The 144,179-nt window shown below is 42.5% G+C and overlaps 4 protein-coding genes and 1 pseudogene across 5 annotated transcripts in view; 4 read left to right on the top strand and 1 right to left on the bottom strand.

Annotated features, from left to right (window-relative positions):
- The window catches only part of LOC101962806 (histone H3.3A-like), a 10,606-nt pseudogene extending 195 nt beyond the window's left edge, over nucleotides 1–10,411 (top strand).
- Nucleotides 10,412–31,622: 21,211 nt separating this feature from the next.
- Nucleotides 31,623–39,401, top strand: Fabp3 (fatty acid binding protein 3). The gene is given in 4 exon segments (NM_001282265.1): nucleotides 31,623–31,747; nucleotides 35,890–36,062; nucleotides 37,724–37,825; nucleotides 39,115–39,401. Coding segments are annotated over 4 exon segments (402 nt in total). The 5' UTR covers nucleotides 31,623–31,674; the 3' UTR covers nucleotides 39,169–39,401.
- Nucleotides 39,402–40,067: 666 nt separating this feature from the next.
- On the bottom strand, nucleotides 40,068–91,030 carry Zcchc17 (zinc finger CCHC-type containing 17). 2 transcript variants are annotated; one of them, XM_005317725.5, is made up of 8 exons: nucleotides 90,875–91,030; nucleotides 80,644–80,764; nucleotides 71,227–71,284; nucleotides 55,581–55,681; nucleotides 53,973–54,064; nucleotides 50,251–50,351; nucleotides 48,016–48,161; nucleotides 40,068–40,970 (listed from the first exon to the last, which is right to left on the bottom strand). In XM_005317725.5, the coding sequence occupies exons 2-8, from the start codon at nucleotides 80,707–80,709 to the stop codon at nucleotides 40,809–40,811; spliced, it is 726 nt and encodes a 241-aa protein (XP_005317782.1). In that variant the 5' UTR covers nucleotides 80,710–80,764; nucleotides 90,875–91,030; the 3' UTR covers nucleotides 40,068–40,808. The 2 variants fall into 2 exon arrangements, with proteins under 2 accessions (XP_005317782.1, XP_040144202.1); XM_040288268.2 differs by lacking the exons at nucleotides 80,644–80,764; nucleotides 90,875–91,030 and adding an exon at nucleotides 65,191–65,359 and having other exon boundaries at nucleotides 71,227–71,243.
- Nucleotides 91,031–91,146: 116 nt separating this feature from the next.
- Nucleotides 91,147–126,521, top strand: Snrnp40 (small nuclear ribonucleoprotein U5 subunit 40). Its single transcript, XM_005317723.5, has 10 exons — nucleotides 91,147–91,343; nucleotides 92,644–92,773; nucleotides 94,868–94,961; nucleotides 97,457–97,622; nucleotides 107,596–107,718; nucleotides 116,508–116,628; nucleotides 119,288–119,370; nucleotides 120,204–120,265; nucleotides 125,120–125,223; nucleotides 126,004–126,521. Exons 1-10 carry the CDS (start codon nucleotides 91,200–91,202, stop codon nucleotides 126,051–126,053), a joined length of 1,077 nt encoding a protein of 358 aa, XP_005317780.1. The 5' UTR covers nucleotides 91,147–91,199; the 3' UTR covers nucleotides 126,054–126,521.
- Nucleotides 126,522–140,797: 14,276 nt separating this feature from the next.
- Nkain1 (sodium/potassium transporting ATPase interacting 1) overlaps nucleotides 140,798–144,179 on the top strand; it is a 44,934-nt gene continuing 41,552 nt past the window's right edge. The window contains exon 1 of the mRNA XM_078025788.1: nucleotides 140,798–140,944. Within this exon, the coding sequence (XP_077881914.1) occupies nucleotides 140,891–140,944 (54 nt within the window). The 5' untranslated portion in view covers nucleotides 140,798–140,890. The remainder of the gene's footprint in view (nucleotides 140,945–144,179) is intronic.

Raw genomic sequence — 144,179 nt, 5'->3', positions numbered from 1 at the left:
GGGGTGCTGGGAGACTGGAACTGGGCCCTGAGGAGGGGAAGCACAGGGCTCCCTGTAATCAGGCCCGTTTCATCTGGACAGCCAGCCCCCGGCAGGCCATCATTAGCTTCCACTCCTGACCAGCCCCAGGCTCTGACCCGGCTACCGAAGCCCCAGAGAGAAGGCGGCAGGTATTTAGCCGAAGCCTTTCATTCCCAGAATGAATGAGTCCCCCCTCCTGGAGGACTCCCAGGTTCATGAGTTCAGGGAAGAGTGCCTAGTGAACCACAAGCAGGAAAGAAATTCAGCCAGAAGCCTGGTCCCCACTCACCCCACCAGGCAGTCATCAGAGCCCTGTCCTTGAGAATCCTGCAACCTCTGAAAGGAAGGCAGCTCAAAAGCCACCTTGAGGGGTTGTGGCTCAGCGGTAGAGCGCCCACCCAGCTTGTGTGAGGCCCTGGGTTTGCATGCGTGTGCCAGCTTAGCCTCCTCGAAGTCCCTTAAAGCTAGCTGATCCTCAGCACCACATAAAAATAAATAAATAAAATAAAGCTATTGTATCCAACTCCAAAAATATATATATATATTAAAAAAAATACCATCTCGTGGCTACAACTCTACATACAGTGAGATATTATCCCACCTTAGAAAGGAAGGGGGCCCTGACACGGGCAGCAACAGGGGGGAATCGCAGACTTTCTGCCAAGTAACCGCCAGCCAGTCACAGAGCGCAAACTGGCATAATTCACCCATCTGAGTAGAGAGGTCGAATTCACAGACAAAATCTAGCGCGGTGGTTGTCAGGGCCTGGGAAGAGCAGAACGGGGAGTTATTCAAAAACACAAGACTCGGGGTGTGGAGAAAAGGGGAACCCTTCACACCGTGGGAGACTGACTTAGTGCAGCCATCATGGAAAAGGGCATGCATGGAGGTTCCTCTAAACTTGAAAACAGGACTACCACAGGATCCGGCTGTCCAGCTTCTGGGAATGCAGCAGGCCCTCCATAGGCACAAGTTCCATGTTGGTGGATTCAACCAACCCCCATGGAAATGTTTGAAAAATAAATAAGAAATAACAATACAACAAAAAATTCAAATAAAAAGCAGTATAATAACCACTTGCATGATGGTTACATTGTATTAGGTATTGCACTGTCATCATGTAAAGATGACTTAAGGTATATAGGGAGATGTGCATAGGTTACATGGAAATCCAACAGCATTTTAGAAAAGGAACTTGAGCAACCACAGAAGTTGTATCCACTGAGGTTCTAGAACCAATGCCCCATGGATACTGAGGGATGAGCTAAAGGAAATGAAATCAGTGTGTTGAGGCATAATAGGCAAATACACAAACCTAAGCAGCCATCAGTGGATAAATGGATAGAGACAATATGGGATGTGTACACAATAGAATGCCATTTGGCCTTTAAAAAGAAGGAGATGGAGGCTGGGGCTGTCCTCAGTGGTAGAGCACTTGCCTCGCATGCATGAGGCACTGGGTTTGATCCTCAGCATCACATAAAAATAAATAGAATAAAGATATTATGACCATCTACAACTAAAAAAAAAAAAAAAGGAGAAGAAGGAAATGGGAAATGGTTATTTGTGACAACTTGCATGAACCTGGAGGAGGATATCATGTTACATGAAATAAGCCAGACGGAGAAACAAAGCTGCTGCCTGAGCCCACTCACATTTGAGATCTCAAACAGTTGAACTCACAGGAGCAGAGAGTAGCCTGGGGGCTACCCAGGGCTGGGTGCAGGGGCTGGAATTAAGGAGATGCTAGCTAAAGGGTCACAATTTCAGTTAAATAAAAGGAACACATTCAAGAGATCTACTGTACAATGTGGTGTAGGTAGCTAATAACAGCATGTGGTATATTTGAAAACCTCTAAGAAAGGAGATTTCACGTGTTCTCACCACACACACACACAGAGAGAGAGAGAGAGAGAGAGAGAGAGAGAGAGAGAGAGAGAGAGAGAGAGAGAGAGAGAGAGAGAGAGAGAGAGAGAGAGAAAGCTATGTATGTGAGGTAATCTATATGTTAATTGGCTGGATTATCCATTCTACAATGTATACATCATCCAAAACATCATATTGAGCTGGGCACAATGGCACACACTTGTAATCCCAGCAGCTTGGGAGGCTGAGACTGGAGGATCGCAAGTTCATGCCAGCCTCAGCAAAGTCAAGGCGCCTTACTAAGCAACTCAGTGAGACCCCGTCTCTAAATAAAATACAAAATAGGGCTGGGGATGGCTCAGTGATTGAGTGCCCCTGAGTTCAATCCCCGGTAAACCTTCACACCAAAAAATCATCATCATCATCATCATCATCATCATCATCATCATCATCATCATATAGTGTATCGCAAAAATATACATATTTTGTCAATTAAAAATTTTAAAGTTCTCTGATTTGAATGATTAAAAAAACACACAATACACCCACAAACACACACCTACCTGGTGCTTCTGGTTTAAAGGTGGGGGTAACCAAGCTCAGTGGTGCGCACCTGTAATCCCAGCAACCTGGGAAGGTTGAGGCAGGAAGATTGCAAGTTCAAGGTAACCTGGGCAACTTGGCATAACCCTGTCTCAAAAATTTCAAAGGGCTGGGGTTGCAAGCTCAATAGTAATGTGTCCCTATTCAACCCCAAGAACTGCAAAACAAAAAATGTTTTTAATTCAGAAAAAATTTCAAAAGAAACACCTGTGGAAATGTGGGCTCTCATCCTCGACATACTTTACCTTGTTCTAACCTATTCTAATGCTTAAGGACTTTTTGCCCCCTTTGAGATGGGGTCTTGCTATATTACCCAGCTAATCATGAACCCCTGGGCTCAAGGGTAGCTGGGACTTCTGGAGCTCAAGCTCCAGAGTAGCTCGGACTTCAGACACACACCCCTGTGCCCAGACTCTAAACACTTTTTGCGGGGAGGTGGGGGAAGCTTTACCAGGAATTGAACTCAGGGGCACTCAACCACTGAACTACATCCCCAGTTCTGCTTTGTATTTTATTTAGAGACAGGGTCTCACTGCTCGTAGCTTAGTGCCTTGCTAAGTTGCTAAAGCTGGCTTTGAACTCGCAATCCTCCTGTCTCAGCCTCTGGAGCCGCTGGGTTTACAGGTGTGTTCCACTGCGCCCAGAGACTTTTAACATTTTTTAAGAAAACACATGGACTGGGGATGTGGCTCAAGAGGTAGCGCGCTCATCTGGCATGCGTGCGGCCCGGGTTCGATCCTCAGCACCACATACCAACAAAGATGTTGTGTCCGCTGAAAACTAAAAAAAAAAATAAATATTAAAAAAAAAAAAAAGAAAAAACATGGAGCCTGGAGTGGTGGTGCATGCCTGTAAATCCCAGCTGCTCCAGAGGTTGAGACAAGAGAATTATGAGTTTGAGGCCAGCCTCAACAAGTTAGTGAGGCCCTAAGCAACTTAGTGTGTCCCTGAACTCAAAATAAAAAATAAAAGGGATGTGGCTCTGTGGTGCCCCACGACCAAAAAATAAGGAAACTGGGCTGGGGCTGGAGCTCAGTGGTAGAGTGCTTGCCTCGCACATGTGAGGCACAGGATTTGATCCTCAGCACCACATAAAAATAAATAAATAAAGATATTGTGACCAACTACAACAACAACAAAAAAAATTAAAAAACAAGGAAGCAATGTGGAATCACTCTTAAAGTTTTGTGTCCTGTCTTTTTTATGTGACACTCCTTCATAAGCATTTTCCCTTGTCATTGAGATGTTTTCTCAACAGCACTGAGTGACTGCACACTCTCCGTCAGCTGCTGTCCTCTGAGCAGAAGTCACCTTACTGGGCTGGGGATGTGGCTCAAGCGGTAGCACGCTCGCCTGGCATGCGTGTGGCCCGGGTTCGATCCTCAGCACCACATACCAACAAAGATGTTGTGTCCGCCGAGAACTGAAAAATAAATATTAAAATTCTCTCTCTCTCTCACTCTCACTCTCTCTTTAAAAAAATAAATAAAGTAGGAAAGGTATATTAAAAAACAAAAAAAAGAGGGGCTTGGGATGTGGCTCAAGCGGTAGCGCACTCGCCTGGCATGTGTGCGGCCCGGGTTCGATCCTCAGCACCATATACAAACAAAGATGTTGTGTCCGCCGAGAACTAAAAAATAAATATTAAAAAAAAAAAAAGAAAAGAAACTCAGCAGGTTCATATTGAATGAATGAATAGAATGTTAAAAAAAAAAAAAAAAAAAGAACTCACCTTAGCAAGACTCCTGGCACCCCTTAGGCTGAATCGGCCCCCACCCCCATCACTTTCCTTTCCTTCATGACATTTATCGTTATCTGGAGTTATCTTACCCCTCCACTGTTCACTAGGTTATTGTCTGTTTATTAAATGGCCCATGATATAGTTGAAGGTCAGGGCGGTAGGAACCGATGCACCTAGCACGTGGCCCACGGTCCCCTCAACAAACCCTGAGTGCAGCAGACACAGCTCTAGGCTCTTGGGAGTAAGCAGTGAACAGAACCGAAAAGAGCCCTTTCACTCCCAGAGCTGTGTCCTGGTGCAGAATGAATTCCTGGATCTTCTCATCACCCAAGAGAAGCCCCATGCCCATTCCTCACTCACCTCTCGTTTACACTCCCAAGCCCTGGCAGCTGTGGATTCGTGTATTTCTTACAAGGAGAATCATGCAACCTGGAGTCTTAGGGGACTTTCGTCTCTCACTGAAACACGTTTTCAAGGCTCACCGTGTTACTGCATGTTATCAGAACTTCATTCTGTTTTGTTGCCAAACAATATTCCAGGTCTGGGTGTTTACCTTTTGTATTGTCCATTCATCAGTTGGGAGGCATTTAGAACACTTTGACTTTTGGGCTATTGTAAATAATGCCTCTGGGGACATGCCAATACAATCGCTTGAGTGGACATGCTCTCACTTCCCCTGGGTGGAGATCTGGAAATGGAATTAATGAGTCACATGGCAAATCAATGTTTCACTTTTTTTTCCTTTTCTCTTCTCTCTCTTTTTTCTTATCTTTTTTTGCAGAGCTGGGAGTTGAAACCAGGCCTTCCCACATAGTCTATCACTGAGCGGCACCCCCAGCCCTCTTACATTTTAAATTTCATTGTGAATTTCCAGGCTGGCCTGGAACTCGGGAGCCTCCTGCCTCAGCCTCAAGAGCAGCTATGATTACAGGCATCTGCCCTGTGCCCAACTTCCTTTTCCCATTCTTTTCTACAGTGTTCTTTTTGTGTGTGTGTGTGTGGTGGGGGGGATCCTAGGGATTGTACTAGGGAACTTGACCACTGAGCCACATCCCCAGCCCTATTTTGTATTTTATTTAGAGACAGGGTCTCACTGAGTTACTTAGCACCTCGCCATTGCTGAGGCTAGCTTTGAACTCACAATCCTCCTATCTCAGCCTCCCAAAGCACTGGGATTACAGGTGTGTGCCACTGCACCCGGCTTCTACATTGTTCTTTTATTTCTCTTTTCACATTCTGACTATCTTTTTTTTTTTTTTAGTTTTTGTTTGTTTGTTTGTTTTTTAACTAGTGAAATGGCACTATTTTCGTCTTTTTCCGCTACCCTCTAATAAACTGCCAGCTCCTCTCTGGCAGTCAGGCCCACGTGCTTTCATGGGATGCTCTTGGCCGCTTCCCTCACATTTGTCTGGACCTCTCTAGGATGCAAAAATAACCATGCGACCTCTCTCCTCCTGGCTTTGGTGGCTGTGGACATCACGTCCTCCCTGATGACCTCCAGGTTCACCCCCCACTCCCAGGTCTGATGGAGTCACTTCCTGACAGGGCCAGCTCCACAAGAACGCGAGCTTTGCAGAGGGGCGCTGGGGCAGCAAGGGCCCCGTTAGTGTCATTGTCTACTGTTCTGAGATTCCTGAGCGTTTCTTTTCCTTTCTTTTTTTTTCCCCTTCAGTTCTAAGATTGATCCAGGGGCTCTTTACCACTGAGCTATATCCCCAGTCCTTTTATTATTATTATAATTTAATTTTGAGACAGGGCCCAAGTGGCCTAGGCTGACCTTGAACTTCTAATCCCCCTGCCTCAGCCTTCCAAGTCTCTGATATTACTGGTGTGTGCTACTGCACCCAGTTCATGATAATTTGTTTTATTTAGGAGTAGCAGTACTAGGAATTGAACCCAGGAGCACTTTGCCACTGAGCTACATCCCCACCCCTTTAATTTTTTTTTTTTTTGAGACAGGATCTCATTAAGATACTTAAGACCTTGCTAAATTGCTGAGGCTGCCCTTAAACTTGCAATCCTCCTGCCTCAGCCTCCAGAGTCTCTGGGATTACAGGTGTGCACTGCCACACCTGGCTCATGATAATGCTGCATGTTCATTATGGGCTAGAACCTGACATTTAGGTAGCAGGTGTGCTTGTTTGCCTTCTGCCTGTCACTCAGTCTGATATGCTCCTGACCTCAAGGAGTCTGAGTCCCCATGCGCCCCAGGCCCACTTTCCTTTTCACCATTGAAAAGGTGCCTGGCAGAAGCCAAATGAATAAATGAACAAATGAATGAACACACGAGTGCTTAAAAGGTAGGAGTAAAATGAATGAATGGATGAAAAGAAGAAATCAAGAAAGAGAGAGAGGAAGGAAGGGAGGGAGAGAGGGTGGGAGGGAGGGAGGGAAAGGAAAGGAAGGAGGGGGTCTGTTATGCCTCGAGTAAGACAGGTGGCATTCCCAGAGGCACCAGCACATGCAAGGCTTCCCATGGATGAGCTCCACCTCAGGCAGGACCAGGAGCCCCCGGGAAAGTGGTCACACTGGCCTTAGCTGAACCCTGGGATCTGGAGGACGTGAAGAGGTAGGGCAAGGGCTGGTCTCTGGAAAGACCGGTTTCACTGACTGGGGGTAGGGAGAAAGCCCTGGAATCCAGAAGAGGAAGCACTAATTAGCGCCCTCCCAGGCCTTCTCCTGTCATTGGGGAGTTGGTGCAAGGTCAGGCCGGGAAGTCAAGGGGGGCCCATGGGATAGCTTGGCTTAGGGTCAGGCCATCAAAGCATGGTGATCTTAATGACCCCAATCAAAGTGCCTTTGTTACCACTGGGGCTCTGACTCAGGGTCAGCACCTCCTGTCCCAAATCCCTGCCAGCTGATAGGGCTTCTATGGGCCCAGAATCTCCACCCCAGAAACTGGATGGTCATCAGGCTCCCAGGACCAGTGAAACCAGAGAGAGGTGACAGTGGCCTCTGCAGAGGGTGCCCCAGCTGCTGACAGGAAGGAGTGATAATGACCTCTTTGTTTAGGCTTGGCCTTGCCCAGCAAAGAGGCCCAGGTGGCTGTAACCCTGCGGTGTCAAGCATCCCTTATCCAAAATGCTGGCACCAGAGTGCTTTAGATTTTGGATTTTTTTTTTTCAGATTTTGGAATATTTGCATATGCAAAATGAGATATCCTGGGGATAGAACCCTAAACGCAAAATTCATTATGTTTCTCATCCATCTTATACCCATAGCCTGAAGGATTTGTTTTGCTTTGCAGTATTGGGGACCAAACCCAGTGAAGGCTTTTTTTTTTTTTTTTTTTGTACCAGGGATTGAACCCAAGGGCACTTACCCACTGAGCCACATCCCCAGCCCCTTTTATATTATATTTTGAGACAGGTTTTTGCTAAGTTGCTTAGGGCCTCACTAAATTGCTGAGGCTGACTTTGAACTTGTGATCCTCCTGCCTCAGTCTCACGAGTACTGGGATTACAACACTGAAAGCTCTTTTATACAATATTTTTAGTGATTTTATGCCCAAAGTTGTGTACATCAAACCATCAGAGAGCAAAGGTGTCACTATTTCTTCTTTTTTTTTTTTTTTTTTTTTTTTTTTGGTGGTGCTGGGGATTGAACCCAGGGCCTTGTGCATGCAAGGCATAGCCTCTACTAGCTGAGCCAAATCCCCAGCCCCAAGTGTCACTATTTCAATACACTCTGAGGAAATCCATGATTGCTTGTACCACCATTGTCCCTGACTCTGAATTGAGGTGTCACTGATAAGCAATCATTTTTTTTTTCTTTTTCTCTTTTTGCACTATACTGAGATGGAACCCAGGAGGACTCTACTGCTTAGTTACATTCCCAGACCTTTTTATTTTTTTTATTATTCTGAGATGCTCTCACCAAGTTGCTGAGGTTGGCCTTGAACTTGCAATCCTCCTGGGTCACTGGGATCACAGAAATGTGCACTACCAACCTGGTAACTGTTTTCTTATTACACACTTATTCACACATAAATATTTAATAGTAAAAAACATGACATACTCTTAATATAGTGAAAAAAAAATTATGTATTCAAGGTAACTAAGAAGCATAGTAGCATTACCAGAACACCTGTACCGGCTACAACAAGCAACATCAACAACCAACAATAGCCTTCAATCTCCACCTGCGGTGCTGTGTTTTGGTTGAAAGGTTACCACAGGAGATGATGGGTGGTACAGCACTTGTCTAGCATGCATGAAGCCCCGGGCTCAATTTCCAGCAGTTCCAAAAAATAATAAATAATGAAACAAACAAACAAACAAATAAATAACAGCCTCAGCACTGGTTAAAAAAAAAAAGTTAAACCATTCTTAGGTCATGGACCATATGAAAGGCTATGTGCACATTAAAAAAGTACTTTTTTTTTTTTGTGAACAGAAACACCACACACAGTTGAGGGCAGGGCACGTGGTACACACCCCTAATCCCAATTCAATGACTCAGGAGGCTGAGGAAGGAGGATCACAGATTCTGAGCTCAGCCTCTGCAATTCTGCAACTTTGTGAAACTCTGTCTCAAAAAAAAAAAAAAAAAAAAAAAAGATGGGAGCAGGGATGTAGCGATGCAGCTCAGGGATAGAGTACACCTCTGGATGCAACCCCCAGCCCAGCTAGGCATGGTAGTGTGTGTGCCTTACTTGCAGTGACTCAGGAGTGTGAGGCAATAGGATCACAAGTTCGAGGCCAACTGCAGAAATTTAGTGAGGCCCTAAGCAACTTAGTGAGACCTGTCTCAAAATGAAAAATAAAAGAAAGAGCTGTGGATGTGACTCAGTAGTTAAGTACCTCTGACTTCTGGATTGGATCCCCAGTACAAAAAAAAAATATGTCAAAAGTTCGGGCATCTTTTTTCCTCATTTGACATATGGAATCTCTTTCAAAGTCATCAGTATCATTGTTCAGTAATCATCGCTGAACATAGTTGCAGGCCAGAGACTGTGTCAGGTATTCACGACTGTGGCTTTGTCACGGTGTTTCATACACTGGCAACAGTGTATATGGCATCCCTGGTGCTCACCTTTTTTGGGGGGCGGGGCCAGTGCTGTATACTGGGGTTTGAACTCAGGGACAATCAACCACTGAGCCACATCCCCAGCCCTATTTTGTATTTTATTTAGAGACAGGGTCTCACTGAGTTGCTTAGCGTGAGCCTCACCATTGCTGAGGCTGCCTTTGAACTGCAATCGTCCTGCCTCGGCCTCCTGAGCCACCTCTCCTGGCTCAGGCTCACCTTTTGCAAACTTTCCACAACCATGCCTGTGACAAGTGCTGCAATGCTCTTCAAGAAAGTGTATTTATCCAGGCACAGTGGCTCATCCCTGTAATTCCAGCTGCTTGGGAAGTTGAGGCAAGAAGTTCAAGGCCAGCCTCAGCAATTTAGCAAGACCCTGTCTCAAAGCAAAATAAAACCAACAAAAATTTAATAGAAAGGCTTCAGCCAGGCATTGCAGCCCATGTGCCATCCCAGTCCCTGCAGGCAGGAGGATTGCAAGGTTGAGGCCAGCCTGGCCAACTTGGCAGACCCTGTTCTCAAAATAAAAAATAAAAAGGGCTGGGAGTGTAGCTCACTGGTGGAGTACTTGCCTAGCATGCCTAAGGTCCTAGGTTCGATTCCTTGAACTGCAAAAAAAAAAAAAAAAAGGTTAAAAATGTTTTTGAATTGTGTTCACATCCACCACCACTGTCTCTCTAATGCCAGCGCCACCTCTAGCTCACTGAGCAGGAGAAGTGAGGTAATTAAGGAGGTCTTTCTACCATGGCTCATCAAAGCAGTCTGCCTACAAATGGACCAGGGGTAAAGCACCCAGGAAACAACTGCCTCAAAAGCCGCTCCCAAGAATGCGCCCTCTACTGGAGAGGTGAAGAAACCTCATCGTTACAGGCCTGGTACTGTGGCACTCTGTGAAATTAGACATTATCAGAATCCCCTGAACTTCTGATTTGAAAACTCCCCTTACAGCATCTGGTGCCAGAAATTGCTCAAGACTTCAAAACAGATCTGCGCTTCCAGAGTGTGGCTCTTGGTGATTTGCAGGAGGCAAGTGAGGCCTATCTGGTTGGCTTTTTTGAAGACACCAACCAGTGTGCTATCCATGCTGAACGTGAAACAGTTATGCCAAAAGACATCCAACTAGCACTCTGCACACGTGGAGAACGAGCTTAAGAATTCACTATGATGAGAAACTTCATTCTCAAAAAAAAAAAAAATTCTCTTCTTCCTGTTATTGGTAGTTCTGTACATTAGATGTTTTTATTCCCCCTCCATGGGGTCAAAAGGTACCTAAATATATGATTGTGAGTGGAAAAATAGGGGACAGAAATCAGATATTGGCTGTTTTTCCATTTTCATTTGTATGCAAATTTTTAGTTTAAATGCGGGATGTAAAGCATTAATGCAAGTCAAAATGTTTCAGTGAACAAGCAGTTCAACTTTATAACAATTATAGATAAAACAGTTGGTCTGGGGTTGTAGTGCAATGGTAGCGCACTTGCCTAGCATGGGTGAGGCACAGGGTTCAATTCTTGGCACCTCTCAAATAAAAAGAGCTGGGAATGTAGCTCAGACATACAGCCCTTGCCTAGCCTGCCCAAGGCCCTGGGTTCAATGCTCAGCACCATTATAATAAAAAAAAAAATTGTTCAGCTGAGTCAGGGTCATGCTGTGGCTTGCAGTTATTCTGCTCTGTCCCCTCTGGACTCTGGCTACCATCTACTAGGCCTTCTCAAAGTCAGAAATATCTCTGCATTTTCCACTGATCCGTTTTCCTCTGCTTCCAACTCAAGGAAGCCTGGGGTGTGTTGACCATCTGCTTGAGTTGGGAGGGAGGAAAGAGAGGAAAAGGCCCCAAAAAAGGACACAGGGATCAGTTGTCCCAGTGCATGTTTCTGGAATGTCTTTTATGTACCAAGCACCGTTCCAGGACCTGGGGTTACCGCTGTGATCAGGGAGACGGTGCCCCTTCCCTCAGTGGGAGCTTGTGGTGGCTGACAAGTGATGGTTAGAATGGCTGTCCTGTGTGGAGGCCCACTATGTGCCAGCCTGTGTTGTCTCATTGACGCTTTTCAACAACATAAGTGCTGCCACTATCCTCATTTTCTGGGTGAGGAAATAGAAGCCCAGAGAGGCTCAATATCCTGCCCACATAAGAGCTGACTGAAGTAGCAGGCTAGACAAGGGCTCTATGACTGAGCTACATCCCCAGCCCTTTTTATTTTGAGAGGGTCTCACTAAGTTGCTTGAACCTGTGATCCTCCTTCCTCAGTCTCCTGAGGAGCTGGCATTACAGCTGTGCACCACTATGCCTAGCAGTCAGTTGAACAACTCTTACAGCCTCCAGCAGTACCCAGAAGGAGTACAAGATATCAGTCCCAGAAAGGCCATTTCAAAGCAAAAATCACAACGGGTGTCACTAAGGTGACCTCTTCAGACACATGATCAGGTGACATGTGGACCACCAAGCCTTAGCTCCACAGAAATTCATCTCTCATACCAATTTTGTCACAAATCTGGACTGAAGCAGAAGAAAGTTCTCTTCTTTATGCCCTTTGTCACAGCCTGGCGATCATGCCTGTCACCCAAATAGAAAGCCCCACCCTTGCTGCTCACTGCCAGGTTTCTGTGAGCCTCAGTGCCATCATCTGTAAGGTGGAGGCAGCTTCCTCTCTCCTGGGATTCTTTTTTTTTTTTAATATTTATTTATTTATTTTTCAGTTTTCGGCGGACACAACATCTTTGTTTGTATGTGGTGCTGAGGATCGAACCCGGGCCACACGCATGCCAGGGGAGCGCGCTACCGCTTGAGCCACATCCCTAGCCCTGGGATTCTTTTTTTTTTTATTCTTTTTTTTTTTTAAGAGAGAGAGAGAATTTTAATATTTATTTTTCAGTTTTCGGCAGACACACCCTCTTTGTTTGTATGTGGTGCTGAGGATCGAACCTGGGCCGCACGCATGCCAGGCGAGCGTGCAAACGCTTGAACCACATCCCCAGCACTCTCCTGGGATTCTTATGCAAGTTTTAATCATGATAAAAAGTTCATGAGCACTTGGCATGCCATCTCATTCAATCCTCTCAACAACCCTCTGTGATGAGAACTACTGCCTTTGCTTTGCAGCTAAGGAAACTGAGGCACAAAGGTCTTGTGTAACCAGGGCTGGATTTGAGTAGCTGATTTGAGACTGGGACCAGGTCCATCTAATCCCAAGTCCTTTGCACACAGACAGAAAGAAAAGGTAAGCGGAGAGTTGATGGTGTTGGGTGAGCCTCCAAGCCCTGCACTGATGCAGTGAGCAGGCAGGGAGGGTGGGAGGGTCTTGAACAGAGCAGAGATGAGTGGAGTGTGTACTGGCCCGTGTCCCTGGGTCTGGGCAATGGCCGTGCTAGTAACCCAGGGCTTTGGTTCGGCACAGCCTGACCCGGGAGTTCCTGAGCCGACAGGCGAGGGGGAACCTTTCCAGAGGTGGGGCAGGGGCACCTTCAGCAGCCAAGGGAATGCACCCAACTTGTGTCAGGAAGCTCAGCTCAAGTGCCAGCTCTACCTCTAATTCTCAGGGTAACCTCCAGCAAATCCCTCTCTTCCCGGGACCTCCATTTTCCCCACCCTCCCCATTGCAGGTGAATGAGGGCTTAGTGAGCCGGATCCACTGTCCTAGTGGGGTGCCATAGTGCCCCCTGGTGGACAATCTGGTGCATTCCTTTATCAACTCCCAGAAGAGGACTGGGAATAATGGTCCCTTGGGTCTTTCTTTACCCAAGGCCCTAGGTGGTGGAGGATACAGCCATGAGCCTCATGTCCCCAAGGGGAAGAGGAGGTTCCAAGTAAGTCCGGGTAGGACAGGAGGTACCCAGGCTCTGGCTTTGCCACTCCTTCTCTCTCTCCTTTCTCTGAGTCTCAGTTTCCCTATCTCTTAGAATGAGCCAGGCTCATTAATCCCAGCAGCTCGGGAGGCTGAGGCAGGACAATCTCGTTCAAAACGAGCCTCAGCAATGGCAAGGTGCTAAGCAAGGCAAGGAGACCCTGTCTCTAAATAAAATACAAAATAGGGCTGGGGATGTGGCTCAGTGGTTAAATGAGTGGCCCTGAGTTCAATCTCTGGCACAAATGGAAAAAAAAAAGGGTCTAGGAGGCCAGGGGTGTGGCTCAGTGGTGGGGCACTTGGGTGAGGGCATTTTCCAGTGCATTAATGAGCTTTGTGAGCTTAGGCAACTCCGTGCCCTTTCACTGGACCTCAGTTTCCCCATCTGCACAAGTTGGTGGGACCAAATGGCCTGAGGACCCTCTGACTCTGACATTTACCCTAAGTGAGAGATATGAATTTGGGGGATTGAGAGGAGGTATAAAGCCCAGCCTGGAGGCACATGTCTGTAATCCCAGCAACTCTGGAGGCTAAGAAAGGAAGGTCACAAATTCAAGATCAGTCTCTGCAACTTAGTGTGACCCTCAGTGACTCAGGTCTCTGGTCTCAATGTGAAAGGTAAAAAGGACTGGGGATGCAGCTCAGTGGTAAAGTGTCCCAGGTTCAATCCCCAATACAAAAAAAAAAAAGTGTGATGGCATAAATGGACCTCAAGAAGAGTTGCTTTTGTTTTTGGTACTGGGGATCGAACACAGAAGTGATTTACCACTGAGCCACTTTCCCAGCCCCCCACTTTTTTTTTTTTTTTTTTGGTACTAAGGATTAACCCCAGGGATGCTTAATCACTGAACCAAATGCCAGACCTTTTTATATTTTATTTAGAGACAGGGTCTTACTGAGTTGCTTAGTGTCTCGCTAAGTTGCTGAGGCTGGTTTTGAACTCGAGATCCTCCTGTCTCAGCCTCCTGAGCCGATGGGATTACGCCCAGCTCCTTTTCTATTTTTTGAGATGGGATCTCACTAAGTTGCCTGGCCCAAGAAGAGTTTCTTCAGGGAAAGACCTGGTTGAAATCATGTCCCAGAACAGATAGAAATTCGAATGCCCCTGGCATTGAATACACATTCCAATTTTTAAATTTGATACATTTATTGAGAGCATGCTGTGCCCAGCCCTGCCAGGCACTGCTCCTACAACAGAATACACAACAGACACAGTCCTTGTCCTTGAAAAGTTTATAGCCTGGCCCAGGGCACTGATTAATGCATAAACAATCACACTCTAGGCTGAACAAATCTCAACAGGAATGTGGACACCTCAGCCATACTACTGTTGGAAGGCAAGGTTTCAGAAGGGAGGTGTCATGCAAGCAGGGTTTGAGCAAATAGGGGTATAAAAGAGACTGCATGTTTTTTTTCCGGGGAGTGGATCCTGGGGATTGAACTCAGAGACACTCGACCACTGAGCCACATCCCCAGCCCTATTTTGTATTTTTTTTAGAGACAGGGTCTCACTGAGTTGCTTAGTGCTTCAAGGTTGCTGAGGCTGATCCTCCTATCTCAGCCTCCCGAGCCAGCTGCTGGGATGACAGGCGTGTGCCACTGTGCCTGGCAAGACTGCATTTTTTTTTTTTAAGTAATTTTTCCCTTCTGTCAATCCTAGTGAAAGCTCTTCCTTTTGGTGGGACAGTGGACATGCAAATGGTGATAGGGACGGGAAAATCTTAAGAACAACAAGCCCTGGAGCTGGGAATGTGGCTCAAGTGGTAGCACGCTCGCCTGGCATGCGTGCCGCCCGGGTTCGATCCTCAGCACCACATACCAACAAAGATGTTGTGTCCACCGAGAACTAAAAAATAAATATTAAAAAAAAAAAAACAAGCCCTGCTCCTCTGAGTGCAAGGTGAATAGAGCCGACTGTGATGAGTGGGGTGAGTCTCAGACACAGAGTGGGGACAGAGATGAGCAGAGGCCAAGGGTCACCATGTCTGTTGAGCACTTAATGAAGAAACCACCTCGTATTTTGACCTGGAGTAATGAGTATGGAGATCTGACTAGAGCAGGTGGGGGGGTGGGGCATTGGCAGACTGAGCTTCAGGGGCTTCACCAGGGGAGTGAAGTGGGGAGGAGCCACTTTCTGGGAGGGAGGCTGGGGCCTGGCTGGGCAGGTTCCAAGGTCTGTGTGATTAAACTAGGTCATGAGTGAGGCCTGTTAGTAGGAGAGTTTCCATCAATTCCTGCCCATGAGAGAGTCCTGTAGACTGGGTAACAGGCCACTATGTGGATGGTCCGTTATTTGACTACAAACACTATTAACAGGGAAAATGCTTCATTACATATTTGATGATTTTGTTTGTAAAGATGTAGAAAGTAATATGTGTCTTGCACGGCCATCTAACAAACACTGAGGTTGTTTAATTATTATTTGATGATGATGATGATACCAGGAATTGAACCCTGGTTGCTCTACCACTGAGCCACATCCCCAACCCTTCTTTTTTTTTTTTTATTTTGAGACAAGGTCCCATTGAATCGCTAAGACTAGTCTCAAACTTTCAATCCTCCTGCCTTCAGCCTCCAAATCACTGGGATTACAGGTGTGCACCTCCTGCCCGGCTCAAATACTGAGATCATAACAACAACCTGCTTCTCTGGTCTGGCTGCCATCCTGGGACTCCGGAGCCAGTCATGGATCTTGGTCCAGGTGATGCTGCTTCCTAATCAGGCTTTTTCTTCATTTCTCAAGAGGCCCAGGTGAGGGAAGGCAAGGGCCCTGTGCCCACCTGGCTGGGAGGCTCTGGCTGGGTGAGAGGCTATGCCAGGGCTGTGTGTCTGGGGGAGGGGCGGTGTGACCCAGTGGTGGGGTTTGGAGGGGATGACTGGCTCTGGGTGGGCATGTGCCTCTGGCAGGTTGGTGTTGGTGCAGTCTTGACTGTCATGAGCCAAAACTTTCTGAAGTGCAAGTTTATTGTGCTGTACCAGGTGCCAGCTGGAAAAAGGACAAGGTCCTGGAGCAAGTTTCACACCCTGCCAGTGGCAGGCCTAGGTGGCTGAGGGAAAGATGTCCCCCTCGAGAAGAGAACATGAGCATTTTTTATATAATTCAGAGAACAAAAACACCCTCACCTCCATTGGCTCTGGCTAAGACAGGGAAGCGCTGGGGATGGGGCTCCAGGCGGAGAATGGCCAGGATCAACGGTCCAGAAAGGTTACACACGTAAACACACTGCAGTGGCCCTGGTGGTGACCCTGATGGATTTCAGTCAATCTTAATTTGAGATTTCAAGGTCCTTTTGTTGATTTCACCTGCAGAGGGTCTTGTAACAATGGGCCCCAGCCAGCCTTGCGAAGTGAATGTGTGTATGTGCTTGGGGGTGTGACGGCCGTTGCGTGTGCACGTAGGTGTCTGAGGTCTCTCCTTCTGGACTGGAGGACCATCAGCACTAGCCCCCTTCTCCCCACCCCAGACAGGGAAGAATCTCTCCCAGCCCAACCTCATTTCCCACACCAGATGGGCAATGAGTAGTTATGGAAAATAATCATCCTACAAAACAGCCCCCAAAGAAAAGCAGAGAGACGAGGCAGCTCTGGAGGAGGGGGAACTCAGCCCAGCTCTAACCTTGCAATAAGTCCTCTCCTGATAATAATGAGCCCGAAGGAAGGAGGCAGTACCGAAACTCTGCCCACCCTCACAATCTGGACTTCTCTCTCTCCAAGTAACAATGGGTCTCAGCCTTTCACAGCTGCCCTCAGGTGAAAAGTTTTCACCTAGAGGACTAGCCCCTGACAGTCCAATGTCACACCCACAAATTCCGATGATGAAACCACCCTAATTGTACCTGTAAGGATGGCCTTAGGCCTGAGCCTAAGCAACTGCATTTTAAAACTCCAGTCTCACCAGTAGGGCCCCCAGGCCCAAACCAGTCATTTTTTCCCACCCTGACAAGCTCAGAGTGAAGTTTCTGTCCTGTTGTCCTCGCCCCATAAGGGGGAATCCAGGCAAGAAAATCAGGGTGACCACCACCAGACCAGATTCTTTAACCCCAGGACAAAAGACGTCACTGAGAAATTTGGGGGCAGCTGATAGGGATTGAAAGGGTGGCCGGAAGCCCCAAAATTTAGTATGAAGGATGGAGCAAATGAGCAGACCTGCAGCCAGCCCACACTGATACCCTCCCACTGGAGAGCCGGATGACGTCCCACCCTTCTCATCATTTGCCTGATCCTGGGCATCTTCCTCACCGCCCTCAAACTCCACAGCCACATCTTGACCCTGTGAGAGCCACGACTTCTCCCTACGACCCTCTCCTCAACCGGCCATCAGCTCCACCCCAGGAGAAGCCTGCCTTGGTTCCTGACCTGATCACCAGGTCTGAGTGAGTGTGCTTCTGTGGACTTAGAGCCTAAGGCTGGAGACTTTTGGCCTGACACCTGAGCTTAGCATGCGAGGGAATGTCTGTCACGAGCCTGTCATGAGTAAGTGTGTTTGCAGCGCTTTAGCATGAATCTAGAATTGTTTGCTGTGGATTGATTATGTCGATGGCAGTGCCTAGCATTAAGGATTGTCATTTTCTTGATGAAGAACCTATAGAGTGAAATTGTATTGAGTGATTTCAGTGAATAAAGCATTGAAAAGGCAGAAGCACATGGACATTCTTTATTCCCCCCCCCCCTTGACTGCATAAGTCGCACCTTTTGCCCATCGTGACAGTACCCTATAAAACCAAAATTCTCTCTGTAACTGATGGTCATTTTCACATCCAGAAAATGAGTCCCCACACTGCCCGAGTCCTGGAAGAACAATCAACGAACAGCTTCCCTGAATCTATTGCAGTCTGCACCCTCATTTTGCACTTAGAGACAACAGTCCTGATTTTGGTCCTGACTCTGTCCCCAACCCATTCTGAGACTCTGGATAACTGGTATATCCCCTGGGTCTCAGTTTCCCCACGTATAAAACAAAAAAGCTAGGTTATTATGACTCTTTTTTTTTGGTAGTGGGGCTTGAACCCAGGTGTGCCTTACCACTGAAAGCCCTCTTTATTTTTGAGACATGCTTTCACTTAGTTGCTGAGGATCTTGCTAAGTTGCTAAGGCTGGCCTCCAACTCACAATCCTCCTGCCTCAGCCTCCAGTCACTGGAATTACAGCCCACTGTATCCAGCTTATTGGATATTATGACTCCTTAGGTTCAGTGCCTCTGCACCTGTGTCTTGCTGGACTCTTGGTCTGTCTTTGACAGCCACTCCTGGTTCTGTGGAACCCTGGCCCTGACCCTAAGCCAGCTACAGTTCCCTGTACCAATCCTGACTCCAGATGTAGTCACTGACTCCTGGATCTGGGAGCATCTGGTCCCTTTAGACTAATAGGTAAAATGTGGCCCTGAGAGGGGACAACATACACCAACTTGGTGGCAGAACCCTGAACCTACTAAACCTCCCCGGAAATCCTTGCCTATGCCTTGGCTGCGGCAGCTACAAGCAAGATTCTGTATCTCATAGGAAACCAGCACCCATAGCACAGTCTCTACCCTGTCCTCACCCCTGTCTTTCTGCCAGTCACAATGACAAAGGGCTTGAGGATATCACTCATCCCTCATTGTGCAGGTGGGGAAACTGACACCCAGAGAGGTGCAGCAGCTGATCCAGTTCTTTAGGCAGCTGGTGCCAGAGCCCCCTGCCTCCAAATCCCACCCCCTCCCCATCTTCCCTCCTCCCTTCCCCCTGCTCAGGACTCCAATCCCTGCTAAGCACCCAGAGGCCCTGCAATTTCAGGGCTTTCCCTGGGATCCCTCCCTGAGCACAGAGACCCAGGGTGAAAGCAGCATCATAAGCAGGTTAGTGGGCCCAGGCAGCGGGCTGCTGGCTGCCAAGGATTGAGGGGCAACCAAGGGAAGGGTATTGTTCACTCTTTGCCCAAGCTGCCTGGACCCACCCTCCCCATCGAGGCCAGTAAGTTGGGTGGCTCCATCAGGATGTCCAGGCCTGCTGGAGAGGCAGAGCTCAGAGCACCTATTCAGCCACTTTTTTTTCTTCCCAGTACCCAGGATTGAACCCCAGGCCTTGCGCTGCTCTTCCTCTGACTACATCCCCTTAGCCCTTAGTTTTTTGTGTTTTTTTGTGTTTTTTTTTTGTTTTTTGTAATTTTTGGCGGACACAACATCTTTGTCTGTATGTGGTGCTGAGGATTGAACCCGGGCTGCACGCATGCCAGGCGAGCGCGCTACCGCTTGAGCCACATCCCCAGCCCCGCCCCCATAGTTTTTTATTCTTACCTTTTTGTTTTGGATACTGGGCACTGAATCAGGGGCACTTTACCACTGAGCCACATATCCGGCCCTTTTCTTTTTAAGTCAGAATCTCACTGAATTGCTGAGGGTTTCACTAAATTGTTGAGGCTGGCTTTAAGTGTGCGATCCTCCTGTCCCAGTCTCCCAAGTCACTGGGATTAGAGGCCTGTGCTACCACCACACCTGATTTATTCATCCATCTTTAGATCTGCCTCCTCAAGTCCCCAGACCAGCTTTTTTATTTGTTTCATCTCCTAACTGGTGGTGCTGGGCATTGAACCCTGGGCCAAGCACTGTATCAGCTGAAGGCAGGATTCTCTGATGTAAAAATAGCTCTGAAACCACAGCCCCAGGAGATATTCAGATGGGGAGACAGCTCTAAGGAGTGAGTGGTTTGTCCAAAGTCACCCAGCAAGGCCCCTGGGGGAACCTTGCCAGGGACCCAGTCTTCTACCTCGCAGTGGCACTTCTTGCCCTCAGCTCTTCCCCTAAGCAGGGGTTGGGAGGCCAGCTCCTGAAGGCCCAGTGACGGTCGGAATCTGGGGTTCAATCCACAGACTCTGAAGGCAGACCACTCTGCAGTGGGGACTTCCAGTGTACCCTGGAAGGGACAGAAATGAATAAGGTAGAGCACCTGCCCTGAGCAAGCTCCCCATCTGGCCTGAGAGTACGTTGCCCCCAGAGCTAACTTTGGACATGTCCCTTTCACCTTAAGTTTTCCACCAACCCCCAAGAGCCCCAATATTTTTTTTTAGTTGTAGATGGACACAATACCTTTATTTTATTTATTTTTATGTGGTGCTGAGGATGAAACCCAGTGCCTCACACGTGCTAGGCAAGCGCTCTACCACTGAGCCCCAGCCCCAGCCCCAGAGCCCCAATCTTTCCTCTCTTTTCCCTGAGGTTACTATTCTCCTTTCTCCCTGTTCTTCTCACTCTGGGCTCTTCTCCCCCTCATTTATCATCCTCATGCAATTTTACAAACAGTAGCCTGGGGGAAGGGCTTAGCAGGACAGGTGGGCCTAGAAGGACCCAGCTGTAGTGCTTCTTCTTCCCAGGAGAGGGAGCACTGCCACCTGTGGCTGACCCACCCCTCCAAGGTGCTGCATCTGCCCAGTGCAACCCAACTCCAGAGCCAGAACTGACATCTAATCTCCCCAGCCTGGAAGACCAAGGTCCAGGGAGGGGCAGTGGTGGCTCTGTCTGAGCTCTGCTGCCTGTGACCTTGACTCACAAGTGGCGACCTCAGCTCCCTTGACACCTGTCCGGGGAGATCTGCTGTCTGGTGAACGGGATGGGGGAAGGGGCTCCAGGCTGGGTGACTCTGAAGCTCCTGGAGCCAAGGGTATCATTTCTTAGGCTTCCCATTCTTGAATCTCCCCACCTCGCTCTGCACCATCAACCTCCCACTCTTTTCCCCAGGATCCCTTCGCCCTGCTCCCAACATTGGCTACTTCAGCTAAACCACGGGTTTGAAGGAAGGGGCTAAGGGACACAGTTCACAGACCCTGCTGCTCTAGCCAGACCTCTGTCCCCCCATGTGGGTGTGGAGACTTAGACAACAACATCCCCCAAAACTCCTTCTCTCTCTCTCTCACTGGGGAGTAAGTCCAGGGGCATATTACCACCGAGTTACATCCCCAGCCTTTTTTATTTTTTCACTTTGAGACAGAGTCTTGCTAAATTGCTGAGGCTGTCCTTGACCTTTGGGTCCTCCTGCCCAGCCTCTGAGTCATTGGGATTAGAGGTGTGCACCACCCACCTGGCAGAAACCCCCTTATCTTACAAACAGAAAACAGCTCTGGGCCAAACTGTGTCCCAGGCCCTCCTCCAGGACCTGGTGAGTTAGCCTCGGGCACCCTCCGATGACACACCTGGGGCACCACATAGAGGGTAAGGAGTTTCCTTGCCCCGCTAGCAAGTGCCAAGGCAGGACCTAAACTTCCAACCACCGTGTCAGAGACCGTCAGTCCCCTGACAGCCATGTTTCCCTTTTACTAAAGTAAAGATCAATCCAGAATAAGGTGGGTTTTCCCAAGACCTTAACATGTGGCCGGTCAGTCTGTGGCCGAGAGAGGAGATGTGCATGGCTGCAGGGTCACAACTTCAGTTAGCGAGGTCTGTCCCCTTCCTTTTCCCCCTTCCTGCTGGCTGCCAGGAGTGTGGGTGTGGCCAGCCCTCCAGGAGGGGGCAGCCTGGCGCCCAGCCCCAGCTCCTAGGTGACCTCCCCCACCCAAGCTCCCAGTGACTTTTTTCTTTCTCCTTTTTTATTTTATTTACTTATCTACTTACTTTTGTTTATTTACTTTTTGCAGTACTGGAGAGCAACCCAGGGCCTTGCCTGTGCTAGGCAGGCACTTCCTTACTGAGCTCCGGAGCTGCTCTTTTCTTTTTTTGTACCAGGTATTGAACTCACTTAACCACGGAGCCACATCCCCAGCCCCTTTGTGTGTGGTGTATATTTTACTTATAGACAAGGACTCATTGAGTTGCTTAGAACCTCGCTAAAGGCTGGCTTTAAACTCAAAATCCTCCTGCCTCAGCCTCCCAAGCCACTGGGGTTACAGGTGTGCACCATGGCACTTGGCAGACCTACTCTTTTTCTTTTGAGACCTTTAGCTCAGTTGCAGAGGATGGCCTCGAACTTGCAATTTTCCTGCCTCAGCCTTAATGACTCTTGTTGGCCTTCAAAAGAAAGATCAGGCTTCTTAACAATGGGAAGGCCAGTCCCTGTCTGGCCCTGCGCTGTCTTTTGGAGGGATCTCCCCACTTGCCACTGCTACCCTCTGCCCTTCCCCCAGGCCAATCGTCAGGAAATGCACATCCTTCAACTATTCCTTCTCTGCCTTCCCAATTCCTCTCCCCACATCTACCAGACTCCTATGTGTCTTTCAAGACACAGCCCAAAGATGACCTCCCATGTGAAGCATCTCCTGACCCTCTCAGCACAGTGATTGGCTTTTTTTTTTTTTAATTTTTAATATTTATTTTTTAGTTCTCGGCGGACACAACATCTTTCTTTGTATGTGGTGCTGAGGATTGAACCCGGGCCGCACGCACGCCAGGTGAGCGTGCTACCGCTTGAGCCACATCCCCAGCCAGGTGATTAGCTTTGTAATGCCAGATTCGTGGGACCCCAATAGGCCTCCAGGAGCCGATGCAGTCATAAAAGAGTCTTTATTGCAAGCTGGAGCCTGGACTCACAACCGTTTCTGACGCAGCAGTCCCAGGGAGTGAGTCCCAGTCCTTTGTTCAGTGAGATTTTATAGGTTTTGCGGGGGGATACTCTATGCATCCCAACATCACACAGCAAATCATTCCATACTGGGGGAAAAATCAAACAACTCTTAACATTGATTAGCACATTCACTGGCGGGAACAAGTTGGGTAGGGGTGATTGGTTAGTACAAGAGGGGGATTCCTTCGAACTGATGGTTTAAGCCACCTTGGGTGTACACGCTAAACTACATGTTTCTCATACAACCACCATAAACTGCTGGGGGGTCATCTGGCATCTCAGGTATTTTCCCTGTCTCATGGTGATTGGTGGTCTTCACCTAACTAAGTCCGGGACATTTACAGACAAACAACTCAGCAGGGTGGGTATGTGCTTAGGAGTGGGTTTTTCCAAGGACAAGGGTCACGCCCCCTTCCTTAGGACAGGCCTTGAGGTAAAAGCTGCTGTTATTTATTTATTTTAAAAAATGGAGTCACATCAGTTTCTCAGCTTCTTCTCTGGTTTTCCAAGGTGCATGGTCTATAGCTCTGTTAGCCAAGGCCTGTCTCTTGTCACAGTCCCTAGACGTAGCCCCCTCCCCCATCTCTCTCTGAGGGTGGGAACCAAATCTAGGTCTTCTTCTGTTGGTTATTGTACCCAGGATGGGGCACCAAGCCAGTGGGCAGTCAAGTTCAATGAGTACTTGAGAGAGAGAGAGAGAGAGAGGGAGAGAGACAGACAGACAGAGAAAGAAACAGAGAGAGAGGGAGAGCGAGAATATGTGTGTGTGAATGGCCTGACCTGGCTAGAGGCCCAGGCCAAGGAGACAGGGAGAACATCTAGAAATAGCCCTAGGCCAGGCCTGCTGCCCAGATAGACTGACCGTGTGGGAAGGTGGGGCCCAGGCCAGGCTGGTGCAGACAGAGGAGGGGATTGGGCAGGCTGTGGCCCTGTCGCCTGGGCTCCCAGGCCCCTGGGCCTGTTAGCTAAAGGAGACCAGCCCTGCCTAACTGTTGGCCCGAAGTCCTGTGCTCAGACCTCAGTGACCCTCAGTGACCAATGAGTATTGCATGCTAGGGCTGAGCATCACCTGTTCCCTTGGCCCCACTTGTAGGGCAAAGGGGAGCCTGCCAGTCTACCCACGGATGAGGGTGCAGGTTTAAGGCAGCGACACTGGAAAAAATTTGTCCTCTTTCCACTCTGCTCCACTTCACCTCTGCCCCATTTGGAAATGCCCTTTCTGAATCATGAGTGCCAATGCTTCAAGGACTGAAGAGATTGCCTGGCCTTGTCCTCTACCATGGGAACAAGGGGAGACCTGACCGAGGTCAGAGCGCAAGGCAGGGTGAAGACTCCCACGGGAAGCCGGTGGAGTGGAGAGCAGCAGCTCACCCACCGTGCAGCCTCCAGAGCCCGTGGGCCTGAAATTCAAATTCTGGTTCTCATCTGTAAGTTGGGGACAGGTCCAGTAGCACCTGCATTACTAGGTCATTATCAGGATCACAAGAATTGAAAGACAGAAGGCTGCTCAATCCAGCACTTGCACTTGGTAAGCGCCTAGCAAAGTTAGCACTCATGGTGGGAGGGGAAATCTACCAGCAGCTACCAGTGATCCAGTCCCGGCCTCCCTTCAGCCCACCCCCAGTCCTTCATTAGCTCTTATTTATCTCTGCAGTACTGGGGAGTGAACCCAGGGCCTCAAGCACTTTACCACTGAGCTACACCCTCTGCCCCAGTCCTTCTTCAAATTCAGCTCTTCCCCTTGCTACCTAGTGTCTTACCCATGGACCTCAACACATCCCCCAAGACCTCAGGAAAGCCCATACCAGGCTGACAGCCCTGGCCCCACACCTGCTTCCTGGAACAGACCTGGGCTGACTCCTGAGTCAAGATCCACTCCCTGCCAGCCCCTTGCTATGGCCTGCCAGTTCGCCTCACCCACGGACACACAGTGGTCACCTGTCCTCACCAACCAGGCTCATCTGGCCTCCTGGAACTGCCTACATCCTTCCAGAATCTTGGGCAGGCTGTTCCTGAACAGAATGCACTCTACAGTTGACCCCTGGGCCATCTGTCTGGTGCCAGGAGGGGGATAGAGCCATCGCGGGGACTGAGGGGTGGAGGCCATGCCACATGGCACAGGGGCACGTGAGGTGCTACTAGTATAGCATCAGGTTTACCTTTCTAATTATAGTCTAGGCAATTTAATATCAGAGGTTATTTGGATTTCTTGCAAAAGCAAATTTACACTTGAAGAGGAAACTAGTCAGCTTCAAGTCTGGGACCTAGATACATACTTCCTGGAAACAGCTCTGTCGCTAGAGAATGTTGCCTTTGAGCTACACCAAGCATCCAGCTCTCACCTGGGAGGATTTGGGGTCCCACCACACACTGGTGTCCTGGCCCTGGATGGAGTGAGAAGAGGACAGGAGAAAGGATCCTCTGCAAGCAGGACAGCTGGGAGGTGGGGCAGAATTTTCAGAGAGAAAAACGAGGAGGACAGGGCCTTGTTTTGGTCTGGAGGAACTCTTCATCCACCACCACACAAATACTTGCTAGGCCCTGTGTACAGCAGAGAGCAACACAAACCTGTCTAACCCTAGAAGGGCCTCAAATGTATCAGCAAAGACATACTCTGACCCCATCAAAGTAGGATAGGTATCCAGACAGGGAGATGGAGACAAGACAGTTAAGCGAACAGTAGAAAAATCTGTAGATTAACTAGGCACTAAGCAGGAAGAGAATTGTAGGTAGGCCAGGCGTGGAGTGGCGCATGCCTGTTGTAATCCCAGTGACACAGGAGGCTGAGATAGAAGGATTGCAAGTTCGAGGCCAGCCTCAGCAATTTAGCAAGAGCTGAGACCCAGTTTCTAAATAAAAAAAAGAGCTGCAAGTGTGGCTCAGTAAGAAGGAAACTTATGTTTCTTGGAAGGTACAAAAAGGTCAAAATGAAAGAATAAACACTTAAGGGGAAAAAAAGTCTGAATGCAGCATGGGGCGCTGGAGAGGCAGGTGGGGGCTGCAAGGGGCTGCAAAAGGGAAGTGCAGCTTGTGCCCAGGCAACACAAAGAGGTTGGAAAGGAAACAGCCCACGCTCCCAACTCACCCTTGTCCTCTCAGAGTCCGTGGGAGGCCAGCGAGGCAGGGACCCTGGTGTGTGTTTTTGTTTCTACACTTTTTATTGGTGCATACAGCTGTGCGTCATGATGGGGTCAGTTGTCACATATTCACACACACCCACAATCTAACAATATAATTTGGCCAATATCCTGGTGTTTTTGACAGAGGAATGAACTATACTCAAGGAGGTCACGACTTGCCCGAGGTCACCCAGCTGGTATATAAGTAACCGAGGCAAGACTGGAACCCAAGTGAGTCTCTCTCCAGAGAACCTAAAGCTAGAGAGGTAGCCAGACGCCCTCCCTGCCTCATTCATTATACAGAACCCGATTATCTGCTAGGTGCTCTTTTGGGAGCAGGATTTCAGTACCAATTTAGGTCAAGGAAACGGGTGAGATCATGCTAAAGAATCGGGCTTTATTCTGTCAGCAACAGACAGAATAAACATCTAGTTAGGGCTGGGGGGTGTAGCTCAGTGGTAGATATGCAAGGCCCTGGGTTCAATCCCCATCATTGCAAAAATAAATAAAAACCAGGGGCTGGGGTTGTGGCTCAGCGGTAGAGCGCTCGCCTAGCATGTATGAGGCCCTGGGTTCGATCCTCAGCACCACATAAAAAAAATAAACAAAAATCAAAAATAAATAAATAAAGTAAAGGTACTGTATCCATCTACAACTAAAAAAGAAATTCTTTAAAAATAAATAAAGAATCTGGCAGCTGCCCTCCACCCTGGGGGTGGGAGGGTCCCCGAGGGGCTTCCTGGTGGTCTAGCTGGGTCTGACAGACCCAGAGGCCTGCGGCCGACCCGCCTCTGCCCCCCCTCCAAAAAAAGAATTAAAAAATAATAATAAAGAAAGAAACGCAACTGGTTCCTGGGCAGTCAGGTTGCCCCTCCAGCGTCCAAGCCCTCTGTTCCCCTTCTAGGGAGCAGGCTGCCTTGGGCAGCGGTTTCTCAGAAGTGTTGAATAATAAACCTGTATCTGCTGCCATCGTTTGTCCTCTCAGGTCCCACCCCGCAGTGACTCCTGAGGCGCATTTCCTAGAAACAGCTCTGTCCCCAGAGAAAGCTGCCTTTGAGATACAGATCACACCAGGCACCCAGAAGTCCAGTTCTCACCTGCAAGAATTTGGGGAACAAGGAAGCGGATTTCCTAGTGGCAGAAGGAACGTCCCTCCACCCCCTGTGGCTGCAGCCCCTCTAAACTGTGAGAAGGGACAGGGGTTGCAGCTTTCCTATTTGCCCACTGAGCCCAGCATAGGGCCTGGCCTTCGGGTAGTTCGGGAGTAGTGCAGTGGACAGGTTATTTAAAGGGACAGAAAGGGAGCGGGAGGGAACTTATCTGCAATGTCTAATGTCCACTCCATGACCTCAACAAGAAGTTGGCCAAACACTGGGAGCTTCTTTTTGATTCAGGGTCTCAAAAGTACTTGGCTCATTCAACTGTCCTGGAGAGGAAACCTGGCAGAGAGAGAGAGAGAAAGGAATTAGTATTTGATAATTATTCATGTTAGGTTTTCCATTTATTCTCTCTCTCTCTCTCTCTCTCTCTCTCTCTCTCTCTCTCTCTCTCTCTCTCTCTTTGGTACTGGGGATTGAACTCAGGGGCACTGGACCACTGAGCCACATCCCAGTCCTATTTTGTATTTTATTTAGAGACAGGGTCTAAATTGCTAGTGAAATTGCTTAGTGAAATCCCGTTTCCTTGATGCTTTTGCTGAGGCTGGCCTTAAACTTGGTGATCCTCCTATCTCAGCCTCCTGAGCTGCTGAGATTACAGGTGTGTGCCACTGCAACTAGCCTTATTCTCTCTTTTAACCCTTGTGACAACCCCAAGAAATTGAAGGCCTTCCTGCATTTGAAGGGAAAGAAGATTCAGAAGAGAAAGGGCTTGCTGCAGATCTCTAGCTAGTAATTGACAGGCCTTGGATTCAGAATCCAGGCCTCTTTTTAAATTGCTGAGGCTGGCCTCGAACTTGTGATCTTCCTGCCGTTAGTCGCCTGATTAGCTGGGATTAGACTCATGGGCTACCACAGTGTCCTGCTTGAAAGAGGCTTCTTTCTAAGGAGAATGTGTCTGATCTTCCATGCACCAAGGGAGAAAGAAGTATGGAGGGTGAAGAACAAAGGATTATCAAAACCACCACGGTAGGCAGAGTTAGAGATCTACCACCCTTACCAGAAAAAGAGAAAAAATTCCCAGTTGCAGGTCCTAGTGGTGGCATAGGGCAAGGTGGAGATGGTCAGCACCTGCTGACTTAGGTCCCGAAGGGGCAAAAAAGAGGGTCTCCACCTGCCCGGGTCAGTGGACCCTCCAGCTCTGCTTCTTTGGCTCCACCTCTAAACTCTTTCCCATGCCAATAGCACAGTCCTTAATGGAGGACCCAGATGGCAAGGGAGGGTCCAGGAAATAGCTGAAGATGCTGAGCAGGCCTCCCTCTCCCCCCTCCTATGGCCCCACATATCATCCGGTGCTGCGGGCCCATCTCATTGGCTCACTCCTCCTTACTCATCTCTCCTCTTCTCCAGGCTGTGGTTGCTGTGGAAACACAGAAGAGTGACATCAGCATAGGGAGCAGGCTGAAGAGATGCTGCTCTTGCCAAGCACTGGTTCTGCTGCCTGCCAGATGTTATAGCCACATCTGGATCTGCCAATAGCAAGAACAGGAAAAGGACAGGACTCACAAGTGGTCCCTTCCAAGACTGCCGTGAGCATAGTAGGGCAAGGAGGGTGCAGGTACTCAGAGTGGGGAGGAGAGCACTGTACATACTTCAAAGGGAAGATGAAAAATTTCTGGCATGGTGGTTGTTCCTAAATCCTAGTAACTCGGGAGGCTGAGCAGGGGTTTCAAAGTTCAAGCCAGCCGGGGCCATTTATCCAGACTCCGTAGAGAGGGCTGGGGATGTGACTCAGCGGTAGTGCACCCCTAGACTCAATTTCCAGTAATGAACATCACACACACAAAGAGTCAGAAAAAGAGAGGAAGGATGAAAATCAGCAAAAGGAGGATGAGGTGTGACTTAGAAGTCAAACTTGGTGACATGGGTGAGAGCAGGAGTAGCTCATGTGGGGTTTGTCAGAGTGCCTCAAAACCCAAGCTGGACCTCTTCTGTCCGTCTTCGCAGCTGTAGCAGTTTCTAGTCTTGTCTCAGGATAAAGAAGTAAGGAGTGGGGCTGGGGTTGTGGCTCAGTGGCGGAGTGCTTGCTTAGCATGTGTGAGGCACTGGGTTCAATTCTCAGTACCACGTACAAATAAATAAAGGTCCATTGACAACTAAATATTAAAAAGTAGTAGTAGTAGAAGAAGAAAGGAGAAGCAAAGAAACCGGCCTTGGGTGACCGAGCAGGGGAGGGGCAGGGTTCAGACTCTTAGGTATCCTGTATCATTCACCAAGAGAATAAAAACCATGTATCAGCCAGACGCCATGGCTGTAATCCCAGCTGCTTGAGAAGTTGAGGCAGAAGGATCCAGAGTTCAAAGCCAGCCTCAGCAAAAGCAAGGCGCTAAGCAACTCAGTGAGACCCTGTCTCTAAATAAAATACAAAATAGGGCTGGGGGTGTGGCTCAGTGGTTGAGTGCCCCTGAGTACAATCCCCGGAACGCCCCCCTCCCAAAAACAAAAAACAAAACAAAAAAAAACCAAAACCAATGCATCAGGAGTGAATATTTAGTGAATCATGCTTAGCATTTTAAATGTGTTCTTCTTCCCCAAATACCTCTATTTCAAAGATGAAACAGAACCTCAGAGTGACTTAAGTGAATTGCTGAAGGCCATAGACAAAATCCAGTGGAGTCAGGATGAGGACACATCTTTCTGCTGGCAGTTGCCAATCCAGCTGCAGCCCTCCCCCACTGCAATGTGCAGATCATGTAGGGAAATGGCTTAGGGACTTGGGTGTTTGTCCACTCAGTGCTTGAGAAAGGAGGACCATGGGTGAGGGTGTAGCTCAGTGGTTTAAAGAACTTTCCTAGTGTGTGCAAGGCCTGGGTTCAATCCCCAAACTGCAATAAATAAACAAATAAAATGGCCACTAACCCTACTCACACTTAAAAAATAAATGAGAGGAGGCCCTGTGTCTTAAGGTTGTGTGACCTTGAAGTGAGGTCACCAGGGCTCCATGCCGAGCCCTGAGGCCTGTCCCTATAGCTTTGGCATAAATGGGCCTTCTCAGTCTTCTGGCAAGTCCAAAGGAATCAAGGCCTTGGTGGGTGAGGGAGAGGCCTCTTCCTCCTGGGCCTTCTTCCCAGAACAGCCAGGGGAAGGGAAGAAGAGATTTCCACTTGGAGAAACAGGCCCAGGGAGGAAGATCTGCCCCATTATAGGTGTGTGGCAGAGCTGGCCAGCCCCCCTGGGCTCCTGGGTGCCTTTCTGCAGTTCATTCCCTCCTGTGCAGGGCCTTTCTGCTGGGAATTCACTCACACCTCTCTTGGGGGCAGGGCGTGGTGGGGTGGGGGGCAGGGTTGGGGAGGGAGCCTTCCCTGAGGCTCCAGGTCAGGATCAGGACAGGCCTCCTATCAATTCACCACACTAGTTGAGTGAGTATTCCCCAAGACTAACTACTTGAGCATGGGTTGTGTTTCCTGTTGTCTCTCCACAGCAGTTCCCAGCACAAAGCAAGTGTGTGTTTGTTTTATATTTGTATTTACAGATGGACACAATACCTTTTTTTTTTTTTTTTAGTTTTTTAATGTGGTGCTGGGGATCAAACCAATGCCTCACATATGCTAGGCAAGCGCTCTACCACTGAGCCACAGCCCCAGTCCAAAGCAAGTGTTTTAATAACTGCTGAATTAATGAATGGGTTCTTCTGAGGTTCCATTTATTCATCCGCAAAAAGGAAATAACGTCTACTTCAAGGACTTTGTTTAGAAAGTTCAACGTGACAATGTACTTAAATGCAACAAACATCAATATAAGGAGGGTCTTTTCGATATAAAAAAGTGCTTTGTAAACTGTAAAGTGCCGAAACAACCGCACAGAGGGCTCTCTAAAGGAGGTGCCCAGGAGAGTGTTGGCAGGCTGGTGCCAGGTCAGGGAGGGCTGCGGGTTTCAGGCAGGTGGGGGAGGTGTCCTTGGGCCGCGAAGAACTCAATGGACAGAATTTCTGAAGGTGGGTGAAGGGAATCACCTGAGCGCAAGCTCAGAGGTCACCGGAGGGTGGGGAGTTGGGTCGCCCGAGGAAAGACGCCGGCAAGCGACATTCCGTAGGGAGGGGCAAGCACGTGTCGGGTGGGCGCCGGGAAGGGTCACGCTTTCTCCGGGAGCAGGTGAGGACGCAGGGACAGCTCAACCACGGACGGTGCCCACGGTGACTCTCCGAGCCCCGCCCCTGGGCAGTGGGAGGCGGGTGCCAGGCTTGCCATCTGGGCTTCAATTCGCTCCCCATTACAATGACCTTGTCCGTTGCCCCTCTGAGCTTCTGGCTCCTCACCTATAAAATAAAGACCAAGATGCCGGGGCCACCGGAGTCAACCAGCTTTCCCCAGCGGGGTCACCGGGCAAGGGCGAGTTTCCTTTGTCCTCTAGTCTCATCTCGGCCGCAGGGACAGGGTGACGGACGCTCCGGTGGGTGCGCAGTGGCTCTCGGGCCGGCGGGGCCCCAGCTCTTCCATCTCAGATTCCGAAGAGCGCCCTGAAGCCAGGGAAAGGAGCAGGTGTTGCCAGCGTGGGGATGGGACTCCGCGGCCGGGGCGGGGCTGGCGCAGTTGAGCCGGGACCAACGGCTGGTCCCCTCCCGCCTGACCAGTGGGGGAGGGGCGCCCAGCCCCCAGGCGAGCCAGCGCTGGCCCTGGGCTTCCTATTTCGGCAGCCGGGGGGCGTGGGCCACGGCTCATCATGTGATGCCAGGACTATTTAAAGCGGCAGCTCGGTCGGAGAGCCGCGGTCCCGGAGTCTACAAGCCTTCCATCTCTCGCAGCTTGCTTCTCAGCCTAGCCCAGCTTCACCATGGTGGACGCCTTCGTGGGCACCTGGAAACTAGTGGACAGCAAGAATTTCGATGACTACATGAAGTCACTTGGTGAGCGAGCAGCCAGGCTCTGGATGCCGGCTGGGAAGGGGCTTGCCGCGCACCTAGCTCGGCACAGCGCTCTGCTACTCTGGTTTCTTGTACGCTGGCCGCATCCATTCCTCCTGGACAAGGTTGGATGACGGGGCTCAGAGGTGGCAGCCTGGGCCAGGGCGTGGGGAGGCCTGTTGAGTTGGGGCTTTCATGGTCCGAACCTGCCAGGGGTCTACCCGGATAAGGAGGGGCAGGGAGAAGGCCGCTGTGCCCTTAGATGATGTCAGGCAGGGAGTCGCTTTCGAGGAAGAGGAGTATATGACCTGGAGGTGGGGGGGGAGGGTTTGGATAAGAGCACTGATCAAAGGCCCTGGGTGAGCCTGGGGAGAAAGAACGGGAATGGGTGGCACAGAAACCGGAGGAGTCTGAATCCGGAAAGGGATTGGGACAGATAGTGTACTGTGGCCTAAAGAAGTAGGAAAGACCGAGGAAGAGATTGAATGTTAAAGGGAGAGTCATTGGTCTAGGAGAGTATGGAGAACTGTGATTACAGAATGGGGAAGAATAGTTTCAAAGAATCCTACAGGTAAGGACCCTGGGAAAACTGAGGCCAATATCAAGTAGAAATTTGTCATATAAATTCCATAGCTGAACTGGTAAGAAAACCCAGGACTTAAGCTCTATAACCCACAGCTCTTCCCACTACCCTATAGACACTGGGAGTGAGAGGAACTGCTTATCCAAAGACTGACCTCAGCCCTTCCTTTACTAGTTTGCTTAGATGGAGGTGATAACCTTTCTCTGAAATTCTGGGCTCTGTTCTAGCCCATCAGGCTGGGACAGGGAAGCCTGGGATGATGATCATGGTTGAGCTAGGTTCCATGCCTTGCTTCCAAGGAAGAAGGGCTGCTTGAAGCAGATAGGCAATGGTTGTATGTGGGGGTCCCTCTCAATTTTTGCTCCTAGTCCTCCCTTGGTATAGGTACTAAAAGTGTGGCTCTTGAGGTCAGAGCTCTCAGTTGCACCTATTCTGTCCTGCGGACATGCCTAGTGACTCCAAGAAAGCAACTGTTGTTTGGAAGAGAAGCACGAGGCCTCACACAGCTGTTGGGGAATCTGGATTGCCTAGGTTTAGTTCCTCTTCCCAAAGCAGACATTTGGGCCAAAGGCCTGAGTCCTTGAACTGGGCTGCAACAAGCCCAGTTATTTCATTATTCTGCCCAACTCGGCCAGAAGCCAGGTCTCCCTAAGGACCTGTCATCTTTGGGCAGGTTTTGTCTTTGGGTGCTAGAATCAACTCTGGACCTGAAACATACTAAGCATGTGTTCTAGCACTGAGCTATGCTCTTAACTCATGACAGCTTCTTATGTTAGAGGGCTGAGATTCTATTTAGCCTGCTTTTCTCAGATGAAAGCCTGAGGCCCACTGAAGAAGGGAAAAAGAAAATATTTAAAAAAGAGAGAGAGAGAGAGAGAGAGTCTGATTGTCTTGCACAGTTGGTCTCAAATTCCTGAGTTCAAGTGATCCTCGCACGTCAGAGTTGGAGTCTGGGGCTGGGGTTGTAGCTCAGTGGAAGTGTGCTGGCCTAGCATGTGTGAGGCACTGGGTTCCATCCTCTGCACCACATATAAATAAAATAAAGGTACACTGACAAGTAAAAAATATTTTAAAGAAATCTAAAAAAAAAGTATTGTTCATCTACAACTGGAAATATTTTAAAGAAAGAAAACAAAACACCACCTCAGCTCTCAGGAGCTAGCTTTGGCTTCATTTCCTTTTCTTTTTTTGTGGTACTGGGGACTGAACCCACGGGTGCTCTATCACTGAACTATGCCCTCAGCCATTTTCCTATTTTTTTTAAAGGTGGACAATATCTTGGGGCTGGGGATGTGGCTCAAGCGGTAGCACGCTCGCCTGGCATGCATGCCGCCCGGGTTCGATCCTCAGCACCACATACCAACAAAGATGTTGTGTCCGCCGAAAACTAAAAAATAAAATTAAAAAAAAGGTGGATACATCTTTATTTTTATGTGGTGCTGAGGATTGAACCCAGTGCCTCACACATGCCAGGCGAGTGTGCTACCACTTGAGCCACATCCCCAACCCATTTTTCTATTTTTTTAAAATATATTTATTTATTTTTTTTAGTTCTTGGCAGACACAACATCTTTGTTGGTAATGTGGTGCTGAGGATCGAACCTGGGCCGCACGCATGCCAGGCGAGCGCGCTACCGCTTGAGCCACATCCCCAGCCCCCATTTTTCTATTTCTTGAGACAGAGTCTAAGTTGATGAGGCTGGCCTTGAACTTGCTAATCCTGTCTCCCAAGTCAGTGGGATTACAGGCATGAATCATCTTAGTTTCTTGTGTCTCAGTCCCACACTGTATGTCCCTAGATAGGTCCTGAGCAAACAGCTTCTGGTTGCAGTGACAAGGCCCACTTCTGCACTAGGGAGTATAACTGGCCTGACTCACTCTGATATCAGGAGGTAAGGCCCAGTCCCTCAATGGCCAGGTAGGGTGGGCTGGCATCAGTAGAACTGCAGAGTCAGTCCCTGCACCTTGTGCCCTAGACCAAGGGTTCTCGAGAGGCAGAAAGGCCTAGCTTAGTCCCACTGACCACAGGCACAACTGGTAGCCTTGGTGCATGCATTTGTGCTGGGCAGAATGGCATAGTGGGAACAGTGAACAGTCTGGGAGTCTAGAGCAGTCACTTGCTTTTTGACTTTGGATAAGACACCAGACAGAGCCTCATTTGTGGACTGGGAACAATAAAACTTACCCTTAGGGCTGTTCCAAGCATTAAGTAAAACAACCTGTGTAGAACATGTACAAGGTACACAGCTTCCAGCAGGCACTATGTACTCAGGTACATTAGAAAACCAGACACCACTTCACTACCTCTGGCCCCACCTCTGCCTTGGGGGACAGCTCAGCACAGGCTGCTGGGGGCAGCTGGGCACAGCAGTCATGATCAAAGTTCAGTAGCAGAAGGACAGATTCCAGGAAAGCTGCAACCTGAAAGGATGAAGGCTTAGCCTAGAAGTTTGGTGTTCTTTTGCTTGTAGGACACTCAGGACTTTGTCCAGCACCCAGGGAAGCCATGCATAGGCCAGGAGAGTCCCCATAGGACTTCAGGCTAGGAGTCAGGAGATGAGTTTTTCTTAACTCATTGTGGTTACCACCTTAGGCTTCTCCCAAGTCTCCTAGATTTGTACCTGATTCCTAAATCGGTCGTATGGCCACATTTGGGGGATAAGAGTACTAATGCTTCTCAGGGGTAAAAATTTCCAAAGGTGGAAAATTCTTGTTCCTAGGGCTTTGGAAGCCAAAGTCCACTTTACCTGAGCTTGAGCAACTCAGGTGCCCTGGAGGGTCGCCTGGTGCTGTGTCTTGGGAGGTGGCATGGAGGAGCAGATAAGTAAGCTCTGTAGTGAAACAGTTAAGGCTTCAACTTCAGGTTTGTGACCCTGAGCTTAAACTCCATCTGTGTTTACATCTGTAGAGATACAGTGTAACTGTTATCAACCCTGCAAGGGGGCAGGAAAGACTGAACTGTGTACTTGGTACCTTATTATTTTTGGTACTGGGGATTGAACCTGGGGTATTCTAGTACTGAGCTATATCCCCAGCCCTAAGTCAGGGTCTTGCTAAGTTGTTGAAGGTTTCACTAAATTACCTAGTCTGGTTTCAAACTTGTCATTGTCCTGCCTCAGCCTTCCAAGTAGTTAGGATTATAAGTGTGTCACCATGCCTGGCTACCTGATACCTTATTCCAGTCTCAGTTCTGTCACTGTCTTACTATGGCATGCCTGTTCCTTATATTGGGGTTAAATTTGTTTGCTTCATTGTAAGAGGAAGACTGAATTTTTAAAAATAATAATGGCAGACAGATACAGCAGCAACACCTGTAATCCCAGTGAGCTGGGAGGCTGAGGCAGGAGGATCACAGGTTTGAGACCAGCTTTAGCAATTTAGTGAGGACCTGTCCCCAAATAAAAAATAAAAAGGCTGGAGATATGGCTCAGTAGTCAAGTGCCTCTGGCATAGAAGGCCACACAAAGACTTAGGTTGATTCTGGTCTAAGAATCATTCTTTGAGCTTGTGCAGTGCCTCTCAGTGGCAGCTCATATTCTCATAATCTTCCCCTCGCCCTCAGGTGTAGGCTTTGCTACGAGGCAAGTGGCCAGCATGACCAAGCCCACTACAATCATCGAAAAGAATGGGGACACCATCATCTTAAAAACACAGAGTACCTTCAAGAACACCGAGATCAGTTTTCAGCTGGGGAAGGAGTTTGATGAGACTACAGCAGATGACAGGAAGGTCAAGGTGAGTCAGGGAAGGGGGCATGGGGAACAAGGGTATTGAGACCCTTGTCATTGCACCCTGAGGAGCAGGCTCTCATAGGCAACTTGCATGACACAAGGTTTCATAAAGCCTGTTCAGTGCTGGATTGTCCTAGGTGCTAAATACATATTAGTTCTGTCCACTTGTTTTCTTTCCTCCTTTCTTGGGACTCAACTACCAGCTGCCTCTGGGAGTGGGCGGCACAGAGCCAGAATGTTCTGACCTTGTGCTCCTTTAGCTCCAGCTGGGTGACCTTGTGCAAGGTATGCCACAGCACTGGGTTTCTTTCCCCTTCCATAGACGGAGTTAAGTGGCCGTGGCTGTGATCTGAAGTGCTCTGGGATTGATGCACAGGAGAAACCAGGGCCCTCCACTAGTAAGGTTGTCCAGGCCTCCATAGCTAAGCAGGCAGCTGGGAACAAGAGACTGAGACCTATCCAGATGTTCCCTCTTCTGCAACCTGTAACTCCCAAGCCTGGCCAGTGACCCTGAAAGTATTTCCAGTGTGGCCACCTGACAGGCAGTTAGAATCGTGTTCTGAGGTGGCCACTCAGCTGTCATGGGTGTTTGTAGTCTTCCCACAGTCTTAACTCCCTCTTCCAGGGGGTGGGTAGTAAGCATCTACCCCCAGTCTCAGTTCTCTGTTACCCCATGATGTTTTTGTCTTGGCAGCTTGCCTCAGGATTCCCAGCTCTGGACCAAGCATGGGAGAGAAATAAGGGACTCTGACTTCTAGGGTGTCTCTAAGCAGTGTCCTCTTCACCAGTACCCTAAAACACAGCTCAGCTGTTTCCTCTTCCTCACAGTTGCCTACAGGAAGAACAGGGTAGGGGCTGTTTTCCTTGCAAAGGGAGAGGAGTTAAAGCCCAGGGCAGGATTGCCCAGCAGGCTGGCAGCGGAGCAGGGGATGTTGGTTGCCCTAAGAAAGAAGCTGACCTTGGAAGGTCACAGCCCCACCACACACCACATATCCCTACCTCCTTAAGCTTGCCATATTCTTGAGGGGCAAAAACCCCATTCAAACACAGGGATGTGAATGTGAGGGCCAAAAATAATCTGCTCTGAGTGGGCAAAAAACTTAGGAGGGATGAAAATGAGGAGTAAGGTGGGCTACAGACAGCATAGCAAGATAGAAGCAACACAAACACATAATATGACCTTCTCATCTCCTGCTGAATCTTGCTTAGCAAGGTTCCCAAGTCTGGACTATAGCCCCCAAATTCCTAGAGAAGAGAGACCTGGGCAAGTTGCCAAATGAGAACCAGCTGATGCAGGCTGGCAGCACCCAGAGGACTAAGTGGGCCTTTGAGCCAGGGACACCCAGTCCTAGGACCTTGTAGTTGCTGCCCTCTTGTCAGCTGAAGGGGATCACATGATGTGGACTGAGAAGAGAAGAGGGAAGCCTAATACTCCCCATCTAAGGGTCTTTTAGGCACTGTGATGACCACGACCAGAAAGAGGTCCTCAGAACTCTTCCTCAGCTTTGTCAGGAATATGTACAGGTACATGTCTTCTTTATCTTGGAGGAAGCAGGGCTGTGGATATCACATAGCAGACACGATAAGTGCTTTTTTTTCTCTTTCTTATCCTGTTCCTCAGTCCTGGCTCAGATCACTGCTCAGGCCTCTACCCTTTTTCCACAGTCCACTGTGACGCTGGATGGAGGAAAACTTGTCCACGTGCAGAAGTGGGACGGGCAAGAGACTACACTTGTGCGGGAGCTAAATGATGGGAAACTCATCTTGGTAAGATGGGCAAGTGTGGAGCCTTAGCTAACTGGTTACTAACCTGTAAAAAGCCAAACCTGTAAAAAGCCAAGGTCATCCCCAGGAGCCATCAAAGCTGGGATAGGAGAGGCAGAAGAAAAGTCATAGCTTTGGACTCACAAAGGTCTGGGTTTAAATCTGTTTATAGGCTACATGACTTGGACAAGTGACCTTCTCCAAGTGCAACGATAAAGTGGGTATTAATAACACCCACCTTTTAGTGCTTCTGGGAGGTCTGAAAGAGACTGGGTATGCACAGCAGAAACCCTCACTGGGGAGGGAGGAGGATAGCGGATGCTCCACAGCCCAAGAAGAGATGGGAAGCAGGGCCAATTTGACTCCAGGCTCTCCAGGATAGGCTCCCATTTCCTTCCCTCTCCTCTCTAGTATTATGCTGTCACATGCAGGGGAAGCCTGATGACTGGAGGCACTGATGGACAGCACAACCCTTTCTTCCCCATTCCAGTAAGACCTCCTCTTAGAGTTAGTTCTAGGTCTGGCCTCCTGCAAGTATCTGATTATTGCCTGGGTAAAAAGTAGCAAAAATGGCTGGCAGATCTGTCTATTTAGACAAGCTTGGGGGCTTCACTTGGAGAATGTACCCTTGAGGGAACTCTTCCCCCAGATTCAGGGCACAGATAGCAGCCACTGGGATCTCTACCTTCTAACTCTGCAGGGCCTCAGGTTCTTAACTCAGCATCTTCACTGCAGACCTTCCTGGGGAGCATAACTTGCTACCTTTGTTCTTGCACTCAACATGGGGCCATTCTTGAATTCAGAGCTAGGAATGAAGTTCCTAGCTTTGGTGGGAATAGCACAAACAGGACCAAATACTCACTGGCTGTTCAGACTATTGTGAGGCCATGGCTTGCCTCTATGACACCAGACGGGTGGGGATCTGGCCCCGGCCCTGCCCCAACTTAGGGAACTTAGGGGAAGAATGGAGAGTTGGTAGCTTAGCACAGCCATTCCTCAAGTATCTCTGGACATTTTTATTCACCTATTTGTCTACTATGTGCCAGGCACCATCTTACCCATAAGGATGAAGGAAGCTGAATGATGTAAGAAAAAGAGAAACAAATTGTATCTTCTTTTAAGATAAATAATAAATCTCTAAAGTAGGAATTATAGCACCTACCTTAAAAAAGACTTGGTACATATCAGAAATGTAAAGTACCTGGCACATAGTAGGTACTCAAGTGACACTCATCAGGATGAGTAAGTACTCCTGAGGTCTTTTCCTGTCTGACTCTCATCTTTCTTTCCAGACACTCACCCATGGCAGTGTAGTGTGCACTCGCACTTACGAAAAAGAGGCATGATGCACCAGCACTGTCACTGACTGTTCCTCTGTCAACTGGCCACCCCTGGACTCAGCACCACATTGCCTCATTTTTTTCCTCTGGCATTTTGTATAAACCTACTTTGAGGAATTCTTCTGGGATCAGGTGACACCAGCCTGGATCCCCAGTTTCCATTGTGTATGTATGTGTTTCTTTTTTTTTTTTAAACTGTATCCAATATGCTCTGAAGTCAATAAAGCAGAGCAGAGGCCATGCAGTTGCCTCTGGTGATGTGGTTCTGGGAGTCTTAAGTTTTCCCCAGGTGTCAATGGGCAGAAATAACTGCTTTAAGGTCACTTGAAACACTGGATGAGAAGCTAAAATGGACAATGTCAGGGACATTCAATGATGATAGCTGCACCTACATCTTGCCTTGACATTGCTCCTCCCTGGGTCAAATCACCTATTCCAGTCATTGGCGCGTTGACCACTGAACTGTCACCCCTGGCCCATACTGCACTGAGTACTTTCTTTTGTCTGGCTCTTTGTGGGATGCTGTGGTTTCTCCCTTCCCAGAGTACAAGATCACAGGATCCAGGCTTGGGCTACTGTGGGAGAAGATGACCAATGGCCAAGATACTAATAAGCTCTCATTATGCACCAGGCTAGTACTCAAAGGTTATAAATTCTTACTGGTTCTCTAATCAACTCTGGGAAAATAGATCATCTGATCATTACAGAAGGGTTTATAAGTGATCTTCCAAGAAAGCTGTGGCCTGCTAGTACCTTTAGCTTTGTATCAGCCCTTGGCTAGGCTTCTCTCCAAGGTCTAAGGGAACATATTAAATGTTTTTCTATAAACTAATGTAGATTCAGTGACTTTAAATCTGTTATGTTAACCAAGAAGAAGGATTATAAGAATAAGAACTTTGAGCAGGTTTCAAACCAAACACATTTCCATTTAGTGCCAGGAATTTAAGCACAGACCTGAAGTGGAACTAGCCAAATCATACAGTAATAAATAGAAAGTAGAGCAATGACCTTGGCTTCATATGTCTGGTTCAGTGGTCTGTTGGAATGTCATATACAAGATAAGTCAAACTGCAAATGACTGTTTTATGGCTGTGGTCACTGGCTGTCACTTCTAGCCTAGTAGAACCATACTAGGGAATGGAAAAAGTGAGCACCACTCCTTACCACGTTCTCCCTCTTGCTGCCAGTTTCCCTCTGCTCCTACATACACAGCATAAACTAACCCATCGCCTGGTTCAAGACAGACAACAGGAAGGCACCAGTCACTGTTCAAATAACAGCCAGGCTCTCACCTCCACAGCAGTACTTGTGGCTTTAGCCTGGACTCCTATAAAGGTATCCAGCTCTGGCAGTGGTAGCTGAGGAGGGTAAACAGACCTCCTGCTGAATGAAAAAAAATAGGGTGAATGAATGGGTGGGACTCAGGGGTCAACTGCAAAGAGATCAGAAGCAGTAAGGAAAGAACAACTCATTCAGGTGGCTGCTTCTGACCTGTAACTCCCAAACCTGCTTGCTGCATTCCCATAGTTGTCAACGGGGTGGGAGGCCATATTCTCACTATTGAGTCTTTTCAGGAGCCAGAGCTTCAAGGCACAAAACTCCTGGTTCCTTATTCTCTCAACCACCCCGTCATCTCTTTTCTACTCTCATTCCTTGTGCTTCTTCTTATGCTTCTTCTTCTTTTTCTTCTTCTTAGCCGCCTTGCTATCTTTTGATGTGTGCTTTGCTCTCTTGCCCGTATCACTCTCAGAGTCTGAGCTGTCGGAGTCAGATGACTTCTTGTCTCTATGTTTCTTTTTCTTCTTTTCCTAAAAAGAAAAATTTAAAATTCAACATTGTGCATGTATATTTGCTTTAAAAAAATATCACAGCTGGTAATCAGAAGGGAGCTATTTAATAAGTTAGAAGACAATAAATAAAAGCAATTAAGTAAAAAATAGCCAAAACAAGTGAAAGAACGAAGACAATACAATATCTATTATATAAATTCCAGTATATATAAAACATACATGGATACATGTGTACTATACAGAGTTGTATGTTTATTTTTAAGTTTTTTATGTTTTTGTGGTACTGGGGATCAATTTATGGTGAGGCTATATCCCCAGACCTTTTTGAGACAGGCTCTCACTAAATTGCCTAGGCTGGTCTCAAACTTGTGCTCCTCCTGCCTCAGCCTCCTGAGTAGCTGGGATTACAGGCATGTGCCACAATGTTGCACTATGTGTACACATTTATACATACATACATATATCCAGTATATACAGAAAACACTGGAAAAGACTCCACAACTGGTAAAACGGGTTATTTCAGGAATGAACTCAAGGGGGGGGGGGGACGGAGTTCCTTTATTTTTTTGGTTAAAAACATCTATCACTTCCTTTTCTTTCTCTCAGTACTGGGAATTTAACCCTGGGCCTCATGCATGGTAGGCACATGCTCCACTACTGAGCTATTTCCCCAGCCTTTTTATTTTAGGTCTTGATAAAGTGCCCAGGCTGTCCTCTAACTTGCAATCCTGCAGCCTCAGTCTCCTAATGGGACAATGACATGTACCACCATGCCTGGCTCTATTACTTCCATTTTTAAAAAAGTAGGATACTAAAGATGAAAGAGATCTCTAGAGATTACCTAGTCTTATCTAGAGACAGTGATTCACCTAATATTACAAAATAAAAGATTTATTAAGAGTTGTCTCCCAGTCTGTTTTCTGTTAGACTCTGTTGCCAAGAAAAAAAAAAAAATCCCTTCCATCAATGAGCTTCTACCTGCTCTCCTTGAATATTTATCATGTCTAACTTTCACAACAACCTTGCAAGAGTATACTGATAAAGAACTGTCCCTAAACTAGACCCCCCACGCCCCCTACACACCATGCTGCCAAGAGTAACCAGTACAAACCCACACCAGAGATGGAAAGCAGGCTCCTAGGCTTCTATAGGGAAGTTGAAGCAATTTTAAGCATTACCTATGTCTTTTCCTTTAGTAAAGTTTCTTTTCTTTTTTTTTTTAAGTACTAGAGATTGAACCCAGGGACACTTTACTATTGAGCTACATCCCCAATCTTTTTTTATATTTTATTATCCCCATCTGCCCCCCAACCCCCTTTTTGTACCAGGGATTAAACCCAGGGGCACTTAACCACTGAGCTACATCCCCAATCTTTTTTTTTTTTTAAATTTTAATATTTATTTATTTATATTCTCGGCGGACACAACATCTTTGTTTGTATGTGGTGCTGAGAATTGAACCCGGGCCGCTCACATGCCAGATGAGCGTGCTACCACTTGAGCCACATCCCCAGCCCATCCCCAATCTTTTTATATTTTATTTAGAGACAGGGTCTCACTGATTTGCTTAGGGCCTCACTAAGTTGCTAAGGCTGGCTTTGAATTCTCCTACCTCAGCCTTCAAAGTGAGTACTGGGATTACAGGCATGCTGTACTTCACCCAGCACCTTATTAAGGTTTTTAAAAGTGGAAGAGACTATGGGAGGAAAAAAGGGAGAATGCAGAAAAGGGTGAAGCCATTGCTCTTCCTGCAGGCTTCTAACCAACATCCTGAGAGAAGCTGGCTGTGAGATCACAGTGAACTAGGTGTTCAACCTAGACCCAAGAAGTTACTATTCAGTAACCTTGGCCAGTCATCTCACCTCATTGAGGCCCAGCCTCTGCAAATGGAAAAAAGGTAAGAACAGTACTTATGTCACATGGATGTGGTGATTTAATGAGACAGTTATCTATGGCTTTGAGAAGTTGGAAGCAACTTGTCCCAGATCACAAAGGCAGGAATGAGACATGCATATGGATGATGTGAATGAAAATCTCCTGAGTTATCCTATGTGTAGCACAAGGACCCTCTTCCTATAGAATTATGAGAGGCATCATGGTATGATGAATGATTTTTAAAGAATTAAATTCAAATTTTAGCTCTGCCACTTAACTTACTATGTCACTTGAAACATGGGACCTACCTTTCTTGAATCTCAGTTTTCAGTGAATTAGAAATAATAAGTATCTTTAATTAGAATTAAATAAATTCTAACTGTAGTGCCTGTGCCTGATTCGTTATGCCTAAGTAATTAGCAGTATGTTTTTCAGTGCTGAGGATCAAGCACATGGCCTTTGCACATGCTACACAAGTGCTTTACCACCAAGCTATAGAATTATTTTTCTCTTATTTCAGAGAACTACCAGAATGTTCTTATAGTCTGACCAGGTGATTATAGCAGATGAGTCAAGTTGTAAAAAGAGGTTAAACCAAAACTCTTTCTTGGTAACTCCAATGGAGTAGTGAGTAGTTACAAAGCTCCCTGGACCCACTATAACAAGCATGGGTGGAAAGAGCTGAGATTTAGCCAACTGATGGTTTGGCTTATGGTGATGCACCTTCCTAGATGGCAAGACCACACGAGTCCATCACAGGGCTTGGGAGTCTCACGAGTATCTGCTCCTTATGGAGGGTAGGGTCCTAGGCAAGTAAGTAAATACAGTCTGGCACCAATTCCCTCTAAGCCTGGCCCAGTCTGGGTAAGGAAATAATAATATTGTCTTATAAAAAAGCACTACCAGCTTCAAGTTTTTTTGTTTTTGTTTGCTTTTTCTCTCTTATGGTTCTGGGGATTAAACCCAGAGGCACTCTACCATTGAGATACATCCTCAGCCATTTTTATTTTTTATTTTGAAATTGGGCCTTGCTACGTTGCTGAAGCTGGCCTCAAACTTGCAGTCTTCCTGCTCTGGCCTTCTAAGTCACTGGGATTACAGGTGTGTACCACTGCATACAGCTTGTTTCAAAGTTTTTAGTTCCTAATCATCATCATCATCATCATCATCATCATCATCTGCTGGGGTCAAAATAAATGACTTTTTTTTTTTTTTAGATGGTGTCTCACTATGTTACCCAGGCTGGACTTTATAACTGGCAATTCTCCTGCCTCAGCCTCACAAGTAGCTAGAATTTAAGTGCATGCCACTATCTTCAGATAAAACTCATGAATTATTATTCTCATTTTACAGATGGAAAAACTGCAACTCAGAAGTAAAATGAGTTCACCAAGGTTAAAGCAACAAGAACATTGTCTTTTCTAACAGAGTTTGACAATATTTCTACTTTACTCTCAAGGACACCAGTTGAGAAGGGAAGAATCACTAGAGAACCCTGGCAAGCTGGAACACAGGCTCTAGCTAGTGAAGACTGGGGAGATGGTCTTCTCCTAGACCTCAATCTCAATGCCAAAGTGCTTTTGCAGCCTGAACAAGACAACCAAGGCTCCAGCAACTGGTGTCTTTTTCACTAGTCATCCCTAAGCAAGAGAAGAACAAAAGAACAGTTACTTCAGAAGCTGGAAAGTTGAGAGTTGGGTGGGGGAAGTTCAGCAGGAAAGTTGAGAGTTGGGTGGGGGAAGACCTAGAGGGCTAAAAGCTGCTTCTGGTCCTAGACTGCATTCAAGTACAAAGGGGAACAGAGAATAGAGTAAGCTGAGCATCGTCTTACAGGTCTGTAATTCCAGTTATTTGGATGGCTGAGGTAGAAAGATGGCAAGTTTGAAGCCAAAATGGGAAATTTAGTAAGACCCTGTCTAAAAAAAAAACAATAAAGGGTGTGTGAGTCCACAGCTGACAAGTAAGAAGCACTGGAAAGAAGCCACTGCTCAAACATCTCTGAGACTCTCTCGAGGTAAAAAACACATACTGGTTACTAGAGCATTTCCTCTATAGTCTTGAAACAGGAGAGCAACAGCCCAGTGTGAGAGAAAAACAAAAATAAAAGCAAAGGGCTGGGGATTGGCTCAAGAGGTAGCGCGCTCGCCTGGCATGCATGCGGCCCGGGTTCGATCCTCAGCACCACATACAAACAAAGATGTTGTGTCCGCCGAGAACTAAGAAACAATAAATAAATGTTAAAATTCTAAAAACAAATAAATAAATCAATAAATAAAATAAAAAAATAAAGATATGTGTCCATCTAAAAACTAAAATAAAAAAAAAATAATAAAATAAAATAAATAAAAGCAAAGACTGAGAAAGGGGAATAACAGCAGTAAGCATTTATACAGTATGTAATTTTCTAGATGCTGGGCTGGGTACTTTGCATTAAAACCTCATTTAAACCTTCATCAACAAATTTACCAAGTGGGCATAATTATCAGGAAAAGAAATTATAACCTCAATAAGGATGACTGAGATGAAGCAACTGGCATAGGTGGTTGCACTTGGACATGACTCAGGCTGAGTCCCAAAGCAGATGTTTTTAGTCCTGTCTGTATTAAAGGCAGCACCTAACAGCTGGAGGTGAAAGACTTGTATACTGAAAACTATAAATGTTACTGAAAGACATTAAAGACACAAGGGTGAGGGGTGTAATTCAGTGGTAAAGCATGTGCTTAACATGTGCAAGGCCCTGTGTTTGATCCCCAGCACCATAATGAAATAAGTAAATAATTAATTTAAAGGCCCAAATGGAAGACGTGATATGGTTAAGATGTCTATTCAGGGGATACATATGTAGCTCAGTGAAAGAGCTCTTACAAAGCATGCACAAGGCCCTGGGTTCAATCCTCAGTATGGAGGAGGGGGGAAGGGATGTCCATATATTCCTCCTACCCAAAGTGATCTACAGATCACTAGCTGTTTGACACTTCACACACTGCAACCCCTATCAAAATCTCAATGATTTTTTTGTGTATGTGCGTGTGAAATAGAAAAAAATCATACAGATCACAAAGGACCCTGTATAATCAAAATGATCTTGAAAATGAAGAACAAAGTTGGAATATTCACATTACTCTATATAAAGCTAAAGTAATCAAAACATTGGGTACTGGTATAAGAATAGGCACAGAGACTTACAGAATAGAAATAAGACCCCAGAAAAATCCTCATGTATATGGTCAAATGATTTTTGATGAGGGGGCCAAGATCATTCAATGGGAAAAGGGTAGTCTTTTTAATAGATGGTCTTAAGAAAACTGGATATCTACATGCAAAAAAACTTTTGGACCAGTTGGGCACAGTGGCATATGCAACTAGCAACTCAGGAGGCCGAGGCAGGAGGATTGTATGTTCCAGGTTAGACTTACAATTTAGCAAGACCCTTAGCAACTTAGTAAAACCCTGGGTCAAAATAATTTAAAGGACTGGGTATGTGGATCAGTGGTAAAGCATCCCTAGAATGAATCCTCAAATACCAAAAGAAAAAATCATTTTTTGTACTCTTCTTTTAAATCAATATGAAAATTAACTCAGAATAAATCAAAATCCTAAATATATAACTCTTTGAAGAAAAATAGGGGAAATGTTTCATGACATGACCCGGCAATGGTTTTTTGAGTATGACACCAAAAACAAAGGCAATGAAAGAAAAAACAGGTCACTTGCACTTCATCAAATTATAATTATTGTGCAAGGAATGCTATCATGTGAATATATTTTACAGTACTAAATTATGTATTTAAAAATAGATAAGATGGGGGCTGGGAGTATAGCTCAGTGGTAAGTATTCACCCAGTATGTGTGAGGCCCTGGTTTTGATTCCTAGGACTACCAAAAAAAAAAAAAAAAAAGTTAAGATGGTAAATTTTTGCATAGTCTGAATGTAAGACATGTAAGGAGATAAAATATATAGTAGTAGTGGAAGTAGGAGGGAGAAACAGAATTTTGAGAGGCAATTTAAAATGTGCCCCTGGCAGGACTTGGTGACTGACTAGATGTAGGATAAAAATGAGAAGAGGAGGATTGGGGATGTAGCTTAATTGTAAAGTGCCCCTGGGTTCAATTCCCAGTACTGAAAGGAAAATCATAGTATACCATTTTCTTTTTTTCTTTTTTTTTTTTAAAGAGAGAGTGAGAGAGAGAATTTTAACATTTATTTATTTTTTCTTAGTTCTCGGCGGACACAACATCTTTGTTGGTATGTGGTGCTGCTGAGGATCGAACCCGGGCCGCACGCATGCTAGGCGAGCGCGCTACCGCTTGAGCCACCTCCCCAGCCCCATAGTATACCATTTTCTGATCAAACTATAGCAGAATTTGCTTCCTTTCAGTGAGGTATGCTATTGATGCATGGTTTCTTTCTGAACTACAATACAGTCTATTTTATAAATTGGTCTCTGCTCTAAGTAGTAGAAAAAGAGACAGAACTTGGTGAAGACAGATAATGTTTTACACTTCTGGGGACAGATAGGTACTTTCTAGAAGGCAATTTTATAAAATGTATAAAGTCTTAACTCAGTAATCTTACTTCAGAATCTATGCTTAGAAAATAGTATGAGATGTAGCCAAAAATTCAGGTTGTAAGTAATAAAAAATATTCAGTAATCACAAAGCAAATTAATAATCATATAGCCATGAGGTAGAATACTGTGTTGCTCTTACATCAAATTTTTGAAGAACAATTAAAACTAGAAAGTAAGGGCTGGGGTTGTGACTCAGTGGTAGAGCGCTTGCCTATCATGTGCAAGGCACTGGGTTCGATCCTCAGCACCACATAAAAATAAATTAAATAATGGCATGTGTCCAACAACAACTAAAAATAAATAAACAAACAAATAAATAAATAAATAATAGACAATAAGATGAAAAATTAGAGTATAAACTATACCTAGTTTGACCATAATTCTGTTTCCATGTATAAATGCACATATGTACATACATATATGCATGTATATATTTATTATGACCTAAAAAAGATTAGAAAATACTAAAAATACTAAAAAATGTCTTTCTGAGTAGAAAGATTACTGGAGATCCTCGATTTTCTTTATTTTTCAGTATTTCTAAAATTTCTGCAAAAAGTACAACTTCATTTTAAAACTTGAAAAAGTATGATAAATACAAGCAAGAAAGCACTCACCTTTTTTCTTTTCCGGGAAGAATTCCTCATGGAATCAGGTTTCTCAAATTCTGCTGACTTTGTCTCTTCTTTCTCCTCTTCTTCATCAGGTATCAGAGAATATTTGGTCCCACCTGGTTGCATGAAGCAATCTTTTGCAAAGTGACCTGAAGAAGAAAAGTAGAAAACGGGGGCTGGGGATGTGGCTCAAGTGGTAGTGCTCTCACCTGGCATGCGTGCGGCCTGAGTTCAATCCTCAGCACCACATACAAACAAAGATGTTGTGTCCGCCAAAAACTAAAAAATAAATATTAAAAAATTTTCTCTCTCTCTCTCTCTAAAAAAAAAAAAGTCAGTCCTAATATGGGCTGAGAAAAAAAAACTATTAAAAAAAAAAAAAAAAGAAAAGTAGAAAAGGTAGAGAGGGAGAAAGAGTCTCTCCTCTCAGCAGGTGGATCTTCCCCAGAGGGTCTTGACAGGAGCTCAGTGGTTCAGGAGATATTATTGAGTCAGTTCAGAGAAAATTTTCTATCACCTCAAGATGGCTTTGTTCAATCAACCACAGCCAAATAAGCAGTCGACCTTAAGAGTCACAGGAAACACTGATGCTGCTTTGGAAATGGCAGAGTATATGAGGATGCAGGCTTGGGCTGCCCTCCATTAGGCTTATTCATTTTTAAAGATCAGTTTGGGAAGTTATTCCTGACAATAAAAGGCTGCTCCAGAGAATAGGATGCTGATCAGAGGGAGCTGAGTGGCAGGCCAAGCTTTAAAGGAAGAAAGCTGGCAGAAGTGGGCACTCATATCCAAGCTAATACACAGAGAGGCAGGCATAGTTACCTAGAGGCACTCAACATTCACAGATTGTCAGGCCTGGCAAGGGCCTTAGACATCATCACATCCAACATCCTGAATTTGCAGACTGGGAGAGCCTACAGTTAAGAAGTATATCAAGGTCACACAGATAGCCGCAGAGCTAAAACTTCTTACAGGTCCCATGCCTCTCTGCCCTGTGCTCTTTTTGCTGCACCCAAACCAACAACCTTTGGCCTGATCGTTGCTGACTGGGACAAATTCCACCTCTCCGTATTCTTTTCTGCTTTAACATGATGCCTGGTGTATACAAGTTGAAGGCAGGAGATTCTACTTTTCCTGAGCCTTCGGTGCTGTTGAGGGACTGTTAACAGATGCTGTGTCCTACACAGATAGTTTGGTTAAACTTCTGGTGGATCCTGTCTCAGGGCCACAGAGGAATCTCATGAGATAATTAAAAAGCTATGTTGGGGCTGGGACTGTGGCTCCATGGTAGAGCATGCATCTTGCATGTGTGAGGCCCTGGGTTCGATCCTCAGCACCACATAAAAATAAATAAAGGTATCGTGTCCATCTACAACTTTAAAAAAAAAAAAAGCTACGTACACAAGCACTGCTAGGTCCAGAAACTTGATGGTGCCTGAAAAAGGAATATAGTACAGAGTTTTCCAAATATTTGGAATGTCTCCATAATTCCCCTGAGGAGGTATTCTTTCTCTCAATTTTACTTTTCCCTTCTTCCCTCTATGCTAATAATAAATAGGGGCTTAAACTCCACAACTTCAACAAGGGCACAAATCTGCTACTAGTTGTAGAAAGATAAACAAAGATGGTTAGATGGAGGGCTAGGGAGAAGAGGTGACAAATTGAGGTCACTCTGAAAATGAGAAGCTGGCAGGCCTTCTCATTATAGCTCCAACAAGGGAAGTCAGGCTGAAAGAGCTTTTTAATATTTGAGTAAGACTAGAAGAAACCTGAGGAAATAGAGCTAAAAGGAAGTGACTATCTTATATTCTTTATTACTAAAGGATATTGTATTCAGAACTTTTTAGTTAAAGAAATAAAGATGAAAGAGTTTAACTTGGATCCTAAAGGAATGTATTTCCAAATCACTTAATTTTTGCAGAACAATAGTTGTTCTTGGAGATTAAATTTTAAAGTATAAACTGTAATCAAACACTCTTGTCCCTCTTGGCATAGTAAAAGGGGACTTTGCCCAGTCAGACATCAGCTGTGGAGTGGTGGGTACAAAATGAGGGTATCTCACAGGGCCAGCATTCAGAAAGGTAAACAGAAAAAGCATCAAGCCACACACTCTGATGTAAATCTGGAAGGAATAAAAGCATGCACAGTTGGCTAAAACATGGTAAATTAAACAACTACTGGGCTATGGTCTTCATCCATAAGGAGAGAAATACAGAAATGGCAGAGGCTTCACCTTACCTTTACAGCCACACTTCTTGCAGGTAGTGTTCAGGACCGCCTCAAGAGTGATCTTCTGCCCAGTGTAATCCTGGAAGGACCGCCTTCGCCTCTCTTCTTGCCTATAATGAAAAAGATACCGATGGTTGGCCTCCTTAAAAGATGCATCAGAGAAACTTCAAGGTTAGGCTGAATGTTGGTTTTTTATTTTGTTTTTGGCAAAAAAAGGAAGAAAGAAGAACATGCATTGGGCAGAATAAGACAGGTGGTGAACGCAATGAGGTGAAATAGCTGATTTTTTCCATTCAGGACAAGACTTTGAATTAACAATTATGAATGAGTCTAGGCATCATCTCGCTAATGCACAGAGAATGAAAATATAAAAACTACTCACCATGTTAACCATTCTATAACACCAGGTCACTATTGGATTTAAAAGACCATCTAGGCTTTCTAGAAAATCAAGTCCAAATTTCTTCCCTTGGCATTCAAAGTCTTTCACAGTCTGTCTCTAACTACTTTCCCAGCCTCATTTTTACTTATACAATAAGTCTGGCCAGATGTGACTATTTCACTGCTTTTGCCCAGGCAGTTCCATTCTGAAATGTTCCCACTCACCATTTGAGTACACCTAAACATTCCGAGGCTACTATCTATCAAGTCTTCTTCCCTGAGGCCCTCAGCTAGAATTTTTTTTTTTTTTTTTTTGGTAAGGGGATCAAGGCCTTTGTGAATGCAAGGCAAACACTCCACCAATTGAACTACATCCTCAGCCCTAGAATTAATCTTTGTTAATTCTTTCTCACAGCACTTTTTAAAACTTCTGATCAAAGTATAATATGCATATAGAAAAGCATTTGTACTAAGAATATACTTTACTTCATTTTTACAATATGAACATATTCATATAACTAGTACTCCATAAAAAATAAAAATTTAACCAGCACCTCATGGTCTCTTCTTGTCACCATGCCTCCCCTGCATAACCACTCGTCTGATTTTTTGGGGGAAGAGGAATGGCAATCAAATCCATCCATCATGGCCTGAAATCAAATCTTCCTCTTCCAGCTAATTCCTTTCTGCAAACCACTCATGCTGCCTAAGTTTGTTGAATAAATGTGGAAATGAATGTACTAACTAAACAAATACTACACATCAAGCACTATATGAGGTAAAAAGGACAAAACATGGCCCCTGTTTTCATAGGTTATACACATTCTTTCAAAAAGGAAGTGTGAGGCTGTGGTTGTGGCTCAGCAGCAGAACACTCGCCTAGCACAGGCGAGGCCCTGGGTTTGATCCCCAACACCACATAACCATAAATAAATAAATAAATAAAGATAGATACTGTGTCCAACTACAACTAAAAAATAGATATTTTTCTTTTAGAGAGAATTTTAATATTTATTTATTTATTTTAAAAAAGTTTTTGGCGGACACAACATCTTTGTTTGTATGTGGTGCTGAGGATCGAACCCGGGCCACACGCATGCCAGGCGAGTGCGCTACCACTTGAGCCACACATCCCTAGCCCTAAAAAATAGACATTAAAAAAGGAAAATCTCAGATGTTAGAGGAAAAATGAGGCATTTAAAACAATAACTACAAGTAACTATCTATATTAAGTGTTTACTATAGACTAGACACTAAAATAGTTTCTGACCAATAAGATTTTACTTAAGGTCATATACTAGGTTGGAACAGAACTAGGTTCTTTTTCATTCAAATCTAACTTTAAAACTTAGAATCCTTCTCTTATAACTGTGCTTCTTTCCTGGATGCACTTACAGATACATTTTTATAACAAAAGCTACTGTTTCAGAAACTTGGATAGTACTAGAAATAGCCCTCACACAGATACCTACAGCCCCAAACCAGAAAGTCTTTCACCTCTCCTACCTTTTTCTGAGAAACAGAGTTAGCTCTTTTATCTTACTTGTTTTACATATTACCATTTTAAGGGTTGCTTTGGAAAACTGCACTGCTTTTTAATGAGTCTATTTAGCATAGAATTCTTTAGAGCAAAAGCAATTTGTTATAATGAAATCCGTAAGGATCAGACTTAAAGAACATTTCTGAGTTAGTAAAAATTTCTACTGTAACTAGAAAGAGTTTTGTCGATAATTAACAGTACAAACATGTTAATATTTAGAGACTAAACTACAGAACTATGAAAAATTTACATGAAGCAGCTAGAATTCTTTGGTGTAGAGAGCATTAGCATTATCAGGACCTAGATTCATATCCTTGATCCACTATAATTTGCCATAAAACTAGAGACTAGTTACTTATCATCGAGCACCAAGCTAGAAAACAGAAATATAAAATAAAATGGGGATTATGCCCACTCTGTAGGTTATGAGAGTTACATGCATATAGTTAAGAGCTAGAGCTCAGTGATACAGCACTTGCCTAGGCTACACCACTTGTGCAAGGCTCTGGGTTCTATCTCTAGTACTGAAGGGGGTAAAAACAGGCAAGAGAGTTACATGCACTAATATGCAAAAATTGCCTTCCATAATGCCTAGCACATACTATGTATTCAATAAACATCACTTCATATCCAGAGAGATTTTGCTCAGAACTATAAATACAAAGGTATCCACACTTTTTGCAACCAAGATCCTTCAAATATCATTTATGAATTTTCCTAATGTTTTATTAGTCAGTGGCATAACTGCCATGGAAGGTATCTAATTATTATTAAGAGAAATAACAGGATATTTTATCATCAAAAGCAATAAATAACATCATAGTTAACCTGAAGATAAATGTTTGATTTTGGTTGACTTTCTGAAATACTGAAAAAAAAAAAAAAAAAAAATCCCCTAATATCCCTCAAGAGAACCTAGGAATTCAAGAACCCCTAGTTAGAAATTCTAAAAAGAATTTAAAACAACAAATTTCCCATATCACCAGACATTATCCTGGATTGATAGGAAAAATCTTCCATTTCTAAATATAAGTCAGAAAAACAAGGGCTGGGGATGTGGCTCAAGCGGTAGCATGTTCGCCTGGAATGCGTACGGCCCGGGTTCGATCCTCAGCACCACATACAAAGATGTTGTGTCTGCCGAAAACTAAAAAATAAATATTAAAAAATTCTAAAAAAAAAAAGAAGAACAAATGAAAGTAAGGTGCTGTGTTCAGAAGATGTAGGAGTCTAAATCCCAATGGATTTGCTCCTAGATCACTCTATTCTCTTATCTGGTCAATGCTCTTCTTTGACCCCAGTAAAGAAACTGCTAGGAGAGAGGCAAATAACCGTACTTTGTGAATGCTCATTAGCCAAGGAAAAAGCAGAAAGAAATTAAGAGGAAGTAAGCAGCCGGGAACAGTGGCATACACCTATAATCATAATGCCTAGGGAAACTGAGGCAGGAGGATCTCGGGTTCAAAGCCAGCCTCAGCAACTTGGCAAGGCCCTAAGCAACTCAGTGGTAAAGCATCCCTGGGTTCAATCCCCAGTAGCCAAAAAAAAAAAAAAAAACAGAGGAAGGAAACAAAACCACAGATGGAGCACTCCTACATTATGAGATTTGTGTTAGCCTTTCATCTTAGAATTCTATGCAATAAAGTGCTATTTACACTTTATACCTCTAAAAACCAAAGATCATAAAGGTTGCATAACTTATTGACATCATAAAGTTTATAAATGGTAGAATTCCCAGTTCAGTCTGATTTACTACAGCTTTCTGTGCTTTGGAAGGTAGGATTTTAGCCTTTCCAAACCTTTTACCTACTCAATGATAACATTGTTGGGATCGAGGTCTTTCCCAGTCCCTTGGTTGACAACTTTCATGGAGAGGGATACTTTTATCCTATCATTTTTCATCTGAAAAAGACAAAAGAAGAGTCACCAAAAACTCTAAGCACATAATTTAGACTGTCAATCTAAAATAAATGAAGAATCAAAGCTTTAACCACCCTAACAAACACCAAGACCCTTTCATGAACAAGGTACTGAGCTAGGAACACTGAAAGTACAAAGAAGCATAAGAGGAGACACTACGGCAGAAGAGTTGTAGGAAATGATCTTTTTCTTACTCCTGTCCCTCTGGGGGAAAGACACAAAAGGTTGCTCAGAAATGCATGGCCAGGGGAGGTCACCAGACAGAAAAAAAAGCTGCAAGAAGTTCTTCTTTTAGAACATTCTTTCTGGACTTGGTTTAGGGCTTCTTTAAGCAGGACACTTGTTAGTCACGTTGGTCTTCTTTTGCTTCCTGCAGCTCACATAATGTCTTATTTTACTTCAGCATCTTTGTATAAGCTATTTTCTCTGCCTGGAATGTTCTTTTGCCAATTCTTCAAGTGACTGGTTCCTTTTCCTTTGGGTCTCAGCTCATGCACCATTTCCTCAGAGAGCCTTTTCCTGACAACTTTATCTAAATCTACCTTAAATATTGTTTGAACACAATACAATACTTGTGATACTTTACTTTCTTTCTCTCTCTTTTTTGGGGAATATCAGACATTGAATCCAGGGGTGCTCTACCACTGAGCCACATCCCCAGCGCTTTTTTATTTCTTATTTTGAGACAGGGTCTTGCTAAGTTGCTAAGACTAGCCTGGAACTTGAGATCCTCTTGTCTCAGCCTCCCGAGTTGCTAAGATTTCAGGCTGCATCCCCACACCCACTTTGTTTGTTTACTTTTAAAAAATTGTGCCTTCTACTTATATTCTGCATAAGGCTTACAGGAGCTAGAATCATTTATATTTGGTTCAATCTTTGTGTCTCCCAAACCTAGCACACATTAAGCATTATTGTTGAATAAGAGGCTTTTTCAGGTCCTTCTCCCTTGTCATTCCCTGGTAGAAGAGCACGATGTACGCATGTTCATTTATCTCCTGTGGTGTGCCTATACCCACAGCCCTCATGCCCTTCAGTGAGTTATTATGAACAGGGTACATGAGATCGTTCTCACTTCTCCTGTATTGCATGATGCCAGATATTAGAAAAAATGGTTATAAATACCCTCTGTCCTTTGTTGTGGCCCAACTGAAATATACCTGGCAGGTACACTTTGATATTTGTGATAAAGACCTAACCCATAAATTTTAAGTTTCCTTCTCTTTTCTTGTTGTTTTTTCCCCTTTCTTTTTTCTTCTTTTCCAGCACACAGAAGTATAGCTTTTTAAACACACATTTATTACAACACTCTTTCTCATAGTTCACTTCATTCCCTCTGGATTTGCAGGATAGGAAAACTGATTTAAATTCAAGACAGATAATTGTGATAGGATTTAAAATAAGATTATCAGCCACAATTAACAATATTTTCACACACACTGTCATAAAGTTTCAAGAAAATATCAGCTTTTCCTAACCCCTTCTATCCACAGAACCTTACCTCTCGACCAATCAGTTTCACCCACACTTTGTCTCCAACATCTACTATCTCAGAAGGCTTGTCCACCCGACAAGAGGACATGTGAGTTCGATGGACCAGACCTGGCACAAGAAGGAAAATTAAAATAAATCAGATGGCATTTCTCATATTTATATTCTAAATGACTGGGAAAGAAAACAAAGGTAGAGGAATGCAAGGGGAAAATAAAAATTTTCATTGAAAAATGTAAGTTCATTTACAACTACAAAATAATTTTAGATCGAATTTAATACCTAATTAACCAGCAAACATTCTTTAACATACTGCTTGGCCAGGGATACCACTTAATGGTAGTGCAAGCGCTTACTTAGCTTGATGGGCTAGGCCCTGGGTCTAATCTCTAGCAACAAAACAAATTAATAAACAAACAACAACAACAACAATAAAAACTGCTCAATGTTAGTAAATATGTGATAAAATAACAGCAAAAATACTGGCAGAAATATAAGTTGGTAAAATTCTTTGTAAGCAAAGTCATAAATATATTTATATCTTTACTCTTGAAATTTTTTTCCAAAGAAAAAATTTAACTAGAGGCAAAAACCCATGGGCATAAAACATTTACAGTATTATTATCTATGAAAGTTAAAAAAATAAAAGACCTGTAATCTCAGTGGCTTGGGAGGGAGGCTGATATAGGAGAATCACAGGTCAAAAGTCAGCTACAGCAACAGCAAGGCGCTAAGCAACTCAATGAGACACTGTCTCTGAATAAATACAAAATAGGGCTGGGTGTATGGCTCAGTGGTCTAGTGCCCCTGAGTTCAATCCCTGGTACAAAAAAAAAATAATAATAATTATAAATCATGGGGCTGGGGTTGTGGCTCAGTGGCACAGCACTTGCCTGACACACAGGAGGCCCTGGGTTTGAGCCCCAGCACTGCAAAAACAAAAACCCATAAATAATCAATCATTTAAAATCAATAGCTTGACAAACTATGGTAAATCTGTCAAATGGGAACACAAGGAGCTATTTCAAATATAGTTACAGAAAATAATAATGATATATGTTAAGTGAAAAAGGGAAATATAAACTCAGTACCATTTTAAGTCTATTAAATTAGCACAATATTTAAAACATAACAATATCCAATGTTGGTTAAAGGTAAGTAAAATAAATATTACTAAGGCTAGAATAAACTTTTAGGAATCACTGAACAATAGCTACTAATAATAATAGATGCAAGGCACAGTGGCGCATGCCTATAATCCCAGAGGCTCAGGAGGCTGAGGCAGGAGGATTTTGAGTTCAAAGCCAGCCTTAGTAACTTAGGAAGGCCCTAAGCAACTCATAAATAAAGTACAAACAATGCTCTAAATAAAGTACAAACAATGGCTGTGGACGTGGCTCAGTATTTAAGTGCCACTGTGTTTGATCTCCCATACAAAAAAAAATTTAAAAAAAGAAGATAAAAAGTTATTCCACGGGGCTGGGGATGTGACTCAAGCGGTAGCGTGCTCGCCTGGCATGCGTGCGGCCCAGGTTCGATCCTCAGCACCACATACAAACAAAGATGTTGTGTCCGCCAAAAACTGAAAAATAAATATCAAAAGTCAAAAGTTCTCTCTCTCTCTCTCTGTCTCTCTCTCTCTCCTCTCTCACTTTCTCTTTAAAAAAAAAATTTAAAAAAAGAAGATAAAAAGTTATTCCACGGGGCTGGGGATGTGGCTCAAGCGGTAGCACACTCGCCTGGCATGCGTGCGGCCCGGGTTCGATCCTCAGCACCACATACCAACAAAGATGTTGTGTCTGCCAATAACTAAAAAATAAATATTAAAATTCTCTCTCTCTCTCTCTCTCTCTCTTTAAAAAAAAAAGTTATTCCACTATTCCACTCCCTTCTTTAAAAGAATGATAGGTCTAGGGGTGCTGCTCAGTGGTACAGCACTTGTCTAGCATGCATAGGCTCTGAATTTGTTGCCCAATACCACACATATAAATAAAAATTATGTAACAAAAATAATTAATTATAAATTATTTTTGTTACTATTTAATTATAAAATAGTAACATTTATAGGAAATATCCCTTTCCTGTCTATCCAAGGTCCTTTCCTTGGAGAGCCACCCTCACTACATTCTAAAATAATCTGGTCAATCCATGTGATTTGCTGAAGCTTACTGAACCCAAAATTGTGGGCATAAGACACAGGCTTAGTCAATAAAGGTATTCCAACTGTCTCCTGTCCTGCCACAAGTAATTAACTGGTTTGGGGATCAATACAAGAAATCAGTTGACAGTCATCTTCAAATTTTTAAAATTATAAACTACAAAAAAACTGCCAGTGCTCATCTTTACCAGCAGATGGCAAGAGTCTGCCAGAAGGAAGTGAAGAAGAGCACTGGGAAACAAGAGGCTTCTGAGCACCAAAGTTAGATTTACCCTGTAAGTCCCCAGCAAGATTGGCCAAAATGTTTCTTAACTGTGCTTCTGCCCTTCTCAAACAAGATTTCTAATAAGTAATTTCACCATCATCATTTCTGAAAATGTCCTAAGAAAACTTTTTCTTTTTCTTCCTTTTTTTTTTTTTTTTTTTTTGAGATAGTCTCTATTACCCTAGCTGACTTTAAACTCCTGGGTTTCAAGTAACCCTCCTGCTGGGACCAGGCTCAATGTATTAAGACAGGAAAATTTAGAAACAACCTAATATCCAAAATAAGGGTAAAGGATAAATTAATTAGGGTATAGTCACTTGAAGAGCCATTCAAAAGGTCACATAAAAACACATCAATGTTTCATTCTTTAGTAAATACTGTGTGCCTACCATGAGTTAAGTACTGTAGGCAGCTAACATTTTCCTATGATAAAAACAGCACTATAATACACAATTATATAGTATTTTTACAAGATTTAAATTAGAGCTGGGGATGTAGCTCAGTGGTATAGCACTTGCCAAGCATATGTGAGATCCCAGGGGTTTTTGGTTTTGTTTGTTTGTTTCTTTTTTGTTTTGTTTTTGTTACTGGGGTTTGAACCCAGGGGTGCTTTAACCTCTGAGCCACAACTCAAGCCTTTTTTTATATTTTATTTAGAGACAGGATCTCACTGAGTTACTTAGGCTCTTACTAAGTTGCTGAGGCTGGCTTTGGCTTTGAATTAGTGATCCTGCCCAGCTTCCCAAACTGCTGGGATTACAGGCCGGTGCCACTGCACCTAGCTCAAGGTCCCAGGTTTGACCTCAACCCTACAAACCTATGCTTAAAGTAAAAATTGGAAAGAAATGACCCAAAATTCTAATGATGATTACAGTTTAACCTCTTCATTTTGTTTTAATAATAGAGAAAATTATTTCTAGAAAATAAATTATTATGAATGATCATAAGCCAGGGAATCATTTATAACTGCCTCATTAAGGTTGCTTGGGAGACTTATTTTCCTATACCTACACCCCTACATTTTTCCATACCTAAAACTCAAAGTATCTACCCTTTCTGTTTGGCGCTCCTATTAGAAACCATTGTTTTCTTTTATCCACAATCACAGGATCTTTTGCACTACATTGGCTGATTCAGAAGGCCTATCTGAATTTAACACTTCTGTCTCCAAAATGTTTTATATATATTATGTAAGCTATGTTTTTAGTTTTAGATCAATATATAATCCCAAATTGGGTAAAATTCATGTAGCTCAGATTTCATTTTTCCTCTGTGATGATGTAATGAGCAGAGCTGCCTAATTGGAAAATTTGAAGAGGAAAAACAACAGAAGGCCACAAAGAAATAATGACATCAATAACTTGTCCTTCTTCCACCTGAACCCAAAGTATGATATTATTTTGATTCAGGCATCTCTCTCAAGTAAAATAGCATTTCTAGAAGCATCCATTAACCTTGAAAAATTGGGAACAGTTTAAAATGATTATGTGGTGCATCTGAATGGCAGACTGATGCCATTAAATGTTACAAAAGATGAGGAAATGTTAAAGGGTCATTAAGAGTAAAAAGCTACAAATTTTAAATAGTATAATATTAATCTCAGTATTAAATTTTATATAGATATTTGACTAAAAAGAAATTCACAACCAGGCATCATGGCACATGCCTTCAATCTCAGCTACACAGGAGGAGGATCTAAAGTTTAAGGCCAGTGTGAGTATAAACTTAGTGACACCTATCTCAATTCAAAATTTTTTAAAAAAACGGGGCTGGAGGGGTATAGTTGAGTGACAGAGCACTTGCCTATCATGTACAAGGCACTGGGTTCAACCTCTAGTACCCAAAATAAAACATAAAAAAAAACCCCACCAAAATGTTAACAGTATCTCTGTGGAGTGGTAATATTATATAATGATTGTTTTCATTCCCCCCCCTTATTTTTCTATAATAAGCATGAATTATTTCTAATCATAAAAATACTGTAATCCCAGCGGCTTGGGAGACTGAGACAGTAGGATCACAAGTTCAAAGCTAGCTTTAGCAACTTATCGAGGCCCTAAGCAAATACCCTGCCTCTAAAGAAAATACAAAATAGGGCTGGGGATGTGGCTCAGAGGTTGAGTGCCCCTGAGTTCACCCTGAGTTCAATCCAATATCCAAAAGAAAACAAAACAAAGTTTAAAAGCCAATTTTAAGTGATCTGTGCACTATGATTGAAATTATGTAGAACTATGTTTCAGGGGCACAGATGTGGCTCAGTGGTAGAGCAATTGCCTAGCACATTCAAGGTCCTGGGTTCAATCCCCTCCACTGCAAAAACAAGCAAACAAACAAACAACAACAACAACAAAACACAAACAAAAAAACACAACACTGTCAGATCTTGGATCTGACAGAATAACAGCAGTGGAGTTCCAGACCTGAGTTTGATCCAAGGTGCACAAAAATAAATAAATAAACAAATAAACAAACAAATAAATAAATAAATAGGACAGAAACTCATTGATAAAATAAGCCAAATAACATTCAGGCTATATTGTCATGCATTGTTTCTTTCAGCTTGCTTTCCTAAATCAAATAAAGGGAAGAGATAGGAAAACTGTTTCATTTGAATACAGACCAAAAGGAAATATATAGTAATAGTTACAGGAGGGTGCCAGACATTATGGCTTATTACCAAAGACCTTAGCTTACACAGTGAGTTAAACAAGGGACATGGTCTACCCCTCAATCTAGATAGTTGCATATGTAAGTCTGTAGCTCAGGGGAGGGGTATGAACCAGAGATTCAAGTGTAGGAATTAAGATGCTTGGACAGTTGTCCCTTAGAATATGGGTGAAAACTGGCTTCAGGACCCTTCTCCCATATCAAATCTGCAGATGCTCAAATCCCTCAAATTGCATACTGTTGTGTATATAACTTTGGCACAGCCTGCAGTATATTTTAAACTATCTCCATGTTGCTCATAATACCTAATACAATGTAAATGCTATGTCAATAATTGTCATACTGTGTTATTAAGGGAATAATGATAATAAAAATGTCTGTACATATTCAGTACAGATGAAAACTTTTTTTTTACATATTTGTTGGAAATTGAACCCAGGGGCATTTAACCACTGAGCCACACCCCTAGCACTTTTTATGTTCTGTTTTGAGACAGGGTCTCACTAAATTGCTGAGGCTGGCTTTGAACTCATGATCCTCCTGCCTCAGCCATCCAAGTTGCCAGGATTACAGGTATGCTGTGCCCAGCTCAAAACATTTTTATCAATATTTTTATTCATAGTTGGTTGAATCCATGGATGCAGAACCCATGAATACTGGGGAACAACTGTATACTAAAATATAGAAACAGGATTACCAGTTTAGTGATTGGTTGAGAAAGACACATAATTTAATGTATTAATTTATAACAGACAGGGCTGGGGATGTGGCTCAAGCGGTAGCCCGCTCGCCTAGCATGCGTGCGGCCTGGGTTCGATCCCCAGCACCACATACCAACAAAGATGTTGTGTCCGCCGAGAACTAAAAAACTAAAAAATAAATATTAAAAATTCTCTCTCTCTCTCTCTCTCTCCTCTCTCACTAAAAAAATAAATAAAAAAATAAAAAATAAATATTAAAAAAAATTTATGACAACATGCTTTTTTTATGCCTGGAAGGTTCTAAAAGAACCTATCAGTTGTCCCAAGTATCAAATACCTGAAAAATCAGATCAATGATTAGAAATTGCTTCAAAAGATGGGCTGGGGATGTGGCTCAAGCGGTAGCGCGCTGGCCTGGCATGCGTGTGGCCTGGGTTCGATCCTCAGCACCACATACCAACAAAGATGTTGTGTCCACCAACTAAAAAATAAATATTAAAAATTCTCTCTCTCTCTCACTCTCTCTTTAAAAAAAAAAGAAAAAGAAATTGCTTCAGGGCTGGGGAGGTGGCTCAAGCGGTAGCGCGCTCGCCTAGCATGCGTGCGGCCCGGGTTCGATCCTCAGCACCACATACCAACAAAGATGTTGTGTCCGCCGAGAACTAAGAAAAAATAAATAAATGTTAAAATTCTCTCTCTCTCTCTCTCTGTCCCCCTCTCTCTCACTCTCTCTTTAAAAAAAAAAAAAAAGAAAGAAAGAAATTGCTTCAAAAGAATCAGAGAGATTGATCATGTTTAGGGTGGTATGGTCATAGACCTGGCTTCTTTTTTCCTTTCCTTTTTTTTTTTTTTTGGTTGTGCTGAGGTTCAAACCCAGGGCTCTGTGCATTCTAGACAAGCACACTACTGCTCAGCCAAATTCCCAGTTCTGCTTCGACTGAATCAGAACAAAAAGGAAACAAATGTTTTGAAAGACATCTCCATTCTGTCAAAGTTTAATGGACTATTACTTCCTCATTAAAAAATCCATCTTGATGGCGAGTGGTGGACATCCCTGTAAACCCAGTGACTCAGGATTGAGGTAGGGGAATTGCAAGTTTAAGGTCAGCCTTTTGAAATTTTGCAAGACCCAGTCTCAAAATAAAAAATAAAAAGGCTGGGGATATAGCTCTGTGTTAGAGCAACCTGGCTTCAATATCCAATATTTGGTGGGATGGGAGTATTGGAGAAGTAGGGGGGCGAAGAATCCACCTCTTTAGAGCCTATCATCATGCCAACTTCAGACTCTCAGCCTCTCTTGTATTATGTTCTAGACTGTCAATTGACTTCCTGTTCATAAATCTGTCTCATTAGAATATGATGTAGTCAATTAATATTTAGTCTCGTAAACTACAATTCCTTTCCAATCCCCTTTCCTTCTTTCTTTATTTTTACACAGTGCTGGGGATTGAATCTAGGATCTCAAGATGGGCACAGTGGTACATGCCTAAAATCCCAGCAGCTTGGGAGGCTGAGACAGGAGGATCACAAGTTCAAAGCCAGCCTTGGCAAAAACGAGGTGCTAATAAGCAATTCAGTGAGATCTTGTCTTTAAATAAAATACAAAATAGGGCTGGGAATGTGGCTCAGTGGTTGAGTGCCCCTGAATTCAATCTCTGGTAACCCCCCCCCCCAGAAAAAAGAATCCAAGGTGTCACTGAAGTCATACTCCTAGCCCTCCAATTCCTTCTCCATGAAATACACGCACATTATCTCATCAGAGTGCTCCGTATCTTCACTTACAGGTTTATAGGCAATTACCTGCTTTATTTTTATCTATGGCTAATCTCATACTCTGCATGAGGGATTCACCACAGATTCATTCTCAGAAGGCAGTTGTTACAAAAACACCATGGAGAGTTGAATTAAGTGTATAGATACAATAGAGGACACCAATATTTATGTGTATATTTAGGGCCCCTTCATTCGGTCCTAGGTGCCCTTCTAGGTAAACCATATCCATCCACTCTTTGAATCTTCATATCAACTCTCACTCATATTCATAGGAGAAAATAGTCCAGAGTTTTATAAATTTTGTTCAAAATTACAAGGCTGACAGTTGTCCCTTGGGTTTTGTTCTTCAGTAACTGTAAGGTATTGGTTCCAGGACCCCCTTGGATACCAAATTCTTCAGTGTCTTAAAGGTATAGTATCTGCAAAGAACTTACACATATTCTCCCATATATATATATATTTTTGTGTGTGTGTGTGGGGGGTGCACACCTGTGCATGTTAACCACAAACTCTGCCACTGAGCTGCACCATCAGCTCCCTCCCCATAGTTTAAAGCACCTCTAGATTATTTATAATACCTAATACAATGTAAATGCTATGTAAATAGTTATTTTAGTCAATGATGGACTGCATGTACAATAATGGTCCCATAAGATAAAGGAGGTCTGGGACTGTGGCTCAGTGGTAGTGCACTTGCATTGCATGTGTGAGGCACTGGGTTCTATTCTTAGCACCATGTATAAATAAATAAAATAACGATCTATCAACAACTAAGGGAAAAATATTTAAAAAAAAAAAGATTATAACGAAGCCAAAAATTCCTAATGCATAGTGATGTCATAGTAAAGTGCATTACTCACATGTTTTGGTGATGCTGGTGTAAACCTACTGTGCTGTTAATCCTATAAAAGTACAGCACATGTAATTATTCACCGTACATAACACAGTGCTTGATAATGACACTGTACGACTGTTATGATGGATGTAGTCATCGTACTATACCTTTTATCATTATTTTAGAATGTACTCTTCCCGCTTGTTTTATCATAAAGTTCTCTGCAAAACCAAATGCACTGTTTGGCTGACACCAGCCTCATCCCTCTGGTGTTTACTCTCTCAACTGTAGGATTTTATCTTATGCCTGATTTAACCTCATGTTTTGCTCTTCATGGTCCTAGGAACAAGGCTATGTCAAAATATGTAGCCTAGGCATGTAGTAGGTTTACCATGTAGGTTCGCCTTTCAATTACAAAATGAAAAGGATGAATTCACCTAAAAATAGTGGAAACATACCAATTCTATGTTAGTAGAATTGATTAATTAATTAATGCTCCAGGATGAAACAAAAGCAAACAAAAATGCTTTGCTTACCATATCGCATGACAGGGAAGCAGTTTGTGTCTAGATTTCTGCCCCATTCCTCTCCCTCCCCACATTTGTAGTGCTGGGAATTGAATCCAGAACCTTGGGCATGCTAGACAACTGGTACATACCTGGCCCATGCCTAGATTTTGGACAAGAAGCCACAAATGCTCAAAGGGCACATCAAGTTCATCATCATGTCCAATAAACCTAACATGAACTTTACAAAATGAGTCCCATCTGAATGTCTGCTGGTAAAAGAAAGGAGAAAACCAATCCTGACAAGATGGAAAGCACTAGTTGTTCAATCATCATATGAGAGAAACAGTAAGCCTTCTACAGTCCCCTTAAAAACCATTCTCCCTTATGTATAATTTTAATGCACCAATAAAAAAATTTATTGTGGAAAATATATATGTACCAACAAATTAAAAAAAAAATTCTCCCAACTATGTTAGGCTTAACATATTAATTCCATTGGCAATAAAGAAAAATGATAAAACTTTCAAATAACTACAGTATAGCTGCAACCAAAAATGCCAAAATAAAAGGTCTCGGGGCTGCAATTGTAGCTCAGCAGTAGAGCGCTTGCCTAGCACTTGTGAGGCACTGGATTTAATCCTCAGCACCATATACAAACAAATAAATGAATGAATGAATGAATGAATGAATGAATAAATGATGGTCCCTTTACCTTTGGGACTCTGAATTCCCTGTCCAGATTTTTCAAGTAAATCATCTTTAATCAATGGTATAGGGGCTGGGAATGTGGCTCAGGCAGTAGCGCGCTCGCCTGGCATGCGTGCGGCCCGGGTTCGATCCTCAGCACCACATACCAACAAGGATGTTGTATCTGCCGAGAACTAAGAAATAAATATTAAAAATTCTCTCTCTCTCTCTCTCTCTCTCTCTCTCTCTCTCCCCTCTCTCTCTTTAAAAAAAAAAATGGTATATATCAATAATGTAAGTACCTAAATCAAAGTGATTTCTCATACCCTTTATCTGTTAGGACTACAGAGTCATTCAAACAGTTACTAACACACACTATATTATAGGCAGAAATAGATTCAAGGATGAATAAAACATGTTCCTGTCAGTCAAAGAACTCAGAGTCTGTAATATCCCATTTCACAGATGAGGAAACGGAGGCTCGAAGTCTAGCCAACTTGCCCAAGTCAAGAAACCAGTAAAGGGCAAAGCTGGGACAGTTCGTTTTTTCATTCAATGAGAATTACTGAATACCACTATACTAGGCCCTGATTCATCTGAAAAGTCTAAGTATTCCATAACTTAGTGCACACTCCCTCATTTTTATTATGCCACTGTAATTTATTTATATTTCTAGACTGAACAATCTGAGGGCAGCAGGAATTGTTGTGGTTTTAAATCTCTGGGTTACCACTGGAAAAGATAACTAGAAGATGGACTTCAATAATTATTTACTAGCTGGGTGCAGTAGTGACACATGTCTGTAATCCCAGCTACTTGGGAAGTTAAAAGAAAAAAAAAATTTAAAAAGCACTTTTTGCTAAATTGAATTCAATTAATTGTTAAACATAGAAATAGATTCATATTTAATCTATAAATTCATTTATATGTATACACACACACACACTCACACACACACATTTTTCTTGGTACCAGGGAGATTGAACCTTGCTTAGGGCCTCACTAAGTTGCTCGGGCTGGCTTTGAATTTGTGATTTACTTGCCTCAGCCTCCTAAGCTGCTGGGATTACAAATGTGTGCCACCAATGCCTAGTTATTGCTAAATATATTTGAGTTTCCACCATAAACAAGGAACATTAAAAGTGTAACACTAAATAATCTCTGCTCTCAAACATATAATTTAGTGCTGGTGAACAGAATACAGCAAAAAAAAAAAAAACTTTAAAATTGTATAGGGCTGCATTATCTACTATGTTATTCACTACCTACATGGCTATTTTAAGTTTAGTTAAAAAAAATAAAATTTAAATCTCGGGGCTGGGGTTTTAGCTCAGTGGAAGAGCACTTGCCTAGCATGTGTGAGGCACTGGGTTCGATTCTCAGCGCCACATGTAAGTAAACAAAATAAAGCCCACCAACAACTAAAAAGTATTTTTGTGACAGGAGTGTCTTTTGTTCATGAGAAGGCCCCCTCTGATCATACTTGAGTACATGCTAGCAAGGTGACAGAGTGGGTGCCTTGATAACCTCAAGATGGAGCTGGTCATCAGAAAGATCAAGTGATTAGAAAGTCACAATGTTCAGACCCACCCACTGACTGACCATTTCCAGGAAAAGGGGTTTGGGAGCTGGAGGGAGAGCTCTATAAAAACTCCCCCACAGAAGATTTGTAGAGTTGCTGGGTTGGTAAATCCATCCTAGTGCTGGGAGGGCTTCACCAGAGAGGACATAAAAGCTTCCCATCCCACTACACTCCTACGGGGCCCCGTGCATCTCTTCTATGACTTGGCTATTCCTGAGTTATGATAAGTGAAGTGTTTACTATAGCCCATAAAAGTGCTTTCCTGAGTTCTGTCGGAACCTAATTTACAACTGGTTGGTGAGAAGTAGAGGGGCATCTAAAATGTAGGCAATCTTATAGAACTTAGCCCTTCTAATTTGTGGGATTAGATGCTAACTCAAGGTAGGTAATGTCAGAATTGAATTGGTGGATACCTGCTTGGTGTCCAAAGACATGGAGAATTAGTGTCCAGAAAACAAATCAGAACAGAGAGAGACATTAACAGCATCACAGAAAGTTCTATTGAACAATACTATGAGAAGGAAAAAGAAAATTATTATATCTAAATCCTAGGAGGGGGTCTTCAATTCAGCAGTGGGTAAAGAATTCAAAGAATAAAAGTCTGGGAAACTAATTCAACTTAGAGTCTTCTTCCTGAATCAAAGACATTAAGATTTGATCAGACTACAATTATTCCATTGTTCAGTCCAAATGATTGTCTCCCTTACAGACACTAAGAGACTACAGAGAAATCAATAGCTTAAGTTATCCAAAAACCCCACAGAAAATGCCAGGATTAGAACTCAGTTTCCATGTAATTATTTGGTCCTCTGAGCTCCCTCTCCAAGGCTTGTTTCAGCACAGCTTCAGACTGACAGATTCAAGTGTAAGCTGTCAGCCACAATCAGAGGCATTACCTGACAGAGTACAGACACAAGTAAGTTGAAAACTGACTGTTGAAGGGTAGCCGACTTTAATCCCCAGATAGTTCCCAAAGTGTCACATAAATGTCTAAGTAAAAATGGCACTTTCAGGCACTGGCAGTGATAGGCAAGTACACTAACAAGAAAATCTGCCTTCAGCCAGGAAGAGGTGCAGGTCCTATAGAGGTGGGGATGAGTTCCACCTCATTAAATCCCAGCCAACATAAAATGAGAAACTTAATTACAGACTGCTGACTGCCAGCTTGAAAACCACTGGTAAGCCATTTCTAATGCAAAGATGCAATCTGCAGCACAGTGGTTTCCAAGGCTAGAGGCAGGCTTTATTATCCAAAGATCAGCTGTTGGGCTTTTTGAAAGAAAAAATATATATATATTTTAAAAATATTTATTTTTTAGTTGTACACAATACCTTTATTTTGTTTATTTATTTTTATGTGGTGCTGAGGATCGAACCCAGGGCTTTGCAAGTGCTAGGCGAGCGCTATACCGCTGAGCCACAACCCCAGCCCCAAAAATATTTTTTTTTAAATATTTATTTTTCAGTTGTAGTTGAACATAATACCTTTATTTTATTTATTTTTATGTGGTGCTGAGGATGGAACCCAGGGCCTTATACATGCTAAGTGAGTACTCTACCCTCTGAGCCTCAACCCCAGCCCCCCCCCCCAGAGTATTTTTTTTAAATGGCAAAAAGTGAAAGTCCTTGAGCTGGAGCTGTAGCTCAGTTGTAGAGTGCTTGCCTCCCATGTGTGAGGCACTGGGTTTGATCCTCAGCACCACATAAAACAAATAAATGAATAAAGATACTGCATCAATGTACAGCTAAAAAAATGTATTTTTTGAAAAAGTAAAAGTCTCTCTCTTTCATGTAATCCCTTCTTTAGCAAATCCAACTCCCCAAAAGCGATTATTATTAAGAATTTATTAGCTGGGTATGGTGGTATACACCTATAATCCCAGCTACGCAGTAGGCTGAAACGGGGGGATCACAATCCAGGCAAGCCTGGAAAATTTAGCAAGAGGACCTGTTTTAAGGAAGAAAAAAAAGCTGGGTATATAGTGCAGTGGTAGTGCACTTGCTCATCATGTGTAAGGTCCTGTGTTCGATTCCCAGCACTGGGGGCGGCGGGGAGAAAAAAGAATTGTTGAATATTCTCCCTTGCTTTCTTCTAAACATATGCAATAACTTTAAAAGATACATAGGCATGGATTGGGGTTGTGGCTCAGAGGTAGAGCACAAATTAGATGGTGGTGATTGTTGCAAAACCCTGTGAATATACCAAAAAACAATGAAATGTATTCTTTAGGTAAAATGTATAGTACATGAATTAAACCTTAATAAGGCTATTTTTTAAAGGGATGTTACACAAATGGAATTATAAAAAGTCTAACCTTTTGGGATTAGCTTTTTTCACTGAGCTTAATTATCTGAAGATTGATCCACATTGCCACATGTATTGATAGTTTTTTTTCCTTTTTATTGTTGAGTAGTATTCCATTATGCAAATGGACCACTGTTTATGTAACTTTATCAATACTAAGAATTAATATCTTTTAATACATTGACCAAATGACTTACATTTTCTCCTGTGATTTGTCTTTTCATATTTTGGTTCCTTTTCCTATTATTCCCTCCATTTTTTATTAGCTCTTTATCATGTGTATTACAAATTCTTTTTCCCAACTTAACTTTGCTAATGATTTTTATCACTATCTTTTTACTTTTTTCTTTCTTTAATTTATTTATTTATAATATATTATTTTTATTTTTATGTGGTGCAGAGGATCGAACCCAGTGCCTCACGCATGCCTCGTGAGCACACTACCACTTGAGCCACATCCCAAGCCCTATTTTTTAATTTTTGTGTAGTGAAATATTCTTTCATATTTTTCTCTTATGACTATATCTTTCTGTTAAAATTTTTAACTTATTTTAACATAAGTAGTTGGCAAGTTGAGTCTCTGGATTCACTAGCATGATGTGTGATAAAGCAGAAAGCCCATGAAGCTAGGAATCTGAAGGTTTAGATTCTAGTCTTAGTTGTGCCATTATCTATTTAATTCACTCTGGGCAGGTCACCCATCTGTGGAATTCCTGTTTATACTTAACACAACTATTCTTACAAACAAGATTGTACATATAAGAGGGAATCTCCAAAAATTATTCAACACATGTTTATGTATTATGAAAAAAATTTAAAGTATTGTATTTATAATTTTTTTTGGTACTGGGGATTGAACCTAGAAGACTTTAACCACCGAAGTACATCCCTAGCCCTTTTTATTTTTTATTTTGAGACAGAGCCTTGCTAAATTGCTGAGGCTGGCTTCTAACTTAAGATCCTCCTGGCTTAGGCTCATGAGCTGCTGGGATTATAGGCGTGCACAACCATGCCTGGCTAATATATGTTTTGGAAGCTAGGCATGGTGGCATGTACCTGTTTCCCCACAGACTTAGGACACTGAGGTTCGAGGATCACTTGAGCTCAGGAATTTGAAACCAACCTGGGCAAGACAGCCAGGCTCCAACTCTTTTTTTTTTTTTTTTTTATTTTTTTAGTTATTGATGGACCTTTATCTTATTTATTCATATGTGGTTCTGAGAATCAAACCCAGTGCCTCACACATGCTAGGCAAGCACACTTCCACTGACTACAACCCCAGCCCCGGACTCCAACTCTTAAAAAATAAACACTGGCATTTGTGAGACCCTGGGTTCAATCCCCATAATCATGATCAATCAATCAATCAATAGATAGATAGATAAATAGATATATAGATAAATAAATAAGTAGGTATTATTTCTATTTCATGTACCATACTAGAACATTCAAAATGTCAGCCTCAGAGAAGTAGTTTGCCATCTCCAAATTTCTATGTCCAAAGAAGTCAAGTGACTTGCCTGGTGTCACAGGTGATGTCTAGGGAGGAATTGATTCCAGAAACAAATCCAATTAGGTATATCCAGCCTTTTTCCCAAGTCAGAGAACAACATTTTTCTGAGTCAAGACCTTCAATGAGCCCAGTGCAATGGCACATGCCTATAATCCCAGCAACTCAGGAAGCTGAGATAGGAAGATTGCAAGTTTGAAGCCAGCTACAGCAACTTAGGGAAGCCCTAATCAACATATCAAGACCCTGTCTCAAAGTAAAAAATAAGGACTGAGGATATATGGCTCAGTGTCTACGTAAAGTGCCCCTGGGTTCAATTCCCAGTACCACACACATTTAAAAAAAGACCTGCTAAATGGGTTGTGGGTATATAAATCAGTGGTAGAACATATGTTTAGCATGCATGAGGTTCTAAATTTACACCTACACACATACATACACACACACACACACACACACATACACACACACAGATGCTCACACGTGGACCTGCTAAAAATTAACTATTACCACTTGTCTGTATTCATATCTACATTAAAAACAAAATAAAACATAAATGCAAAAATAAAACTCTGAAAAATGTAGAACCTACGATTATGATGTTGGTGGGGGTTACAGCAAAGAAAGTGAAATGAGAGAGCTAAATTTCAAATTATAGACCGACCTTGCTTCCGACAGCCTGGGATTTTGATAAAGGCTCCATAATCTGTCACCATGGCAACCTATAAAGAAAAAAATAATAAATCAATGTCACATAAATGAGAATCTTTCTTCCAGAGTCTCCTAGACTCCTTGAATTTCTGCTTGGCACTGACTTGTCTTTGACTACTACGAAACTCCCTAATAATGTTTTGTCAAGCATTCTTTATTATGTTCTTTTTGAAACTTAGACTAACAGGTATATACATATTCATTAAAAACAATGGTGAGATTGGAATGTCATCACATGGTATGATGGTAATCAAGGGATGCCCAAATCCCACACTTGTTAAAATCACCAAAGGAGGCCAGGCACAGTGGTGCAAGCCTGTAATCCCAGCAAATTCCAGTGGCTCGGATGATCTCAAATTCAAACTCAGCTTAAACAACTCAGTAAAACCCTGTCTCTAGGGCTGGGGATGTGGCTCAAGCGGTAGCGCGCTTGCTTGGCATGTGTGCAGCCCGGGTTCGATCCTCAGCACCACATACAAACAAAGATGTTGTGTCTGCCGAGAACTAAAAAATAAATATTAAAATTCTCTCTCTCTCTCTCTCTCTCTCTCTCTCTCTCTCTCTCTCTCTCTCTCTCTCTCTCTCTTTAAAAAAATGCTTTTAAAAATAAATAAATAAAAAAAACCCCTGTCTCTAAATAAAATACAAAAAAAGGGCTGGAGCATCCCTGGGATGAATCCCCAGTATCTTAATTAAAAAAAAAAAAGAGAGAGAGAAAAGAAATCACCAAAGGAGTTTTATGAATGAAAGGGATAGCAGGAATTGGGTAATAAAGTTACACTTTATATTAGCTGGACCTTAGGCCTCTAATCCCTATACAAATAACTATAGTAGTTTGACATAGATCGTGTAGATCCCTTTTAAACTTCAAACCAAGATAGTAGAATGAATTGAACATAATGTTCCTGTGTTCATATATGAATACATGACCAATGGAACTCCACATCATGTACAACCACAAAAATAGGAACTTATACTCCATGTATATAGGACAAACCAAAATATAGTCTACTGTCATGTATAACTAATAAGAACAAATAAAAAATTTTAAAAAACACCGAGTCCTGGGTTTTAAGAAAATTAGAGAAAAAAATCAATACATAGACATCTGACAGAACATGAAAAGATATAACCAGAGAGAAAAAGATTTGTTCTCAAGACTTTTGTAGCACTGACCTAACATCGGGAAGTTAGTGGTTTGATGGACTTATATAATAAGTAACCAATAAATGTTAGTGAGAAAGGCCCAGAGTCCCTGCCAAATAAATTATTATCTCCACTCTTTCAATCTTCTAGTTTTTCCCTTCCCTACTCACCTGTGTGGATTGGGATTATTGTTGTCACTACGTTTAGCATTAAATTCATTATTCGTAAAAATTCAGTATTTTATTCTTCTCAGTGTCTTTAGCTAGTTGTTTCATCTTAAGCAATCAATATTTCACCATATCTAAAGCTAGGGAACTGAATAAGACAATTCCCGCTGGACCAATATTTACTAACATATGCTAAATGTTCACTACATGCAAAACACTATTCAAAATCCTCATCACAACTTATAAAGTTGGTACTATTTTCATTTGGCAGATGACAAAATGATGCAGAGAAAGGTTAGGTAATTTGCTCAAGATCCAAACCTGGCTAGTAGAGGAGCTGGGATTAGAACCCAGAGTTTAACTATACTACAGCTGTTCATGGTTCCCTTTATTCTAATGACTACAAGTGGTGACATCTGATATCCTATCTGTTCCTGGCAACAATCCTAGGAAGTATATATGATAGGTTCCTATGCTGCAGATGAGGCAGAACAGTCTAGGTGTAGAAAGAACACTGCTTTGGAGTGAAAGATGCGGCTTCTAATCTCAGCTCTGCCATTTCCTACCTGTGGGATACTGAACACAACTTGCCTTTCAAGGTCTAAGTTCCCATCTGCTCTCATTTTGCTGCTACAGATAACAAATGACATACATAAAATGCCTGGCACTGGTATCTGGCACATAATGCACCCTCTAAGTATAGCTTTTTAATAATTTATAGTCCAAGAAACTGAAGCACAAAAAGATTAGTGACTAGTAGAAAGACTTACAACTTAGATACAAGCTGGGGACAGAACCTCGGTCCCCTGACTCCTAGTTCAGTGCCTCCTGCTTCACCAAACATCATCATTCCACATTAGATGGAAATAGATAAAAACTTTCCTTCCCCTCATTTTTTTTTAAAGAGAGAGAGTAAGAGAGAGAGAGAGAGAGAGAATTTTTTAATATTTATTTTTTAGTTTTCGGTGGACACAACATCTTTGTTTGTATGTGGTGCTGAGGATCGAACCCGGGCCGCACGCACACCAGGTGAGCGCGCTACCGCTTGAGCCACATCCCAGCCCTTCCCCTCATTTTTTAATGGGTATATTGGAACAGAGCACCTGAATTAACTCTCCAAAAGATACAACATGAAGATTGGGTTTACAAACCAATAGTTCTAAGCTTCCATTTTACACTGATGAAGAATATCCTAAAGTAAGAACCAGGGGTGCTGGGGCTCAGTGGTAGAGCACTTGCCCAGCATGTGTAAGGCACTGGGTTCGATTCTCAGCACCACACACAAATAAATAAAATAAAGGTCCATTGACAACTACAAACATATTTTTAAAAAAGTAAGGACCAGGTAGTCTCAAAGAAACAGTACAATCGTGCAGATACTTAAAATCAAGGCAAGGTAGAGCCAGAAGAAGGTCTTTAAGGACTTTAGAGATTGGCTGGTCCAAACCTGTCATTTTTCAAATGAGAGAGAGAGAACCAGAGACACTAAGTGCTTACGAAAGTTTACAAAGCAATTTGTTTTTATGAAAAGAGTCCCCTGGGGCTGGGGATGTGGCTCAAGCGGTAGCACACTCCCCTGGAATGCGTGCATTCCGGGTTCGATCCTCAGCACCACATACAAACAAAGATGTTGTGTCCACTGAAAACTAAAAAATAAATATTAAAAAAAAAACATTAAAAGAGTCCCCTGGATATAGAAAATAAAGCCTTTCAATTTTTAATCAAAATAAGAGAAGATCCCTTCTCTATGGATCAAACAAAGGTACATTGGCTTTTGCTCCAGGATTCTAGAAAAAGGGCTTCTTGTCTCATGCTGTATAACAACATTATTAAAGAGTATAATTATCTACCAAACTTAACAGCAGCATCTGGAAGTCAGAGCCTAAATCGCCTTGCTGCCGTAAATGAAAACAATCTCACTTTTCAATCCTGAAGCTCCAGTGTCACATTATGGTCTTTAGAGGTAATAACAGACCTTAATTTGGCCTCTCCCAAAAGAAAAGGTTAATGTGCTCCAGAATAAATGCACTCAACCATTCAGTTAGGAAAAGGTATTCTTGCCTGTTTCCTGCACCAGGTGTTTCCATCACTGTGTCTCCTAGGGTACATTCAAAGTTGAAATTAACAGGATGGCACCTGCTGTAGATGATCACACAGACTGCCTGGTATCCCGAGAATAATTACTCAAATGGCTCAGAGGAAAAAAATTCAATAATTATCTCAAATGAATTCAAGTCTTGGGTAAAATGAATTTCCTACCTTCAGATTACAGTAGCAATGGCCTTGAAATTCATTCTCCCCACAATGTAAATGATGAGTTTGAAGCTCAGAGACTTAAGTTGCTTGTTCCAAGTCACAAAGTTAGAAAGTAGCATAACCAGGTATAAAACAGATTTTTTATTTTTATTTTTAGATCAATGGTATTTCCCCTTTACCACACCAACACCCCCACAGCATTTTTTTTCCACTGTATCAACGCTGAGCCAGATTTCAAAACTACTGTGTTTATACCCACTACCACGCTTAGTAGACACTGGCACATGATGTCTTAAAGGATAAGAAAAGGATGAATGTTGGCTTCGTGTCTATTCAATCACTGGGACCAGCATCCCTGCTGAGCCCACTAAGAGAACTGCTAGGATATGAGCTATACCACCAATTTCTTTGAGGACAACTGGTCTTACAAGGTTTGATACAATTTTATTCCAGTATTTATACACCATCTACTATAAGATACAATACCAGGCACTGTGAAATAAAGACAACTTACAAAAAGATACTGATTGCTGGGCATGGTGGCACACATCTGTAATCGCAGTGACCCAGGAAGCTAAAGCAGGAGAATCACAAGTTCAAGGCCAGCAACTTAGTGAAGCCCTAAATAACTTAGCAAGACATAGTTTCAAAGTAAAAATTAAAAAGGGTTGGGAATGTGGCACAGTGGTAAAGTACCCCTGGGTTCAGTCCTCCATACCACTCCCGCAAAAAGTTGCCCAGCCTATTAAAAAAAAAAAAAAAAAAAGAATATGAAGTATTTACCAAGATATGTGAGAAAATCAGAGAATCCTGGCCTTTACCTTCTAGTGACTCACAATCTACTGGAGACACATATACAAGTAATAATATTGCAAGATTATGATAAATGCTATGATAGAGTTGTATGAACAAATGACTGAAAAAAAAAACACATTTACCATCTACCTTCTTCCTATACCTAAATTCAGTCAAACAAATTTATTTAATTTTTGTCCTGGAGATTGAAGCTAAGAGCACTTTACCATTAAGCTACATCCCCAGCCTTTTTTCTTTTCTTGAAACAGGCTCTCGATAAGTTGTATAACAACATTATTAAAGAGTATAATTATCTAACAAACTCAACAGCAGCATCTGGAAGTCAGACCCCAAATCACCTTACTCCTGGACTCAATATTGGATCCTCCTGCTCCAGACTACAAAGTAGCTGAAATTACATGTGTATGCCACCGTGTCCAGCAAAGGTATTCTAATAAAATTTTGTTTCTTCATATATTTACATACAATTGGACAACCTCTGTTGTAGTTTAGCAAAACATAGACCTGGAGGGCTGGGACTGTGGCTCAGCGGTAGAGTGCTCACCTAGCACCAGCGGGACCCGGGTTCAATCCTCAGCACCACATAAAAAAATAAAGGCATTGTGTTGTGTCCATCTACACCTAAAAAATAAATATTAAAACAAAACAAAACAAAACAAAAAACCATAGACCTGGAAAGATTTAGAATCCCACCTTTGGCATTTATTTATCATTGGGTCATTATTCTGAAAAGTTTTCTTATCCATTAAAAGGAGTTAATTCTAGAAAGATTCAATAACACAGAACGTGTTGGAGTGCTAACATATATTAGACTTTCAAAAATTTTTTCCAATCTACTATTAGGTACTCATTTATTTTCATTGTAAATATTAGGTACTCATTTGTTAATTAATTTATTTTGGTACCAGAGTTTGAACTCAGGAGTGTTTAAAAACTGAAACACATCCCGGATCTTATTTGTATTTTATTTAGAGATAGGGTCTCACTGAGTTGCTTATGGACTCGATTTTGCTGAGGCTGGCTTTGAACTTGCAATCCTCCTGCCTCAGCCTCCCAAGCTGCTGGGATTACAGGCATGTGCCACTGCACCTGGCCCAGCTTCATTTACTTTTGTTGGATGAATATTCTGAAAAAAAGTTCATTCCTTCCAATTTATCATGAAATTTTTCTCTTCCTAATTCCAAGTCATTTCTAAAGCATTCTTTTCCAAAATATGCTCCTGAAATACTAAATTAGAACTCAAAAAATGGTATTTCACTGAACATTCAACCCGATGGTAATACATACCTTCCTTGATGGTAATATATAAAATCTACTATTTCAAGCCCCGTCTCATACAAGAAAAGGCTGCAGGCAAGATCTACTTTGGAAGAAATCTTAGTCTGTGAAGAGCAGAGAACACTACTCTTTCTTTTGTGTAGCATGATAAGTGAGGGCTTCAGAATCAGAAAAATCAATTTCACTTGCAGTGTTACCATTTCCTTTTTCTGAGTTCTGGTACTTCACTCACCTTTGGGGAAACCATGGGCCATAAAGATAAAAGACAGAAACTCTGAACAGCAGAGTCATTTGCCATTTGTTAGAATGTTATTATCCTACACATTTACATTTGGGATCAATTTATCATCAACAGATATCCAGAACAACTATTATCAATAATTGACAATCACAAAGTCTGTCCTTAAAGACCTCTTAACATTAGGAGGTGAAACTTTACCAACTGTAAAGAAAGAATGAATGCCAGAAGAATACACAGTTAAAATACTTAGGCATTTTTAAGATATTGAAAAACATTTGGGGGCTTTATCTTCCCTTCAAGAAGAAGGAGACACCATTAATGAATTCCTATGTCTGTCACTTTTATAGATAACATCTTATTTAACTATTACAGAAATCCTTTGGAAGTAGTTATCTCCAGTTAATAAAAGAGAAAATTGACATTTACAGCCTTAAGTATCCCACATTAGTAAAATAAATAAAAGAGCTGGCATTAGAATCCAGGTCTGTCTAGTTCCAAAGCCTTTGCTCTCTAAAGAAATCCAATGCCTCAAAAGTTAATCATTCACTCAGTGATCAAGCACCTACTATTTTCTACCCATCTACCTGAAACTGAGATATACAGCAAAGCAGAGCTCTGCCCTTGTAAAGCTTAAGTATCTTGTGGGAATGACATTACACAATTATGCAAATAGCCAATTAAATTCCAAGTTTTCTGGGGAACCAACCTAGATACCCATCAATAGATGAAAGGATAAAGAACCTGTGTTATATATACACAATGGAATATTACTCAGCATTACAAGAAAATAAGATTATGGCATCTGCAGGTAAATGGATGGAGCTGGAGATTATTATGCTAAGTGAAGTAAGCCAATCCCCAAAAAACTAAAGGCCAAATGTTTTCTCTGATTAGTGGATACAGATCTATGATGGGGAGTCAAGGCAAGAATGGAGGAACTTTGGATTGGGCAAGAGGGAGGATGGGGAGGGGTTATGGAGATAGGAAAGATGGTGGAATGAGATGGACATCATTACTCTAGGTACATGTGTGATTGCACAAATGGTGCATCTCTACATCATGTACAACCAGAGAACTGAAATGTTGTGCTCCATTTGTGTACTATCAATTGAAATGCATTCTACTGTCATGTACAACTAAGTAGAACAAATGAAAAAAAAAAGTTCCAAGTTTTCAATTCTGTGAATATTTCAACAAAACTGAAACACGTTCATTAAAATCAGCTGGAAATCACACTCTAGAACTTATATATCCTTTATTATCATTAAGAACAAAAATAGAGATTATTATGTAAAAGACAACATCTTTTACATAAATATGTCATCCTATAAAATAGGACATTGACAAATATATCTTTATACATTAAACAATATACAAAGAAGTGACTTTCATGAACTGTTCAATAACTAATTTTGGTAAAAAGAAGCAAGACTTCAAACAAATATTGCATGTTTTTTGCAATATGTTGTCAGTTTCACATGACGTGGCTTACTTTGATACCATTGTTCTTGGAATTTAAGAATAATATGATTTCTCATGTCAAGTCTAATATCATCTTGGAAACAGTAGGTCTGGCAATATTACATTTTCTTCCTCCTTCCAGTTTCTCGTTGCATCATTTTAGGCATGCTAAGCAGAAATCTCTATTGAAATCTGACATATTTATGGGATCTTTCTTTCTTGTCTTTGTTCACAAACCAGTAAATAATTCATGGATTTATGACACACATACTAATTATCCAAGGGAACAAAAGTCAATACCATTTTTACCTCTAAAAGAAGTGGAATATTTAGGAACCAACCAATTTTGCTTATCCATACCACCACTGAAATTCACACAGGTACTCACTACTTTGGTTGAAGCACATTACCTATATTCTTTTTTACTTCTTTTTTCCGTCATTGAATTTTGCCTAGAGGTTCAACCATATCACAGTTCATTTCAACAATGACACATTTATTAACTAACCGTTTCTATGATGAGAATTTAATTATTTGTATTGAATCTGTAATCACAGACTATCTTGCTTGTTTTTTTCATCACTGTTGTCAGTTTTAGATGCTTATTTATTCTGTTTTCCCTCATGGTATCTGTAGTTTGGACTACAATATTCAAAGGAATGCCAGCAAGTCATATCCAGTGAACCAACTGTCAAAACAGTGTAATTGCCAGGTGTGGTGGCACATGCCTATAATCCCAGCAGCTGAGAAGTCTGAGGCAGGAGGACTGCAAGTTCAAAACCAGCTTCAGCAACTTATCGAGACCCTGTCTCAAAAAAAAAAAAAAAAAAAGGTTGGGGGGGCTGGGGATGTGGCTCAAGCGGTAGCACGCTCGCCTGGTATGCGTGCGGCCCGGGTTCGATCCTCAGCACCACATACCAACAAAGATGTTGTGTCCGCCAAGAACTAAAAAATAAATGTTAAAAAATTCTCTCTCTCTCACTCTCTCACTCTCTCTTTTAAAAAAAAAAAAAAAAAAGGTTGGGGATGTGGCTCAGTGGTGAAGAGGTTATTTGGGGTGAGATTTTAAAGAAGAGACTGAAGAGGGATACAATAAAAGTAGGGATCCTGGGCTGGGGATACAGCTCAGTTGATAGAGTGCTTGCCTTGCATGCAATAAGGCCCTGGGTTCAATCCCCAGCACCAAAAAAAAAAAAAAAAAAAATAGGGATCCTAAAAATTCCTAAGAATAAGGGCCAAGCGATATGAGGAGCTTGAACTAATGAGGTGCCAAGATGTTAAAGAAAAGACAGGGCTGAGGTTGTAGCTCAGTGCTAGAGCACTTACCCCACATGCATGAGGCCCTGGGTTTAATCCTTAATACCACATAAAAATGAATAAATAAAGATATCGTGTCTACCGATAACTAAAGAAAGTTTTAAAAAAAATGATATATTAAGACTTGTGGATGAACTGGAGAAGGAGGGAAAATCAAGATCAAATTGAAGGGCTGGGGATGTGGCTCAAGCGGTAGCGCGCTCGCTTGGGCATGCGTGCGGCCTGGATTCGATCCTCAGCACCACATACAAACAAAGATGTTGTGTCTGCCGAAGAAAATAAATATTAAAATTCTCTCTCTCTCTATTAAAAAAAAAAAAAAAACATCAAATTGAAAAATGAAACCAAGGATAATATCCAGATTTCCAGCTTGAGTAGCTGAATGGATAGTGATTTCATTGGCTGATGTGGAAAAAAAACAGATTTGGTGAGAAAAATAAAAATTCAATTTAAAATATAAATTAGAGATGCTATAACGTATCCAAACGAGGATATCAAGCATGCAGTTAGATGTCTGCAGCTTAGAGGAAGATCATGTGGCGAGATGCTCCTGTGGCCCTTCCTATTTACACGGTAGTGCTTAAGACAGTCTCAAATAGATAAGGAACATCAAATCCAGCTGCTTTTACCCTTAATCTATTTTTAACACACTGTAAAAGACAGATTTGCAAAGAACAAAAGACTATACCTCTCCTTGGAAAATAGTGTAGAGAGCAGGTAAGTTTTCCATGGTCTCAGGTCTTCCTGAATTCATCCTTAATGTTCTATGGCTCCTCCATTTCTCTTCTGCTAAAGCTAACTCAAGTGCCCTGTTACAAAGAAATAAGCAATGATTAGAAAGACATCTACATTAAAGAAGAAATAAATATGCAGTCCACAGTTTGTCTCTATAAAACAAGATTTAACATCATGGACTTTAATTCAAATCTCTTTTGTCTCTTCTAATTTGGAGAATTTTGGAAACCTTTATCTTATTTTGTTTGTTATTGTTGGTTTTGTTGTTGTTGTTGTTGTTGTTGTTTTGTATTGGGGATTGAACCCAGGGACCCTCTACCACCGAGCTATATATTCAACCCTTTTTATTTTTTAAAAATCTGAGACAGAGTCTTGCTAAGTTGCTTAACACCTTGCTAGGTTGCTGAGGCTGGCCTCAAATTTGTGATCCTCCTGAGTCACTGGGATTGCAAGTATACTATAAAGCCTGCCCCTTTATCTTGCTTTGTTACTTCAGAAGGCCTTTAGACTACTAGTTTTATTGTTTGTTCATTTATTGCTATTGCTGCTATTCTTTTGCCAGAGAGAGGCTTTTGAGGATGAGGGAGTACATTGGTCTGGACCTCACAAAAACAGAATAATAATGGGAGCCAACACTTATCAAGCACTTACTATGTCTAGACACTGTGTTAAACAGTGAACATGTGATGTTATTTAATCCTCAAAACTTTCTCAAAATATAGGTAGGTTCTATTTTTATTACTGTCTTCATTTTATACATATATGTATATGTACATATACATATATGTGTGTGTGTGTATCAATAAGTGAATTCAAAATGAGAAGAACTGGCGGATCTCTCCCTCTGAAAATAGTCCTCATTCTCCCATGAATATGCATCTGCTTTCCTAAACAAATGTGTCTCTTAAAAAAAAAGAGAGGGTACTTATTTTTTTTCCTTGATTAAATTAAAACACATTTATTCATTTTCAAAGTTCAGACAAAGTTAATACCTGAATAATGAAGAAAATACCAATTATAACTCAATTTGGTTTATATTCTTTCAGGCTTTTTTTTATATGCAGAAGCAGTACTTTAATTTTATTTATTTATTTTTGTGGTACTGGAGATTGAAAACAGAGGCACTCTGCCACTGAACTACAACCCCAGTCCTTTTCTATTTTTTATTTTGAGATAAGGTCTCACTAAGTTGTTGGTTAGCCTAAACTTGTATAAGTGTGGGACTGGGGTTGTAGCTCAGTTGGTAGAGCATTTGCCTTGCATGTGTACCAGTTCAATCCTCAGCACCACATAAAAACAAATAAAGTAAAGGTATTATGTCTTTCTACAAGTAAAAAAATTAAAAAAAAAAAAAAACCTTATACAAGTGTGCTGTTGGTGGTGGTGGTGGTGCCAGGGATTGAACACAGAGGTGTTTAATCACGGAGCTATATCTCCAGACCTTTTTCTTTCTTTATTTTTTATTTTGCAACAGGATCTCGCTAAGTTGATGAGGCTGGCTTGAAATTTGCAATCCTCTCCTCAGTCTCCCCAGCTGCTGGGATTACAGGTGTATGTAACTGTGCCTGGTTAAGAAGTAGGTTATTTTATTAAATCATTAATCACTAACAGCCATTTCCTTTTTTTTTTTTTTTTTTTTTTTTTTTGCAGTATCAGGGATTGAACTCAGGGGCACTCAACCACTGAGCCACATCCCCAGCCCTATTTTGTATTTTATTTAGAGACAGGGTCTCACTGAGTTACTTAGTGCCTCGCCATTGCTAAAGCTGGCTTTGAACTCATGATCCTCCTGCCTCAGACCTCCCCAGCCACTAATATTACAGGCATATGCCATTGTGCCTGGCTCTAACAGCCATTTTCTTACATAATATATTTGTAACTTTTATTTTGTGGTGCTAGGGACTGAACCCAGGACTTCACAACTGCTAGGCAAGTGCTCTACTGTTGAGCTACATCCCCAGATCCTTGTCTATTATACTATAGCAATTCATTCACACACACACACACATTCACATACACACTCACATATTTCTAATGCCTACATAATAAACCATTGTTGTATACACCAAATTTAATGTTTATGAATTGCATTGAAATAAATATTATAATTAAGTAGATCTGATATGGTCCTAAAAACAAGTTTTTATTTTATTTTGGATGGTACTGAGGATTGGACCCAGGGATGCTCTACCAATGAGCTACATCCCCAGCCCATTTTAATTTTTGAGACAGGACCAGTTGAAATGGGCAACTGGTTGTTGTGCCTTGCCCTCAGGTGCACTGCTCAATTGCATCCACCACCAGGACTACTTGGGACACAGATAGGCAGTCATGCCAGGGCAGTGAGAAGGGGGAGGCACAGAGGGGGATCAAGTCTGTGCCTTGCCATCTGGAATGACAGGCACCAATCCCAGGCACTTCAATTGGGTCAGGGAAGGTAGGGATCTAAATCAGCATCTTGCTGCTTCTGCAATTATCATGGCAAACTGAGCCCATGCCACTGCTTCTATGTAAGCACCAATTAGACTGAATCAATTCCACTACTTCTGCAGTGAAAGCTGCTCCACTGTCCCCACCCAGTCACTTGCCACTTCTGCAGCTGCTGCAGTAACCACATCTATCACATTTGCCAAGGAGACATTAGTTTCAGGAGCAGCTGTACAAGATATACAGCAACTGCCCAAAAGACTTCACTTTGGCCATAGTCATTCCAAATATCTCTGCCTACCCTACAGTCATTTCAGATGTTCCCACTCCAGTCCTTGAGGAGGTGACTCATGACATCCAGGACAGGCCAGTCCAGCAATCTTCCCCAGATTGGCATGAGAGCAGAATTGTGCAATTAGCAGACAGAAGACTGTGCACATGATACCCCAAAGCAGCATGGGGTCCACCTGGGAACCTCCATCCTGTGCACTGCTCTCCCTTATTCTGTAGCACAATCCAAATAAAGCCTCTTTGAGGTGGTTTTATTTTGCCCATTCATGGTTTCTACCTCAGATTGAGCAGGCTGGGTTGGTTGCATTAAAAACTGGAAAGGTGAAATGTGATGGACATCATTATCCAAAGTACATGTATGAAGACATGAATTGGGTGTCAACCTACTTTTTCTTTTTTTTTTAAAAGAGAGAGAGAGAGAGAGTTTTCAGTGGACACAACATCTTTGTTTGTATGTGGTGCTGAGGATCGAACCCGGGCCGCACGCATGCCAGGTGAGTGCGCTACCACTTGAGCCACATCCCCAGCCCTCAACCTACTTTATATACAAACAGAGATATGAAAATTTGTGGTATACACGTGTAATAAGAATTGTAATACACACAAAAAAACAACAAAGTACATGTATAAAAACATGAATTGGCGTGAACACACTTTATATATAAAGATATGAAAATCCTGCAATATATATGTAATAAGAATTGTAATGCATTCTGCTGTCATGTATTTAAAAAAAGTGAAATCAATTAAAAAAGCTGGAAAGGACAGCGAGCACTATGAATGGCTGGCGCCCAGACGGCTGCTGAAAGCTGCTGAAGAGGTGCTGGGAGCTACTAGCTCCAGCTGCTGAGAGCTGCTAGGAGAGTTACTGAAAGTGGCTGGGATGGCTGCTAATACCATGAGCTGAGAGCCACTGGCACCTAGAGCTTAGAGCTGCTAACACTAAAAGAGCTGTACTTTGCCTTTTTGTAATTTCTATTCAGACTGAGCAGAAAAACCCTAAGCTGACTGGTAAAAGAAGCACCAGCAATTGGGACATCTAAAACGAGCCCAAACATATTAAGTCTATCATTTGTTCTTCTCCACATAAAGTTATAGAAAGTAAATAACATAAATGAACTTAAGTTGTTCCTTACAAATTTCTGCTATGAGAAGAGTATAGAAAGGTAGTATTTAAAAACCCTCCTTTTTGTTTCTCCTGTAGAACAGAAGCCTAAGAAACCTAAACAATTCGTTATGAAAGAAACTGGCATGTATTTTTCGAATTGAGAGGAGAGTCCGCTTATTAAAAATACTGGAAGGGGCTGGGGATATAGCTCAGTTGGTAGCGTGCTTGCCTCAAATGTCCAAGGCCCTGAGTTCAATCCCCCAAAAAATAAATAAAATAAAAAAATAAAAAAGACTTCTTTTGGGGCTGGGGATGTGGCTCAAGCGGTAGCATGCTCGCCCGGCATGTGTGCGGCCCGGGTTCAATCCTCAGCACCACATACAAACAAAGATGTTGTGTCCGCCAAAAACTGAAAAATAAATATTGAAAAAAAAAATATTGGCTATATGGGGTGGATTGTGGCTCAGTGGTAGAATGCTTGCCAAGCATGTGCAAGGCCTTGGGTTCAATCCTTGGCACCACATAAAAATAAATAGAATAAAGGTATTGTGTCCAACTACAACTAAAATAGATAAATAAATGTTTAAAAAATACTGAATATGAAGAATAATGACTCTAGAGCTTGCATTCTTATCCACCATACTATACTGCCTCTAGAATTTAGAGTCCACAGCCAAACTTTGTAGAGTACAGCTCTAACACTACCAAGGTCCCTCATGAGATAAATCAGCGAGGAGTAATCAGAAAGAAATTGTTCATGAAAGAGTCTAGAGTGAGTAAGGTCTGAATCCATTCATTCAAGCAAAAAATCAACAACTATTTCTTATTTCATGTTTTCAGTGCCTTATATACTACAGGTACACAAAGTTATTTTGAGAAGAGAATCAGGCCTTACTGTATGCCACCTACAAGTAGATAAAGAAGGAGGAATGCATTTTGGTCCTAAAGGATATAGAAGAAAGACTAGGTGCCATACAATGTTAGATAGGTAAGCAAAAGGGAGACTTTCAAATGCTGAACTGATTCAGGCTAAACTTTCCTCCTTCCCACCAAATTTCTAGAATGACTATTCAAACTCCAGTTGTACACCTGTTGATGGTCAGATGTAGAAAACAGGAAGAAGAGTAAAAAGCTAAGATAAAACAAAAAGTAGGCTCATAAAATGTAAGAGCTGAAAGGAACTATGAAGATAATTAAACTGACTGCTTTTATTTAACTGAAACAGGCCAAGAGAAGTGAAGTGATTTGACAAAGGCTTCTCATAGTTAGCAACACTGGCATTAGACCCCAGGACTAGTACTTACTCTACTCCCACACACTACCAGTCAATTATTCCTAAGGCCCCTTCAAAGTCCTCTAATAATTATAGCTAATATATGAGTGCTTCATATTTGCCATGTATTGATCTAAGAGCTATACTTATCTTAATTAATTTAATTCTCTTTTTGACTACCTCTAAGCAATTATCATTACCACTTTAAAAATAAAGACATAGGGCTAGGGTTGTGGCTCATCAGGAGAGCGCTCACCTAGCACGTGCAAGGCTCTGGGTTTGATCCTCAGCACTACATAAAAATAAAATAAATAAAATAAAGGTGTGTATCCAACTACAACTTTTAGTTTTAAATATTAAAATATTAGATTTTTAAATAAAATTTTTTAAAAAATGAAAATATAAGCGAAGCATAGTGGCATTTAAAAAGGGCTAGGCGCTGGGGCGCACACTTGTAATCCCAGCAGCTGGGGAGGCTGAGGGAGGAGTATCACAAGTTCAAAGCTAGTCTCAGCAACTAGCACCTCAAGGAGACCCTGTCTCTTAAAAAAAAAAAAAAAAATGTTGGGGATGTGGCTCAGTGGTTAAGAACCCCTGGGTTCAATCCCCAGTACCAAAAAAAAAGAGGGAGAGGATAGAGAGAGATATAGCTTAGAGATAAGGCATTCAGGGTTCAATCACCAGTCACTCACACACACACAGACATAAGAGAAGCTAAATAACTGCTCAATATTGAAAAAAACTATGAATGATAGAGATGGAAGTCAAATCATACTAATGAACAGCTTTCCTCCCTTCTAGATTTTCAAATTCTTGCAAGCATGCTCTTGTCCTGCATATCATCATAACCTTTTCCCCCAAATCTCCAGTGCCTAGCACCATGTAAGTGAGGCACACTGAATTGTAAAACTGTCCACTAAAATTAAAAATACTGGGGCTGGGGCTGGGGATGTGGCTCAAGCGGTAGTGCGCTCGCCTGGTATGCGTGTGGCCCGGGTTCGATCCTCAGCACCACATACCAACAAAGATGTTGTGTCCGCCGAGAACTAAAAAATAAATATAAAAAAAAAATTCTCTCTCTCTCCTCTCTCACTCTCTCTTTAAAAAAAAAAAAATACTGGGGCTGGGGATATAGCTCAGTGGTAGACAGCTTGCCTGGCACACACAAGGCTCTTGGTTTGATTCCCAGCACTACAAAAAAAAATAAATAAAAATAAAAATATTTAATTTTGCCCTATTGTTAATTAATTCATCAATTCAATACATTTAAGGGTGTTTATATATAATGTTCTGTGCTTTATTAACCTATTTAAACCTCTGAAACAACTCTACAAAATATCTAAGTGTTTATAGGATTGAAGTAACTTTTCCATATCACTTGGCTAGAAAGAGACAAATTTTGGGCCATTCCAAGGGCCACATACACTAAGTCACCTTTTAAACACAGTCCTTGTCCTCAAACAATTCCTAGTCTGACAGGAATGACAACAAATTATAATTCAGTGAAGTAAGTACTAAAGTCATAGTGAGGAAGATGGGGAAGGAGGGAAATTTCAGAGATGGCAACTGTGTAGGCCTTTTAGGATAAATGGAAGTCCACTAACAGAGAATACTCTTCTTCAATCTCATTAGAATCCTAATTTATTTACCTCTATTTTCTTCCAACCTATCAGTCCTTTCTTTTTTCTTTACTTTTCTTTCAATCTACCTTAGATTCTGCAGCGCAATCACTTCAACAATACCCTGAACCCTTTAACTCTGTTTCTATAGCTTACCTATCTGGCAATATCCCCAGTATAGTAGCAGACGCACTATCCACTATAGCTCTAGGTAAGCAGAGAGGAATGTACCACAGGTATTACCAAAATTATTGGAAACACTATAGTAACAGGGCTTTGGCAAAATATCCCTAAACAATTCCTAACCCACAAAATAACAAGACTTTTGCCATGATTAAGAAAGTTATGGTCAGGTGCATATCCCTGTAATCCCAGAAGCTCTGGAGGCTGAAACAGGAGGATCACGAGTTCAAAGCCAGCCTCAGCAAATGCGAGGTGCTAAGCAACTCAACTCAGTAAGACCCTCTCTAAATAAAATACAAAATAGGACTGGGGATGTGGCTCAGTGGTTGAGTACCTCTAAGTTCAAACTCCCAAACCCCCACACTCCACCCCCACCAAAAAGGTTATGGTTCCATAATGAAGTTAGGTCTGGGATTGTAGCCTCAGTGATTGAGTGCTTGCCTTACACATGTGAGGCACTGGGTTTGATCCTTATTACCACATTTTAAAAAATCAATAAAATAAAAGTATTATGTCCATCTACAACTAAAAAAAATATTTAAAAAAGAATGGAAAATTTTACTCCATGTATGTATAATATGTCAAAATACACTGTGCTGTCATGTATATGTAAAAAGAACAAAAAAAAAAAAAAAAAGGAGAAGAATAAGGTTCTGGCTGTCACCACAGAAAGTTACCAAACCAGAAAATTGGTAACGGGAGAAACTCACTGTCACTGCCATCTTTGTCAGCAAAACTGCGTGCCTTATATCCTTTCTCTCTGCATTTAACTCAGTTCCAAAATAAATTCCCATCTTGGGCTGGGGATGTGGCTCAAGCGGTAGTACGCTCGCCTGGCATGCGTACGGCCTGGGTTCGATCCTCAGCATCACATACAAAGATGTTGTGTCCGCCAAAAAGTAAAATAAATAAATATATATATATATTTATTATATATATACATATATAAAATTCCCATCTTAAGTACAAAGGAGTCTAGGAAATAGTTTTTAGCTTTCCATCTCTTTCAATAAGATATGGCACTAGAGGCTAGAATATGTATTGAAAAAGCCATATCCACAGTCCTTGCCATATGTAGATAGGTTTTCTCCATGCATGCACTAAACAGTCTGATGCGCTAGAAAATTTTGATTTCCAACCTCAAATGGGCCCTTACCTCTACCCAGCAATACTACATTTCTCTAAAAAGCTCATTATCCTGTGTTCCACAATGACTTCCATATCTGCAATACTCATAAATCTCTGATCTTCTCTAAGTATATGATCCCACTTCCTCCTTTATAGAGAAAATAAAAGCCATGAGACAGGGAACTCACTTTATGATTATCAAACATACAACCTGCATCTATTGTCTTCATTTCCTTCTTCCCTTGTATTAAATGAAGAAACTATTCATCTTCCTCAAACTAATCCCTCTATCTATTCATTGGGTCCCACCAATTACCATTCTCAGAAATCTTATACTACTAGTGATCCAATTTCTCTCTTGTTTATTCAACTTCTCGACTACTCTTTCAATTAGATCCTTGATAACCTCATCCTCCTCATCCTCTTTAGCTACAAGATTCTCTCCTCCTCCTTACAATTATATCTATAAAAAATACTGTCCAGGAGTTTCTACCACAGATCATTCATTTACTCCTGAGACATTCTTAGAGTCTTCCTCTCTATCTTCTCCTTTTCCACTTCTCCTGTAGGTTCACTCATTTGTTCTTTGCCACGTTGGAAAAATTCAAGGTTCTTTGTTGATTTTATCCACACCCATTGTTCAATTATCACATATATGCAAATTACTCTCAAATTTATATTTCCAATACAATTCTCTATACTGAGAACCAAAGATTGATTTCAAACCACCTCCTCGATGTTATCAATTACCTCCCCACAAAAAACCACAACAGACAAAAAACTGGTGTTGGCCAGGCACAGAGGCACACTTCTATAATCACAGCAACCTGGGAGGCTAAGGCAGAAGGGCACCAAGTTCAAGATCAGACTCAGAAACCTACAGGGGTGAAGCTCAGCAACTTAGAAGAAGAGCGCCACTGGATTCAATCCCCAGTACCAAAAACAAACAAAATTCATCTCCAGTCATCTTCTGGTGTTCCCTATCACAGTGAACACTACCATAATATATTCAACTGCATATGTCAGAAACCTAGAAGCTATCTTTGTCTCTTCACTCTGTGAATCCAGTCCATCACCAAATCATTCTCATCCACTCACCCCCTATATACCTCTAGAATCTAATTTTCTGCAGCTCCATCTCAGTCCTGTTGACCTTTCTGACCAGGATCACTACATACTCTAAGACATCTATCTGTATCCTCTAGGGCTCCCTTCCCTCCAACCTGTTCACACCATTAAGCCCCACTCCCTAGGAGAGGGAAAACTCTCTCTCCCTTTAGAAGTAAAAGCTACAAATCCCTGCAAGGCCTAATCTCTACCACCTCCAGCTTCATCTTGTATCATACTCCCCTTTGGTTTCTTTATACCAGCCACACTGGCTCTTTGTTTTAATATTCCTAAACTGATATGAGACCTCTGTCCATGCTGTTCTGTATGGTATGCTCTGCCCTCCCCTCTTCCCGTATAATTAGAATTCTTCCATCAGATATCAGCTCAAGCATCTTTTCCTCAGAAAAGCCTTCCTGCTTACTTCAGGCGTGAAAAGCACCAGCAGCGCTTCCATTTATTAGTGAGCTCACTGTTTAACATCTGTTTTTCCCAACACTCTCTAACCACCTGAGGATAGGGGCCATGTTTGGTTCATAATGTATCCCCTCACGCTCTGCACAAGAAATAGCAGTAGGGCGACTGAGAAGACTTGGCTCCGGGGTCTGAATCTCGCTCAGTAAAGCTGTGCTCTGGAGAAGGAGCTGGACATTTCCTTCATCGCTCTCTCTCTCTCAGGGGAGTACAGGAGGCTCTCATAAATGACTGCAAAATCAGTGGCAGAAACAAGTCGGCCTCCTCAGCCAAAGGGGCACCCCACTTAGGCTGGGAGAGTGGCCTGTCTTCCCGGAACGCCAGGCACAGGGCTGGACATAGCAGGGGTCTGTCGAAGGCAGCAGCCATCAACGACCAGCAGCAGCTGGGTCTCAGTCCTGCCGCTAGAGACCCCAAAGCTCTGCTCCTGCCCGCAAAGGGGCTATCAGAACTCAGAACTCCCGCCCCCTTGCAATCAGAGCCTTCAGCTGAGAAGGGCAGGCTCAGGCCGCACAAGACTGGCTTTGCCTCTAGATTCGAGGAAGCACCCACCCCGACTCTCCCTCAAACTCACTTGGCGTCAGCTTCAGATCTCCCCAGGCCGCCTTATTGCCCGAAACGCCAAACCCAGTCAGAGCGTTCCCACCCACAAGACCCAGCGCGCCTAGGAGGGACGCCAGCCGCGTTCACCAACCCTGGAATTGCACTCTCGTGACGTCAGGAAAAATATGACCAATAACAAGAGAGTATCCAGAGGGCGGTGCAAGAGGGAAATACTGAAAGACTATTGGCTTCTCCAAATCGGAAGTTCTGGAGGAAGGACTAAACCGGAGCCAATCACAGGCCGCCCGAAGTTGTCAGCGCGGTCAGTGGCGGCGCTGAGGACAGCGGGTACCGCCATGATAGAACAGCAGAAGCGCAAGGGCCCGGAGTTGCCGCTGGTTCCCGTCAAGCGGCAGCGGCATGAGTTACTGTTGGGAGCAGCGGGGTCGGGCCCCGGAGCCGGGCAGCAACAGGGGACTCCGGGAGCTTTACTGCAAGCGGTAAGAAAAGAGGCCGGCGGCCTTCGGCCCTCAGCTCATCCTGGTCTCTTCCTAGCGCCGGTACCTGATGATCCCGCACTGCGGGGTGAGAATGCACCTGAAATTAAAATAGATAGACAATAAAAGCGACCAGTATCACGTGGATGTTCCGTACATGTTTCTATGTTTGAGGCACGTTTTAAATCTCTCGACTGCCCTATGAGGCAGCATTGAAATTAGTTTAAGAACCTTGGGCTCACAATCAGGGCCCGGGCTTCTGCATCCTAAATATCCCGGGGATCCGGCATAAAAATAAACATTCAGAAACATTTGTAGAATGGACGAATGAATAGTGAGGGAAGGAGGAAGGGAAATAAATAATATTGGCTCTCTTTGGGGTTTGGGGCAAGTCACTTTTCCGTTTACTTCTCTGCACTAGTGTTATTAACAGCAACTGAATGAACTCATTGATCCTTGTACTAAATGTTTTTGTATATAAAGTTTATATTAGTCTTGGTGTCAGCGTAAGAGTTAGAAACTGTTACTTTCCCATTTTGGAGGTGGGAAAACAAACCCTTATCCAATAAGCAATAGATTTCGAATTGGGATCCGTTCTCCTGTGTTTCTTGTAAAATGGAGATGATCACACTTCTGTTACCATACTAATACGATCAGCTTGTCAGCAAATCCTGATGGCATAGACCCCAATAGATCTGGATAATATACAGAATTACTGCCACTTTTTTTTTTTTAACTCTATTACTGTTACTACTTACATTTTGTTGTTGTTACTAGGGATTGAATCCAGAGGAGCTTTACCGCTGGGCTACATCCTCAGCCCTATTTTTAAAAAATTGTTGGTTAGAGCCTCCATAAGTTTCTGGGCTGGTCTTGAACTTGAGATCCTCCTGCTTCAGTCTCCTGAGATGGGATTGCAGGCCTGAGTCAACCACTAGGCTCTAAAGTCATTATGTCATATGGAATTATTGCAAGAGGGGCCTTGTATTTCTGTTTTTATCCTTGTGTAGACACTCTATAATATCAATCTAACAGCCAGGGGCATCCTTCCAAACATCAAATTATATGACTGCTGAAAACTTTCCAATGACTTTCTATTTCATTCAGAGTAATCAAATTCCTTATTTCTATTGGAATGATCAGGTGGGTATCAAAATAGAGGCATGAGTTACTTGAGTAGAGCTGCCTTTCTCTAAAGCATTTTAAGCATTTTCCTGATCTTTTCCCTTCACTCTTTACCCTGCAATTTTGCAGCCTCCTTTGCCATACAGCAGTGGCTACCTCATACTTATCTTTTGTTTAGGGACCTCCAAGATGTTCCTCCCTTCAAGCCCCAATCATGCTGCTCTCAGGACATGAAGGAGAAGTGTACTGCTGCAAGTTTCACCCAAATGGATCCACCTTAGCATCTGCAGGATTTGACCGACTGATATGTGAGGCATAGTTTGTTTTTTTGTTTTTGTTTTGCAGTGCTGGGGATTGAACTCAGGGCCTTATGCATGCAATGCAAGCATTCTATCTACTCAGCTGTATCCCCAGCCCAAAGCATAGTTTTTGAATCTGGAATAATTGTTCTCTGCCAAATAGTGATTTTAAATTTTTTTTTTGGATAGCACGTAAATTATGTGTCTAAATTGGCAACATAAACTGCGTGGCAAACATGCTAAAATCCAGACATAAAAATGTAGAGTGATCACTTGGGTGTAGAATTTGGAGTCCATGTGGTATATATACAGAAAGAAGGAACTATTCTGCTAATTGGAAAAGTGAATTGGCTGTGGTTTAGAATATATTCCTCATAAAGGCAGATTTTAAACTAATTTAGGCAAGACAATATAGGATTAACAGATTGATGATGGTTATGAGGAAAGAGAGAACTTTCCTTTCTTAAAGGTATGAGACCTTCTTCTTGATCCATACCCTGAATCTTAGCATATATGAAGGAAGGAGGGGATCCTAAAATAGTAACTCATTCAGATAATTGACCTGTACATCATTAGGTACTGCTATCAGATTCTTAGCTATTATTACTCAGGAATACCCATTGTTGAAAAATCAGGCTAGGACTGTAGCTCAGTAGTACAGCATTGCCTAGCATACACAGGCCATGGGTTGAATCCCTAGAACTGCAAAAACAGGAGTGGGGAGAAATTACTTTGAAGCAGGGAGTCAGCTGAGCATAGTGGCACATGAGTATAATCCCAGCAACTAGGGAGATTGCAAGTTCTAGGCCAGTCTCTACAACTTAGACCCTAAGCAATGTAGCAAGACTCTCAAAATAAAACATTTAAAGGGCTGAGAATCTAGCTCAGTATTAAAGCAGCCCTAGGTTTAATCCCCAATACCAAAAAGAAGAAGAAGAAAGGATGAAAGGGGGTTTTGAAAAAGCAAGAGAGAGCATAACAGAATTATCTCACTTTTTTTTTTCTTGTGGCTTTATTCTTCATTGTCTTATAATCAGATGATTATGAAGTAAAATGAGTCCTTTGCCTTTTTTTCTTTTTCTTTTAACTCTGCCTCAGAGTGGATTATATATGTTTTACTACCCCCTCCTTTTGTAAATTTTTTGTTTATTTTTATGTGGTACTGAGGATTGAACCCAGTGTCCCACACATGCTAGGCAAGCACTCTGCCACTGAGCAATAACCCCAGCCCTTCACTGCCCATTTTGATTTGGGTGTTTTAGTCCTGTGATCCTTATTCTTACCAGTAGCTAAGTATCTGGAAGACTTGGGGATCTTTGTTGAACTTCTATGATTATCAATATTGATATGCTTAATTTCATTACACTAGAAAGTAGTAGTTTTGTTGGCAGAAAAGTTATTTTCACATCTGTAGAGATATATATATATATACACACATATATATATATCTTACCTAGGTAGGTAATCCATAATAACACTCAAAACATAAATCCTTTCGAGACCATTCTCCCTGAAGAAAAGAACAATGTCTTCTCATTTATTCTAACACTTGACATGTAGTAGTTACTAAGTGTGGAATCAGGAATGTAGTTCAGTCATTGCCATGTGACCTCCAAGTTGTAGATTCTGTAAGTCTTATCATTTTCGCAGACTCATAACATGTTTATAGAAGTAGGTGTCAACTTTTTTAAAATTACAGGGAAGAAAATTAAAATTTTCAAGAACTATCTTTTTTCCTATTATTAGTTAAAAAATATGTCATCATTTTTATTTTAGTGTCAAGAAAATTGGTTCACTTTGTCAAACGAGCAGTGTTCTAAGAGAGTATAATTTCAGACTATTCTGATGGTTAATTCACAACTTTTTGTGGAGGGGCAGGTACTAGGAGATTGAACCCAGAAGCATTCTATCACTGAGCTACATCCCCGGCCCTTTTTTATTTTGACACAGGGTCTCAATAAATTACTGAAGCTGACCTTAACCTCTTAAGTAGCTTGGGATTACAGGTGTGCACTACCATGCAAACAATGAGTAACCTTTCACAGCCAGTAGATTGCTTTGTTTTGCATGTTAATACCCACAAAACACCTCTCTCCTTAACAGTGTTGTGGAATGTCTATGGTGACTGTGATAACTATGCTACATTGAAAGGACACAGTGGAGCAGTGATGGAACTGCATTATAATACAGATGGCAGGTGAGTATTATGCATAATGGAATGACAACTGCTTCTCATACTAATACCTCTTAGAGTCCTTTCACCTTTTGACCTTGAGCTAGCTTCTCTTAAGAAACCTTTTTATGGGGCTGGGGATGTGGCTCAAGCGGTAGTGCGGGCTCGTCTGGCATGCGTGCGGCCCGGGTTAGATCCTCAGCACCACATACCAACAAAGATGTTGTGTCTGCCGAGAACTAAAAAAAAATAAATATTAAAAAAAAAAAAGTATACTGTCCATCTACAAATATATATATATATATAAAAAAAAGAAACCTTTTTATCAAAAATGGCTACATTTTAGATAGCCACTTTATTATCCTTATTACTGTTAGGAAGTTAGGTATTTGTTATCTATGTATGCAATTATAAATACATTGTCACTGTCATCTAACAGTAGTCCAGATAAATTTGTTTTGTTTTATAAGACACAAAGCAAAATATAATTTTATCTGTAGAAATGAGCTACTTTTATTATGAAAGTAACAAAATACAATTTCAAGAAACCAAAAAAAAAAGCAGATAGGTTTTTCTTTTAATTTTTTATAATTGTAGATAAATGGTGTGCCTTTGTTTTATTTGAGTTTTTTTTTTTTTTTTCTTTATGTGGTACTAAGAATCAAACCCAGTGCCTCATACATACTAGACAAGTGCTCTGCCACTGAGCTATAGCGCTGGTCCCAGATAGGTTTGTTTTTTTGTTGTTGTTGTTGTTTTTTTTTAAGTGCATGTTCCTGCCATCCAAAAATAGTCACTATTAACGTTATATATTTTTCTAAAGCATTTTTCTATCCCAACTATTTATTTTTGTTTGGTGTGTTGGTGCATATCTGTAATCCCAGCTACTTGGGGAAGCTGAGGTAGGAGGATTAGAATTTTGAGGCCAGCCTGGACATCTTAGCAATACCTTGACTCAAAATAAAAAGAGCTGGGAATGTAGCTCAGTAGTAAAGAACCCCTGAATTCAAAGTTCAGTTAACACATACCACATACACAAGTAGAGTTTTTTGGTTTTGTTTTGTTATAATTTTTTTTTGTGGTTGTAGATGGACAGAATGTCTTTATCTTATTTTTATGTGGTACTAAGGATTGAACCCAGTGCCTCACACATGCTAGGCAAGTGCTCTGCCATTAAGCTGCAGCCCCAGCCCACAAGTTTAGTTTTGATATATTTGTTAGAGATATATACAATTTCTTTTTTTGGTACCTAGAATTGAACTCAGGGATGCTTAACCACTGAGCCACATCTGCAGCCTGTTTTTTATTTTTTATTTTGAGACAGGTCTCACTAAGGGCCTCACTTAAGTTGCTGTGAGGATGGCTTTGAACTTATGATCCTATTGCCTCAGCTTCCTGAAATTCTGGGATTACAGGCCTGTGCCACCCTGCCCAGTTTATACGATCTTATGTACTGATTTTTTTGCCCCTAACATTGTTCACTTAATCTCTGTTAGCATAAACATAATTGCGTGCTTTTAGAATATCTGTAGATAATATAGAAATTTGGTTGTAAAAGTTTGGTAGGCATTTTGGTTAATGTTGATTTATTTTACATTTCTGATTTCTTAGCCTGTTGGGATGCTCCATCTACTGGTGTATAGCATTGTATATTTTAAGTAAAAATGTGTTTTAAGATCAGGCTTAACTTAGAATTAATCCTTAGAGACAAAATAAAAACTAGTTTTTAGAGAAAGGATTGGAGTTACTCAGATGAAGAATTGCTGCATTCTGTCTTACCTCTACCGCAGCAGGGAGTGACCAGACATTTCCAAGTGAAAGGATGTCTTATCTGTAACGTGCTAGCTATCACAAAAGAGGAAAATCTGCTGTAATGGGCATGGAGTCATGGGGACTCCAAAGGAAACTTTTTTTTTTAACATTTATTTTTTAGTTTTAGATGGACATAATATCTTTATTTTACATTTATGTGGTGCTGAGGATCGATTCCAGTACCTCGTACATGCTAGACGAACACTCTACCACTGAGCCACAACCCCAGCCCTGAAACATTTTTTTTAATATTTATTTTTTTAGTTTTAGGTGAACACAATATCTTTATTTTTTTATTTTTTAGTTGTGGATGGACACAGTACTTTTATTTATTTATTTTAATGTAGTGCTGAGGATCAAACCCAGAGCCTCACACATGTAAGGCAAGCACTCTACTGCTCAGCCATAACCCCAGCCCCTCTTTATTTTATTTTTATGTGGTACTGGGGATCAAACCCAGTGCCTCATGCATGCTAGGCAAGCACTATACCACCAAGCCACAACCCCAGCCCAGAAGGAACGTTTTTAAACTTCATTGAGTGTAGAACATGAGTAGGAGTTCCATGAATAGTGTAAGGCATACCAAAAATGACAGCACAATTGGTCAGTGATCTGGAAGAATCTGTCTCATTTTGGCAATTGGGAAAGACAGATTATTTTTGTTGATTTCCACTTATTTCTTTTGTGTTCTTCCTCTTACCTTCTAGTATGCTCTTCTCAGCATCCACAGATAAAACTGTGGCGGTGTGGGACAGTGAAACAGGAGAGAGGGTTAAAAGGCTGAAGGGACATACTTCCTTTGTGAATTCCTGTTATCCAGCCAGGAGGGGACCCCAGCTTGTCTGCACTGGCAGTGATGATGGTACTGTAAAGGTAGGTATTCTCAGTCTTTATGAATTTTATCTTGCCTTCCCACCTGTGCTGTACCCTCCTCTGCAAAACAGTTTTAGTAATCATTTAAAATTATATGCACAGTTCCCATTTAAAATTATATGCACTATTTTAATTACCCTAATTACCCTACAGAATAATATTAGAAACATAGAATAAATTACTACCCGGAACAAACTGGACCATGAGGATTTGATCCTTGGCTCAAGCTATTAATTGTAGGACCTTGAGCAGTTCACTTTTCTTGACTCAGATTTTTTTTTTTTCCTCTACTCTTTTTTTTGCATTTATTTTATTCCTGTGCCATAAGTTTTTGTTTCTTGGGGCTGGGTTGTGGCACAGAGATAGAGCACTCACTTGGCATGCATGAGGCAATGGGTTCAATTCTCAGCACCACATAAAATTAGAATTAATTTACTATAATTATAACTAAATATTGTGTCCACCTATAACTAAATATTTTCAGGGGGAAAAAAAAGGTTTGTTTCTTTAATTTCTTCTGGGATATCTTTTTCTTCTGTATGACTTCCTCTTCTGGTTTAGGAACAGTTTGTTCCTTTTCAGTGAGGATCATCTCGCTGTGGCAGGGGGAACTCATGTCTGGATTGATCCGACCATGAGCTCTGTAAGTACAGCGGCACACTTTGGGTGCTTTGTTCATCTCTATATGTTCAATGACCAGAGAATCTGTGTCTAAACCCTAGAGTTCAGCATCACTCTCTGCATTTTTAAGCATATGCAGCAAAAATTCAGCACTCTTTGGGCTACCATCCCTGTGTCCAGCCCTACTGTTTACCTGGCCATACTTCCCAACTCCACCATTATAATGGCAGAATGGCACACATTGCTTCTTTAAAGTGACGTCTTTCTGGTACTTGGTGGCTGCACAGTTTCTTAAAGTGAACACCAAGATTTGAACCTCTTGATTGGCGTGATTTTGTGTGGATTTTCCAGGTCAAGAGAGCAAACCATTTTTACAGATCGCCTCAGGCCGCTTAACAGGAGGAGGAAGAGCCAAAGCTTAGTTTCTTGATCTTTAGTAATATAAATGTCTTACAAGATTATTGTGAAATTAAAGACATATAAAAAGCCCAGTAAATGGTTTTAGTAGCCCAGAAACATAAAGGTCATTTAGTGTAATAGTTTCCCGCTATATATGTATGTATGTATATTAGAATCCATTAAACTACCTAAAGATTCCAGTTCAGTGGCTCTGAAATGGGAATCAGAATTTTTTAAAGGGTTCTTCAAGTGTGGCTTGTTAGAGCAGGTCTGACATTTTAGGAGCCACTGATCTCATCCAGCAGCATCATTTTACAAATGAAGAAAATGAGACCTAGAAACATCAACTTGTGTCAAAGGTACACAAGGACACACTGCTTCTTAGTTCCAGGGGGTCCATCTTTGTTGCACTAATTGGTTCTTTGTTTCATTTTAATGGTTAAACAGGGGGACTTGAAGGCATACACCCGAAAAAAAATACTAACCTTTTGATTGTTGCTTTTTTACTTTTTTCTTTTTTCCCTTGAACCCAGGGCCTCAAATGCTGAGCAAACACTGGGTATACCCTTGATGCTTGGCTAAAAGGAAATTCTGGTTTAGGACTGGTTTCTAAGCCCAGAGTCCTAAACTAGGTATACTGTAGTTGGATAGGTATTTTTTTTTTTATTGCTGAATTATATCCCCAAGTCTTTTTGAGATTTTGAGACAGTCTCACTACATTGTCCAGGCCGGCCTCGAACTTGGGATCTTCTGCCTCACTCTCCTGAGACACTGAGATTACAGGGGTGTGCCAGTTGGAAAGTCCTAACGGTGGCTACTTGCTAATTGGCATTGCAAAACACAAGAAGAGACAGAAATGCCCTAATGGATTTTATTAACAAACATTGAGGGCCTTCTATTATAAACATCTAGAAACTTGTTTTTATGCTTTCCATTTCCTCTTAGTTACTTTCACTTTTTTGTCTTCGTTCTCATATTTATCTTTATATATACATATTTTTAGTTGTAAATGGACAGATACCTTTATCTTTCTTATTTTATTTTTGTGTGGTACTAAGGATCGAACCCAGGGCCTCACACATGCCAGGCAAGCGCTGAACCCCTGAGTCACAATCCCAGCCTCATCATATTTATCTTTCTGTCCTCCTTTCGCCTTTTATTTTCTAGTACTGCAAAAAAAGAGTTTTATATCTATGCTGTCTTTCTTTTTTTCTTTTTTTCTTTTTTTTTTTTGGTGGTTACTGCTGTTTATTAGTTACACGTGACAGTACAATGATCTTGGCAATTCATACATTTGAATCAAATAGGTGTCTTTTTTTTTTTTTTTTTTTAGAGAATTTTTTAATATTTATTTTTTAGTTTTTGGCAGAAACAACATTTTTGTTTGTATGTGGTGCTGAGGATCGAACCCGGGCCGCACGCATGCTAGGCGAGCACGCTACCGATTGAGCCACATCCCCAGCCCATCTTTCTTTTTTTTTAAGATTTATTTTTTAGTTGTAGTTGGACTCAATACCTTTATTTTATTTATTTATTTTTATGTGGTGATGAGGATCGAACCCAGGGCCTCACATGTGCTAGGCAAGCGCTCTAGCGTTGAGTATGCATGAGGCACTGGGTTTGATCCTCAGCACCACATAAAAACCTTTTACTGGGCTTTTTATATACCTTTTTATATGTCTTTGTTTTGGTTTCTTTTTTTAATTGAACCTGAATTGGAATCATCTTAACTTTATTACTCAAAATAATATTTTTTTAATGGACAGTATATCATCATATCCCTAGATGATTGCTTTTTAATACATTTTTCTTATTTTGAATTTTTGTATATTATTTGTATTTAAGGCATCATCAAGCAACTTTTTTTAATGGCTTATTATTTTATTGTATACTTTATAAAAACAAAAGCCTGAACATGCATTCTCCCAACATCAGGGAAAAAGCTTACATCTTTCTTGTGCAGCCATTTTCCAGAGCAGGTTGTGTTGTTTGTTTCTATATATACCCATACGTACTTCTCTCCCCTCAAATATTTATATTCTAGCTACAAAAATGGAACTGCAAAGGGATTATACAAATGAGATCATCTTGCTCTTGTTATAATACACTCTTGAGGTGACTCAAGAACCATGGAAAGGGGCTGGGGATGTGGCTCAGCGGTAGCGCGCTCGCTTGGCATGCGTGCGGCCCTGGTTCGATCCTCAGCACCACATACAAACAAAGATGTTGTGTCTGCCGAAAACTAAAAAAAAAATATTAAAAAAATTCTCTCTCTTTCTCTCTCTCTCTCTCTCTCTCTCTCTCTCTCTCTCTCTCTCTCTCTCTCTCTAAAAAAAAAAAAAAAAGAACCATGGACAAAACACCTAATGGAGGTGTGGAATATCTGTTAGCTGTACAAAGAAGCTGTTGTTAATTTGTTGAACTGGCTCCTCCCTGACATAATCAGTTTCTAGGGACATGGGCGTGAATCAGTGAGACAGACATGGGCCAAGTGATTGCTTCTATTTGTTTCCAGAAGGCACGTATCTTCTACACCCTTTCTTAAATAACTGAAGACAAACTATGGGAGAACCCAGTATTTTGATTCCTCCCACTCGGGGGTATTAAATGCATAAGGAAAAGATTAGTTATGTCCAAGTAATACTTTATATTTAAATATATAAAAAATATTTTTAAGCCAATGTGGTTTTAAGTGTTAGGTTTTTTAGAAATCAAAATATTTTTTCACATAATTTTCAAACTAAAGTCAAAGCTAATCATATTCTATGGTAATGATTTAAGTGCTGGTGATACGGTTTTCAACATTTGTTTCCCTCAGAGAAAAAAGTTCTTCTTTTGCAGATTCAGAAAACTGCAAATTTCTGGCAGGTTGAACAACTTTTTATATATACTTTTTAGCTACTTATCAAGTTGGAAGGCTTTGTTGTTTTCTTTTACTAGGTTTGTAAGTATAAGAATAAAATAAATAATTTCATTTCATCTAAGGGGGAAAATCATGTTGCTTTGTACTTGTCACAGTTCTTCACAGAAAGCAAAGATTTCAGATAGCACTATGAAGGAGCTGCACACCCAGCCCCTACTTTTTTGCAAGTACATTCTTTCCTCTGGTTTAAAAAAAAAAAAAAAAAAAAAGTTAAGAGAGGGCTAGGGATGTAGCTCAGTAGCATGTGCTCAGCATGTTTGAGACCCTGGGTTCAATCCATGGTGGCAAAGGAAAAAAAAAAGTAAAATACAATATACGTGGTAAATTGTTTTCTTTCCTGAACTATTCAGTCCTAAAGACTGAATAGTTATAGGTTAAAGAATGGATGGTGTTCTGATTAGAGGTGGGAATGGGCCGAAGTAGCCCAAGTGAGGTAAGGAGAGTATCTACACGATGAAGGGCAGTTCATTATAGGGAATCAGTACAAAGTGCATCCCTACAACACACGATAGTTAGCTGAGTGCTCTCATGTGGTGAAAGTGTCATCTATACATAGTGGTGGTGGTAGAGGGGGGAATGTGGCTTTCAGAGCCTGAGCTCAAATTGTCAAGGTCTTGAATTACAAGATGAGCAATTTGGCTTGACTCTTGAGCTAGAAGGGTTGGGAAGGAGGTGTGTTCTGTAGGAAAGAAGTGAAGCACTCTTTTGGGACCATTTATCTGAGTAACAACCTAAGACTTTTTTAGTTCATGCTTCCATGAAGTAGGAGCTACTTTCCATCCTAAGCCACGAGAATTGGGAGGAGAAGCATCTTGGCACAGTCCTACTCAGACTCTACCTTTTGACCACAAAATTAAATTTAAGCCCATTAGATCTTTTGTGAGATACCATGGCTGATTCCTTTCTTTTCAATGACAATCCTTTAACACTTCAAACATAATCAGCTAACATTCTTTCTCTTCTAAATGAAATGACCCATACACTTAAAAAATTTCCTTTGGTTCATCTTCTCATGTCTGTCAGTCATGGTTTTGTTTTTTTTTTTTTTTTTTTTTTTAAAGAGAGAGTGAGAGACAGAGGGGGACAGAGAGAGAGAGAGAATTTCAACATTTATTTATTTTTTCTTAGTTCTTGGCGGACACAAGGTTTTGTTTTTTTTTAAGGATCTGCGTCTCTGGAGCACCCAGACTTGAGAGAGAGAATTTTTAATATTTATTTATTTTTTAGTTTTTTCGGCAGACACAACATCTTTGTTTGTATGTGGTGCTGAGGATTGAACCTGCGCCGCACACATGGCAGGCGAACGCGCTACCGCTTGAGCCACATCCCAAGCCACATCCCCAGCCCTCTGTCAGTCATTTATTGAAACATCCCTGGGCTCTTGCTGTATTATCCACACTTTAAAAATATACAGCTATAAGCCTTTTTTTTTTCTTTAATGCAACTAAATTGTCTAGCTGAGTACAGAGTTCTAGAGTTATTATGACATCTTTTCCTCCCCTATTATTTATGTATCAAGTAGCTGTTTGAAAAGAATGTAGCGTCTAGGAAAGGTGGCACACACCTACAACCCTAATGACTCTGGAGGCTAAGGCAGAAAGATCACAAGTTCATGGCCAGCCTCAGAAACTTAGGAAGACCTCATCTCAACAATAAAAAGGACTGGGGATATAGCTCAGTGTTAAAGCACTCCTTGGGTCAATCCCCAGTACCAAAAAATAAATTAAGGGCTGGGAATGTGGCTCAGGCGGTAGCGCGCTCGTCTGGCATGCGTGCGGCCCGGGTTCGATCCTCAGCACCACATACCAACAAAAATGTTGTGTCCGCCGAGAACTAAGAAATAAATATTAAAAAAAAAAAAAAAAATTCTCTCTCTCTCTCTCTCTCTCTCCCCTCTCTCACTCTCTCTTTTAAAAAATAAATTAATTAATTAATTAAAAAGTTTAGCAAAACATAGTAGTCCACACCTGTAATCCCAGTGTCTCAGGCTGCTGAGGCAAACAGATTACAAGTTTAAGGCCAGCCTCAGCAATTTAGTGAGGACTTCTTTCAAAATTAAAAATAATAAGGGCTGAAGATATAGTTTAATGATAAAGCACCCCTAAGTTCAGTCCCCCCACCAAATTTTTTTCATGAAAATTAGATGTAACTTTGTAACAAAGCACCTGCATAGAATTTTTGCATAAGGCCCTAGGTTGGATCCCCAGCACCGTGAAAATAATAATTATGTATGTGTTCGTTTTTAAAAAGAAGCATATATTAATGTGAAATTAATCATACATTTCAATACTTTTAGGTTAATACAATATTTAAATAGTAAAATCTGACTATTAAATTCTAGTGTTCATTTTACTGTTGACTTGCTGGGATTCTTTGTCAAGTCACTTCTCTTTAACCTTTAGTTTCCTTATCTATAAAAGTTGGGGTTAAACTAGATAGTCTAAACACGGTAACTTTGAAACACTTTTTATCCCAACCCACATTAAGGAATATATTTTATATTGTGACTCAATATTTACCCCCTTCCACATATGTATCTGTTTTATGAACCAACCCTTTCTGCATGACATTCTGATAATCTTCTGTAATATTTTTACCTGAGATAAAATGTAGCTAACATAAAATTTGCCATTTTAATCATCTTTTTTTAAAATTTTTTAAATACATTTTTTAGTTGTAGATATACACAATACCTTTATTTATTTATGTGGTGCTGAGGTTAGAACCCAGTGCCTCACAGGTGCTAGGCAAGTACTCCACCACTGAACCACAACCACAACCCCCATTTTAATTATCCTAAAAAGCATACAGCTGTAGGGATGTGACTCAGTGGTGGAGCATTTGTCTAGCATGTGTGAGGCCCTGCATTTGGATTCCCACTGCCAAAAAGCAAACAAAAAATATGCAATTTAGTGACTCTTAGTTCATTCAGTGTTGTGCAACCATTGCTATAATCCATACCAGAATGTTTTGTCACCCCTAAAAGGGTATATGGTGATATTGTAATTAACCAGTTTATCACCCCTATTTTTGCCTACCTCTGGCAACTGCTGACCTGCTTTTCTTCTCTTTGATTTGCCTAATCTGGACATTTCATATAAATAAAATCATATGTGGCCTTTCATGTCTAGCTTCTTTCATTTAGCAGGTTTTCCAGATCTATATGTGTTGTAAAATATATTGATATTAGATTCTTTTTTATGGCTAAATATTACATTGTAAGAGTATTCCACACATTTTTTTTTATCCATTGGATAATTCAGTATTAGAATTATTCATTGTCATGAGTAATGCCACTATGAGCATTAATGAATAAGTTTTGATATGAGTACCTGTTTTCATTTCTTTTGGGAGTAGGTCAATTTTTGGCTCATGTGACAATTCTTGTTTAACTTTTTGAGAAACAAACAGACTTTTACAAAACAGCAGCACCATTTTATATTCCCACCAGCAATATATGAGGGTTCCACATGTTAGTTATTACTTGTGTGTTTTTTTGTTTTTGTATGGAAGTTGAGGTTTTTGTTGGTTGGTTGGTTGGTTGGTTGTCCTGGAGATGTATGTAACCCAAAGCCTTATACATGCTAAGCATGCACTCTACTACTAAGCTATACCCCTTGCCCTATTGGGTTTTTTTGTTTTGTTTTGTTTTTAAAGATATCCTAGAGGATATAAACTGGTATTGTAATCAATCAGTTTATCATCTCAAGAAATGTTTATTCAAGTTCTCTGTCCATTTACTGATTGGGCTATTTGTATTTTTGTTGTTAAGTTAATATGAGTTCATTATTCTGGGGCTGGGTTGTAACTCAGAGGTGGAGTGCTTACCTATTATGTGTGAGAGTTCATTATTTAAGTCCAGTTTATCTATTTTTGCATTTGCCACCTGTTCTTTTCCTTTTTTAATTTTTTTAGTTGTCAATGGATCTTTTATTTTCTTTATTTATATGTGGTACTGAGGATCGAACTCAGGGCCTCACACATGCCAGGCAAGTGCTCCACCACTGAACAACTACTCCAGCTCTATCACCTGTGTTTTTGATGTTGCATCTAAGGATTTGTTGCCAAATCCAAAGTCACTAAGACCCCTATGTTTTCTTCTGAGAATTTTTATAGTTTCATCTCTTATATTTAAACTTTGATCTATGTTGAATTAAATTTTGCAAATCATGTGAGGTAAGGATCTATCTGCCTTTTTCTTTTCCTTTTTTCCTTTGGTGCTAGGGAATGAGCCCATCCTCAAACTTGCTAGGCAAGCCCTCTATCACGGAGCCATACCCACAGCCCTAGTTTTATTCTTTTTCCATATGGTTATCCAGTTGTCCCAGAACCATTTGTTGAAAAGACTATTTCTTTTTTCTTTTTTTTTATTTTCTTCTATTGTGTTGCATACTCAATTTTTTGTTGAAAACTAGATATTTAAACATATAAAGTAACAACAATGTTTGTTGTTGCTTATTGCAGTTATTGTTTGTGATTTTTTTTAAAACTATTTTTGTAAGATCTGTTTTTTTTCTTCTGTGTAGCTACTGAAGTCTTTTTCCATAAGCATTCTAATAAGCTAGTAATTGACATAGGTTTCCTTAATCATTTAGAATGACAAAAATTCTGCCAGTCTTTGCAGATTGGCCATGTGTCTGTGTCAGAGACTACCTTCAACTCTGAGCTAGGCAGTTTGTAACTCTGCATTATCATTCATTTCTTGGTCTTACAGAGCCTGAAGGTCAGCTGGAGGTGAGAGCTTAGGGCCTTCTCAGATCCCCAGGAATATATGAGAGCTTTTCAAAGCACTTATTTCCCACATTCTCCTTCCCTATCCTTTCCTCCCAAGCTTTTTGGTTTGTCTGTCATTTGCCCTATTCCCTGCCCCAGACAGCAGAGGCAAATGCATTTGTCTTTAAATGTTTTCAAGAAAAGTTTCATATTAGGCAAAATAACTGCAAACCCTTTGGACTCATCCTTCAGAAAGCCACAGACATAGGTCTATAATCCCAGTGACTTAGGGCTGAGGCAGGAGAATTGCAAGTTCAAGGCCAGCTTCAGCAACTTAACTCGTAACTTAGTGAGACCTTGTCTCAAAAAATAAAAAGGGCTAGGGATGTAGCTCAGTGTTAAAGCATCCCTGGGTTCTGTCTCCAGTACCTAGAAAAAGAATATGAACAGGGTACAGTAGCTCAGGGATACTAAGGCAGGGGGATCCTAAGAGTCCAGAAATACAAGTGAAGTGATTTATTACTTATTTGTTTGTAGTTCTAATAATGTCTTTTAGTTATAAAGAATCAGTGTAAGCATTTTAAATGCTATTTATTTGTTTTAATGCCTAATACATTTTGTTATGATTTTAAAATGACCTTTGTGTCCCTGTTAGAAATGTGTCTATGTCCACAGGGTCCTTGAATTTAGGGGTATACTGTGTGATTACTGTTTTGTTTTTTTTTTTTAACTTTTTGTTGTAGATGAACACAATACCTTTATTTATTTATATGTGGTGTTGAGGATTGAACCCAGTACCTCATGTGTGCCAACCAAGCACTTTACCACTGAGCCACAATTCCAGCCCCCTCTAGTCCTTTTTGTATTTTATTTAGAGACAGGGTCTTGCTAAGTTGCTGAGGCTGGCTTTAACTCCCAATCCTCCTGCCGCTGCCTCCCAATCCACCAGGATTCCAGGCATACACCACCACACCTGCCTGTGTGATTATTTCTTCTATTGTAATTTATTTTTTAGTTATAGTTGGACACAATACATATAGGATTGAATCAGGGCCTCACATATGCTAGGCCAGAGCTCTACTGCTGAGCCATGCCCCCAATGTGATTACTTCTTAAGAGTGACATTACTGGGCTGGGGTTGTGGCTCAGTGGTAGAGTGCTCCCCTAGCACTTGTGAAGCCCTGGGTTCGATCCTCAGCACCACATAAAAATAAATAAATACAATAAAGGTATTGTGTCTTAACTACAACTAAAAAATAATAAATAAATAAATAAAGAGTAACATTACTATTAGACTCATCTTTTCCTCTGCTTCAGCTTTGGGACATCCGGAAGAAAGCAGCCATCCAGACATTTCAGAACACTTACCAGGTGTTAGCTGTAACCTTCAATGACACAAGTGATCAGATTATCTCTGGTGGAATAGACAACGATATCAAGGTATGTTTGATGTTTATGTTATAATTCCCTTTCACTAGTATACACTCCTAGAAGTAAATCTTTGCAAACTGAAATTGTGGTGCCTTGGCACTCAATGCCAACTAATAGGAAGGTAGTAACTTGAAACTAAGAACCAGGCAGTTAATTTGAAGTGTGAAGTCCCTGGGAGAGGGTCTGTGTGAAAAATGCAGAATGCATTACATTCCTTCCCTGAAGACATTTAAAATCTTTTTTTTTTTTTAAATTTTTTTTAAATTTTTTATTTTAACTGTCTTATTCCTATGAGATAACTGTGAATCAGTTTGTGATTCCCTGCCCTCATCTCTCAATGTGTTTCTTTTTGACCCTATGAAAAGGAAATTTCCTAAACTTCTCTAAGAAAGAGACAATAGACCATGAACTCAAGTTTTCAAGTAATTGACTTGGATTATGATCCCAATTCTATCATTTTCTAGTTTTGTGACTTGAAATAAGTTCTTTTACTTTATTTCTTTAAGCTTTTGTTGTCTCAGGAGAATAGCAAGGGTAGTAATAATAACAAACAGTAGTATCTGCCTCATAGGGTTGTGGTGGTTATTAACTGAACCTGGTCTATTAAAGCACCTGGCAGAGTTCCTAGACATAGCCAGTGCCAGTAGTTGTGCAGTGTTTTTTTGGAGCTACACAATTCATGTCTGCCTTTATCTATTGGCTTCTTTGAGGCTCTCAGACTTTGACCTTACATTCTGCTTTATCATAAGAATGGTACCTGTTAGTTAATACCCAACTTCCTCTGTTGTCCCTACCTGGAGATTGTACTATATTCCTGTCCCTCCTTGCTTTCTTTGTAGTTACTGTGGATAAAATTTCCTTATATTTATCCAAAAGTGGTCCTTTAAGTGGAAGGGTTTTAACTCTTCTTTCATCCTCAAGAAACCCATGCCATCAGTTTGCCCAGATCCTTTTTTTAACTTTTGTGTTTCTCCTTCTCATCAACATTTCATCATGCCTAGGTCTCTTCTAGGGAAGGTAAGTAGTATCATCCTTCAGCCACACACCCTCTCTTGCTATTGCCCTGAGGGTCTTCCCCTTCGTAGCCAAACTTTTTGGAAAGGATGATGGTGGTGATAATGTTGATATCATCTAACACAAAGTGCTTGCTTTATGTCAAGTGGTGTTCATAAGCTTTGCATCATTCATTCGTTTAGGTTCACAGCTGTCTTCTTGAAATAGACCCTAGCAATTCCATTTTATAGGTGAAGAAACTGAGCTAAAAGAGGCATGATAATATAACCTAAGGTTCCGCTGCTATAAGAAATGGAAACTTAGGTCAAACCCAGAATTTGGTTCCAGAGTCATACTCTTTTTTTTTTTTTTTTAATTTATTTTTTAGTTTTCAGTGGACACAACATCTTTATTTAATTTTTTTATGTGGGGCTGAGGATCAAATCCAGCGCCCCGCGCATGCCAAGCGAGCACGCTACCACTTGAGCCACATCCCTAGCCCCCAGAGTCATACTCTTAACACTTAAGAGAAAAGCCCTGAAGATTTTCATGGACTCACTGTCTTTAGTTCCTCACTTCCCTTTTATTTCTCAATTCCATATCTTCCCATCACCTCTAATAGTCTGGCCTTTGCTTTTATTATTTTATGGGCATTGCTCCCTTTAATACCATTGTGATCTCTCTGTTGCCAAATCCAGTAGATCCTTTATGGTCTTTTCTCTTGTGTGTGTGTGTGTGTGTGTGTGTGTGTTGGGGGGGGGTGGTTATATATGTTTTACCACCCTAACCATTCTGAACCAGACATGACTTCTTAAGTTCTATAACTACAGCCTCATCCCTCTGTCTTTTTTTTTTTTTTTTTTTTTTTTTTTTTTTTTTTTTTTTTTTTAAAGAGAGAGTGAGAGAGGAGGGAGAGAGAGAGAGAGAATTTTTAATATTTATTTTTTAGTTCTGGGCGGACACAACGTCTTTGTTGGTATGTGGTGCTGAGGATCGAACTCGGGCCGCACGCATGCCAGGCGAGCGCGCTACCGCTTGAGCCACAACCCCAGCCCTCATCCCTCTGTCTTAAATGCTCTCGTGAGCTCCTTTCTTTAGGCATGTTTTTTTTTGTGTTTTCGTTTTGCTGTGCTACATATCAAACATAGGGCAGGTACTTACTTCTACCACTGAGCTACACTCCCTACCTTCTCTGCATTCTTTTTCTTTTTTTCTTTCTTTCTTTTTTTTTTTTTCTTTTATTTATTTACTTTTATGTGGTGCTGAGAATTGAACTCAGTGCTTCACACTTGCTAGGCAAGTGCTCCACCACTGAGCCACAACCCCAGCTTCAGTCCTTTTTATTTTTTATATTGTGACTGTATCTTACTAACTTGCCAAGATTGGCCATGAACTTATGATCCTTCTGCCTCAGCCTCCCAAGTTGCTGAAATTATAGGCAGGTACAACCACACCTGGTTAGTTTTTATACTTTACAAAATGTAAAAAGAAAAGGAGCCTGGCACAGTTACACACCTATAATCCCACTCACTTGAAGGCCTTGCAAGTTTGAGGTCAGCCTGGGCAATTTATTGAGACTCTGTCTCAAAATAAAAAATGAGGGAACTGGGATCATAGCAGGGGTAGAGCACATGCCTAGCAATGTGTTGGGCACTGGATTCACTTCTCAGCACTGCGTATAAATAAATAAAGATTCATTGACAGCTAAAAAATAATAATAAAATTTTTTTTAAATAATAGAAAAAGAAAAAGCGCTAGGGATATAGCTTGATGGTAGAGTGCTCCTGGGTTCAATCCCTGATACCAAAAAGAAAAATAGTAAAAATAAAATCACTGTGGTATAATCATCCAAATTCATTCACTCTTGATATTTCATTATACTTTCCAGTCTTTTCTTTTAGATAAAATCTTATATGCTGCTTTTTGTTTCCAACCAGAGATGAAAAATTGTGCTCTATGTGTGTAATATGAACTGTAATGCATTCTGCTGTCATATATAACAAGTTAGAATAAAAAATAAAATAAATCTTACATGCTGTTTTTTAAATTTATTATCCTATAGCTAGTTCCTTTGTCAGGAACCTGCCTACTTCAGATCTTGCTATGACTGACTTGCTCTTGTTCTTATTTCTTGGCTCAGACTCCTGCTTCTCTGAGAGGACTTCTAAACTTGAATAGGTCCTCCTCTAGTTGCTCTCTATCATATCCCTCTTATCCTTCTGGACAATATGTTGGGATTATTTTTCTGATTCTTCCACTTAATTGCTCTGATTTTTAGAAAGTTATTTGTGGCCAGATGTTATGACAACTATAATCCCAGCACTTAGGTGACTGAGGCAGAAGGATCACAAGTTCAAAGTCAGCCTCGGCAACTTAGCAAGGCCTTAAGCAACTCAGCAAGACCCTATTTCTAAATTTAAACATATATATATTATATATATATAAAGGTAGGTACTGGGGATGATTGAGCTCCTTCCTTGGTTTCAATTTCCAGCACCCCCCAAAAAATTTGTTGTTGTTGTTGTTGTTGTTGTTATTGTTGTTGTTTTGTTTTTGCAGACAGGGTCTTTCCATGTTGTCCAGGCTAGTCTTGATTTCCTGGGCTGAAGTGGTTCTCCTTCCTTGGCCAACAGAGTAACTGGGACTAGAGATGTGTGCCAGCACACTTAGCTAAGAAAGTGACTTTAACTTCTCTGAATCTCCATTTCTTACCTCTAAATGGGAGTATTCAGCCTACCACGTGTAATTGTTACATGAATTAAATAAAGATGTGATATTCCAGCACCATGGCAAGCTCATAGTAAATGTTTAATACATGTCACCTGCCATTATCATCTTTTTTGTTGTTGTTTTGCCATGCTGGGGATTATGCTGTACCACTAAACTATATCCCCAGCCCATCAATCATTTTTATTATTGGGATATTCTACAATTTAGTAAGTCACAACCATGTCACTAGACATTGATTTATATTTTGTATGTACCACTGTCACAAATTAATGCTGCTATGGTCATGTTTCTGTAAAACTTTTTCTGCATTTGTTTCCTTAGGATAGAGTTCCAGGTGAACAGTAAAGTGTCAGAGGCTTGGGGTATAGCTCAGAAGTACATAGTTTGCCTAGTAAGGCCCTGGATTTGATTATAAGCACCACAAGAAAAAATTATGATGATAATGATAGTAGTAATATGTTAACAAGTATAAGAATGTTGCCAATTTTGAATACAAATTGGTTTTTTTTTTGTATGCTTCTTTTTTTTTTTTTTGTAGTTGTAGATGGACAGCATGCCTTTATTTTATTTATTTTTATGCAGTGCTAAGGATCAAACCCAGTGTCTTACATACGTGCTAGGCATATGCTATGCCACTGAGCTACAGCCCCAGACCTATTGTTTTGTTTAATGGCAGCAGCAATTAATAGTATTTAAAGTTAGGTTGCTATAATTAGTTGTCTTCTTTTTTGCTCCTATATGATTAAGGATTGCTAGAGAAATGTAAGACCTTATTAGAATTTAGTTAGAAGATAAATTGAGCTCCTTCCTTAGGTTTCTCCCTACCTAAATACCCTGTTGTGACATACTTAGGGGAGAGTAATTACCCCTGGACCCAGAAGCACTCTTATGTTGAAGTTGTCCTCGGGCCTCATAAATTTCTTTAAATATGGAAAAGAGTGGCTCCTTTCCAATCAGAAATAGACTCAAGGAATGTCAAACCTGCAAGAAACCTTAAACTTCTGGTTCATCTGACTTATTTTATGGATGACTAAAGTGAGGCCCTAAGATGTTAAATGATTTAACCAAGATCACATAGTCAATCACTCAGTCAATGGTAAAGCCAGGATCGCAGCTGTATCCTCAGAGGGCTGATAATCTTTCCAATCTGTCTTGTTGCCTCTGGTCAATTAACAGGTTTCTTTTAAGCACTTAGGGACTCAACAGGCTTTAGCATTTAATTGCTTGACAAGTCCCTATACTGCCTCAGCACATTAGTAGGTATTCCTAAAAGAACTTGGTTCTTGGACTGAGGGTTTAACTCAGTGATAGAACCAGTGCTTAGCATGCATGAGGCCCTGGATGTGATCCCCAGCATGGTTGAGAGGGCCAGGTGTGACAAGACACTTCTCAGCACAGCCTGTTTTTAAAAAGGAAGAAGAAATGAGGAATGGGAGTCCCTTTTGTGAGTAAATATGCTGTCTCTAGGGACTTTGATAGGATCTGGAAGTCAGAGGAAAAATGAAAAAAGAATAAAACATATCCCTGCTTGAGGGCTTGAGGGTCTGGCTGGCAGTTCTTTAGTGTTTCATGTAAACCTGAGCTCTGAGCCACATGGGAGTTTAGTTGGTAGTTTTGTTTGTTTAAAGGAATAAAATAAGTGTTTTTTGATTTCTTATCCTCTGGTCTCATCTCTTTGATTATCTGAGCCAGAAAGATCTTTTCAGAGTACAAATCTAACCAACTCATTGCCCTACTTTGAACCCTTCTGTGACTCCCTAGTGAAGGGAATAAAATCCAAGTCAGGTATTCAAAGCCTTTTGTGTGCTCACCTCTGTTATATACCTCTCAAGCATAATCTGTTTCTTCTCTCCGTGTAATTCCCTACAATCTAGCAATTTTATCATGCTCTCTGCTTTCACACATCACTTTTCCCTTGAAATACACTTCCACTTGGTCAAAGTAATTTAAAAAAAAAAAAAAAAAAACTCTTCCAGCGAGGTACACGCCTGTCATCCCAGCTACTCAGGAGGCAGAGACAGGATGATCCTAATTTTTTTTTTTTTTAATATATCTTTTTAGGCTAGGGATGTGGCTCAAGCAGTAGCGTGCTCGCCTGGCATGCATGTGGCCCAGGTTCGATCCTCAGCACCACATACAAAGATGTTGTGTCCCACAAAAGCTAAAGAATAAATATTAAAAAAAATTCTCTCTTTTGAACAACCAATAAAAAAAAATTAGCTTTTCTCTATGACAAATAAACTTAGACCAAAAAATTCTGGTGCAAGCTTTGTTAATTAAATTAAAAAAATATATATATATATCTTTTTAGTTGTAGGTAGACACAATACCTTTATTTAGTTTGGGATGGAGGGGTTGTTTTTGTGAGGTACTGGGGATTGAAACCAGGGCCTTGTGCATGCAAGGCACACTCTACCAACTGAGCAATATCCCCAGCCCTATTTAGTATTTTTTTATAAAATCTGTGCTCCCATTCTTTTTTTTTTTTAATATATATATTTTTTTTAATGTTTATTTTTTAGTTATCGGTGGACAGACACAACATCTTTGTTTGTATGTGGTGCTGAGGATTGAATCCGGGCTGCACGCATGCCAGGCGAGCGAGCTACCGCTTGAGCCACATCCCCAGCCACTATTTAGTATTTTTTATGTGGTGCTGCGGAACGAACCCAGTGCCTCATGTGTACTAGTTAAGCGCTCTACCACTGAGCCAAAACCCCAGCCCAGATGATCCCAAATTTGAGGACAGCCTGGACAACTTAATGAGAGAGACTCTTGTCTCACAATTTAAAAGGGCTGACGATGTAGCTCAGTGGTAGAGTGCCTGTCTAATATGTGTGAACCTAGGTTTAATCCCTAGTACCACCAAAAAAAGAAAGAAAGGAAAAATCTCTTCCTTCTTCTTTACCTTGCTCAAATACTTTATTCTCTGGGAAAGCTTCTCTCATCCCTGTTCTACAAGAGTTAAACCTTTTGCCCCCTCTGCTACTACACTGCAAATAGGCCTTTCAATACTTGTTGGCAAGACTGTTTTCATTGCTAAACTAAATGTTGCTTGAGAGCAGGAACTCTGTCCCTTTAAATCTCCAATAGTGGTTGCCACTGATCAGATACCCAGATGTTCATTGAATAGCTGATTAGGACATTTGCAAAATGTTTTGCTTAAATTAGTGCCCTATTCATTCTTTCTGTGGCAAATCCCAGATATTTTTTGTTCCTACACAAACAAGGTATAGGCCTCAAAGAAGAAAGTCTGGAAATAGCACATAAGTGCTGAGATTGGTGGCAAGTGCATTCTCTCCTACTTGTTACTAAGGTAAAGATTTCAGCAGTGCCTTCTCTGAAGAGAAAGGACAAAAGCTTTAATAGAGTGTCAACCATTTCAAGCTCTCCTGATTACTGAGGCAGCAAACATCCTGACACAAAAAAATGATGGTATATGAAGTGTGTTAGGCTGTACACATGAATGAGTTATGGATGGAGAAAGTAGAGTTGTCTGTCTTATGTATTACTCCAGCATACAATACCTAACTCACGTCTGGATGAGAGAAAGCGCCTAGCTTTAGAAGACAGCAAAAATTTTATTCACTTAGAAAAATTACATGGCAGTGTTAAATAAAATTTGGAAAGAGTTTTGTATAATACCGATAACCTTCACAAAATTACTGTTTTTCCATGTGACATCCAGACTATTGCTGGCAGTGTTAATAATTATTTTACATAGTTGCAGTTTATGTAAATATAAATATTGTTTTGTATTTTCCCTTTTTTGCTTATTATGTAAATATTTTTGCATTTGGATTCCAGAATTATTTTTAGGAACTGCTTAATAATAGCTGCCAAAATTATTGAGGGCCTGCCAAGTACCAGGCATATGCTAAGCATTCTTATTTGTAATTCCTATAACAGCCATAAGAAGTAGATGTTTTCCCTGTCCTCAGAAAGGGTTAGTGGCCCAGTGACACATAACTACTGGTTATTCTTAATCCTAAATCGCCTCTCTTTCCATTCTGCCAATCTATCTCCTTTGTGAGAATTCATAATGTTCCAATGTGCTTATGAATCATAATTTATTTTTTTTTTTTAAGAGTGAGAGAGGAGAGAGAGAATTTTCAATATTTATTTTTTAGTTCTCGGCGGACACAACATCTTTGTTGGTATGTGGTGCTGAGGATCGAACCCGGGCCGCACGCATGCCAGGCGAGCGCTCTACCGCTTGAGCCACATCCCCAGCCCCTATGAATCATAATTTAATGTCATATCTTTTACTTTATTGACATTTAGGTTATAGTGTGTGTGTGTGTGTGTGTGTGTGTGTGTGTGAATATATATATATATTTACATATACATGACATTAATTTAAGCATCAATATTCTTACATATTTTCTTATACACAATTTACATGTACTCATAATGTCTTTAAATTACATGTTTACTTATTTTTATGTAGTTCTAATAATTTCTCTTTTTTTAATATTTATTTTAGTTGTAGATGGGTACAATATCTTTATTTTGTTTTTATGTGGTGCTGAGGATTGAGCCCAGTGCCTCATGCCTGCTAGGCAAGGACTCTACTACTGAGCCACAACCCCAGCCCCTAATAATTTCTTTTTAGTGACTAAGAATCAATGTAATCATTTTAAATGCTATTTATTTTTTCTTTAATGTCTACTACATTTTGTTATGCTTTGAAAATGACTTCTATGCAAATTTTCTTACATTGAACTTTATCTTAATATTTGACATTAATTTATATCAAGTCAAATATAGTCACTTTGACTCTTTTTTTAAAAGACAAGGGTTTTGGGCTAGGATATAGCTCAGTTGGTAGAGTGCTTATCTCTCATGCACAAGGCCCTGGTTCAATCCCCAACACCACCAAAAAAAAAAAAAAAAAATACAAAGGTTTTTTTTTTTTTTTTTCTCTTTGACAGAAATCCTGTATTTTGTAGTTAAAATAATATTTTGCCCTTTAAGAAAGGATACCAATTTCTCCGAGCAAGTGACTCTTGAATAACTCTTTCTCTGCTCTTTCTCAGTTTGATTTCTGGGAGCACTTTTTTTGTTTTTTGCAGGTCTGGGACCTACGCCAAAACAAGCTAACCTACACCATGAGAGGCCATGCAGATTCCGTGACTGGACTAAGTTTAAGTTCTGAAGGCTCTTACCTCTTGTCCAATGCAATGGACAATACAGGTAACTTTGAAGAGGAAAGCTGTCCCAGTGCCCAGTCTCTGTAGACCCTAAAGAAATGGGCATTGGGTTTTAAATGTGTAGGGGTATGGGGGATGTAGCTCAGTGGTAGAATGTTAACCTGGTATGTCCAAAATCCTAAGTTCAGTGCCCAGCACTGCAAAAAAAGAAAAAATATGTATACTGGGATACATGAAAGTCAAGGAAAGAGTCAAGGATGGCTCAAAGAGTCTACCAGTCAATGAGAATATTGTAGTGGGAAAAGCTTTAGATGATCAAGAATCTAGGACGCTACTCCCAGATCTGCCATTATAGCTCCTAAACAACTTTGAACTATATTTATCCTTTCTGGACTTCAGTTTCTACATGGATTAAAATTAGAGGAAATGGGCCTTTTTCGTTAGGGCCCATTTCTGCTCTGGTATACTGTAAATCCAAGAAGAATACAAGAAAAATTTTAACTGATTAGTTTCATGAGAAAAAAAAATCAGAGTTTTATGATCCAAATAGTCAAGACAATTCTCGGATGTTTGCAGATAGTACCAAGTTTGGGCAATCGTAGACCAGTATGCCATGTATCTTACCTCTCTACTCCAAGAGCCCTAGTGTGAGCAGGGAACAGTGGCCCACAACTGTAATCCCAACTATTTTGGAGGCTCAGACCGAATAATAACAAGTTAGAGGCCAGTCTCAGCAATTTATCAAGATCTTGTCTCAAAATAAAAAGTGCTGGAGATGGAGTTCATTGGTAGACAATTTGCCTAGCATGTGTGAGGCCCTAGGTTCAATCATCAATACTGGAAAAAAAAAAAAAAATAGCCTCAACATTCTGGACTTACACACAAACTCTTGTTGCCCTATTTCTTTGCTTATTTTGTTGATTGTTTGATTTGGGTTTTTTAGTTGTAGGGTGGGAGAATGGGTTTACCATAACAAAAAAGGAAGGCAGTTGTGGGATTATGTGCTTAATATTGGAGTTTGGAAATGCTCCTGCTATCCATATCATGTTCTTGGGCTTGTCAAGAACTAAAATGCACTAACTGACATTTTATAGCAAAAACAGTACCTGGCATTTAATGGAAACTCAAATATTTGTTGACTGAATGGAAGTCCTTACTTCCTGACTGCATTATCATCTCAATAGCAAAGTTCCATGTATAGCTTTGCCTTTTTATGCCTGTCTGACTCCCAAGTGTTGGTATTACCTTTTCACACTCAAATAAAATGACATCATTCAGATTCCTCTATAAGATTAGCTTCTGTTAAAACAGCATTAGCTACTGCTTACATTGTATATTTATATGCATATCTCAAATTCAGTGGATTTACCCTTGACTAATTCTAGCTTCCTTTATAGTGAGAAATGAAGTTCTGTGAGTGGTTATTAAAAGAATAGTAAGAAGAATTTCTGGTTTTGGCAACATAATAAAATTATAAATTCTCTATTTTTATCACCTCCAACTTTTTAGAATCTTTCCACATATATCATCTTGCTCAGTTCTTAAAATGGATTTATTTATTTCAAAGAAAGAAGGAAACAAACAACAGGTATGGTGGCACACACCTGTAATCCTAATTATTCAGGAGGTTGAGTCAGGAGAATCAAAAACTTGAGGCCAGCCTGGCCAATGTAGTGAGACCCTCTCTCAAGATAAAGAGTTCTGGGGATACAGCTCAGTGGGAGAGTATCACTGGGCTCAATCTCTATTACCACTAAAAAGAAAAAAAGTGATTTTTTGTCTGTTTGTTTGGATGCCAAGGATTGACCTCAGGGGCACTCAACCACTGAGCCACATCCCAGCCCTATTTTGTATTTTATTTAGAGACAGGGTCTCACTGAGTTGCTTAGCACCTCACTGTTGCTAAAGCTGGGTTTGAACTTGTAATTCTCCTGTCTCAGCCTCCCAAGCTGCTGGGATTGCAGGCATGTGCCACTGCAGCCAGCTGTTTGTTTTTTAATAGAGCAGAAAATCAAGACACAAATAATTGACTATTTACCTAACACCCCCATATACAAGAAAACTAAAATTAAATTCAGAGTTCACATTTTCTAAGGCTGAGGATGTTACTCAATAGGAGAATGCTTGCTTAGCATGTGTGAGATCCTAGAGTCTATCCTCAGCTTCTGGGGTGCTGGGAACAAAGTTCACCTTTTCTAATTTTTTAATACAGTTTTCTCTTGCTGTATTTGACCTTGTTCAAGGTTAGACTCTCCTGTGTCCAAATGAGAAAAATTATAAAACATAAATATTAACTTTGGTTTTTATAGACTCATTTTTACAATAGTCATTGGTATTTTGATTGTTATATCAAAGTTTGAGTTTTGTGACTCAGAGTTGACAGAGGAATTATTTGAAATTATTATCACAAGCAGCTGCATTCTGTTGCAATTCCTCAACAATGTATTTGCCATTTCTTCTTCCTACCCCTCACTTTCCTCTGTGAGGAAAAGTGCCCTTAACACCAGTTAATAGAACTTTGATGCATTATATTCCCATTTGAAAAATAAAAGAGCCTTAACAGGTAGCAATGTGCCTGTTGGACCACCAATAGCCAGGAGGCAGTGTTTGTCATTAGCATGATACTAGTTTCATTTGAGTTCTCAGGAATTCTCTGGCTCATGTTTGGTTTGGTTGGTTAATTGGTAAAATTTGTTTTGCAGTGCGGGTCTGGGATGTCCGACCATTTGCCCCCAAAGAGAGGTGTGTGAAGATATTTCAAGGAAATGTGCACAACTTTGAAAAGGTGAGTGCTACATAGCAAAGGGGTTTTATTGTCTATTTGATTCCAAAAACATTTCAGGTGATGCTAAGGCTAAAGAATGCTAAGAATGGGCTGCATTCTAGTGGCTGTTCTTTATCAAAGTTGTTCTTACCAAAAATAAAACTAATAGAAGAATATCACAGAAGACACATAGCCAGATAGCGATGAAGCCAGCTCTCAATCTGAGAGCTTCTAATATCAGTCCACCCTCAACAAGGACACTCCTGGTTTTTCTTTTATTCCATAGGATCTTCAACCCTTTTAGATCAATGTTCTATAAGGGACCCAGGCTCCCATGGCTGTTATCCAAATTGTTTCATTTACCTTCCCAGTGACCATGTGTTAGAACCCTGGAAATATATCCCTCTTCTCAGTCAGCACCATGCCCCAATTTGTGAGAGACAGAAATTTCTCTTAAACCCTCAAATTCCCAGGTCAGCTCTGTTGGAAACGGCTGGTTAATAAAGATTAAATTAAAAAAAATAATAAGAAGAACAAGAGGGGGGAAATTTAATGAGGATCAAGATAAATCGAGCAAAGGAGGCCTCCATTTATTGGCAAAACAAATTTTGTTGCCATGTCTAATCTAACATAACTTACTAAGCATTTTCTAGTTAGTATTTATATGGTATAAAATAATGAAGTATTTTATTTGTGGTCCATAGAAAATAAGATAATTGCTGATCATCTTTCTGGGGAGAATAATTTTAAAAGTCCAGTTAGGATGCTTAAAATCTCCCAGTGATTCTTGGGTGTGGCAAAGGGAAATTTGATATGTTACCATTCAATAAATTCTTGCTTATTCATCATTATAGAATCTCCTGAGATGTTCTTGGTCACCTGATGGAAGCAAAATAGCAGCTGGCTCAGCCGACAGGTAAGGATTACTGGGTGTGGGGTAGAGAATGATGTAGCTCTGCAGGTCTTCTCATGTTTAATACATGACATGCAGTTATGGACTAGAGCAGCCAGAGTTATAGCTGTACTTGGAGATGAAGCCATTTGCAGTATGAAAGATTTAAAAAGCATGTTGGACAAACACGTTATTTCTCTCTTCCTTGGATAGTTTAGACCTAGAAGGTCAACCATTTCTTTATCCTGTTGGATTCACATTGCCATCAAAGTAAAATTCAGTCTCATAATTTTCCCAGTCTCTCATGAGATTCTTCTGCTGCTTCACTTTGTTTCAACACATATTAAGTACTCATCTCTCTGACCATCACAACAATGCTGCACTCACATGAAACTCTGTATTCTAACCCTTCTGCATTCTCAACTTGGGTTCTGTCTCATACCCAGTCTTCCATTATCCAAGCTCCCTTACCTTTCTAGTAACCACCCCTGTGTTGTATCTTTTTTTTTTTTTTTTTTTTTTTTGTAGCTGGACACAGTATCTTTATTTATTTTTATGTGGTGCTGAGGATCGAACCCAGTGCCTCACACGTGCAAGGTGGGCATTCTACCGATGAGCTATACCCCCAGCCCTGTGTTGTATCTTTAACTGTTCCCTGGACTTTCCTCTCTTAACTCTTGGGCATAACTAATTACTTTTTGCTGTAGTTAACATAACACTTCGTTCATCTAATCCTTATTAGTATTTATTACACCTCACAACCAGACAGATATTATGGGGCAACCCTACTAAATTATTTGCACCCAGAACTCAGGGAATGAATCTTAGTCATCTCTGTGAACCCAGGGAAGTCTTGTCAGCCCCTGCATTATCTTATACTAAGCACTTGTTAATATTATATGAATGAATTACTAACCCAAAGGTGGTAGTCAGATTCTACCCCACATAACAACTCAGCAATATGTGGCAGCTGCCAGGGGCAACTTTTGAGACAAGTTGCTAAGATTGGTCTCAAGCTTGGGATCCTCCTGCCTCAGCCTCTCAAGTGACTAGGATTACAGGCATTTGCCACCATATCCAGCAAGTGAGACTTTCTTAAGTATGAATTTAACTGGCCCATTATGTGGCTTGCGTGAGGAAATTCTTCCATCAGATACTATTGTATTTGGTGTGTCTGTAGTGGCCTATACTTTGAAGGGAATCAGGTTGAATAGTGATGTCCAGGTGGAATAGTAAAGAATGAGATCTTCTGGTGGCAGATTCAGATTTTAGCTTTCATTGGGCAATGTGTTTACTCTTTTTCACTTAACCTCACTCTTATCCCCTTCGGATATTCTACTACTACCCTGCTGAAATAAGCGCATCATCTATAAATTCGAACCCTTTCCCAAGCTTGCCAAAGCTTTTATCATGTTTTAGGTTTTCCTTCTTGGAACCCTAGCCCTGCCTGGAGAAGCTTCACCGTGGTCTGCCCCACACCTTGTGATTAACTGAACATACTTGAAACATTCAAAGTCCACTTTTTTGTTTTCCTAACAAGTTTAATGGCAGGAAAGATGGAGAATTAATCAGGTTTTGTTTTTTGTGGGGTTTTTTTGTTTTGTTTTTGTTTTTGTTTTTTGAGGGGAAGGGGTTAGTCCAGGTGGTATAGAGAGCTGCCTTGAAGCGGGAATCTAAAAAAGATTTTCAGTGGTCAAAAAAAGACCTTAACAGACTAAGCTATCTTGCATTAAAATATTAAAAATATTTTAAAAAATATTTTTTAGTTGTAGATAAACACAATACCTTTATTGTATTTATTTTTATGTGGTGCTGAAGATAGAACCCAGAGTCTCACACATGCTAGGTAAGCGCTCTACCACTGAGCCACAACTCCAGCCTAGTATCTTTCATTCTTTACAGACTAAGAACCATTCAAAGTAGTTTTGTATACTTTTCAGCAGTGTCTTTCTTATACAATTAGTCTTTTTAAATTATGGAACAGGGTGCAGGGGATGTAGCTCAGTGGTAGAGCACTTGCCCAGGATGCATAAGTTCCTGAGTTCAATCCCCAATACCACTAGAATTCAAAGGGAAGATTGGTAAGTCTTATTTTTTTCGGGTAGGAGGAGAATAATAAAGGGGACAGACAGGGTCTCACTAAGTTGCCCAAGCTGGCCTTGAACCTGTGATCCTCTTGCCTCAGCCTCCCAAGTCACTGGGGTTACAGGAGTAACTTGGCATGGTCTCTTTAAATTGTATTTACATATGCCCCTTTCCCTGACAAGAATGGTTTGTTTCTAACATTGGCCCTTTCTGATATGTAGTGTCCTTCCTTCTCCCTTTTCCTCCTCTCTATTCCTTTAAATTTTATATGTGGAAGCTCTGGCCTGAGTAAAGCCTGCCCCTCTCCCTGCTGGGGTTGTCCAGATTTTACAGGCCACCTCGCCAATTAGCCCCAAGTCAGCAAGCAGCACTGTTACATAAGGACCTGGTTCCTACTGAATGTTGCCATGCTACACTGAGGAAAAGCAAGGAATCCCTCTAAATTTAGCATCTAATTGGCAGCCATCAAGAATGAGGCCTTGAAGTAAACCCTTGGAGATCTAGGGTTCTGCCGTCTTTCATGTGCCTGGGAATCTAGCCTTCCTTTTCAGGAAACTGCACTTCAGCTGGGCCTGGGTTTGCCAAGCTCTGCCTTTCTACTTAGAAATCACCTCCTCGTCTTCAGACCTAAAACCTTAACACCCCTGGTAAGGACACAGAGAGACTGGCCAGGCTGGTCCAGGAAGGATTGATTCAGCCCATGGGTTTCTTGTGATTGTAGCTTGATAGCAAATGTACTCCTAATAGCAACAGCCATCATTAATACTGTGTGCCAAACACTTTGCAACAGAACAAGGAAAAAAGCTCAGAAACGTTCAATTATTAAATTTACTTAGCTAATAAGTAACTGCACTGGGGCTGGGGATGTGGCTCAAGCAGTAGCGCGCTTGCCTAGCATGTGTGCGGCCCGGGTTCGATCCTCAGCACCACATACAAACAAAGATGTTGTGTCCACCGAGAACTAAGAAAAAATAAATATTTAAAAATTCTCTCTCTCTCTCTCTCTCTCTCTCTCTCTCTCTCTCTCTCTCTCTCCCCTCTCTGTCCCCCCCCTCACTCTCTCTTTAAAAAAAATAAATAAATAAGTAGCTGCACTGAGACTTGAACCCAGGTCTTTCTGGCTTCTGGTGAAACAGCACTCATACTCTTTAACCACCCCCCCCACACACTGCCCTTACCATGATGAATGAAGACTAGTTATTTGAGCATGGCAGGAAAAAAGCGCAGAGAGCATGAACACGGGTGCCAAAAAATCTAGACAGATGAGATTACCACTTCTTCCACCTTGCTTGGAACTTTTACTATGGCTATGGAGCCTCACCTGTGAGAGCTCAATAATAAAGAAGCTCTTATTGGTCTGGGGTTGTGGTCCAGTGGTAGAGGACTTCCTGGGTTCAATCCTCAACACTTCATAAAAATTAAAGTATTGTGCTTATATACAACTAAAAATATTTTTAAAAAACAAAAAGCAGGGCTGGGGATGTGGCTCAAGCGGTAGCGCACTCTCCTGGCATGCGTGCAGCCCGGATTGGATCCTCAGCACCACATACAAACAAAGATGTTGTGTCCACCAAATACTAAAAAATAAGTATTAAAATTCTCTCTCAAAAAAAAAAAAAAAAAAGCAGCTCTTATTTATGTGCTTTTTTGTTTTTTGTGTTTTGTACAGGGAAGTCAACTCAAGAGTATTTTACCACTGAGCTACATCCTTAGCCCTTTTTATTTTGAGACAGGGTCTCAGTAAGTCACTGAGGCTGGCCTTGAACTTGGAATCCTCCTGCCTTAGCCACCTGAGTTGCTGGTATTATAGGCTTGTGCCATCAAGCCTAGCATTTACTTGTATTTATACCCAAAGTTATATCAGAACTAGGCCTGCTTTTTTTGTTTTTGTGATGTAGGAGATGAAACCTATGATTTCACACATGCTAATAAACATATGCTCTACCACTGAGCTGCATCCTCAGGCCCAAGAGCTAGGAACTTTATATTCAAGTACAAGTGTATTTTTTATTGAAACAAATATATGAATAAATGTTTTTAAGTCCTACTAATAACTGCTTCAAACCACCAACCATATGAAGATGGTAACTATTTTGCCCTTTACCTAAAATGACTCAGGCAGGGTTGAGGGTCAAAGAAAATTTGTTGTTGTTGGTGGTGGTGTTTTAACCAGGATGTTTGAAGGTGTTAAGGGAGGTGAATCCTGGAATATATATTAAGACTTCTGCTTATGTTTATATAGTTGAAATTTCCCATTTCTCTTCTGGGCTCAGCTTTGAGTACAATACTAAAAGTTAAATACAATAAATACTAAAGTACAGTGGTTTAAGTACAGTAGTAAGAAGTTATACTTGATCTCCCAACCTGCAATAAATCAGTTTACTTTTAAGACATTCCTGAATGATTTTAAAGTTAACTGTAGCCTAATTATATTTGATGCTCTTTGAGGAAGGTTTTTATGTGGGGTTCATAGGAAAAATTGTTTCTTCTCCAAGACCTCTCCCATTCTAGAGGCTATGTTTGATAAAGCTTATATTTTTAAGCTATTCCCATTTACTGAGTTCTTCAAGATCAGGGTCCATGTCTTCACTCAAACCTTGTTCCTAGTTTCTAGGCAAGTGCTCTACCACTGAGCTACACCTTCAGCCTCTGTCTTAGCTTCTAAAAGCCAGAATGCAACTCAGTAAATTTGGAGTAATAAAATAGCATGGTTTCCTTTTCCATTAAGGAGCCATGCCTCTGCCCTAGCCCACCTCTAGAAGGCCTGATCCTTGCTATTCCTGATACTTGCAGGTTTGTGTATGTGTGGGATACCACAAGCAGAAGAATTCTGTATAAGCTGCCTGGCCATGCTGGCTCCATCAATGAAGTGGCTTTCCATCCTGATGAGCCCATCAGTAAGTCTGTCCTCAGTATGGGGGAATCTCTCCAGGGCCGGCCTGGGAATACAGAGATAGAAATGTGAATTTCCATAAAAACGGCCCTTCTAAGTATCAGTGACTATCTCACAGTTGCTGTCCTAAGTGACAAGGGTAGGAATAATGTTCCATTTTTCTTCTCTATCTCAAGGGAAGGTAGGTTAGCCTATTTTTATAGTTTTTTTTGCATTTACTTACTTCAGATCTGTGCTTCTGTGGTATATTGGGATAATAGAATCATGGGGGTTTTATTGTTATTGGTTTTTTGAGGCAGGGTCTTGCAGCGTTGCCCAGGCTGGCCCCATACTTGAGCCTCAACCTCCCTTTGCTGGGATCACAGGCAAAATGATATTTCTGAATATTTAGATATAAATTGCAACTTAACTTTAAGGAGAAAATGTAACTTTCTCCGGGGCTTAACAAACAGAAGCACATTTACAAAACTATGGTTATAGATCACTTCCTGTCTCCTAAAGTAACTAGGAAGATCTTTTCCTTGGGGTTTGACTGACAAGGGACATCAGAATTTTGAGCCTGACAATGTATTCCTCACGGTACAGTCAAACTCATGGTTTTGGGAGGACTTGGATTGAAAAGCCAGACTACAATTTCCTGTAGATGCTGTTTAGAAGGGGAATTCAAGTTACATCCAATTGCTCTTATATACCAAAATTGGCTCTTGACACAAGAGCCCTTGAGCACCCCAGTCTCCTTGAGCCTTCATTATTTCCAGTTGTCTTCTCTGTTCTTTTACCTCAGTTCTTTCAGCATCCAGTGACAAGAGACTGTACATGGGAGAGATTCAGTGAAGCTGTGGAATGGAAGACTCCAGGACTGCTTGACCTTGAGACCTCAGGCTGCATAATTGGCGTCAAATTGTGCCCAGGCTGATCTCCCTTCAGATGACCATTACTAGCAAGACAGAGAGGAGGTGGTGTCCATATTCCAACCACCACTTGTACTCTATGTGTCAGGATGATTGAGGCAAGCTCCCAGTAGCCTCTAACACCACCTGCCAGATTTCAGGGACTGGTTTCTCCTTTCCTGCCTTTTTATTTTATTTTTTTTTTTAAATAAGATTTCTTCAAAGGGACAGACATTTGGTTTGCAGTTACCTGTTTTCTAATCTGGGCAGAAGGCAGGGAATATCAACTGAAATTCGTTGGATGGGCTTGGTTGTTTTGTTTTTAATTCAGTTAACTGGCTTGTATGATATTTTATTTCTATGTATCTGAGTCATTTTGTATTAAAAGCCAAATAGATGCCTTTTTACAAGAGCCATGGGATTGAATTTATTGCTCTCTTTTCTTTGAGGCTTGATTTGCTACAAATCAGAGCAGAGCGTGTTGTGGCCAGGGGATACAATCCATTTAAACTTCAAAGAAAAGCCAGGCGTGGTGGCGCATACCTGTCATCCCAGCAACTCAGAGGGATGAGGCAGGAGGATCTCAAGTTCAAGACCAGCCTCAGCAACTTAGTGAGACCCCTGAGTAACTTGACAAGACCCTGTCTCAAAAATAAAAGGGATAGGAATGTAACTCAGTGGTAGAGTATCCTGTGTTCAATTCCCAGTACTTTGGATAAGGGGTGGAGACTTCAGAGAAGATGTTTACTTGGGACTTTTTCCCCCTTTTCTATGTTTTTAGGTTTCCTCATTCCCTTGAAAATGATAAACAGAATAATAATTTATCAGTAACAAATGCCTTCCTCCAACTAGAAGTGATAAGATCTAAAAGAACCTGGCTCTTTTGCACTTGTACACAAATGTCTTCTCTTCCTCCTACACAAAGCACTTTTCTGAGAAGCAGTCCCTGTACTGTGGGCTCCTGAAGTGAACAGACTTGCAGTGATCTTTTCTGGTAGAAATGACATTGGCTGGAATACTGCTTCATAACTCAGATGGAATATGCAAATGTTTTGATGGAACTTGGTCATGACTGTGTCTGAGACTTTATGATTCTGTTTACTTGTCTGCTTTTTCCTACACTGACAGGGATATTAAGAGATGTTATTGCCGGGTATGGTGGCACATGCCTATAATCCCAGTAGTTTGGGAGGCTGAGACAGGATGATTACAAGTTCAAAGTCAGCCTCAGCAACTTATTGAGGCACTTAGCAACTCAGCCAGACCCTGTCTCTAAATAAAATATTTAAAAAGTGACTGGGCAGGGCTGGGGCTGTAACTCATTGGCAGAGTACTTGCCTGGCATGTGTGAGCCACTGGGTTCAGTCCTCAGCACCACATAAACAAAGACATTCTGTCCATCTACAACCACAAAAATTTTTTTTAAAAAAATGGTAGGGGGTACTGGGGATGTAGTTAAGCATCTCTGGGTTTAATCCCTGGTTAAAAAAAAGAAGAAGAAGAAATGTTAATATCTGGGGCTGGGGATGTGGCTCAAGCGGTAGGGCGCTCGCCTGGCATGCGTGCGGCCCGGGTTCGATCCTCAGCACCACAAACAAAGATGTTGTGTCTGCCGATAACTAAAATAAATAAATAAATAAATTCTCTCTCTCTCTCTCTCTCTCTCTCCCCCCCCTCCTCTCTCTAAAAAAAAAAAAAGAAATGTTAATATCTGTCTTCTACAACTAAGGCAGGTTACTATATCCCAGGGTCTCCAAGTGACTGTGCCCACATTCAAACAGGCTCTGACGAATCCCATCTGGCTCTGAGTAGTGAATGTTTTTTCTGAATCTCCTAATGTCAAAAAAAGGTCTTCACATCTCCAACATATTCTGAACATGTTTAATTTTATACTTTTCTCACAAACTTGAATTTATATTACCCTGGATTTGTGGCATAATCTTCCAACAAACACCAATCCCTGTTTTGTGACAGGTGTGGTAGTTGTTGCTGAGGAAAGAGATAAATGAGAGGGTGGGGCTGTGGCTCAAGTGGTAGTGCACTCGCCTAGCATGAGTGAAACACTGGGTTCAATTCTTAGCACCACATAAAAATAAAGTGTCCACCTAAAACTAAAAAATATTTTTTAAAAAAGAGACAAATGAGATATTGTCCTTTTTTTTTTTTTTTTTTTTTTTGGTACTGGGAATTGAACTCAGGGGCACTGAGTTCAAACCCTATTTTTTATTTTATTTAGAGACAGGGTCTCACTGAGTTGCTTAGTGCTTCACTTTTTCTGAGCCTGGCTTTGAACTCACAATCCTCCCGCTTCAGCCTCCCAAGCTGCTGGGATTACAGGCATGTGCCACCGTGCCCTGCTGCTTGCCATCTTGAGAAATGTACAAACTAGTAGAAAAGACTATCTCATATCAACTACTTTTTTTTAAGTGAGCACATGCCAGAGATTTATTTAACTCATTAATGAAGGAAGCAGCAGGATGGTAAAGCTCTCAAACCAATTACTTTTAATACAGTGAATGAAGTTTGAATAAAGTGCACTGGAAACCCAGGAGGAAGCAATTTATTGTGCCTAGGAGAGATGAGGAAATTTCACAGATTATGTGATTATGCTTGAGTTGGGATGTAGAAAATGAGCCAGGCTTGCCAGGTGGACAAAAAACTTGCACATTCCAAGAAACAGCAGGCAGGAGCTTGAATGCATGGTACATTTCAGGAACCAAAGGACTTGAGTGTGATTAGAGATGGGGAACAGCAAACAGTTGAAGAATTGAGTTGGAGCCAAATCCCGGAGAGCTTGAGCAGGTACTGGATCCTGCATTTCCTAGAGTGTATGTACTCCACACAACACCAAGCCCCACGTAGGTTGATACGTACATTGAAGCATAAAGATGTCATGCTCAGGTAAATTTGAGAAAAACTAGGTTAAACAAAATGAAATTGGCTTCTTCACTTGGAACCTGTAATATACAAAGTACTGTGAGATATCCAGAGGGAATGGTGACTCTCAGACTTTGGCCTGAGAAAGTTATTCAGAAGAGATGGCCAAACATGGCATAAAAGCTGCCTGCTCTTTGTGTCCCCAGATTATCACAGGTGACTCCCTAATCCTTTGTTAAAGCACCAGGTTCACATGTCTCAATTTATTTTTTCATTTTTTGTGATACTGAGGATTGAACTTAGAGGTGCTCTACCTCTGAAATACACTGCCATCCCTTTGCGTATTTTTTGCTTTGAGACAGGGTCTCATCAAGTTGCCAAAACTGGCTACAAACTTGCAAACCTCCTGAGTCGCTGAGTCGCTGAGGTTTGGGGGGGGGGGGCAGTCCCTTCCACCCCTCTCACCTTTCTTGGCTTGGGATAAAACCAGGCTTGAACCTTGACACTGCACTTTGGAAACCCACCAATTCATGAGATGTTACAACCTGCTAGGGCTCTCCTCTGACCTCAGCCTCTGCAGTCCTCCAAGTGCCTTGTTCAAGTGGCTGGGTGGAGCTACTAGCAGGAAATAGCAGTGCCACTTAGGATTTGAAGAGAAGTCCCAGCCCAGCCTGGGGAAAAAAGATTTGAGTATAAAACATCCCCAGAGGGTGCAAATTGTGTTCTCACTTTGGGAGAGAGAGATTGCTCCCGAATGAGTAATGGCATCTCTGGTTTTCAGTTAATTTCCCTTTATGACTTCTACAGTCTCTAGCGCTTAATACTGTTGGCACTTAAAGAGCAAAAAAAAAAAAAAAATTTTTTTTGTTGTTTTTTTATTTTTTTTCCTCCTTTGCTGGGTGGCTTCTGGTGGGCTGAATTGTTAGGGAGGTATATTTTTGTGTTATTTTTTCCTTTGTTTGACCTCTCCAGTGTAATTATTTTTTTCCCCTAGCCTATAACCCCCACCCCATTTGGTCCTAACCCCCTAAGCAATTTATTTACAGACTAACCAATCAGAACACAGGTGGATGCTATTATTTTCCCTCACCTGTTTCCCTTGGTCGTGCAGGGATGGGTGACCCCTTTTTAAGTGGGAGATGTGAATCCCTGGAGACCTGCATGGTAGAGGTGCACAAGGATGAGTCCTGTAGGGAGACAGGACCAGGTGGCTGCAATTCCCAGTAAGCAGATCACAGGCAGGACTGCTGGCTTCAAAGACAAGCATCACCTGGTTATAGTTCTGGTTAGTAGCTAAAGTATTTGCTTCTTTCTCACTGATAGACCTAGAGTCTGCTGCTTATTAATAATATCTCAATGTGGGGGTTGGGAAGCTGGTGAAAGAGCTCTCAGCAATTTGGGGTTGCAGGCAGTTGAGCCTTTAAGAAGGATGTTATATTATTTGGGTTATGACAGGATTGCTACTTGCAGGAGATTTGGGCTGTGGTTAGGGGTAGAGCATGTGCTTAGTATGCATGAGGCCCTGGGTTCAATCCCTAGTACCAAAGAAACAAAAACGAATCTAGAGACTTTGGAGCTTAACAACTAGTGTCCCAGGACAAGGGAGAAAACCAGACTTAACTTCAACAACCCCTATTCCTAGGAGACCAAACGAAGCCCAGTCTGAGTTCCAGGTCTACCCGCAGGCCAGTTAGTTGTCTTTACCCCTCAGCCATAGTGATCTTCTCTGGTAGAGACTAGAGAGCGGGGATGCACAAGGAATTAGCTGCTCCAAAATGTCACTGTGGGCTGTGGAGAAGCCCTGCATTACAACAGTGACTCTGGAACAGCAAGAGCAGCAGCACCTGAGAACTTGCTAAAAGTACAAATTCTAGAGCCCCACTGAGACCTACTGAATCAGAAAGTGGGACTAGGGGTGTAGCTCAGTGGCAGAGGTCTTACCTAGTGTGCCCAAGGCCCTGGATTTGATCCCTAGCACCATGCCAAAAAAAAAAAAAAAAAAAGGAAAGGAAAAAAAAAACAACTCTGTGGGAGAGAGGTGTTTGGTAATCTGTTTTAAGACCTCCAGGTAATTCTGTTGTGTGTTTGAGATCGGTTTTACAAACCCAGAATGTTTCAATCTTTCCTAGGGGAACTTCAGAGGCTGCTTCTTTTTGGTCAATAGTTGTCCTTAACTGTTAGCCATTCTCTTTGGCTCAGTGTCAGATATGTGCCATATCTGACTTGATACTCACACAAGGGGCAATAGTAACTTGCCCAAGATCATCCAGCTGGTAATTGGCAAAGCCAGGTTGTCAGCCAAGCTGGGGCCTTATTGACCCCTAACCTTGAATGCACATTAGAATCACCTTTAAAATCCAGATGCTTAGGGGCTGGGGTTATGGCTCAGCGGTAGAGAGCTTGCTTCCCACATGTGAGGCAGTGGGTTAGATCTTCAGCACCACATAAAAAATAAATAAATAAAGTAAATAAAGATATTGTGTCCATCTTTAAAAAAAAAAAAAATCAGATGCTTAGGCCCTTATCCCAGACCAAATTAAATCAAAATCTCAGAGGCAGCCTCAGTGGTTTTTTTGGGGGGAAAAAAAAAAAAGGATAGTGGAAGTTGGGAACACTGGTGCTGCCTGTGGCTGTGACTACAGCCAGGAGGGCAGCCTGAAGCCTGGCCAGTCAACTTTGCCTGTGATGCCAAGCTCCATGTGAATTTCAGAGCACTTGTACTTATTTATTGTTTAAGTTGTAGATGGACACAATATCCTTATTTGTTTGTTTGTTTGTTTATGTGTTGCTGGGGATAGAACCCAATGCCTCACATATGTGAGGCAAGCACTCAAGCACTAAGCTACAACCCCAGCCCCTCAGAGCACTTTTAAAGCCTCTTCTGAGCTTAAATTTAGGAGCTCAGCCAGAGAGCCACCATGATCATCTCTGCCTGGTAGTTTTGGGACTTTATATTAAAAAAAAAAAAAAAAAAGTTCCTGACTATCCTTCAAAGTCCCAAGTACAGGGCTGGGGCTGGGACTCAGCGGTAGCATGCTTGCCTGGCCATGAGTGAGGCACTGGGTTCGATTTTCAGCACTGCATGTAAATAAATAAAATAAAGGTCTATCAACAACTAAAAAAAAATGTATTGGGCTGGGGATGTGGCTCAAGCGGTAGCGCGCTCGCCTGGCATGCGTGCGGCCCGGGTTTGATCCTCAGCACCACATACAAAGATGTTGTGTCTGCCGAAAAAAAATAAATATTAAAAAAAAAAGAAGGGAAAGTTTATTCAAAAAAAATGTATTAAAAAAAAAAAAAGGCCCAAGTACAGGGCTGGGGCTGGGGCTCAGGGATAGAGCACTTGTCCAGCATTCATGAGGCCCCAGTTTGATCCCCAGCACCAGCACCAGGAGAAGAAAAAAGCCCCAAGAACAGCATAGGTTGGAAAATGACCTTGTAGGTAGATCTTCGGGTCATCCTTCCAACATCTCTTTACAGAGAGGAAACTGAGAGGAGATGGAATGTTCCCAAGGCCACATGCCTATGTAGCTAGTGCTTTGGCTTATTCAGAGTCTGTCTCGTTCCTCCCTCCCTTCCTTCATTCCTTCCTTTCTTTCTTTTTCTTTCTTTCTCTGCTGGTAACTAAGCCCAGAGCCTTACTTATGCTAAGTGTGTGCACTACCACTGAGCCACACCCCCAGCCCTCATCCCCTTTTTTATTTTGAAATTTTAAGATCGAAAGATTAGTATATTGAACATCTATAGACAGAATATACATGTATTCCACCTGATTTCAATAATTCTAGCCGGGCACAGTGGTGCATGCCTGTGATCTCAGCAACTCAGGAGGCTGAAGCAGGAGGATTGCAAGTTCAAAGCCAGCCTCAGCAACTTAGTGAGACTCTGTCTCAAAATAAAAATCATAAAAAGGGCCAAGGATGTGGTTGGTGGTTAAGCACCCCTGAGTTCAATCCCTGGTACCAAAAAAAGAAAACTAAACAGCAATTTCTCAATGCCATTCAATGATCATATCAAATTTTCCCCAGCATTGAAAACTTTTGTAGCTATTTTTCACTCTGGAATCAATTAAGTTGTATGCATTTGGCTATTGTGACTCTTTTTTCTCTTCACTTAGTACAGTCCCTCCCCCGCCCTGTCCTTGTTCCCCATGAAGTTGACTGTACATATATGTGTACATGTATGTCATAGAATAGCTGTGCTTGTTTTATATTAAAAAATGCTTTAAATCACTGAGCATCAAGTAAAATTGACACTCCAGGAAGATATACCACATTTATCCCCTGCTTTCTGTCTTCTCATGTACTTGTTTTAGAACAAGATATAAACAAGCAGTTTTAGTACAACCTAGAAAAGGGTGTCAAAGGCCTACCTATAAACTAGAATGCAGTACCCAGGGAGGAGTTAGGGAAAGCTTTATTGAGGAGATGACACCTGAGGTGAGCCTTACAGGAGGACTAGAAACTGTAGAGAAGAGGGAGCTAAGGGTAAGAGCAAAGACCATCTAGGTAGTGGGAATAACGTGGACAACAGCACAGATCACCAGATCCCTTAGTTCATCCAAAAATGTCACGCGGTGCCTGGTGGTAATATCATGCGAGGCAGTATAGATGAGCAGGCTCCTTGAAATTGTTGGAGATAAAATACAAAGAGTCTTGAAAGCCAGATGGACAGCTTTGGCTTCACCCTATGGAAACAGAGCCACCAAAATTTCTTGTTACTCTGTGCTGTAGTTCCATCACAGATGATTTGGGTCCTGGGTGTCCTCTCAGGAAGTCATTGTGGGGAACAGATATGGGAACCAGAGACGACAGATAGGATTGTGTCTCTAAACATCAAAATCCTCCCTTAGGCTAGGCGTGGTGGTGTAGTCCTGTAATCCCAGCTACATGGGAGGCTGAGGCAGGAGGATCACAAGTGTGAGGCCAGCTTGGGTAACTACAAAATCTTGTCTCAAACTAAAAAAAGACTGGGGATGTAGCTCAGTGATAGAATACCCTAGGTTAAATCCCCAGTTCCAGAATAATTTAAAAGAATTTTTTTAAAGCCACCTTGGAAAAGAATGCTTTTATTGATGCCTCAAAGTGCAGAACCAAGACAAATGAATTATAAGAGAGCAGATTTATATTCAACAAAGAAAGCGACTGAATCAGAGCTGTCCACAGGGCGAATGGGAGGGAGTCCCTCATCTCTGGAGTTGTGCAAGCAGAAACCAGGGGACCATTTGATAGGAACTCCTGAGGTATGCTGATTCAGAGGATTAGAACCGCTCATCAGAATCCCTGGGGAGTGTATTAAAAATACCCATAACGAGGTCCCACCCCAGAGACTGCTCTGCCGAGCTGGTGTGGGGCTGATGCAGGTGTTCGGTGCCCTGACATTTGGGAACTGCTCACACAGGAGGCGTCCTCCAGGGTTCTTTCAGCTCTACTGTTTTATGTGCCTTAAGATGGCGTTTGTCTTCAGACTCTAACATGGTAATCTCAGGACTCTCTGGCCTGTTTGCGAGGAGGGACATCTGGGAAAGGGCTTATGGAAAATGACAAGAGAGCCAGCCAGAAATTGAGAATATCGTTGGGGCACTTGGAACCTGCTGAGGGGCCAGGCCCGAGCGGACTCCATCTGTCTTCCTATCCCCTGTTGGCCCCTGGACAAACCAGTGCAGCATAATGAAGGCCCAATGGCAGTATGAGGCCGATTGGAGAGGCCCTTTTCTCATCTCTCAATGTCCCCAGCTCAGCTGGCCTCTGGGCAGACTTGAACTGAAAACCCATGTGGCCTCCAAGGCCTGGTGGAAAGAAGATTTGTCTTGGCTGTCAGCACAGAGGCTGGAGACTCTGCATCCCACAGCCCCGGATGAAAAGAGCAAGTTTCCACAAACTTTCCCACCATCAGAGCTATTTAAGATGCCTTGACCTTGACTCAGCTAGTCCATATACAGTCCATCTTATGCTCTTCCTGTTCTCAACCGTTCCCTCCCCACCCCTACTCCCCCAGTGCTGGGGATGAAGCCTAGAAGTGCCTTACCACTGAGCTTACACCCCAGTTTTTTGAGAAAAGGTTTCACTAAGTTTCAGAGGCTGACCTCCAACTTGCGATCCTCCTGCCTCCGCTTCAGTAGCTGGATTACAGGCACCCAGCCTTTTCCCCCAACCCTTCTTTCCTCTCCTGAGCCTTTTTCCCCCTTTTCAGATTTGCTCCAGGCTTGGGATTTTGCAGGAAGCTGTTTGGAGAGGGGTGGGTACTAAGGAAGCAATAGGAAGTGCAAGTATGGGCTGGGCAGAAGTCAAAAGAGGGCCACAGCTCCGGAAGTGCACCTCACAGGACACACTGCGCATCTTCTCCTGTCTCACAACCTGTATTTCAACCACCATCTTTCCTCTGGAATTTTTCATCGCTACCTATACCCACGCAAAGTTAATCCTTCTTCCCAGCATCCTGTTTCTGTACCTCACAGACACATTGCTATTCAGTATGTGGCTCGTGACTACCAGTTTGTGAGTTCTGCTTCTCCAATGGACCCGAGGGCCACAAACTCAGATGCCATCCAAGAGAGGGCAACAGGGGAAGCTGAAGCATTTAAGAAAATAAGCAGCTGAGTGCAGGACACTCACCTGTACTTCCCGGGGCTCAGCAGGCTGAGATGGGTGAATGGCTTGAACCCAGGAGTTGAGGCCGGCCTGGGCAGCATTGCAAGACCCCATCTCAAAAAAAGAAACAGAAATAAGCGAGGTTGGCAGTGTGCGGACCCTGCCTTCATCCCAAGCTCCCTCAGCGCACTTGTCCTAGTCATGCTTGGTTCCAAAGGCTCTAGCTCAATGCCTGGCACAGTCATGAATTGAAGGAACCCAGAAGTCTTGAGTCAGCTCTACCTCTAAGGTGCTGTGTGACCTTAGAGGATTCACTCACCCTCTCTGTCCTTCGGATTCTCTCTCTCTCTTTATCTCTCTCCCTCTTCAATAAGTAAATAGGTGGCATCTGGAAGACCATTGAGGCCAGGGTTTTTCTACTTTATTTCTTAGAGGCCTTGGATTGACCTTAGATTTTCAGGGGAGATAGGGACCAGTTGAGAACAGGTTGCTGGTCCTCTTTCCCCATACAACCAGTCTAGTTGTATTTTCTTTTCTTTTCTTTCTTTCTTTTTTTTTTTTTTTTTTGAGAATTTTAATATTTGTTTTTTAGTTTTGGGCGGACACAACATCTTTGTTTGTATGTGGTGCCGAGGATCAAACCCGGGCCGCACGCATGCCAGGCGAGCGCGCTACCGCTTGAGCCACATCCCCAGCCCTCCAGTAGTATTTTCATCTGTTTAGAAATGTACGGTTTCTTGGAGCTGGGGACATAGCTCAGTTGGTAGAGTGCTTGCCTCGCACGCACAAGGCCCTGGGTTCAATCCCCAGCACCACAAAAAGAAAAAAAAAAGAAATGTGTGAAGAAAAGGATCTACTGCTTGAAAAGAGAAGGAACAGTAGAGGTGAATATCTCTGCCTGAAGTCAAAACCCAATTCAGCCCTTTCTGGTACATCCCTGGGCCAATGTAACTTCCTCTGGCTTCAGATTCCTTATCTATAAAACGGTGGGGACATCTGTCTCACAGGCTGCTGCGAGGTCAGATGAGTGAATGCTCGAAATTGCTCAAACAGTGCCTGGCTTCGGTGCGTGGTAAATGGCGGCACATATTTGGTCTTTGTTCCTGGTTCCTGGCATAGAAATCCTAAAACCCTTGGAGTCTCCTGCGAGACAGAAGTGTCTTTTTGTCTTGGGGTGCTGGGGTGGAGCCCAAGGCCTGGTACCTGCTAAGCACCCGCTCTACTACTGAGCCTTATCCACTCCAGTCCGAGGTGTCTTGAATTTATTAGTCTCTCACTATCACACCTGGGTTTACACTAATGAGGTGACTTAAGGCAGCCCCTAGATAGCTTCCAAACAGGACTGGTCACCAGAAAGACCACATGCCAACAGGTGGGAACTCTCAGCTCCACCCATGGTCCTGCAGGGTGGCCTGGGGTTGTTGGGAAGCTGGATAGAGAGCTCAGTAAACACCCTTGAGCAATGAGGTTCAAGAGCTTCCAGGTTGGTGAGTGCATCCACCAGGGGGTGGGACACCTCATCTCTACAGGGACAGAAACTCCTGCATATGCGACTCTTCCAGACCTTTCCAAATGTAGCTCTTCACCTGGCTGTTTATATCCTTTATAATAAACCAGTAAGTCAACCTCTCAGGGTCCTGTGAACCACTCTAACAAATCATGGATCATTTTTGGGGGGCGGGTCCCAGGGATGGAACTTGACCACTGAGTCACATGCTCAGCCCTATTTTGTGTTTTATTTAGAGACAGGATCTCACTGAGTTGCTTAGCACCTTGCCATTACTGAAGCTGGCTTTGCATCCACCATCCTCCTGTCTCAGCCTCCCAAACCACTGGGATTACAAGCATGTGCCACCACGCCCAGCCAAATCATGGATCTTGAGGTGGGTTGTGGGATGGACAGCCCATGGGCCAGTGTTATGGGTGGGTGGCCCCAGACTTGTAACCGATATCTGAAGTGGAGACAGTCTCAACCTGTGGGGTCTATGCTAACTCCTAGTAGTTAGTGTCAGAACTGAATTGAATTGTCAAGACACCCAGCTGGTGTGCAGAATTGGTGACAGAAAATGTCCCAGAAGCTATAATTAGCGAGCCCGTTCACTCCTCCAACTTCAAAGAAGGGGAAATTATTAGTTTTAGCATTCAGCTATCTTATGAGTGAACTTTCTCAGAAACCCGCAGTGTTTCACCCACAGAGTGAGGTACTGCAGACTCTGTCTAGCCTAGGGGACTTCTTCAGAAGGGACTCTTCCCCTTGTCACACCCACCGGTCCTCCCTCCAGGGCTGACCATGATTCCAGGAAGCGTAGGCATGTTCTGAATCATCTCTGTCCTTTATGTCCAAATCCTGTTCCACCTTCCCCACATCCCCCTCGCCAACTCTGGGTTAGTCATCCTTCTTGGTGATGACACAAGTCCCCTCACGTCACCTCCAGTACCTGATCCCCCAACCTCTTGCCAAAGATGGTCCCATCCATTCCTACAGAGGATTCCTCCCCCTAGACCCTGCACTTGCAGGTGACAGAGGTCCAAGGTCTGCTGGGCCCTGAAGCAGGGAGGATGGGAGGGATGTTCGGGCAGAGAGAACGCGCTCAGAGCAGGGAAGGGTGAGACTGTGACATGGCATGGCACAAGCGGGGACTTGTTAGAGCAGGACACCAACTATGTGGGAATGACTGGGGCACAGGATAGTTGGACAGCTGTCTGACAGGCTGGTCCCACAGTCAGGCTTCCCAGTGAGGCAGCCAGGTCTTGAATGGGATGTCACAAGCAGGATGTGATACAGTCAAGAGCCTGGCAGGGCTGAGCAGAGCCCCAGTGGAATCCACTATTTTCATGAGGATTTTTTTTTTTTTTTTTTTTTTTTTTTAAAGAGAGAGGGACAGAGAGAGAGAGAGAGAGAATTTTAACATTTATTTATTTTTTCTTAGTTCTCGGCGGACACAACATCTTTGTTGGTATATGGTGCTGCTGAGGATCGAACCCGGGCCGCACGCATGCTAGGCGAGCGCGCTACCGCTTGAGCCACCTCCCCAGCCCCTTCATGAGGATTAAATGAGATAATATGTGTCAAGTGCCTGGCTCAGAGTAAGCACTCCATAAATTATTACTGTTATTACTCTTAGGGAATCCGCACTGTTGGCCTCATGGAGGAACTGGCAGAGCCTCTGCTGCCTGGTTTTCTTTCCTGGGAAGCGGACTCCTTGGAGAATCTGATGAAAGCTGTGGACCCTCTCCCCAGAAAAAGCACATCTGCTCACATTCACTTTGCATATTATTTCGGGACTTCACAGAACTACGGAAGCCTGGCCAGCCACGGAACCTGGGTGGACACAGCTGTCACTCGCCAAGCATGGCTGAGAAAGTTCCCACTGTTTTCCCAGATTTTATTCCAAGTGGGAAGCTCAGCACATATAGGATGTTCAACTCAGAAAGAGTCCTGTGTGTTGGGTTCACTTTTATTGGGAGGAGGGCCCTGGGGATTGAACTGAGAGGCGCTTTCCCATGGAGCCACCTCCCTCCCGAGCCCCCCCTTTTTGTTCATATTTATTTTTTAATTGTAGGTGGACACAATACCCAATACCTTCATGTGGTGCTGAGGATCAAACTCAGTGCCTCACGCATGCTAGAGCTTCTACCTTGGAGGCCAGGAGTGGAGAAGAGTTCTGATAGGCCTGGCACAGTGGTGTACCCCTGTAATCCCGGCCTCCAAGCCTAAAATGTGCCCCTCTTATTCTCTCTTTTACTTTGTTATCCTTTTTTTTTTTAAAGAGAGAGTGAGAGAGGAGAGAGAGAGAGAGAGAGAATTTTTTAATATTTATTTTTTAGTTCTCGGCAGACGAAGACACAACATCTTTGTTGGTATGTGGTGCTGAGGATCGAACCCGGGCCACACGCATGCCAGGCGATCGCGCTACCGCTTGAGCCACATCCCCAGCCCTACTTTGTTATCCTTAAGGCACTCATTAGAATTTGAATTATGCACTTAGGTATTTGCTTGTTTTAATGATGATCTCTCACTAGACTGTGTCTGGTTCCTTCTCTCATCCCCAGTGCAGAGCACCTGGTATTACGGAAATACTGCTTAGAAAGTACAGTCCACAGAACTCAGTGACAGGCCAGATGGAACAGGGAAGCCTGGAGGGAGGGGCCCTAGGGAATCCCTAGGTGATGCCAGTCACCAAACAGGCAAGAGTGATGAGGTGGACTTGGGATGGTTCACTTTGGAGCTTTCGGGAGTGGTTGAAGAAGGCAGTCTTTTTGCTGGCAAACCTGTTGACTCCCTCCTGGATCCAACCTGGGTTAGGAAGCTGCGGGAGCCTCCTGGGCAGACCTGTGCCGCCGCCCACTTCATCCCACTTCATCGCTGTCTTCTTGGAAGCCTGTCTGTCTGGTCCCTGGGCTGTGAAGCTCCTTGGGTCCTAGGACAGTGCTGTAGGCATTATTCTGGCTTCCAGCAGCAGGAGTGTGTATGCAGTCAGGGCTCAATAAATGCCAGTAAAAGGAAAGAGGGAAGGAAGAATACTTGGCCAGGCACTTAGGAGGGAGGCTGGGATGAAGGGCAGAAATGAAAGTTAAATTAGAACCCAGGACCAAGGAGGCAGGGTGAAGGAGGAACGCTCCAGCACCCTCAGGAGGCCCGACTCAGGGCTAAGCGCGTTATTTACATGATGCCGGTTATGCTCACATGAGCACTGAGACACTATTCGTACTTTGTTCACGAGAACCCCCGAGGTCCAGAGAGGTGTTGTGATTTGTTCAAGGTCACACAGCGAGTGAGTGCTGGAGTCCGGATTTGACCCCGGGCTGTCAGCCGCACTCTCCCCCCTCCGGCCTCTCCGCACCCTCCCCCACCTCCGCGGCTCCCTCTCCTCCCTCCCGCGGCCGCCCCGCCCCGCCCCTCCCTCCCCTCCCTGCTCGGTGGCGGCGGCGGCGGCAGAGCCACGTGGTGGGCCGGGAAGCGGCGGCCGCCGAGCGCCCGGGCGGCTGCCCCAGCTGGGCAGTGCTGCGCCGCGCCGCGCCCGGTGCCCGCGCCGCCCGCCCTGCGCCTGCCGCCCGCGCCCGGGGCCGGGGTGAGCCTGACGGCCGGCCGCAGACAAAGGAGGCGCGGCGGCAGACCTGCGCCGGCGGACCATGGACTCTCAGCGCGGCCGGCCGGCCCCAGCCCCGGGGACCCGGCGCTCCCGGGCCCGGCCCTAGGCGCCCGGCCCCGCCGCCCGGGGCGCCAGCGGGAGGCCGCGGAGCCCGCGCGGCGCGAGGAGCGGCGGCCGCGGAGCGAGAGGGGCGCCGGGGACGGTCCGCGCGGCCCGGAGCCATGGGCAAGTGCAGCGGGCGCTGCACGCTCGTCGCCTTCTGCTGCCTGCAGCTGGTGAGCCGCGCCGGGCGGCCGCGTGGGGTGGGGCGCGGCGGGGCGGGTCCGGGCGCGCCGAGGGCTGGGTGGCCGCGTGTGGCGGTGGAGCGCCCGCGCGGGGGCTCCGAGTCGCGGAGCGGACGGGCGGAGCCTGCTCCTGCTGGCCGGGCTGTCTCTTTGTGTGCGCTTGTCGCCGCTGTGCCCCGCGCTCCCTCGGCACCGCGCGCACGGTCCAGCGCATCCTGTGCGGGGCCCCGGTCCGCCCCGCGCCCTGGGCTCCAGGCGTCCGGCCGGCACTGGACTAGTGGACGCCTGTTGGGGCTGCGCGGGGGACAGTGGCTCTCTTGGGGCGGGGGGTGTGTCTGTGGACCCGCTGAGGTCCCTGCCGCGTGTTTCCCTCCAGATCGCTGGGTCGCGTGCGCTCCCTTCCTCCGGGTCTCTGCCCCCTGCGCGAGTGTTTCGCACAAAGTCCCGGCTGCTGTGTGGGCTCTCTGGCTTTCTCTTTGGTGCGTCAGTGTTTCTGGTCGGGGTTCATCTGTGTGTTGGGATCGTGGACTCCGAGAACGCTCAACACTCCTTTGTGCTGTTTCTGCCTCCTACACCCTCCCCACTGGGCGGCCTGGAATGGAGCGGCACCTCTCCGGAGAGGGTCCCCAGGAACGGCCGGGTTCTGGGCCAGCCTGACTTAACCAGGCGCCTGACCACCTTCCCTGCTTTGGCCTGGTCACTGTGGCTATCCACGTTCCAGCAGTCATAAGATCCATTAGAGCAGCAGGGGTGGGGCCAGACACGCTAGCTCTCTGCTAGGGCTAGCACCTATGGAGTGGGGAGAATTGGGTGCCCTGGGAAGGATCAGAACACTGGGGGACACTGCCTGTCCCAGCTTTGAGAACTCAGGTCCTCTTCCCAGGGAGGACAGAGAAGTGAATTTGGAGGCTGAAGGGAACCAGCTGTACCCTTCAAGAGAGGCTCTGGCAGGTGAATTTGGGAGAGTGGATAAGGAGAGACCAGTGTCCAACTAGGGGCTGTGAAACTATGCTGCTTCTCTAGGGAGAGACACATACCGGCCACCCACCTTGGTGGGGCAGCACTCAGGTTTGAGTGCGGATTGAGGGACACTGAGCCTCCCTCATGCTAGACTCCATCATCTGGGTCTGCACTCTGGCCTGCATCCTCTCCACAGGTGCAGAGGATGATGTAGAGGGAAGCTTTGGGGTCTGGGCACCCCCCAACTCGCTCCTCCCTTTTATGTTACTCCCTCCTCTTAGGGACACTAGTCCCAAACATGCCATCCACAGACAGGTTCTGAAGATTGTAGCCTTCCCTGCTCCCTGCTGGGGGAGACAGGCCACCGGGGGCTGCCCAACCTTCAAGTGTTCATCCTTGAGGATTGAGGGGGAGATTAATTATGATCAGGTAGAATGGAAGCTCCAGAAGGGCAGAGATTGTCTGTTTTGTTCCCTGCTAAGTCCCCAGCAGCTGGAACAGTGCCTGGCACTCCATTAATATTGGCAAAATAAATGAACAGATCAGTTATTTGGCAATTCCTAGCTCATAGTAGAAACCCCTTTCTTTATCTAGTCTACCGAACATGAAATGTTGAAATGAACAAGAAATGTTGAAACCCAAAAGATTCTTTTGCTGGGTTTGTTAATTTCTAAATTTCAAGCTAGAAACTCGGTTGTTTTTTGTTTGTTTGTTTTTGTGGTACTGAGGCTTGAACCCAGGGCCTCACACATGATAGGTGAGCACTCTGCCACTAAATGACATCCCTAGCCCTTATTTTATTTTCTCATGGTATTGGGGATTGAACCAAGGGGCATTCTACCATTGAGCTACATTTTCTGCCCTTTTTATTTTTTTTATTTTGAGACAGAGCCTTGCTAAATTGCCCAGGCTGGCCTTGAACTTGCAATCCTCCTCCCTCAGCCCCACAGGTTGCTGGGATTATAGGTATGTACCAGCACACCTGGTCTTCTGTTGCCTTCTTAATTATAGAACAAGTAATTCTGGCCCTGGTGTGTCTGGGGCACCTACAGAGGTGCTTACCGCCCTGTGGAGGTGCAAAGTGGCAGAGGAGGTCTGCCTCCTGCCTCCAGAGCTCTCTCCTGCTAAGCTGAGCCCATTCTTCCACCAGCAGCTGCTTCTAGATCGGGGTGGGATCTGGGTGGGGTTCTACTTCTTCTGCGTCCGGCTGCGTGGCTTGGGCGGCTTGTGTAGCTTACAGGAGATCATTTCGGAGGTGCTCTGAGGAGGAACTTGGAAATTGTCCTCTTGGCTCGGTTGCTCTGTCTGAGCTGATTACAGAGAGGGTCCCTCCAGCTGTCACTAAGCCCCTGGAGTCCCCACTGCCTGGCAGTTTCCAGAATATGCTCCCAGGATGCTGAACTCACGGGCCTGAGGGGAAAGGGGAGACTCGGTTTTCTTATCCAACAGACTGAGGGATAAAAGAGGCCATTAAATATTTTTCGGCTGAAAACTTGAGAAATGGTGTCATTTTTCTTTTTTGAGTGGAATTTAAGCATTACAACGAAGCAGGCCAATTCTAAATCTCTTCTATATAGGGCTAGCCTTGCTTTGGGTGAGGGACCAGGGCATGGGGTGGGTGGGGGAGTCAGAGGGAGCAGTAGGGACTGCAGTATGAAGCAGTAGGTGTCACTCAGGTGGACAAGAGTAGGGGACTGTTAAAAGTCCAGAGTATGACAGGACAGATTGGGTCCAACTCTGTTAATTCCTGGCTGTGTGATCTTGGGAAAGTTGCTTACCCTCTCTAAACTACAATTTTGTCATCTGTTAAATAATATCAAGAGTCACTAATTCTTAGGGTTCCTGTGGGAATTAAGCCCATGTGATGAATCTAGTGCTGTGCCTGGAGCAGCAGGCAGTCAATCAACTATTGTTCTTCGTTATGATCCTGATGATTCATAACGCGAGTGGCTTCCGTGGAATCGGGGCCCAAATACTCCAGGTGCCCCCTGCACTGTCTGTTGTGGGAAGCAGGAGGTCATTGGGCACAGAACTGGGAGGCAGGAGGCCTGGGTCGAAGCCCTGCTCTGCCGATGGCATCCTGCAGATTTGGGCAGGTGTCTGTTCCACCCTGAGTCTCTGCTTTTCCATCTGTAAATGGGAAGGACCAGTGGCCTGGCGCCCTGGGTTGCTGTCAGCTCTGCCTGTCTGGGGCTTGGGCTGGCATCTGGGCTAGAGCCAGGATCTGGTTGCCCCTTGCTCTGGTTCTGTTCTGTAGAACTTCTCG

The sequence above is a fragment of the Ictidomys tridecemlineatus genome, chromosome 11 (assembly GCF_052094955.1).
Source record: "Ictidomys tridecemlineatus isolate mIctTri1 chromosome 11, mIctTri1.hap1, whole genome shotgun sequence".
Taxonomy (NCBI): Eukaryota; Metazoa; Chordata; class Mammalia; order Rodentia; family Sciuridae; genus Ictidomys; species Ictidomys tridecemlineatus.
The sequence above is the reverse complement of the archived record's forward strand: the minus strand, read 5'-3'. Positions and strand labels throughout refer to the sequence as shown.

Bases quoted from the DNA above. Each gene is read 5' to 3' on its own strand.
- Snrnp40 (XM_005317723.5), top strand. From the start codon at position 91,200: ATGATAGAACAGCAGAAGCGCAAGGGCCCGGAGTTGCCGCTGGTTCCC. The intron at 107,719-116,507 runs GTATGTTTGATG...TGTTTTTTGCAG, and splicing joins GAATAGACAACGATATCAAG to GTCTGGGACCTACGCCAAAA. The intron at 120,266-125,119 runs GTAAGGATTACT...TGATACTTGCAG, and splicing joins GCAGCTGGCTCAGCCGACAG to GTTTGTGTATGTGTGGGATA.
- Zcchc17 (XM_005317725.5), bottom strand. From the start codon at position 80,709: ATGAATTCAGGAAGACCTGAGACCATGGAAAACTTACCTGCTCTCTAC. The intron at 50,352-53,972 runs GTAGGTAAAAGG...TTTTCATTATAG, and splicing joins CCCAACAATGTTATCATTGA to GCAAGAAGAGAGGCGAAGGC. The intron at 48,162-50,250 runs GTAAGGTGAAGC...TTTCTTCTTCAG, and splicing joins CAAGAAGTGTGGCTGTAAAG to GTCACTTTGCAAAAGATTGC.